The sequence below is a fragment of the Ruditapes philippinarum genome, unplaced genomic scaffold, assembly GCF_026571515.1.
Source record: "Ruditapes philippinarum isolate M1 unplaced genomic scaffold, ASM2657151v2 ctg4142_1_1_1_1, whole genome shotgun sequence".
Classification (NCBI taxonomy): Eukaryota; Metazoa; Mollusca; class Bivalvia; order Venerida; family Veneridae; genus Ruditapes; species Ruditapes philippinarum.
In genome coordinates this window covers 2,318-124,907 of record NW_026857850.1, presented here as the reverse complement: position 1 = coordinate 124,907, position 122,590 = coordinate 2,318, and the positions used below count along the sequence as shown (strand labels likewise).

At 32.4% G+C, this 122,590-nt stretch overlaps 1 protein-coding gene and 2 long non-coding RNA genes across 3 annotated transcripts; 2 read left to right on the top strand and 1 right to left on the bottom strand.

Annotated features, from left to right (window-relative positions):
- Nucleotides 1-8,515: 8,515 nt before the first annotated feature.
- LOC132751247 (uncharacterized) lies at nt 8,516-112,156 on the top strand. Its single transcript, XM_060741405.1, has 19 exons — nt 8,516-8,690; nt 43,823-44,008; nt 47,117-47,302; nt 71,245-71,288; nt 76,590-76,641; nt 77,008-77,083; nt 78,805-78,890; nt 81,476-81,599; nt 82,162-82,228; nt 87,966-88,160; nt 88,756-88,891; nt 89,720-89,830; nt 90,099-90,317; nt 94,980-95,109; nt 95,631-95,839; nt 100,532-100,718; nt 110,091-110,221; nt 111,141-111,299; nt 111,447-112,156. Exons 1-19 carry the CDS (start codon nt 8,591-8,593, stop codon nt 111,782-111,784), a joined length of 2,736 nt encoding a protein of 911 aa, XP_060597388.1. The 5' UTR covers nt 8,516-8,590; the 3' UTR covers nt 111,785-112,156.
- LOC132751246 (uncharacterized) lies at nt 51,722-53,586 on the top strand. The gene is made up of 3 exons (XR_009628658.1): nt 51,722-51,870; nt 52,468-52,621; nt 53,498-53,586. It is a non-coding gene; the product is annotated as an uncharacterized LOC132751246 (long non-coding RNA).
- On the bottom strand, nt 59,518-61,306 carry LOC132751245 (uncharacterized). Its single transcript, XR_009628657.1, has 3 exons — nt 61,268-61,306; nt 59,861-59,960; nt 59,518-59,620 (listed from the first exon to the last, which is right to left on the bottom strand). It is a non-coding gene; the product is annotated as an uncharacterized LOC132751245 (long non-coding RNA).
- Nucleotides 112,157-122,590: the final 10,434 nt, after the last annotated feature.

The window sequence follows — 122,590 nt, the reverse complement described above, 5'->3', positions numbered from 1 at the left end:
CAATCAGTTTAAATCTCTTATAAAAACAAATACTGTCGTTTGCCCGATATTATGCATGACAGGTGTCAAAAGATGATTATGTGAAATAGACATCATTTTATGTTATTTTCAACACGTGGTCAAATCAGCTGTTTATACATACTAATTATGTTGCAGAATCATTGCACTAAATACACTAAATAATTTACTTCCTCCTGAACGAAAGAAGAAAAAAATAAATAAACAATAGATGGTTAATCTTTTTTTATGTATTGTGATTGTTCTCTGTAAATGACTTGCCATGTATGTATTGCCGTTTTTACAAATGTTAATTGTTATATACCTTATGTTTGTATCATGTATTATGCACTGAGAGAAATAAAGAATTTGAATCAAAGACTAATACAAATATTTATACACAGGTCTGTATATCACTGTATAAGACTGTACAAAACCTTATAATACTGTCTCGATCTGAAAAAATAGTTAAACAAAAAGTGTTAACCATTTGATATCAATTATATCAAATTTACAAGATATCAAAGAGATATCATAGTCAAATATCATACAAAATACAATTAAAAGTTATCAAAGATGCAAATAGCATTATACATTACGTAATTAACTGTAAGTTAATAACTGTATCCTTACTCTATGAATTCAGAACAATACAAACATTACAACAATAAACTTTATAATACATTGCATCAAAATAATAAGTTTAAAGATTAAAATATCAAATAGAGATGATGTCGTGTGGTGAAGTGGTCTATACCTTATAATAAATGGTAATTAACAAGTCCAGAGCATTTTATATTAACATAAATTATATATTATAGTTGCTATTTAGCAATCCTACAATTCTATGTAACATATAACATTAAACGAATAAAAAACCATGCTAAATTATTGCTTTACCATAAGTTTTCAATATTTTATCGGATACTTTTATGAAAAAAAAATAAAATATTTGCTATTAACTTTAAATTATTTCTTGAAGTATCTGTGATTCTAAAGCACAAAAATTGAGATAGGGGTCGAAATGTCTTACACAACAAGGGGTTGAAAAGTCATGTAAAAAGGTGTCTAAGTGTCAAGGAGTCTAGAAGTCATCTTAATATATTAAGGGGTCGAGAAGTCAAGGGGTCTAAATATTTTACTTGCGTATAAATAGGTTTACAACAACAGATTCTGGGTTATTCCAGATATAATTAAAACTATTTCGTTAAATAATCTCTTTACTTTTGTTACCATGCTTGTTATACTATTATTACAATCATTTAGACTTATATTATAAACTTCCTTAAGAATAACATTATTTGTTTTAATAATTCGAAACCAGAATTTTAACATGTCTTAATATATACAATGGAAAACGTGCTAACTCTCCATATACAGCTGCATTAGACGTTCTTATATTATCGTTTAATATCTTTTTACAAAATTTGAAATGTACCTATTCTATTTCTTTAGATTTGCCGTAGCCCCAAATTTCAGACGCATTGTTTAATATTTAACCTACAAATGAACCAAACAGTTGACAAAGCAATTTGGGTTTCAGTCTTTGTTTATAAAATTTTAGTAACAACACATTAAGAGCTTTCAAAGCTTTGCCAGCGAGTTGTTCTTGATTGAGTGCAAAATTATAATTGAAATCAGTTTCTTAATAGTTAAAATCCTTAACAACATTTTACTTATGGCCTTTGAAAAAAATGCCTCGGAAGGCAATAACCCTCCTCTTTTTTCTAAGGGCTGCAAGCTCTGTGGTATTTTCTGATCTTTGCAATCTAAATCGTACTGTATATCTGTATGTATTTTCCTGTATATGTTTATTTTTATGTACTGAAATTCATCTTGCAGGGCACTAGAGTTTGATACAAACAGAATTTTACATGACTAGAGTTGAATAAAAAATCATTTATGTTCATTTTTTTTATAAAAGCCACACTTTATCCTTGCATATCGTGGCTACTTCCTTAACAAAGAAACTTTAAAAAATATAAATAAATAGTTGCCTCGACTGGAATTTGAACCCCTGACCTCTCACACACTAAATAAGCGCGTTATCCCTGCGCCACGGATAAGTCATACGAAGAAAGCCTGAATAAAATCGAGTAATTCTAAATTTAGAATTTCCATTGGATTTCGGGTTTGTAATCCTTATTAATTTCGACGGAATAATTTAGCGAAAATCTTCTCGACAAACAGTGCGACATGTATATATTCCACTACTCGACAGTCAGATTTATTTGTGTAATACGCTTTGTAGTATTCGGTAATCGACAGCGCTAAAAATAGCATTTTCATTGATAAAAATCATATTCATCCGCGTAATTTTGATTGTGCATTTATTGATAATTCTATAAGCCAACATTTCTTTTAAACTTTCAATACGTTGTAATTTGTTGGATACTTGTAACAAAAAAAATTATATCTCTTTCTTTTAAGTTGCTAGTTTTAAACTGTTTTGAAAACTACTTGTTGTTAGGTTTGTCGTGAAGCGCTTTGGCAGAGATTGAATGTCAGCTTTGTATTTCCTGATCTTCGATCAGAAAATTACAAAAAAAACATAACTTTTGTTTAATCAGTGTTAACTTCAAGGCCCCATCTATAACCAGATTCACATTTTAAATTTAAACTTTTTCATATTTCATCTGGTGTATTTCCAAGTATAGCCATATTATCTGCAAATAACATTAAAATCAGTGGAATTTCATTAATTTTTAATCCACAGTTGACGTCTTGTTGTAAAAAAGTTCAAAATCGTCTATAAAAAGAGAAAATAAAACCGGCCTGTTTAATCTGTCTTAAACCTACAGCATATTCAAAGAATTACATACCTTTACACATGCCTTAACCTTTTGATACATATCCCTAACAATACGCAGTAATTTACCCTTCATACCTAGATAATGCAATTTAAACCACAATGCTTTCCGATACACACAATCAAAAGCTTTTTTCAAAATCAACAAATACACAAAATAAACGTTTGTTATGTATGACATAATTTTGAACAAGAGAAGATAGCATGAATAAAGCATCAATAGTTGACTTTCCTTTTCTAAAATCAAACTGTGCGTCTGACAGTATGCAATTTTCCTCACAACATTAACATTAATTTCTTTACGAAACAATTGGTCAGCTACATCATGTAAATAGATGTGACCTTCATTAACATAAGGTGCATCGATTCACTACAATTAGAGTCAACATGATTTGTTAAACTATTAAATTCTGGCAAGTTGGAAATAATTCTCTATCTAAAATTATTTCTTAAATCGTCTGCCCACTAATAATACACAGCATTTACATTCTCCGGTGGACTTTCTTTTATATCTGTATTACAATATAAAATAAAAGATAAAGGTGAATGGTCACTAAATTCATTAAAATTACGAACCTTTAAGAGCTTGATATAGAAAAATAGCACTGTTTTGTCAGTGAGTAATCAATAACCGTAGCCTCGAGATATAGGTGTTATTACCGATCATGTATCATGATATAATCGACCGGTAACTATACGAAGGTCCGTGCTTTTACAAATATCGAGCAGACGAAAAAATTGCATACATTATCACGTAAGGCCCGACCTAGGGATTCGTCTGGTATTCGTCTAGAACATAATCAACCAAATCTATATCATTATTTACAGTATCACATGCAATAAAATCATTTCTAGTGCCAACACAGCTATTCCAGTCACCATTTAAATATATTTCACCAACAGAATCAAAATAAGATATATCTTGTTATATACAGATCTATATCATGAACAGCGTATGCTGGTGATTCATCGCATCACAAATATATTGCACCATTATAAACATCTGCATCAAAATTGAAAAAACAATTTATCTAATCTAAGCCAAAATACTGTTTCGTAATGATTCCGCACTATTTCTGTACTATTTTTCAAATGAGATTTATAAAATATTGCAACACCGCCGCTAGATCTTTTCGCATTTCGATGATGAAATTTACGATAAAAATTGAAATTTTCAAAACCACTTAAATCGATAGTACTATTTACATTTGACCAGGTTTTATACAGAAAAACAATTTTATAATTCGTTATAATATTGAGAAAGTCAGCAATAATTTCTTTTCGTTAGACAGTCCATTTACATTCTAGGAAATAACACTAAGTTCATCCCCTGCAAATCTCTATTTCTCTTCCTCCCTGTATGGCATCCCATCTATAAATAGAGTGTCATAGGGTAGCCATGCCCTGAAGCTCTTGCTTCGTGCCTCTTTCATCTTAGGAATAAGTTTACTCCGCTTTTCTGAAACCTGTTTTGAGAACTGTTCATGGATGAAATACCTAGTGTTTTTAAGTGAGCTCCCTGCCTTTCTGACTTATTCCCGCTCCTTGAACAAATTAAACTTTGCAACCATGGGTCTTATTTTGCCAGATCTCCTCTAACCCATTCTGTGAACCCTTTCAAACATAATTTGATGCAATAAATCAGAGGCAATTCGTATTTTTGACACAAGAACATCGCGCACCAATAATTCTGTATTTTCCGGTTCCTCAAAGGGGGCCTCATCAATATTGCAAAACGCAATGTTGTTTCTCATTGACTGAGACTGCATAAACACTAAATCATCACTCAATTGCTTATTTCTAATTTTCAAATCATGCACCTGAGATGAAACAATTCCAAGATTAAAGTCTTTAGATTATGCTTTTTCAGACACACTATTAATTCTCTCGGACGTTTTCTTACTTTCGTCGTCTTGAATGTAATACATTACAACTTAAGATTATGCATGAATTGAAATTTATATCAAAGCTTAGCAGACTATCAGCTTATCATTATTATTTTCATTTTTATGCTCCCCGAAAATTTTCGGGGGAGCATATAGTCGGCGTCTTGTCCGTCTGTCCGTCCGTCCGTCCGTCCGAGCAAACATTTGATTATCCGTAGTTAAATAAAGAACAAAAACTCACAAAATTCAAATTAAGAGCTATTTTTATGAGCTTATTTTGCTTATGGACGTTGGTCCAGGTGGTGTTTATGAGCTGATTTGCCTCATAAACATCAAATTTTGGTATGTCCGTCTGTCCGTCCGTTGTTTTGTCCGGAACATAACTTGAAAACCCTTGGAGATAATTTGTTAAAACTTCAGAAAGTGGTAGAGGGCATTGAGGAGGAGCGCAGTGTCAAAGAACCATAACTCTGTTTTGCCCTGTGTTTGAATTATCTCCTCTTATAGAAAAATCTTTTTCGGGACATAACTCTAAAACTATAAGAGATATAAACATGAAACTTTGTAGGTGAATCGAATTCAAGGGGTAGATGTGCAGTGCATAAGAACAAGAACTCTCTTTGTCCTAATTTTGGAGTTATTGCCCTTTGTTAATTTTAACTCTAAAACAATAAAAGATATCAAGATGAAACATTGTAGGTAGATAGATCTCATTGAGTAGAAGTGCAGTGCAAAAGAACCATAACTCTGTTAAGCCTCATTTTTTAATTATCTCCACTTTTAGAAAAATCTTGTCCACGACATAGCTGTTAAACTATAACAGATATCAACATGAAACTTTGTCAATCGGTAGATGTGCAGTGCACAAGAATCATTATTCTGCCTTGCCTAATTCTTGAGTTATTGCCCTTTGTTTCTTTTTACTTTTTAAAGTTGTCCGGGACAATACTCGGAAATCATAAGAGATATCAACAAGAAACTGTGTAGGTTGATAGATCACATTGATTAAAAGTGCAGTGCAAAGAACAGTAACTATGCCTTGCCTTTTTTGGAATTATTGCACTTTGAACTTGTTCCAGGGACATAACTCTGAAACTACAAGAGGTGTACTTTCCTGTGTGGGGAGCATCACCAGGCTCAAACCGGGCTCTTGTATATAATTATAATTATTATATTAATTATTATCTTCATTACCAATTTTATTCATTTATTCATTTATTAGGTTTTAATTTTTATTATTATTATTATTAATATTATTATTATTATTGTTGTTCTAAATGTTCTTATTTTATCAATTTGTAAATAAATAATAAAATGACACCGTTAATCGCTTTTAACGCGTTGTATTATACAACAGTTGTCTTTGGCCTTTATTTACATGTAAAGCGCTTATTTTACCAATTTACCATAGAGTTAAATTATCCATGATGCCTTGATATTGTTATGTTTTTGTTTTGTTTTTTTTTTCTTTTTTTTTTTCAAATTTGCTTTGGACAGTTTTCAAGGTTTCTCTCCACTTGATCGAGTTAAGTGTGTGTGTTTTTCATAAACAAATAAGATTATAGCACGAGCGCGAGAACTGCTAGACTGGTTGTAGTCTTAATGTAGATGTTTGCTAATTTAAAATTTATTTGATGTAGTTTTTTTTTCGGAAAAAGTACGCATGCATGTTACGATCTTCGTTAAAGCAGCATGCCTCCATATTCATGCTAATTTTGTTGGGATATTTTAAAATGTATGAATTGGAAATAGATATCCAGTTTAAGTGCATTGTTGTAGAATAATGCACGGTTTGAGTTCAAATGCGTAGTAATATGATTACGAAAGCCGATAGGCCTGAGTGATTTATTACAAAGCATTTGAACGAAAAGCCGTGCTTTAATCTACTATAATGCACTAAGGATTAATATCTATTTTTGTTGAAGTTTGTTCTGGAAACTAACTAGAATGATATAAAATGGTCTTAATAAGAAAATAAATCAAAAACAAAATCTTTAATTTAGTCATCAACCCTGTACAGACGATTTAAGAGTTGTTAATGTGACATCACAATGTAGCGCCGAACTTTGCCTGCAAAACCGTCAAAACAAAGCCGCTATTTCAATGCAGCGAACCAGTAATTTCATATTTATTTTACAATTAATACTATGTATTTCTCTTGAAAATATAAAATGAAATAAAAAAAATAATAATAAAATAATAATAATAAAACCAAAACATACACACACCAATTATATGTGTATTGAACCGTGTCACGCGAATCGTTAGATAATCAATATATATTACTCCGCGCTGTAGCAAGCAATGAGATTCGTTACAATTTTGCTTTTAATAATAAATTTAAAAAAAGGTTCCTAGCTCGTGACAATATGTGGCATTTAATCATGTTGAGGGAGAATATATTCCATATTTCACTCCAACGAAAAACGATATTCTCTTAAGATACTGCAAAATCGGTATCGCACATAATTTTCTTTTTGAATTTTGACTCTTTTCATTGTTCTCGTAATCTAAGTACAATTTTCAAAAATTTTATTTTTCTGACAAATTTGTGTCGATATTGAGCTTCAAATTGTGTAAAAAAGTTAAATCTGGTTAAATGTTTTAACTTTTTTCTTTCCAGTTTCAAAAAGAAATACTTATCTCGCTATTCCAGAAGCACTTAGAAGTAATTTAAAACAGACCTGATAAACGCTTTGATCTAGCTTTTCCATGAAATATTTTCACAGATCCTGGTTCTGTTAAAAAAAAACACCACTCATTTCTAAATTAAGTACATGGAATTTCAACGGGATGTTCTGAATTGAATTATGTAAATAAAACCTTCGGACGCAGAAACGGAATTCGTCCAAAGAATGCTTTTTCCTCCCGTATTAAATTAAAGTTTTGAGTTGGAAAGTCTTGAATAAAGAAATTGAAGATAAATAAATAAATAAATATATAAATAAATAAACAAATAAATAAATGAATGAATAACTTAATTAAATAAAAAATAAATAATTAAAAGAAAACATGGTATAAAAACAGAAAAAATACTACAAGGGAAAAACCCTGTGTTATTTGAGAAGGAACATATCATGACCTTTCTACCTAAAGAAAAAATTTAATCAGGATAGCTGATTGGTTATTATATCCTTGTTATCATGTTCTTATTATCTTCTTGTCATTGAATTCATGTTCTAGTTATTATGTTCTTGTTATTATGTTGCTATTATCCTGTCCTTGTTATGTTCATTTCTTTATTTTCTTGTATGTCCTTGTTATAATGTTATTATTATTATTTATTGTTTTTATGTTATCATCAATATGTTTTTATTCTTATGTTCATGATTTTGTTAACATGTTCTTATTTGCTATGGGTCTCACGCTTTTCATTGAGCAAATCTTAGGTCAATCAAGGATCATGTTTACTAAACTTTGTAAATATTTTTTCCGAACATTTTTTGCTATACTATGTATTAAAATGCCTGAACAATAGCCCGATGCAGTTTTGAAAATACGTTTAGGAATTTTGTCATACTGTTATTATCTGGAATTTAGGGTTTATGTTTTTAAAGTGAAAAATGCGCACAGATTATACTCGTGATCCTCTTTTGAAAACATGTTAAATGCTAACCCCGTCTATATGCATTATTACTTGAGACATTTTGCGACCGCTACTGGTGATAAAAACTCTGGACCCGGGTCTAATTGTTAAACCGTAAACTCATCATGTACAGTTTTATATCAATCATATCTGGATGGAACACCTTAACGTTTGACATGCGGTGATTGTATTCTCAATTATGAGTATCCGGTTTCCGTATGATAAAACTTAGACATCAAACTTTATTCTCTTCACTCGGAAAGTTACAGAAATAATCGAAAGTTAAATGTACGAGCAAGGGAAATATTCGAAATGATCAGGTGTAAATACAGAGCAATTTTATTGTTTTTGTTATTAATAATTTACTGGAACGAAGTAGGGGCTAAAAGGAACAGGAATACCAGAAGAAAAGGTAGGCTTATGCATATCTTTTAAATTTTCTTAGGCGAAAAAATCCTCTTTTTGTTGTTTTTCCTAACATTTTTATTAATATCTTGTCACCATACACATTCTCTCATTGTAAGTTCTTAAAGGTATTATGTCGAATATTTTAATTTTGGAACCGAGGAAGGTTTTATATAAGAAACCGCATTTTAAGCTCGACTATTCGAAGAGTACGAATGAAAAGGAGAGCTTTCCTAGTCGGAGTCAATGTCGGCGGTGTAAGCACCTATGTTAAAATTTGCGGACCACCTCAATTATTTTCAAAGTCCATTGATATACTGCTTTGAAACTTTGAACATTTGTTCACCATCCATCATGCTCCAAATCTGTACACAGGAGGAGGTAACTCTTACAAGCATTTGACAGAATAATGACCCTTTTACAAATTAGAATTTACGTTAAAGTGTACGCATATTCAAATTCGTTTGACATATGGCTTTGAAAGTTTTCACACCTTTTCCTCACCATACCCCAAAACTGCAAACAGGAGGAAAATATTCTATCAAGCATTTTAGCAAATTTATGCGCCTTTTCCGACAGTATTATTAGGGCCGGATAAACGTCACATTCTGCGCATGCGTGTTGGATAAAATTTACTTTATTGTTATCCAATTGGCGTCCTTCAAGTCTTTTAAATGTAGATTATAAGATTGCAAGAAAAGCAATTGCAAATAGGTGTAACAAAGTTATAAACTCTATAATAAGCAATGCACAAACTGGGTTTCTAAAAAAAGGTATATTGTAGAAAATATCAGATTGTTATTTGAAACTATCGAATACTTACCAATTAAAAATGAACCAGGTTTATTAATTTTTGCTGCAGTTGAAAAAGCTTCCGATATTGATCATGGTTTTATGTTACAATGTTTTAAGAATTTTAATTTTGGTGAATCTTTAAATTATTTTACAATGAAAAAAGTAGTGTTGTTAGTAATAATGGAAACTTCTCTGACGCCTTTCTGCTACAAAGGGGTGTAAGACAAGGATGCCCGCTATCATCTCTGCTCTACATTACATGTATTGAATTACTAGCAAATTACATAAATAAAGATAATGATATAGAAGGAATTATTGTCAATGAAAAAGAAATAAAACAAATTCTTTTTGCAGACGATGCAAATTTTTTAAATAATGGTAAACGAATCTCGTTTGAAAAATCCTCGATGTTATTACAAATTTTTGACATATATCAGGTCTAAACTTAATATGAATAAATCTACTATTTTAAGAGCGGGGTCTCTTAAAGACACTAATTTAATATTTTGCAAAGATAAACACTTTAAATGGACATCTGAATCTGCAAAAAAACCACAAGGGATGACTTTTTCAAGCGACATTTAAAAAAACATAGACCTTAAATTGCAACCAAAACTGAAAAGTTTCAAAAATTGTCTAAAATAATTGGAACACAGAAAACTGACTTTATTAGGAAAAATCACAGTAATGATACCTTTAGCAATACCAAAACTTTATTATCCTTTTACTGTTTTACAAACCCGTCTGATGATATAATAAAGAAAATAAGAAAAAGACATGTATACTTTTATATGGAATAACAAACCAGAAAACATTAAAAGAGATGGAATAACAAACCAGAAAACATTAAAAGAGATATATTAGAATAAAAAATAAAAAAATGGCGGGTGTTAAAATGATAAATATTATTTTTTTTTAATTCAGTCAAAGCTTGCTAGGTCAAAAGATTCCTTTGAAATGATGGGGCGTGCTTTGATTTAAACATATTTATTCAAGCGCGATTGCGAAACAAGCTCTTGCAACTTATATTAATCCTTTTCGAGTCTGCTTCCTGGAACCAGCCAGTTCTGGTGTCATATGAAGAAACATGGTCGTGACCCGAGTAGGGCTCCAACCCATGATCTCTGGGTTGAGAGGCAGACACCTTAACCACTAGGACACCGCTCCCCTTAGAGTGTGCTTTGGAATGTTATATATAAAAAAAAAACATTGGTAAAATCTGGAGGAAGCTTAATATTTGAATGTGAAATAAATAATCGAGATATCAAAAATGCTTGTAAACACAGCACTTTTCTAAAAGACATTCTTATTGCATGGCATAGTATCAAAGTAAATGAAATAGATAGAAAGCAAGTTATATGGAATAATTGTAAGATAAAAAAATGCAAGTAACCTTTCTTATATGAAAGATTGGTATGGCAAAAGGTTTTAAATATATAGAACTTTTTTTGAACTTCAGAAAAGAAACAACTACTCTTTTGAGCATTTTAAAGAATTATTAATTTAGGAAATAATACATTTCTAAAGTTCTACCAAATCATCTCAAGCATAAACCCTAATATAAAGTTTAAAATTTTTTGTATCCCCCCGGAAAAACCTAATTTTTATGGATGTAAAAACACCAAAAAATAAAAAAAACCTTTCTATCTTTTTAAAAAATTTTAAAAAAGCAAAAATCTTTTCCTTTTTTTTTTATTTTAACTTTTTACTCTTTTCTTTTTTGGGAAAATATTTAAAAAAGCTGTGACAAGTAAAATTTAAAATAGAGAAAACATTCATTAAAACAAATTATAATATGATTTGATATTATAATGTAAATTTGTGAAATAAATGTATGTGAAATTTATGTAAATGTATGTCATAAAGGTATAATAAATAAAAATAAAATTAAAAAAAAAAAAGAATTTACTTCCGGCGGCCATATAAATTTTGTCAGTAGGTGCGCGGCGCGACAATTTTTTAATGTGAGCGGCAGCCATCTTGGACTCTAATGTTAACAAATGACATCATCTTTTTTATTTTTAGATCTCCCAAAAACATACAGAGCTGATTTGTAGACTCGATCTAGAGCTAATTCGCGTCCATTAAGGGTCAGGGAGTCGGCTAAAGACGGGGGCAAAATGCGTTTTTATGCACGAATGATTTTATGTACGATCGATCATAAGCGCTCGATAAAACATACAAAAACATTTCGTTTGATTCCCAACTTGACTATCCAAGGGGTTCGTAGGGAAGATTCTAAAAGTTCTCAAAATTTTTTTTTTTAAAACTATTACACTTTAAAGTTTATTTTTTTGTATCAGCATCAAAATTTTATAAAATTTTACTTTTCCAAAAAATTAATGCAAATTTTTAATGAAATGCTATTTTTTACCCCCGGGTGATTTTCCAGTTTTCCCTGGATTTTAAATAAAATTATGAATGGTTACTCGCGTTTTTTCCCCATCCTTTTAAATTTTGTTCAGAATTCCCCAAAAGACATTTCCCCCACCCCCACGGGTGTCAAAAAAAGGGGTTTAAACCAGAACGCCAGTGGTAATCTTACGTAGTACTGCTATGTGGGGGTATGGGTTTTTAAATAAAGATGATTCCCCTTCTTTTTTTAAATGCTTTATTTTAAAATTTTTGGGGGAAAGGGGCTTGTTTTGGGGTATGCCCTGGGTTTCCAAAATGTGGAATGATTTAATTATTATTTAAGGGTAAAATAAAAAAATATTTAAATTTTACAAGGAAAATTACAAATATTTTAGTTTATTCTTTTTAATACTAACGCATTGATTAATACTATTCTATTTTTTAACTTTTTTTAAACCCTTTTCCCACTTTTAAATGCACTAACGAAATATTATTTTTTCGGCGAGGGGAAACCTCAACCCAAAAAAAGATATAAGGGCGCGTGGGTTTTTGGGATTATATAGAAAGAATACCATCGTTTTTTAATAAAAAAACTTTATTATTTCTTTTAAAAATACCCGGGAATTCCCCCGATCTATTTTGGCTTTGGGGGGGTCCCCTTGCCGGTAATTATTCCAGAAAAAGGGATTATTTTTTAAACATGAAAAAAATTGTCAAAAAATTTAAAAAGTCATTTAAATCAAAATTATATTTTTCCCTTTAAAACGCGTGGTAAAATATAAATCGAAACTATTATTTTCCAGCGTAAAAAAGACCCGTAGTGCTCGGCGGCCATATTATTCTATACTTATTTTTTTTATTTCCATAGTCCATGTGTGCTTATTATTTGATTCTACGAGCTTAGCCACGTAAACTTATAAATAAACTCGTTACGACTTCATACATCTTAAGTTATATTTACGAATTCTATTACATCTTGTTACATCTAAATTTTCTACCTTTATCTATCGGTTCTTTTGTTAAAAGCGGTCTAGTAAATCACTTACCGACCGCTTAACAAGTCTGCAAATATATGAGTCATTCTATATTTTCGTAGCATTTTCTGTCCTACGGCCAAAACTTTGTATATTTATGAGATTTTACTGAAAATGCAAGTTCAGCTGAAATCTCATAAGTTCCAACAGTTTCCAGTTTTTTAACGGTTATATAAACCCTTGAAAAAATTATCAGAAGTGCAAATTAGAGCCTATTAGTGCTGTCCCTATACAAAAATAACAGCATTTGTGAAAATGTTACAAATTTATTGACAATTTAACTGTCAAAAACATACCCTTTCTGCATTTTTTATGTTAAGCCAGTCAACTATGATTTTTAAAAAAACCAAATTTACAACTTTTTTTTTTTTTTTTAAAAATTTTAAAATTTGCCCTTAAAATTTATGTCACTCCGTAATGTCATGATCAGAAAGAAATCTAACCCCCCCTTTTTTATTAAGAAAAAAAAAAGCCCTTTTAAAAAAAGTACCCTAATAGTAAAAAAAAGGGTCCCACGGGGGATTTTTTCGTTTTTTATTTTGGAAAATGAAAATACTTTTTACGAAAGTATGTGTAATTTTTTTTCCCCTCACCCCAAAAAAGAAATTTTTTTTTTAAATTGTAAAGTACTGTTTAAACATTCCATTAAAAATTTTGTAAAATATTTTTGGAAATTTTTTAAAGAGGGTTTAAAAATTATTGGGGATTTTTTTATTTTACAATTTTAAATTTTGAATTTCCATCTTTAACGATTTCTTTTTCAATTTTTTCCCCTTTTTGCCCAAATTTTAACAGTAATAAACACTTAAATACAATTATCAGTTTATTAAAAAGTGTAATTTTTTGAAAATGCCTTGAAATTTACTGTATGTAACCTGATTAAACTATTTAGATATTCACATTAAAAATAATGGTTTACTTTTCAAAATCATATGATATCCCCAAAAATGGAAAAAAAATCTCAAGTTTGCATTAATTTATGTTAACAGTAGTGACAAAAATGCCTTAAACAGTAATTTACTTATGTTACTTTAAATCAATGATGAAGAGGCCCAAAATTTGGGACTTTATCCATTGTAAATGTAAACTCATTAAAATTGAAAGTTTTTAGTACTAATTTTATTGATTTCTCAAAGTTTTTGTTAGGTTCTCCTAGACATAAAATTGTTACACGAGTGACAAATATGTTACAGTATAAAGCGGTTAGGTACAAAGAAAATGTTTAAAAGTTTGATTTTGCAAGAAACTAAATGATACTTTTTAGGGGGAAAATGTAACAATCTTCTGCCATTATAATTTTATGTATATGATTGTAATTCAAAATTTGACAATAATTGCAGATTTTTAATAACATTTGTTTTATAATTTATGCGGAAAATAGACTTTTTACTTAATTTATCAATTACAATACTAGTATTGTCTTTAAGTATAATATGTATAAATTGAAGTCTTGAAAAGTAGCAACGCTTAACAATATTTAAATCCGCGAAATTGCGGGCTCAATTTGATTAAAACGTTCCTGCATGTTCCTTAAAAGTGCAAGCAACTGCCCACGCCCCATGCTATGGTTATTCAGCAGAACTTTTATGTCAGCAGAATGTAGTAAGTAAAGTGGTTAAGTTGTAAATAAGTAATAATAAATAAGTAAGTAAGGTGAAAAACTTGAGTCAGTAGTAAGTATTAAGTCAGCAGAAAGTTGAAACAAAAATTTATATCAGAAGTTGAAGCTGTAAGTCTGAAAAATGTAGTTAGTCGGTAGACAGTAGGTAAGTCAGATGGAATAAGTTAGAAAGTTGTATGTCTGGAAATAAGTTTAAAACCTAAAGCCAACAGAAAGAAGTAGGACATTACAGCATAAGGTTGTCATTACAACAGACAGTCTGCAGAAAGAAGTGTAAGGCAGCAGAAAGAATTAGTAAGACAGCAGAAAGAAGTCAGCAGAAGTAGTTAGTCAACATTAAGTAGTAGGGCAAAAGAAAGTAATAATAAGGTAGCAGAAAGTAGTCAGGCAGGAAAAATAGTAAGTTAGCAAAAAGATGTCAGGCAAAAGAAAGTGATACTAAGGCAGCAGAAAGTAATCAGGCAGAAGAAGTAAGTCAGGAGAAAGTAGTCAGGCAGAAGAAAAAAGTAAGTGAGAAAATATGCCAGCAAAAAAGAATAAAAGGAGAAAAAGGTAGAAGGGAAATCCAAAAAAACATGATTTAAAATTTTTAAAAGTGGTTTTCTTGTTAAAAGGGAATTTTTTCTCCCTTTAAATTTGAAAAACAGTGAATATAAGTGGTCCAAACATCTTGTTAGGTTTTGGTTTTTTAAAGAATAAAGAAAAAAAAGGAAAAAAACTGGGTTTAGAAGACTTTGGGTAACCCAAATTTATGGTTTAAAAAACTTTTGTCCGTTCCCTTTTTTAAAAAAATTTTTTTGGGGACATTTAAACAACCAAATTGTCCCTTGAATTCTGTCCTGTTTAATCAGGGGTTTCAAAAAATATTTAAGATTCCAAAAACCCTATTTTTTAAGCAATTAAGAAATATTATCAAAAATAAAAATAGGGGGGAAAAATGTGGCGTACACTTGGATTTTGACATAAGATGAATGTCTTACATTAAGTATCTTCTTGTATCAATAAATTTAATACAAGTTTGATGAAATTGTGAAGTACCATGCATGCATATGTAACAGAAATGTCTTTCCAGTAACTAAAATGTTACTCATGTAACAAGATGTAAATGACATAATTATTTAACCACGGTCTTGTCAGGTGATAATCAAACACTATGTACATAATAGATTTCAGATCACATTTTATCTTAAGATAAAATAAAATGGAATTCTTTAAAAGTTTTGTAAAATAACGAAGTACTATGCATGCTTATTTTTTGTCACTGCTGTAACAGAAGAGTCTTTCCTGTAACAGTACCTGTCAATCGTGTAACAGCACAATAAAATGAATTTTTTATTTTACTGATGTCTTATCAGATGGTAATGAAGTCACAGTTCAAACATTTAGGTGATCTTTTCATTTTAAGACAATATGAAATTACGTCAAATGCGCTAATTTATAATTATATAAACTCCAATACTAGTACTCTAAATATTTACGTTTTAAAAATCCAGGTGTATTCATCATCTAAAATTTATGTTTGGTACCTTTTTAATAGGAATTAATTGTTCTTTGAAAATAATAATACCAAACCTGCTGAATGATACATGTTTAGGATGTGTAGACACAGTATCCTCTTTCTAGCTGTTAAATACAAAAGTGTTACAGGAGTGACATGAGAGAAGTCGTCATGTCATAGCTTGCAAAAATATTTTTTCATGATTGGGAAATATCCCTTGTCACACCACAAAAAAAATTCAATCCTCAATGGACATCTAAAAATCAAAGATGTTCAAACTGAACATGTTACGAAAATATAGAATGACTCATATACCGACCTGTTTTTGTTCTATTGTTCTCTGTACAATAGAAAAATATGTGAAGTCGATAAACTCGTGCATTACACAATTTGCACCGTAAACGCAGAAATTTTTAAAAATAACGCTGAATTGTGCATTTATAAGAGGGGGGGGGGTAATGACCTCTTTGAATAGGAAAAAGGTCGAAATATATTTCAAAGAACATTTGACCAAATAAATTGAATAAAATTAGCGCATACAGACTGTAAGGACCCCTATAACATATATTCCAGAAAAACTAACTGGCTACTGTTCTTGCGTTGAAGTTTATCTTTGCTAACACATTTGCCGAACTATATAGCTTCATAAGATATTTTTTTCGCCATTTATTTCCACAACTATGTCTGATTTTGCACAATCCTGCATTATTTTAACAATTCTGCACTATGGGATATATACAACCATTGGTGCATAACGAATTAAAGTCAACTTCTGCATCTTTCTTTCCCGAAATATTAGTTTCAGTAGAAGTATAGTTCATCATAAGTATAAGACCGTTTTTCTCTTTTTTTCAAGTTTTTTACATTAAAATTTGGATTTTGTATACAAGAACTTCGCAAGAAAACGACTTGCGTCTTCGATTCTAGACCGCGTGCTTACATGCGGTCTTATCAACATATGAATTACGGATGATGATAATTAAGAGAACACCGAAAGAAAATTTTTCCAAACATAAATGAGATTCTAAGAATATTTAAAATCAGCCATCATAAAAACAACAACAACAAAAATCCAAAATTACATAACGGTATATCTACATATATTACTATTATTTATTTATTTACTTTCCTTTGAAAAAATCGTATATTTTAATTATATAAGAAATAGCCTGATCATCTATTTACCATGGAATTTATGATATGTAAAGATAAAGTGTTTTGTTTTTATGATTAGAAACTTTGTTAAGTTCTGTCTTCACTTTCTGTGACTCAACTCAACAACTACATTGCCTGACCTTATTACATAATAAAACCCCACAAAATATTCAAATAACACCTGATTTGTGAACGAATGAATTACAAGAGCGTAGCGGATGGTATCTTTGCATGGCTTTGGAATGCTTTCTTAAACATGAAAAAGTACATAAATAATATGTATCTTGTGAGATATATGAATAAATCCTGAGTTAAAGACTGATGTATGGATAAAAAACTAAAGAGCATGTAGGTAAGATAGTTACTGCATTCGGAATAGGTCTGTATAGTATTTACAGACCCAGTGGCCTTTTGAAAAACCCCGATCGCTACGCTCATCGCCACCCGCGTCTGTAAATACTAAGTAGGCCTATTCCTCGTACTGTAACTATTACTTTCCGATATTCTGTCTATCATCAAAAGTATTTAACGATCCTCAGTAAACCTTACAGTATGGAATGCCATAGCTGCCTTATAAACACATTTCTAAAGTGGTGATGTCCTTTTGAGAAATGGAGCTGTTGTTTTGATAGATATATATATCAAAATATCATATTACTACAAGCCATGCTAACTTTGACTGAAACAAAACATATGAAAGACATTGGCATTAGACATACGTAGCTGATCTTTTATTCCTCAATTGAATGAAGAGCAGAACAAGCATACATAAATATCACACATATATACAAAATTATGACAAATCAACAAACATAATACAGTAGTATGTCAACAAACTAGTCAAATATTAATGACATTGTACTAAATTTTGAAACTACACAAATGTATTTTAATAAATGGTGATGTGGTTTTCATAAATGGTGCTGTGGTTTTAACCAATTACGCGATATACACACCTTTTAACGCCTCCCCCCATTTGTTGTTATCTCAAATGGTGAAAAAATGCCTTATTTATGCCCACAACACTTGTTTTTGTTTGAGAAATGTTGCTTAAAAAAGTTACCACTTTTTCGGCGCGGCTCCCCCAACCAAAAATATACATCAGGGGGTTGCCAGAAGGGGGATGTGCCCCCTTGTGTTTGGGGGAGAAGAAAATTTTGGAATTTTGAGAGGCTAAAAATGACCCCAGATTGATCGTAAGGTAACATGTAACCAACGCTGAAAGGCATTTGACTCTATCTCAATCCATTGAGAAGTTGCAGCACTTTGAAATCAATTTTGATGGAAAAAATCAGGATAAAATAGTGATTTTGGCAATTTTGAGATGTCCCCTCGTTGCCATGGTAACAGAAAATTTAAGCCTGAGCATGTTGTTGCAATGGCATTGGTCAGGTAAACATTTGTGCCAAGTTTGATTAGTATTGAAGCAGTTTTTTTTAGTTTTATATAAATTTGAACTTATAACGGGAGACATTTCAATGAAAAAAGCCATTTTTCACAAAATGCTCGTGAAGTAATGGGTTAATAAAATGTCTTGTAATTTTGACTGATGATGATGATGTGGTTTTGAAAAAAATTGTCTTGTGGTTTAGATAAATGGTGATGTGGTTTTAATAAATGGTGCTGTAGTTTTGATAAAAGGTATTGTGGTTTTAATAAACGGTCTTATCGTTTTGACAGATGTTGCTGTGGTTTTGATAAATGGTGCTGCGGTAATGATAAATAGTGATGTCGTTTTGATATATAGTGGTGGTACTTTGGTGAATGGTGCCGCTCTTTTGCTATATGGTGATGTTTTTTTATAAATAGTTATACTATTTTGCTTTATGGTGTTGTTCTTTCTTTTAATGGTGATACTATTTTGCTACAAATGTATATGATGATGTTCTTTTTATAAATGATGATACTATTTTGATGTATGGTTGTGTTCTTTTTTATAAATGGTGATACTTTTTGATATATGGTGATGTTCTTTTTATAAATGGTGATACTATTTTGCTATATGGCGGAGTTCTTGTTATAGAAGGTTATACTAGTTTGTTATTTTTATAAATGGTGATACTATTTTGTTGTATGATGATGTTTGTTTTTATACATGGTGACACTTTTTTTTGTTTTATGGTGATGTAAATTCTATAAATGGTGATACTATTTTCATGTATGGTTATATGATTTTTCATTACCATGATGTTGAACTATTTATAGATGACCTGTTTGATGACCGGAACAATTTGATTAGCGTAAAACTGTTCTCACAATTTATGAAAAAATCGAGGCAATTTTGCAGTCTGCTGCCGTTAGTACGTACATACTGGTCAGAGGATGGTCCCCATAACGGGCCATGATATAGTCAAAATTATAGCCTGTTCTATTGGCATTGGATAAAGTGAATGTCTTCAGTTGTTTCAAGGATTAATGTTGTAAAACTTAAACCAGGAATTTTCTAAGTTAAACATTTCATATATATAGTGTTATATGATTGGTTAATTATCTTGTGCACACGACTTATTTATCTCGGTCCCATGACTTATTAACTCGTGGCCACGACAAAGTAACTCTTGGCACGACACAGTATCTCGTGCGCACCACATAATTATCTCGTGCGCACGACTTAGAAATTTGTGGTCACAACAAAATATATCGTGCGCAACATTTAATGATCTCGATCGACTATGTTACTCGTGGCAACAACTAAGTAGTATCTCGTGCGCACCACTTCATTATCTCGTTCGCACCACTTAGTTACTCGTGGCAACGACATGGTATCTCGTGCGCACTAGATAAATAAAAGCACACACAGACACACATGTCATTTCTGTGCCACCGTAGTAGCCTGTCTCCAAATGTAACACCGAAATTAATTGAATTTTCTTCAGTTAATCTTTTGTCTTTTGTTTCTCTGTTTGTCATCGATAAATTTTTCCCGTTTAATATCCTAATCCAACAGACAACAAAATTACCTACATTTTTAAATGACGGAGTAAGAACAGTTATACCCTTATCAAATAATTCCGGTCAACAATTAATAATTCAACATCATCGTAATGAAACATTACAGATACATACATCAAAATAGTATCACCATATCTACGCTAACGTTTATTAGTAATATAAGGCCTTCAGCCCAAAATACAATCCAAATTTTAATTTAACAAAGAATGATATATAAATATATATAATAGACATAATTATGAGTATATTTACAAGTAATTAGTATAATGGTAATATTGAATATTTAAGTTGAAATAAAGGTAATATTAAATAAACATATAATGTACAAATGCCAATATGATTATTATCAATGTTGAAGAGGTAACTATTAATTTAGATATAATATTTAAACATAAAGGTAATTGGTAAAAATAAATTCAAAAACATTACAATATATATGTTTAAATTTGTTCAGTTATTTGAAGCTTTCTTAAACTATTTGCTTCATAGATAAATTTTGCCAATTTTCTAATATTGTCTTCCGCTGTTTCTGACATTTTAGTATTAAAGCGTTCATTACTGTTTACAATTACATTCAAATTACAAAAAATTAAGTGTTTGTGTCTAAGGTCGTTGTACAGCTGACAGTCAATCAAAAAATGCACTTCATTTTCCACAACATACACATTACGTTTAAGACAAAATGAACAAAATCTAAATTCTCTGTCAATATTTAAGTGCCTTCCTGTTTCAATTTTCAAGTCATGGCCACTGCATCTAAAATTTGCTAATGCGCGTTTATATTTATAAGGCATGCTCAGTGACAAATAACATTCGTCAGAAATAGATGTTTTATAAATTCTGTAACTAATTGCTTTAGGCGATGAATTAATGTCAGACAATATCTCTTGTCTACAGCAGTCTGAGACTCGTGTCCTAAATACTTGCATGAATGTATTAACATTTCCGACTCCGTTCGCTGTCCACGCGTAACCAAGGCCTAATTGAAATAACATGCGTTTAACATGAGTTGCCCATGTGATTCGTCCTTGTTCATCTAAGTTTCTAAGCATAATATAGCATTGTCTTGGTGACCGATATTGTGGCATTTCCGTTAATTTAAGCCAGTACTTAACACATTTAGACATATACGTTACACTAATTGGAAGGCGTCTGCATTCACTAAGGGTGAAGAAACTTGCAACGTTTTGATTTAAACATGCTATCCTTTTGCAAAATGATATATGCACATTTTCGATCTGTCGACATGTGTTATATCCCCAAATCTCTGATGAGTAAGTCAAAATGGGTTTTACCATAGCATCGAATAGTTTGAAAGCATCATTAATACTTAAATAACCAAAATGTTTTTGATAAGCATAAATAACATTGACAGCCTTGGTCGCCTGTATGGCTAGTACATCTTTCGTTTTAGTCCATGAGAGTTTCGGGGTAAAGTATGCTCCTAGGTATTTGCAACAACTGACAACTTCTATTTCATTTTCATTATACTTCCAATGCTCATATTGTCTTAGTGGACCGCCATTTCTGAAAACGATTATCTTAGATTTATCAAGGTTTATACACATCCCAGTTTCAGCACAATAATTACTTATTTCATTTATTTGTCTTTTGAGATTTATAGCCGTGTCTGCAATACTGGAGACATCATCAGCAAATAATAAACAATACAGCTCTCCTGTATGTTGTGAGATAGTTATTCCATTTTGACATTTATTATTTAAGTATTTCACAAGGTCATTTATGTATTGGTTATAAATGATTGATGACGTCACACAACCTTGTTTTGTTCCTTTGGCGCACTCAAAGAAATCAGTCAACCCATTCATCGTAGGTCCTGATACTTTTACACATAACCGAAGTTGAGAATAAATATTCCGGAATAACGTTAGAAATCTGCCTTCAGGGGATATTCTCTTCCTTTCTAAGCTTTCCCATATTTTGAAATGTACACAATTGTCAAAGGCCTTAAGAAAGTCAACGTAAAACACATATAATCGTCCCCTTGATTTACTAATATATTTTTGTACTATAGATTGAAGATTAAAAATGTTATCAATAGCGGAACAAGTAAAATGTTTTCCTGCGGTGAACATTTTAATGATATAAAGATATTTCATTTAACTATTTTCAACTTTATTGGGGGGGGGATAAATAAACGTTTGTATCAGGAATATAGTTGACAACTGAAGAAACGATCAATATAGGAGAAGCTAGCTATGTCTTTGGAAACTGGTGACCGTTGAAGACCGGAGAAGGTGAACATAAAACAATTATTTCTTTTTAAGAAAATGATTCTATAGGCCTACCATTTTATGAATAATTCCGAGCAAAAAATAAATAAAGTAAACACACAATTTTACGAAGAAAATATCTCTATTTGTTATGGCAGATGCTACTACGAATATTTTAATTTTGTAGATTTTCAGTTCAAACAATTTATTGTTTGTAAAATTTAAGATAGATATTAAAGAAACATTGATAAATTTTCAAACACATCATTCAAGTTTTGCCACCTTAAACGGTAACATAATTATAGAAAATTAGAAATATCACGTAATAGTTTTTTGTTCTTAATTAGGTGTAATTCGGACTAATTCCCTACAGGTAAATCCGTAACGTACCGGCAAACGGTATTTAGCTAGGTTTTCGAAAAGGTCCATTAACCAATCATGCACGGTTTACAGATCACATGCTCCTCCATGTACCGAAAACGGTCACGTGCTCCTCCATGCCTCAAAAGTTAAACACGTACCAGTACCCTGCGGTCTCCAGACCGCAGGGAATAATTACTTCTAAAACCAGCTTGGCATTCATCTATAATGTTATTCAATTCGGCCCACTTGGTCAAACGATTTGCGAGGATTTTCATAAAAATTTTACTCAAGCTATTTCCTACAGAAATTGCCCTGTAATTATTCGGATCGGATTTATTTCCTTTCTTGTGTACTGGGGTAACAATGCTTTCTGCCCAGGTAGGTGGGAAATGACCCGTATGTAGTAAATTGTTGAATAGTTTATTCAAGTATGGTATTGTTAAATATATAGTACTTTTGAACATTTCTATGCATATTCCATCCACTCCTGTTGCGCAATTATTTTTCAAGGAATTAACACTTATCAAGATTTCGTCGTCTGTGACGTCACAATTAAGATCTGTGTCATCTATTCTATCATAAAAACTGTTGAATATATCTTGATTATTTAAAACTTGATTGTTTTCAGAAAATAGTTCGCTTAAGTAGGAAACCCATGTGTTTCCATCGATCGGGATGTGTTCATTTCGTTTTACATTTCCCGTAACATTTTTAATACAACTCCAGAAGAAACTTGCATCATTTCGGTTGTTGATAAGTTCATCGCGCATCTTATTTTCATAGAATTGGCGCTTAGTTTTACACATATTTTTAAAAGTTCGCTTATTTATCAAATATTCATCAAAGTCTGATTTATGTTGTGTTCGTCTAAATTTACGCAAACTGCTATATTTCAGTTGTTTCATCTTTGCATATTCCGAGTCCCACCAACGCGGTTGTTCATTATTTGCCTCCAGATTTCTGTTTTTACCTTTATATACTTTTAAAAACACGTTTTTACCGGCGATTTTAAATAGGTCTATAAAAGTTGTACATGTGTTGTAGATATTTTCCTCTTGAATAATATCATTATAAAAGGTTTCAAATAATGGTGTGAATTTTTGTATAAATGTATCTCTGAGCGACTCTTTCCATTTATATGTTTGATGTTCATAAAGATTCGAAAATGAGTGAAATTCCGTTGAATTCACGTTTACAGTATCAAGTAGAATTTCACAGGTAATCGGAAAATGATTCAAAGTCTTCAACACTAAAGTCTTGTATGCGATCAAATATGTCGGTCGACGCAATAAAATAGTCAACAACACTCAATCCTCCATTCGCTGTACATGTAAAGTTCCCGGCTGTATCTCTAAATAGACGTCCATTAAGAATATGAATCCCTAATGTACAACACATTTCAATAAGCGACATACCGTAACGGTTGCTTTTGTCATCGCGATTTTTTCTGTTCATATTAAATATGTCACTGGGATAATCTGTGCATGTGTTATATACGTAATCAATGTCGTCATCTATTATGATATCTTTTAGGTTTCCGGTTCGAGCATTTAAGTCCCCAGCTACAATGAGGGACACATCACCAAGGTCTGAGATAATACATGTCAGTTTTTGAGAAAGGATATCTATACCGTTTTCCAACTTGCCTTTGTAAATAGGTGAATTCTCCGGTGCAACGTAGCAGAAAAATAACACAATACTCTTTTCTAATTTTGCAATATGCTTATCAATATAAAGGACGATACATTCTTTGAGACGACATCATATTTATTGCAAAATGTAATAAATTCGTTGTGTTTGTTGTATTTACGTAATCCTTGAATATTTAATGAACACAATTTTAAACTGTCATATTTACACGATTTTGGGCTTTGGAGGAATCCCTATTTTTTAACAGAAACGGGACACTTTTTGTCTTTGAAATATGTGTAAATTTCATTATCAACAATCAGTTTATCATACTTAAAATATGTTGATTTGCCAGAGTCCAGACATTCTTTAAAAAATGGATATAATTCGGATCTTGCTAATGATATTCTATGGGGAAGGTCTTCTGATATACGAAACGGCAAGTCAGTTGATTTTCTTTTTGAGCGAAAAGCTGTGAGAATGGCTTTTCGGTCAGCAAAGTGTGCGAATCTAGCAAAAACCATTCTACTTCCTGATTTACGATATAGATCATCAAATTTTATATTTGAATCATCTACGCCTAGACTGTCTTTGATGAGTTCGCGGATATTTTCTTCAAGTATAGTTTGTGTTTTGTTTTCTACTTCTTGTACACCGAAAACTTAAGATTATTTTTTCTTGAGCTGCAATTCTAAACGCTCGTACTTAAGCTCAGTCGATGCTATAGTTTCCTGTAAGGTAGAAGTTCTTTTATTGAGTTCTGTTACCTCTGAATTCAGTTTTGCATTATTCTGTTTAAGTATATCATTTTCTTTCTGTAATTCAGTTACGCATTTTTCTAGAGAATCAAATTTCTTATCCATTCGTTTCACGTCACGACGTATTTCAAGTAATATATCAGTAGTGCTTTCTACTTCGACGTCCGCATCGCTGGTATCTGTATCAAGTGCCAGTCTTTCTAGCATATCCTTATCACGAAAGTTTCCGGTTCGTACCCACGAACTCACAGATGTCTGTGAATGTGCCATTTCAGATCGCCTTGTCGTACGATTTTCTCGTATTTGATGGTGCTGGTTGGAATTCATTTCGTCGTTTAGTCCGGCAGACGAAACCGAAAGTGGTTCTGCAGACTGTGTGTTAGTACCACAGCGATGTGCGCCGCGGCCGCGTGCATTTGTAGGTCCAGGGTTAGACTCTATTCCTTCTGCTAATAATAGATAAAATAAGGCAATGCGGAGACACAAAGAAACGTATTTTAACTGAAATGTCTTTATTGTTGTTTTTGTCTTGATTGGCTGTATAAATGTCCCAATACGTATTCTCCAAGCTTGTGTAGAAATGCCCATTTCTTCACTTTAAGTTTTTATTATTTTCAGTTATTATTATAATTGTAATCTACGTACGTAAGGTAATGGTAATAGTCCTTGTAAAATATTGCCACACGTTTGTGTTATATGTCATGCTACCGAAGCAAAACCAAGACGCATGAAGTTTAAACGTTTATTCCGTAAATCGTTGAATATGGTAAAAAGCTGAAATGATACAAAATAACGCTGTATAACTAACAAATCATCTGGGAAAAATACATGTTAACCAGCAAACTCCGGAGGAGTGTTTGACTACCTCGTAATTCAACAATCGGGGCTTAAACATGAACAATATACAGACTTTTATGTAAAATTGATTAAGTACAATGTTGAAAGACATATGTTGGTAAAAAGTTTTGACTAGTAATAGAGAAATTCTCCTTACAAAACATTAAAGTAAATATCTTGTGAATAATTCTTAATAAAACCACACTAAAATACACCATAACTATGTTTTGGTACGAAAAAGCATGGAACGAAAAATTATGGGTACGAAACAGATAACGCGAAAACATATTACATTATCTCACCTACATTAATTACATTTTAAATTAACTAATTTCCGATTTAAATCATTTTCAAAATTTGTAAAGAAAGAAAATAAAGTAAAAAACCTACACCATGTGGGGCTATGAGGACTAGAATATTGATTTTGTATAAAATGTACTCGTTGGAAACAACGGGAAACTAGCGTGGTTGCAAATATACGAAAAGTACCCGAAAATACCGAAAAGAACAAAATTCAACAAAAATCACAGGAACACCTGTTCCAGTACACTCCCCGTCTGGTATGAATTACCAAATTTCTATGCTCTTCTTAACATTTAAATTTTGAAACAATACAATTTTGATAAATGAAAAACATTGTTAAAACTTAGACAGACTCAAAAATTAAAACAAAAATATTACCAATTTCAAAATATCACCAAAAGAAAACAAATTGAAAAAATGGATTACAATTTAACAAGTGTAACTTATCATACTTATTATTGTACATGAATAATCATAAGCATAGTGTTCTTTGTATTTCTTAAGATAATAGTTTATCCATTACAATTAAATCAGTTATCAATAGCACAATTTGCTTATCACACCGAAAGTACTGTTATTAACATTGTTCAACAAGAAGAACCAATTCCGTGATAGGACGCACATAGCTGTTTCTGGTTCCAGCCTTCGTTATTGTTACTTCCACTGTACGGATTTTGCCATCACGACTAGCGAATACTCTGCTGACAACACCAATTGGCCAATGATTCCGGTGGAGTTCAACGTCCTTCACAAGTACCAAATCACCTTCTTTGATGGATTGTTCATCATGTAACCATTTCTTTGTGATTTGAAGTGTTTGGAGATATCCATTTTTCCATTGCTTCCAAAAGTTTTGGGCTAAAACCTGCACATACTTCCACTGTGCCTTATAAATGTCTTTCAAAGATAAAGATGAGTCCAAACCTTCTAATGGTTCAACTTTCTGAGTAAGAAGCATCGCAGGAGTCATTTATAGCCCATCGTTTGCTTTTTTCTTGCCATGCCTGCCTGCATAGTTCCTGCGAGCAACAGGCGTTGTGGCACGGGCCAAAAAGTACTCCACACCAACTTACTGGTAAACGGTTATCTCTGGAGCCGACTCTCTCTTTGTGGTAAGATCTGAGCATACGCTGGGTGAGAAGCTTCCCTCGTAGTTGTGCGAGCATATCACGCACTGGATGAAGGATACTGTTGAGTTTGACGCTTTTGCGACCAAACTAATGCAAAAAACCATGTGTACGGAAGAGGTACTGGTTATGTTCATAAAGTCTGCCTTGGTGATGAATCTTTTCATGATAATGTCGAATGAGCAGTGTGGCTATGTGTGATTTTTTTGGTATAATAATGGGCTGCTTCACATTATTAGGCAGATCGGCTCTGCTAATACGTCCTCCAACTCTTAAAACACCATGATTGTCAACAAAGGGTCTCAGTTTAACAATACTGCTGCTCTTTGGAATACTATTTCCTTCAGAAAGTAACTCTACCTCTTTCGCGAAAAAGTCTTGTTGCACAGCTTGAAAGATAAACGTTTCAGTTTCATGTGTCAGTTCAATGTCAGACTTACTTTCTTGAGACTTCTTGAAAGAGGAACAACGTTTCTTTAAGAGCATAAAGGCTCTTATGAGTGAAGTCCATCTTGAAAATTTTTCAAATTTTTCAGTAATGTTTCGTATCGTAATTGTTTTCAATGTTTTGACAAGTGGTCGAAGTTCACGGTCTTCATCAGGATTGATGAGATCAAAGATCTCTGATGGTTGATTTTCTTGGAGACTGCTTTCATCTAAACTCGTTTGAATTTCTGTTTTCTCATGAATTCCTTTATTGCGATCTATGACAGGTCCTTTGATCCAAACGCTATCCAGTGACACAGAGGAACATCTTGTGGCAAGATCTGCGGGATTTTTATTTGTTGAAACATATCTCCATTGTTCAGTTCTAGTAACATTGAGCATTCTTTCAACACGATTACTGACATATGTGTAGAATCGACGAGTCTTATTGTATATGTACCCTTATACCACTTTGCTATCTGTATAAAAGATCATTCCACTCAGCGGAATATCTAACTGTACGATCAGGATCTCTGCTATTTCTTAGAAGAAGAATGCGTGGCACACAATTAGATCTGGAAATCTTGTGTCCCTTCTTGGTGCTAATTTAGCTTGTGGCCAGAAGAAAGGCTAGAGTGACATAACTTGTAGAAGTCGGTCAAATTAAGGTACGTACAAGAAGCTATGGTATTGCCGTTTCTGTGAAGCAATTTCAGAGTAGATTGGGAGACAGAGGACACGGGTTAGCCGACTGGTATTGGAAACTGAGTGTAATGCGAGGAAATACTTATAGTCTGCCAATTTTTCAACAGATTCCCTCCAGTTCCTAGCCATTTGAGTAAACATGGTCTGTAGACAATGGGACTCCCAATCAAGGACCGGGAAACGGAGGAATCGCTTCAGAGAGAAAATTTCCCTGTGATTTGGTTATTGGAGCAATTAACCGAGCGGATTCATATAGTATATTACTGTTTTATTCTGTAACAGGGCGTTTCACCTAACTGAGACAGCTGAACAGCGAATTGTGGTCTTTTCTTAAGATCCCAAACCAAGCCGAGTCTGCGTTGTGTTGGGTAGAAGATCCGTCCAAAGTTCTAATGATTTCAATTCGCGCGTCCTAAGTTTCAGGAGGGAAAGAAAAAAAGCGCCCAAACCTGGGTAAGTCGTTGACAACCTTGTGTAATCTTAGGTATTTCCTCCTGTTCTTCAAGGCGCGTTATTAATTTCTTCAACAGTTCTATAGCTTCGCGAGATGTTGGTCTTGATGTTAACGCATCGTCAACATAGAAATCTCTTTGCACAAATTGTTTCACATCTTCATCTGCAGTTTGGACTGCCTTTGAACGCCGCCTTTCCTTGGTGATCTTGTTTATCATATTTCTTAAGCCATATGTTGCAACTGCAGGAGAGGCACTATTGCCATAAACGTGTACACACATTCTGTATTCAGTGAGGTCTTTATCTGGGTTATTTTCACCATACCAAAAGAATCTCAGAAAATCTCGATGCTTTGTAGAAACCCTGAATCTATAAAACATTTGTTCCACATAGCAGAGATGCCACTTCATCTTTACGGAAATCTAAGCAGCGACGCCGAGTAGACTGTTAGTTCATGTCTGGACCAGACAATTAAGACACTAATTTTAAAAAAAAATCGATGAAAGTATGGCAGAAGAGTCGAATACTCCCCGGGTAAGGCTGCTCAGACTTTTTCGGGATGATACCACCCGCGAAGAAGGGTAAATACCAGCACTCACTACCGCTTTCTAAAGGTTAATGGCACTTGTCACATGCTTATTGGTGATTATTCTTACTCATTGAAATTAACAAATGTTTTTCCGTCGTTGATTGGGTTTATTTAGATTGGGGCGATCGTAGGATCGTGAGCCGCGCGCAAAACCTGTTGTCTGATTGCTAGGCAACTGCTTGATCTAATTTGACTTAAGGGGTAAAGGTGCAGTCGCAAAAACCATTTCGTTGAGTCTACTTCAGTTTCTTCAAACTCGATGAGTCGAAGAATTTGCTTATCTTGCGAATCGAAAAGGCCAGTTAGCTTGTCCTTGTTCGTTCGGACAAAAAGTTGAATCTTCGCGCGCAGCCACAGTTAATCATGATTGCAATGACTTGGAACTGTTCTTTCAAACTCAATGTGTAAGGGCAAATGGTTCCATATATGTAGGACGTGTGCCAGTGGATAGTACATGAGTTTTTACGAAACGTGTGATCCCCCGTAAAGGCTGGCCGGTAAACGTTCTGAACAAACCTTCTCCTAATAATAACCCATCCAAGTGGCAATCTTTGAGCAAATGGGGGCCTTTTTGACGGGTTATATGTTCAAGCACATGAGATGTACCTATTGGAAGATCACTTCCTATCAACAACTGTATATTCACTAATTTTCTATTTTAGGTATTTTTCTTACAATACATTTAAGATGATCATAGGCTTCAGGCTTACTTCTGGTGGTAGGTTATCCCCACTAGTGATATCCAAGGCTGTGCCGGCAGCGGCCACCGTAACCGGAGAGAAGAGAAGTTGGGTTGAAGAGGCGAAATATAGCTGGCCATTACTTTTTTGTCTTATATCTCTACCTTTTGTACTATCCAACTCTTCTTACTTTTTTTTTTTTCTATCATTTCTTGTATATTTTCTTTTTCTTGACCTAGCAACCACCCGTCGCGTCATAATCAAGTGTGATTGCGCCGACGTACCAATGTAGATGTAGATGTAGATCTCTGAACGTTCATTTTGGAATATCGTCGTGCATTTCTGTGACTTATAGGTAATTGCTACAAGCATAGAACCATCCACTGCCCTTTACACACAGATTATTTGTTTTCCTAACGGCCTTACCTAGTTTACACGGCCAGAGGCATTGAATGGACAATGTTATATGGAGTTTGCTTCAGTACGTACATTTTAATTTTGTGTCGAACAGTTTTTCCCATGTTCCGTTATACCATCGATGTTGATAGCATACACCCGTACAGCGTTCTTCTAAATGACCCTTGCGGATAATACATCTTACTAGCACAGTTTTACTGCAAGATCTGCCTACAAATTTGTCTCCACAAACAGAGAGGTACACTTAGAGTTCAAACCTTGCATTCCCTTGTGACTCCACGCCGTCGGTCTGTCTCTGGTCTTTTATATGCATCGAGCGACGCATGACCTTTGCCGCATTTTACGCACCTCACTTCTGTTTTGCAGGGTCTCTTGCCAACATGTCTTACAAAAATCTAAGCACCTGCCTAACAAATTCTTTTTCTTTCAGAAAAATTTCTTTTCTCCATTAGTGACATTTTATTGAATGCTTTTGCATATGTTTAGGGTGTGGTTTGCTTTGTGTTATAGGGTCACCTTTTGATCACTTGTATTATCAGATTGTTTTTGCTCTATTTCATGTTTCTTTACAAACATCTTGTGTTCTTTCACTTTCATTGATTCAAAGTCATACCTAAAAGCTGGATCGTTTTTGGTGCTACTGATTTCTTTGATGAAGTTTATGAAGAATTCAAATGGTGGATATATGACATTGTAATCACGTTTATACCTGGAAGCACTGTATGTCCATTTTTCTTGGATACCAAGTGGTAGTTTCCTAACAATTCTATTTACACCTGAAGACGAATCAAAGTAGGCCAGTAAAGAAGAGTATGTTGGGTTACTTTTCAAATATTCAATTTCACAAAGAATGTCTATAAGGTCGTACAGTTTTGACATGTCTTTATAGTCAATTCTTGGGAATTCTTCTAACCTTCTTTTCAGAGTTGCTTCGACAAGTTCTGGTCTTCCATACCGTTCATCCAATCGACGCCATATTTCTTCCTTAGCTTTTCCCAAATTATTTGTATTTGCAGCCTTAATTGCCCTTGCTGATCTTGTAGATTGTGGGCCTAAATACTTTATGAGCAAGTCAACCTCTTCTGCATTGTCTAGGCATAAGTTTCCACATACACTTTTGAAGCTCGACTTCCAGGAAGCAAAGGTTTCTGGTTTGTCATCAAACTGTGTGAACCTTGAAAGCTGTAAATCTTTTTTTCATTAAACTGGTGGTGATATCACTGTCAGCTGGCTGTATAAATGATCGTGGTTCAAAGGCTGGCACACTAGGATTAAGATGTGAATGCTTTTCAATATAATCTCTGGTAAAACTTTCCTTATTTATTATACTTTCATTGTCAATCATTTGTGAGTCTGAATCTTTCATTGCTTCATTTTCAACTTTCAAAATGTTAAGAGCACTATTTAACTCTGCTTCTTTCCTTTCGCATTTTGCCTTTGCAATTTGTAATTCTTCTTGAGCGATTGCTTTTTCTTTCATTATATCTGCTTCCTTCTTTTTGTACTCGAGGTTGGCTTTGTGTAAAATAGTATTGTGTGATTTTATACACAGCTTGTCGGCTCTACTTGCAGCTTTGCTCTCCAGCATGTTTAATCGTATGTCGCGTAAACATTTTGTTTCTGTAAGCACCAACTGTTTTCTTCTTGAATGGTATTTTTCTGTGGCAGTCAGTTCTTCAAGTGATTCATTACTGTGAATCTGGCCTAAAAATGTCTCATATAAGTCATTTTGAGCTTCATACTTCTGGAAGTATAAAATGTACTCGTTGGAAACAACGGGAAACTAGCGTGGTTGCAAATATACGAAAAGTACCCGAAAATACCGAAAAGAACAAAATTCAACAAAAATCACTGGAACACCTGTTCCAGTACATTATATTTTGACAGTTGTAATGTTTATAAACAAAGTCAATACATCGCTTGGTCAAAAGCTAGTTCAATACCTTTTCCTTTGTGTTTTCCCGCTTAATCTTTTGTCTTCAGTAGAATAGTGTAAAATTCAGTATTCCTCTGTGTTATAACACTTTTAACGTAAATATTTCTAGCACTTTGTATAAATATATTTTATCAATATTTTAGAGCCACGAAAAGCCTTTTATTTCAATCATAATTCTATGGAATCATTATTTTTCTTCGGAGCGAAATATACTACGTCCATTACCAAGGGACATCACTCTTTTATCGAAAAATAGTATCATCATTTATAAAAAGAACAACACCATTTAGCAAAATTGTATAACCATTTATAAAAAAAACACCATATAGCAAAACAGTATCACCAGTTATAAAAAGAACATAACCAAAAAGCAAAATAGTATAACCATTTATAAAAACAACAGCACCACATATAAAAAATGACACCTCCAGGTACCAACGAAACACCACCATATATCAAAACAACATCACCATCTTTATAATTATATCACCAATAATCAAAATGACATCACCAGCTAACAAAACCACAGCACCATCTGTCAAAACCACATTACCATTTATCAAAACCACAGCTCCATTTATTAAATTCACAGCACCGTTTATTTAAACTATAGCACCTTCTGTCAAAACGACATCATCATTCATCAAAACCACAACACCATTTATCAGAACCACAGCACTATCTGTCAAAAGGACATGACTCCTTTAGAAGTGTTTATATTAACCAGCTATAGCGTTCTATTTTTCAGTGTTTAAGCTCAACGGTTATTAATTTGTCATCTCAATTATACACGGTGAAAAGCGGCGGTTTACGTAGTCATTTGATTTCGAATGTTTGCATGAATAATTGAAAAAAGGAACCAAACTGTGTGTCAAAATATTAAATGTTAAGTTAAACCTGTTATATGCCTATTAATGAATCGGTCAAAAATGAACTTTCGCTACAAGACATTTTTTCATCGCTTAATTGCATATTTGACTCAGTAAAAATATCAACTTTATTCTGGACATATAGTAACATGTATTCGAACTACATTATTATTTATTGGAAATCCTATATAATAATAACGGAGTAGTGAAGACACACGCTCGAACTTGTTTTTTACAGTGTTTTCAAAACAACGCAGGGGTTTCTATAAGCATCTTAATGAATGACCCCGATATTTGTATCTCAATAAAATATGAATGAAACATCTTAATGTACCAATCAAATTAATTATAAACCTTAACGCTATATTTCAGACGTTGGTTCGATTTACCAGAGAAATACCACATTTAGAAATTAATTCTAACTAAAAATTTCGTAACATAACTTGAAACAGTCTACCGGATAAGATTTATTATGACTACAGTCATAAATGCATCATCTTTTATTGAGCATGGTCGGATCTTTTTTTTACAGACTTAGTCATAAGCTATATTGAGATAAGGTCACGAGTGCATTTATCGTGATTATTGTCATGCTGTTTAACGTAGGGGTTTTTTTAACACTAGCTATTCAACAGTAAAAATTTATTTTCCTTATTATTTAATGATACCACAGCGGTCATTCGTAACCGACACACGCATTTCCAATGATTTAATTAATTTGTATCTTTACACGATTGCTATCCCACCATCCTCTAATTAATGTGTTATGTCATTTGATTCTTTCAAAATGCTTTTCGTAAAATTATCATATTTTCTTGATTATGTTAGGAAAAGCTTGTTTAAAGATCCTGTAACACATTATTTTTATGGTTTTATATACAAATTATGATGCTCAAATTAAGATTTATCGATATTGTAAGTTTCAAAAAACATTATTCATAAAGATATCACCGAATTTAATATTTCATGTAAATAAAGGGAGGTAATTAGAATTTCGTTTTCTATAAATTCTAAGTCAATTTTTCCAATAAGAAATGAATGCATATAATTTAATGATTACCTTAAATATGTACAAATATTTGCAATACATATTTTACATATTCTTCCATGTTTGAAAATTGACAAATTTGCATAATTACATACATATTTAATTTAATGAAGAGTGGTATGAAAAACTTCTCAACTTCCCCTCGGAGCGTGCACGTCGCGAGAAGGCCCAACAGGGCATCGGCAGAAGATTTACAACTTTTGGTACTGGTAGACTCAACTAAATTTTTGCCTTCAACCGTGGGCGGTAACTACGGAACTACTTTTCGTCACTTCTGCGGACCAGCTGCCGATGTCCTGACTTATGGCCGAGGGGAGTGGCCCTACAACAGTAGGCTGGACGACGAGGATTTGGCTGTGCTGGGTGCGTGAGCCCCTAGCACAGATTGGGGGGTCTGTAAGGAGGCCTATAGCTGGCACCAACACCCTTTTTCAGGGCTAAAACAAACCTTTCCTATATTGTCACAGGTTGCTGTAGATTTAGGTTCTCTCATTGACCCGTACAGTGACCTACTTTTTCGGCTCAAAATTTGCATAGATTTTGGCTAATACTCCGTGGAGAAAAGTGGGAATTGCATGGAAGGTAAATTATTTCACCGTTTTGTGCTTCAAAAGTTAATCTTAAACAGACTGGGTGACTGTCCGGGGTCCGTACTCACAACGCAAGGCTGCATTTTTGCCCGAAAGGGCGATGGACCCTCGGATAAGCTTTAAGTCGCTATACTATGCAAATTGGGGCCTCCGGTGGCCGGGGTTAAGTCTTGATTTTAGATCACGGGGTGCCCTCACCACTATAGGTTCGGCGTCCCTCATTCGGGTCGAAATCTTTCATCGTGAAAGGAAAGCCATCCAGCTGGCTTGACGGCTGGTGGTGGTTCTACCAGGTACCCGCGTCGCTCGGCGAAATAATGCCCGGAGGGGCCCTGGGGTCTTCATTCCACAAAAAAGCTTCGGAAAAAAATCGACAAAAAATCTCGGCGGGACGCTCTAGGATGACCCGACTTGAGTGTACGGTCGCCCATATGGGCTTTTCGGCGGCGACCTTAAAGAAACGCATCAAAAAAAAAAAAACATATGCAATCTCATACTTTATAAAGCGGGTGTTTGGTAGAACTTACAAAATTTACAAAATTTAAAACAAACTCTGCTAATTACAAACATGTAATTAATTATATGCATCCCAATGTATACGGTTTATAACATTTAAATAGAAACCAACATAAATAACAGTCAGCCCACAATGAAATGGTCAGAAAACGTTCCTGACATGCCTTTCTGCAGCGATAAGTAGTGCGAACTCTACAAATTATAGGTAAATTTCTAAAAAAAAATAGTTAATATTAAAATATAATTAGTCCTTTTAATAAAAGACGGTAACCTTATAAAGTCTTGGCCGATTTAAATTAAGTGCTTTTAATTATTAAATTTTAGAAATTTCTCAAAACTTAGTATGGGGATTGCCCCATCTTCCTCCCATGGCAGAGGTTGTACGTAAAGAAGACTACCTGTCATGGGGATATGGTATGCACATAAACACATGTACGGATATAATAATAAGTAAATAAACATTAGATCCCCATTTCTTTTAAATGATTATAAATGAAGTATATGCTCGCCCATATGGTCTCTTTCCGGTGGCGAGGGTAAACAAACCCGAACACACACATATGCAATCTCAATTACAAAACATACAGGATCTTGAAATTATTAAAATTCAGAAATATGTAAATTATCAATTACCCTAGACCGCTGACATGTTTATTGCAATTTACGGGTCTGACGCATTTATGTTTTTTTACGTCACACGTATGAGAACATGACAATTATTATTAATTTTATGTAAGACATTTATTTGAAATTTTCTTATCCGATTATCTGTTTGACTTAAAGAAAGTAATTAACATGGCGCTGGTTTTTGAAATCTGCCGTGTTAATCAGTCTTAATCGAAACATTTGTATTGGTCAAATCTATAATTTTATATTTGATAAAATGTATTATTATTGGTTAATATTTTCTTGTTTAAGGGTCGTTTTTCATTGGTCCATTGTCTTTCATTATTTTCATATTTACTAAACTATCACCAAATGTGATTAATACCCCAAAGACTGCTCCAGAAATGAGGAAGTAACTGGTGAAAGAATACAATGAACTGAAATAGAGTTATGGTTGTGGGCAATTTAAGATAGTTTTGGTTTTTGTATGTTTTTTTCCCTTTAATTTTGCCAAGGTTTTAAAATGGAATTACTATTAAAAGCCCAAAAAGTGCCCTTTTGGGGGCACCCCTTTTTTTCCTTTTTCATTCCCTTGACCATTGAAAAAAGTTTATTAAATTTCTAACTTTAAAGTTTTTTTAGAAGGGTTTTAAAATACTAAAGATACTAAAAGGGGAAATTTAAATGGTTTTGCCCCCCGGCATTCCCCCCTTTTGCGCTAAAAACCCCAAAGTGTAGGAACGTTTAAATTAAAAATTAAATAATTTAATTTTTTCCCCAATTTTTGGGAAATTTGGAAAAAAAAGTAAAAAAGGGGACAATAACTGTAAAAAGTCCAAAAAGAGTTTTTTTTTTTTTCTGCACTGCATTTTTTTTTAACGGGGCCCTTGACCTTTGGGGGTAGAAGTTTTTTTAAAAATTCAAATTAATTTTCAAGTTGGGCATTTGGGACAAAAAAAGAAAACCAAAGGGGAAAAAAATTATTTACGGGAGTCAAAAAAGAGTTATAGTTTCTGTGCATGCATTTCTTTTAAATAAAACTTAAAACCATTGTAAAAAAATTTGGGTTTTTAAATTTTCCCAAACTGTGTTTTCAATTTATCCCTCGGGACAAAAAAAAAGGAAATTTTGAAAATTTGGCCCAAAAAACAATGACTCTATTTATTACTCTGAACAGAGTTATGGTTTTTGTGCACTGCACTTCCTCTTTTTTTTGCTTGCCCATTGTATAAAGTTGTCTTGAATTTAAAAACCATTTAACTTTAAAACCGTTATGCCCCGGAAATAAGGAAAAGTATCACAAGGACAATCCCTTGAAATTTTCAAAATGGGGGGTTATTTTTCCCTTTTGCACTAAAATTTATCTTTTTTAAATGTGTTTGATGATTTTTTAAAAAGGTGTTTTAAATTTTTCCAAATATTTAATTTTTCAAGTTTGCTCCGGACAAGGAAAAAAAAAAAGGGAATAACCCTGTAAATTGTCAAGGGATGGTTTTTAAATGTTCTTGTGTTTGAAACTTCCTTTAAATGTTAGGGGACCCATTTTAAAATTTGTATTAAATTTCCAAACATTAGTCCCCAAAAGTTATTCTCGGGCCAAAAAAAAAAATTTTGAAAAAAAAATTTAAAAGGGAAATTTTTATTTCTGTTAATTAAATTTAGACAGAGTTATGGTTCTTTTAAAACTGAATTTCCCTCTTATTGTGCCTTGACATTTAATGACGATTTTTTTTAATAAAAAGTAGTTTTCCCAAGTTTTGTTCCGGCAAGAAAGTAAAAAAGGTAAAAACTCTTTTTAAAAGATAAAGTAAGGGTTCTTTTGCCCGCACTTCCTTTTAAAAATTGCTTGACCATTGAAATGAAGTTATATTAAATTTCCCAACTTTTTATCATCAAGTTTGCTCCGGAAAAGGGAAAATGCAACGGACGGCTGGGACTGACTAATTTACAGGCGACCAACCGACCGACCCAGCGAGTTTTCCTATATCCCCCAAAACTTTTTTTGGGGGGAAAAAAAAATGAAAGAACAGAATTTATGGTTTATAGAAGGTTTCAGGTGTAGAACAAAAACATGAAATGGTTTTTTTGGCCAATGGTTTTATTTTTCACCCTTTCCGCCCAAAAAATTTTTCTGCGGTGAAAATTTTAATGAAACAATATTGTTTTTTTTAAACCGGCTTGAATTTTGTTCCCTATAAATAAGAAAAAAAAACTATGAAATGGGAAAAACTGGAAAAGGGGACTTCCTTGAAATTGAAATATCCCTTTTGACCAAAAAAAAAATTTTGGGAATAAATAATTATTATCCCTTTAAACGGAAAATTTAAACACACAGAAATTTTTTTTTAAATTTAAAGAAAAATTAAATGGAAAAACGGAAAACCCTACCTACCTTTCCAATTTTACCCCCCAAACCAAGTACCCCCCTTTAAAAACCCCGGGAACCACCCCTTTTGGTGAAAGAAGAGAGGCGAGTTTTTGGGGTATTTTCAGTCACGGGCCGCGAATGAAGAGGTGTGAGGGCGGTATTTTTTTCTAACAATTCCCCCAAAACCCAAAATTTTTGGAATTTAAAAAAAAATTTCAATATGCTGAAAAACATTTTGGGGAAATTATTTCCCGGGGTCTGGATCAAAATTTTAAAGGGGAAAGCCAAATGAAAAACAAGCAGACACAATTTTTGGAAACAAATTTTAAATGAAAGAATAAAGTTTTTAAGAAAATTAAAATTAGTGTTTTTTGGTGCAAAACCTTAATTTTTTCAAATAAACCTATGGGGAAAATTTTGTTTAAAGTAAAAAGTTGAAGATTATCCCCGGAAATATTATAAACCGAAATTTTTAATGAAGAAGGTAGCGGTGAAAGAATAAAAACATAAATACAAGAACATTTTGTTATATCAATTTTTTTCACCATGTTTAAATTTTCTTGTTCTACTTATTAGACAGTAATTGGTCTAAAAGGTTTTTTGTTTGCCTAAAATTGGGGGGTTTATCTTATTGATAAATAAGGACATGGGATTAAATTTCTTTTGAAAAAATTTTTGATTTGAATAGAACGGTCATTTCTATTTTATTGGGTTTACGAGGTAAACTGCTCTTTGGGGAACGTCATCACTATATATCAGATTGTTGTATAAAAATTTTTCTGTTAAGTTTAAAATTGAGTTTGTGAGAATATTTTAAAATTTTGGGATTTATATTTTTTAAAATGGGTGTATATACCCGGTGTACATGTATTTAATTGAGCTGATGTCTAAAGTGGAATATTTGTTTTGGTTGAATTTACTTTAATTAGGTTGAGTTTACAGCTGAAAAGCTTCTTTGGGGTCTGTGGCAATCCCATTGGAAAGGAAAACGGGCTTTGCCCTTAATTTTGGTAACTGAAAAATTTTGAAAACATCACACTTAAAAGGGTTTTAACACGAAATTAAATATGGGAGTATTTTTCCTAAAAAAGTGGAAAAAAATTTTAAAAATGTCACAAAAAAATTAAACTTTTCCTTTAAAGAGGCTATCATCCCTTTTTTTTTTTCCATCAACCTGAAAGGTAGGGGGCATTTTTTTAAACCAAACCCCATTTTTTTTTAAAACTCAAAAAAAAATTTAAGTTTAAATAAAGGAAAGCAATTTTGGGCTTATAAACCTCGGGCAAAACCCAAATTTTTCCCAGTAGCAGATGAAGTTCTTTTTTTGAAGAATACTTTAAACCAGATAAGACATCAATAGTCTCGCCCAAAGCGGGGAAATTTGTATCCCCTTTGCGGTTTTTCTGTTGTTTAACCTACACCAATCAACAACAAAATCTAAGTAGGCACCTGTAGGTTTTTTCGTACAATAACATCATTTGAGTAAAAAGGCGAAATAGATTCCCTATAAATATTGGCATCTAACATTTCTGCTGATGTGGCTGCCTAACTCCTCATTATAAAGCGGAGGTATTCGCGATACGGTTCTTTGAAGGAGTTTTATCTTCCAATTCTATATGATTTTCAATTAAATATCAGTGGTTTGGATTTCTTTTAGTAGATTTACAAAAAAATGCCCTCCATTTACCAAGAACCTGATTAAAGTCTTAAAGTTTGTTCTGGTGTTAGAATTGGAGGAATCAACTGAAATGTCCTTGATTGAAGGTTCTGAAAAAGGGAACATCAAGGGGAAAAAATAAAATAAGAAATATCATCTATCAGCTTTAGCCCTTCAGTAATAGTAACAAATTTCTGACTTTGGTTTTGATTGTCAATATCCTACGCAGTCATGTTACAAACCTTGACTCATAATTTTTTTACAAAAAAGAAACAGCCATTATGGTTTTGATGACAAACGTGGACAAAATGTATACCCCTTTCAAAGATTTCAAGGACTTTCAGTAACTACAGAACATATAGACTGATCAAAGATTTCCTCAGCAATTGCCATTAAGTGTGATACTCTCAAATGGAGGTATTTTTAACACTTTTCTTTCCACACACCTTTACAGGGTAAGTATGAGATTCAATTACTATCCATAAGCCATCCCGCCACTGTTCAGGGATAAATAAATTTTCCTCATGTAACTTCCTTCAACAAACATTTTTACAAACGGGCGAAGTAACATTTGTTCAATAATTATTGGACAAGAAAGATTAAAAATCATTGTTATGGTATTTGGGCCAGAGTAGGAATGTGAAGGTTTCAAAAGAAGATAAAAAAGAAACAATATCGTTGCTTCAATATAACCCTGAATAATTTCAGTAAGAACCAAACATTTGCAATAGAGAGGAGTAAGTCTAAAGTTTGGAATCTAAAGCTTTAAAGTAGCCTTAAGGTATTTAAAAAATCTCAAATGCAGACTGGACTAATGGTGGAAACCATAGAACCTGAATCAAGCAGACATTTGGGAAGGTATTTAAAAGTTTACAATAACACTGTTGTTCATGTTGCAGGTCCAATAAGATTTCTACTACATTAAACTAATGTTGAGTCCCTACTTGATTTATTTACTAATGATTTGGGCTCAAGTGACACTAAGATTACCAACCTCTATTCTGCCCGAACAGAGGCGGTTATCAGTTGATTTGGTTCGAATTCCTAGGGTATATTCTTACCATGACCTCTGTCCTCTAACCTCTAGAATAAGATCTAGGACTAAAATTTGTGTTGTTATTGTTGGGTGTTGCCCCTTGATTGTGTGAGAATTACTGTTTTTTTTGTTGTTACTGTTATTGTTGCTGCTGCTGCTGCCTGCTGCTGCTGCTCTGCTGCTGTTGTTGTTGTTGTACCTTTTTTTTTTTTATTTGTGTTGGTTCCAAAATTATTGTGTGAACTTTGACCTGAAATTAGAACTCAGATATTCTAATTTCTGAAGTATCAAGTTAAACTGGAATCCTATTGATTCAATAGTACCCTTAAAAAATGAAAGTTTAGATTCCATATTGGTTAAATTTAAAGAATCCAACCCTTTTTTTCTAAAAGCAGACAGTTGTTGCTCAATAAAAAAGGATTTCAGCAGACAATGGTGTATATTTAATTGTATGCTTATTTGATGGGACAGAAGACAAAATTTTGTTTGAGTAGAAGTTAAGTTAGAAGTCTCTTTTCTACTTTCCTTATCTCTCGAAAATAACAAATTTTTAGTCATCAAGAGGTCCCTACTTAAAACCTAGTCTGAAATTTCAGAATCAAAATATAACCTGTCCCCCAATTTTGAAAGCAAAAATTCATTCCCTTTTACCCGGGGGTTGGCCTTTGTCAATAAAAAGACTGTAAAAGGGTTTCTTTAAAACCCCACGCATAGTAGTTACTTTAATCATTTTGGGGTTCTGTCTAAAATTAAAGAATCAAAAATCTTCTTTTGTTTAAGCCCCTGAAAACCCTAACATCAAGTTTTCCCCAAAATTTTCTTGACAGTTTGCATTTTGAAAATTTAAAGGGGACTGGGCAGATCAAAAGCTGTTTTCCCCCTTAATGATCCCCCAATAACTGGGGGAAAAGTAGACCTTGTTAAAATCTGGATTTTTGTCAAAAGACATTGTTCGTCATAAACTCCAAAAAAACCCTTTTGGGAACTTCACCCTTTAGATAAAGGTTCATCTTCCTGAAAAAAAGGAATCTTGGAATGACTGAATGGGGCATTTTTACCCTGATTAGGAACAGACAAGGAGAGACCAGGCGTAAGAAGCCATAAATCGATTTGCAAATTCCCGGATTCAGCCATAGATCCCAGTTGCTAATGGGTAACCAAGACACTCAATTACGGCAAAGGAATAGGTGGGATTATACATATTTTGTACCTGTAATTGGCAAATAACGGTGCCCCTGTACCAGAAATATCAAATGGCACAGTTGATATGGTAGATATGGAAACGAAATAAGTTTTCTTTAATATTGGGGGTTATAGTCTTGGGTATAAGCATATACCCCGTCTCCAATGATTTTCAAAATTTCCTCCATATCTGGCTGAGGTGAAGTGCTATCCAAGCTAGATTTACTTTCTTCTTCCAAACTTTAAAAAAATCAATATAATTTAAAACACAAATAAGTAATTGTGTTTTACACTATTTTGGTATTCAAAATATTTCTTTTTCCAAATATTGTCACATCAAAATAAAGAATTGTCTAAGAACTAGATCAACATAGAGTGGGAAAATATTTGTAACATATGTCATTTTTGTCTACAAACTAGGTCAATTGATCTATTAACTACCTGTATCTATAGTCCGTTTTACACAAGCGGTCAATCAAAAACAAGATCGAATAACCGGATCCGACAAAAGATAAAACCAAACACGATATTTTCTTTGTTACCATTTCAATCTTTTCATTCATACCGTGAGTGCATTTATTGTATTAGTATAATGTTTCGCGGGGATTTTAGGGTCATTCACGTGAAATATTAGTGAACACATTCATACAACCTTTTAACTTACAGTGACATCTCATACGAAATAGACTATAAAATAACATTACAACAGTTAGGCAAACAAGCGACGACACAACAGTTAGGCAAAAATACCAACAGTACAACATAACACGGAGGATAAATATGCCAGTGATAAACAGAAAACGATACACAGGTTACAGCATGAAAACAAAAATCGGTAAAGAAGCAACCCTACTAAGCCCTTTCCTTCAAGTATTGTGCTCATAACAATTCATCGTTTACATAACAAATGATTAGTTTTATTTTACATTTTTATCAAAGAAATGTTGAGAAAAATTTAAAATAAATTATATGCGGTGTTTTTTCATTGTCTGCATGTTTACTTTAACACTTTATTTTTTACTAGAGTGAAATACATCTAGCGTATTTCACTGATGTTTTGTCGGACTACTTTCTTCCAAATTAAGCTAGTACACAAAATCTAAGTGTAGGTCTTCAAAAGTGTAATGTTAAAAAGACAGAAATGTATATAATAAGCAGACAATTTAAAAATTATCAATAAACTAATCTCGTGATTGTGTTTCACTGCACCTATTTGTCATTTTCAACTGTTAAGGGTATTAAAAAATATATCCAGAGAGTTTGTTTGATCTAGTCAAATGCATGGTCGCATTTGATTAAATGATTTAAGAGGGAGATAGGACAAAGGTACTTACTTCAACTTACCACTGTTTAGACAACTCTGAAGATATTAAATAAATCTTATAATTTTTAAATTATAGAAAAATGCACAAAACCGGACAAGGTGTCAAATGCAGGACTTAAAAAAAGATACGAACCCCAAGAAAGGTTCAATGATGGGGATAAAGTAGTATACACGTGTCAACCAGGATACACAATGGAAGGTATAACAATGCAAAGGTGGTGCCGAGAAGGAAACTGGACGGACGCTCTCTTTACATGCAATCGTACGTAGGAATTTTCATTTCTAAAAACACATTTTAAAGTCTTCCTTTGCAAAAGGTTTTTCATTATTACCGTGAGGAGTTTAAATAGTAATACAACCTCTACGAAATGGTTGTTTTTATGTGACAAAGCTTTGAAAAAGTCATATTAAAGAAAGTCATGGCGGAACTACTTATTTTAAAGTGTGCGCACCACTTCGAATATTTTCAAAGTCCATGTACATATGGCTTTGAAACTTTGCACACTTGTTCACACTCATGCGCTAAACATGTACACGGGAAGGGAATATTCTTACAAGCATTTTGACAGAATTATGCCCCTTTTCCAACTTAGAACTTATGTTAAAATTTGGGACCACCTCGAATATTTTCAAATTACATTGGCATATGGCTATGAAACTTTGCACAAGTGTTCATCATCATAACCGAAACCTGCACACAGAATAAGATTACTCTACCAAGCATTTTGACATGTCTGTGCCCTTTATCCGACTTAATTTTCAGTACCACCTCAAATATTTTTTCCAATTCTATTGACATCTACACTTGACACGTTGCAGACTTGTTCACCATCATGTCCCAATTAGTGCACTAGAAAAAATTACTCTTTCGAGCTTTGTTACATAATTGTACCCCATTTTCGACTAAGAATTTAAATTAACGTTACAGTTTGCTTATCACCTCAGATAATCCATCAAAATATGACTTTGGAATTTTGCACAGATGTTTACCATCATTATCTCAACTTGTGTTAAGAATAGTCGAGCACGCTATCCAACAGACAGCTCTTGTTTAGATGCATGCCATATTTGCGGCGCAAATTTTGCAAAGATACAACTGTTCCCAAATCCTGTTAGGTATAGATCAGTATATACCATCCATATCTGTGTACGGCTTTGCTGATGACCACATTGCTAGTCAACGCTTTCGACCAACTTCAGTGACCAATGAACTTAACGCTATAAAGCAACTTGAAGACAGTGCTGTGATTATCAATGACTGGATGAATGCCAATAAACTCAAAATGAACACCACTAAGACAGAATTCATTATGTTTGGTAGTAAAGCCCAACTTGGTAAATGTTCAATTAAAGAAATTGATATCGCCGGTGATAAAATTCAAAATGTCAGTGTCATTAGATACTTAGGTGCCTACTTAGACGAGGGCCTAAGATTCTCAACACATGTTAAGACCAAGTGTAGAACTGCTATGTTTAATTATTTGAGAATAAAGAGCATTCGCAAATATCTGACTCAGGACGCCACAAAAATCCTAGTATTGTCGCTTGTAATCTCACATTTGGATTATTGCAACGCTATATTGTTTGGCATTTCAGAAAGTGGGTTACAGAAATTACAACGTATCCAGAATATGTGTGCTAAACTTGTTTTGCAACGCGGAACATATGATAGTTCCAAAGACCCTTTGTTGGAACTGCATTGGTTACTAATTAAAGCTAAGATCAATTTTAAAATATAATGTACAATGTATAACTGTTCTATCGGCAATGCTCCGGCTAATCAAACAGAAATGTTACACAAGCCTGTCATAAAAAAGACCAAATCTCAGATCTGTTGATAATATGGATTATTGTTTTGCTGTCCCCTTTAACAAAAGGAAAACATTTCACGACAGAAGTTTTAGTACTGTTGGTCCAACTCTCTGGAATAAATTGCCTCTGTATATAAGACAGTCTTCGACTTTGGACATGTTCAAGAAAAATGTCAAAACCTACTATTTTAGAGATTTTTACGCATTGTTTTAAGATTGTGATTGGGCTGTAAACTGATAGAGATGTGGAAATGTGTTTGAAATTTTACTGAAATAACCATTAATTTTTATTTTCTTTTAAATTATTTTTTATTGTTATTTTTTAACTATTTTTTCTTTTTTTTAAGTTTTTAATACTTTATATTTTACACGGCTGATATCTTTAACATATTTTTTTGTAGTTCATTTGCCATGCATATGTGTTTTTTTTTTTTATCTATATGTACATACTTTTATTATCCTTTTGTACAACGCCATTGAATATGTATATAGAAATAGGCGTTTAATTAAATAGAACAGTTTCAGTTTCAGTTTAGATCTACCTAGCCTACCTAATAAGACTTCTGTCACAGATATTATTAATCTATTGAAAATGCGATCCGTTTTCTATGCTCATGGATTTACTCCAGCATCAGAACCTCGGTATAAGACACAATTGGTCTCCATCGTCACTGAAACCTGTTAAATATTGACCCTGATCAGATTTCGAGAGAAAATTTGTTTATCATAAAATACTGACTTAAAGTATACTTTATGAAAGCTAATGAAGCTTATTTGCAGCATTCTAAAGTCTGTTTTCCCGAACCGGTGTCACATGAAGAAATCGTAGGACTCGAACTCATGATCCTTGGTTTGGGTTGCGAAAGAGACACCTTAACAACTCGACCACCTTTTCCCTAGAAATATCCATGTTGATTAAATAAACCTTGTTTATCAACCTGTAGTGCAAGACGTATACTCGTTTTGTTGCTATTGTTGCATCACATATTTTGAAGAAATAATCGACAAGAAGTAAATATGTTCTCGTGCTTCTCTAGTAAATTCAAACCAAGTGACAACAAGTTTGCCTGTAAAGAGAATTCCACAAATGGCAGCTGCATTTACGATTAAAGATATCAGACTTGAAATTAAGTCACGATTCAACTTGAAAAGGAAAGTTAAATGTTTCTATTTCTAACTACAGGAATAACTTTCATCTTGAGGTATCAATCATCATATTTCAGTCGCGGCTACCACCACTCATAAAATATTAATGCTATTGTTACGCGATGAAATCAAATCATGTATTCATATGAAAAAAACCCACACAAATCCTTAAATATCCTCTACAGATATAAATATTTGTTGGGGCTTTCTTGGCTTTGTGGTTTGTAATTTACTACTGTTTTGGATTTTACAAAAATATACCTAGTGAGTTTGTTTGATCTAGCCAAATGCATGGCCATATTTGATTAAATGTATTAAAAGGTAGATAGCGCAATGGTACTCTCACCAACTTAGCATTGTTTAAACAACCATGAAGATATGAAATAAATCTTATAATAGTTTTAAAATAATAGACAAATGCACAAAACCGGACAAGGTGTCAAATGCAAATCTTAAAAAGAAATACAAGCGTAAAAGAAGGTTCAAAGATGGGGATACAGTAGAATACAACTGTCAACCTGGATACACATGGGGAGGTGCAACAAGGAAAAGGTGGTGCCGAAAAGGAAACTGGACGGGCGTTCTCTTTTCATGCAATTGTACGTAAGAAATTTCATTATTTAAAACATAAAGTCTTCATTTGGGCAAATTGTCTTCATTAACTTCCTTTTTACTGTGGGCTAAGAATTTAAATAGCAATATAACCTCTACTGGACGGTTTGTGTTTGCTGTAAGAAAGCTGGAAAAAAATCACATTATTATTCAGTATCATGTTATTTTAGAAGTAGTATACAGTAAACTCCGCTTATAATGAACTCATTGGGACATTCAAAATATGTTCCTTATATCCGGAGTTCCTTGTAAGCATATAGCGAATTAGTTCTTTGTATCAGGAGTTTTTATATAGCGAACAGATTTACATATAACGAACTGATTGTTTACCATTGTCCGCCATTTTGAAGATCTTTTGATTAAGAAAAAATAGTCCATTGTTTCTATTTTAGACACAATACCCGAGAGCGTACTTTTTGGAATTTGAAAATCATTGCTATTTCAGTTTTAGTTTTGATATAATATTTTGTTAACTTTCTAAACTCTTTTCGTTTTCTTTCCATGATTGAGAATAAACAAGATTTTCGAATTTTCCTTCCTTTTATATTGAATATCTTCTATTATAATTTAAGGGTGACTTTTAGTCATGTAAGATATAGATTATTATAATTATTTTATTCGAGCAAAACTATTGAAAAAAAGAAATAAATAACCGTTTTATCTTGGTGAAAAGAGCTCATGCTAAAAATATCCTAAATAGAAAACTATACAAATTCATTTTAATTATGGAAAGCGGTATGGGACCCTTCCGCTGTTACTATATAATTCAATGTAAATGTATTATGACGGAAATCCGCCGTTAGAAATACCCGCTCCGCCATAAGCTATCTATTTCGCCGGTATACTTGTCCAGCCGAAAGATTCCGCTGTTAAAATGAAACTGACGGAAATCTGTCGTTTAAATACCAGCCCCGGCGTTATAAATACCCGCCCCGCGGTTAGATATATCCATAATCCGCTGTTAATTTTCAATTTATTAGCCCTTTCGCTGCCAGAGGGTTATTGTTTTATTGATCACCTATTTGCCAGAGGTTTTCTAAGAAATTACTATATTATTAATTAACATATATTATTATTATTTGTTATTAGTATTATAATAATTATATATGTTTTCAAATCTGTGAGTATAATAATAATTATTGTCGACGGTATAATTTTCTTTATATTTTGTATTATTTTTATCATTATTATTAATAATTTATTATTATTACTATTATTATTATAGAAACGGCTAAAGCCGTCCATATGGCAAATACGCCGAAAATAACAGGGACGGCATGAGCCGTCCCTATGGCAGCCGAATTGACTCGCCGTTACAATGTAAAGTAAACACTACTCCGCTATACCGCCCTTAGAAAACCCGCCATAAGATAAACTACCGTAAAATCGATTAAACCACTACGCCGAATCGCTCTTTGCTTCTGACGGAAAACTGTTCTGTTCTGTTCTAATATGCACTTCATCGGATTTTTTCACGCCGGTATTGTTACTATTTTTAACCAGGTTTTCCGAAGGAAAAATCTGGTTATTAGATTGATTTATGTCGGCGGGCGGGCGGGCGATCAGATGGGCGGGCGTCAACAATTTCTTCTGTGCGCAACTCCTCCTACATTTCTCAACGGATTTATACCAAACTTTCACAGAAGCTTTGTCATCAAGTGTACTGGTGCATATTGTCAGGGTTTTGTGATTGGATGACATTTGATTTAATTATGGCCCTTTGTTTTTTCCCTTATATAGAATATATAGTGAACAATTTCTTCTGTGCGCAACTCCTCCTACATTTCTCAAAGGATTTTGTTCAAACTTTCACAGAAGCTTTGTCATCAAGTGTCCTGATGCATACTGTTGGGATTTTGTGATTGGATAATTTTTGACCTAATTATGGCCCTTTGTTTTTTTCCTTATACAGAATATATAGTGAACAATTTCTTCTGTGCGCAACTCCTCCTACATTTCTCAAAGGATTTTGTTCAAACTTTCACAGAAGCTTTGTCATCAAGTGTCCTGAGGCATACTGTTTGGGTTTTGTGATTGGATAATTTTTGACCTGATTATGGCCCTTTGTTTTTTTCCTTATACAGAATATATATAGTGAACAATTTCTTCTGTGCGCAACTCCTCCTACATTTCTCGAAGGATTTTGTTCAAACTTACACAGAAGCTTTGTCATCTAGTGCCCTGATGCATATTGTTGGACTTTTGTGATTGGATAATTTTTGACCTATTTATGGCCCTTTGTTTTTTTCTCTTATATAGAGTATATAGTGAACAATTTCTTCTGTTGCCCAACTGCTTCTACATTTCTCAATGGATTTTGTTCAAACTTTCACAGATTAGCTTTATCTTCAAGTGCCCTGCTGTGTATTATCAGGGTTTTATGATTGGATAAGTTTTTACCTTTTGCCTTATCATTGCCCTTTGTTTTTCCATAAAATTTAATAATTAGTGTAATATATCCTATTAATCACAACAAACTTTATTTAGTTATAAAACAGAAACTCTCAAGGTTGTTGCATGCCTGCCAGCTCATCTGCCTGATTTAAGGTCCTGTAGAGTCAAGGTCAAGGTCATTGTTGCTAAAAATAGAAAATCTGTTTCCAGTCAGGTCACTGTTACTAAAAATAGAAAATAGGTTTCCGTCAATTACTTGTTTAGAATAAGATATTTTTATGAAATTTGTGGTAAAGCAAGTTTTATGAAGACCTCACTTGGGATGGCTTTTTGGCTTCCTTGGGTCAATGTTACAGTTACTAAAAATAGAAAATTCATTAATCATGATTTACATTGCACATAGTTTGTTGCTTGTATTTGTATTTCAACTACAACATATTTATCTACAATGGTGATAATTGAAAACCTGGTTTCGTGGCATTGCCATGATTCTTGTTAGTAACTTTCCGGCCGAATGAAAACTTTCATTCGGCCGGAAAGTTACTAAAAATAGATACAATACCGGTGAAGTGACAGAATTGAACTGAATTGAACAATTTTCCGTCGTTAGCTTCATTAATATTCATATCCAAAGAGCGAGATTTGTAAAATGTTTTCATTGGTCAATGCCAATGTCACTCCTCCTTCACGAAGTTTACATTTATAAATAACAACAACAACAACAAGTGTTAGGGAATTGTCAAACATCTAGTCAGAAGTTTCTTGATTATTACACATTAGGAAGAGAGAAGTTTTTTTTATTTTAAAACTATCACACATGAGGAAGTGAGTATCCATAATTTCTTTATTTGTAATTTGCTTAATTTAATTGAAAATGAACCAAAGTAGTGGGTGGGGTATGACGATTATTTTGAAGTTTTATAAAAAATCTGGAACTTAACTGTATTTTTAGTCCCAGACAAAATTTCAATTGCGTTTTCTGTGAGAATATAACATGTATGTCATATTATATTAGGCCTAGCAATGAGCAAACTAAATAACTAGTTCATTTGTGATTTGGTAGTGCTGCTCTTGTTGCTGCACACAGGGTCTTTCAAATTATATTTAATTACCTTTTTTAATCACCATTGATTATATCTCCATATTTCACTTTATAATGTACATGTATGTTAAACACTAAAAAATGAGGGGTGACTGAAGTTTTTCAATCAAATTCTAACAAAAAAGGTTTGGGTGTCTGCAACAAATGGCTTAGGATGAAGTGTCTGAGGGGTGAACTGTCTGTAAATCTATTGAATGACTATAATAAATGCTGCCTTGGTTGTAAAAGATTTGATAATGAATATCGGTACACATGAAATCGAACCTGAAACCCTGGTTCTGGTCCTTCATGCCATATATGCATCTTATATGTATACTTATAATACTGCACGTTTATAATGCCATTTTTCTTTGGATAATCGTGACGTTTATATAGTTTTATAGCTGCTGTTCATTCATGCAGAAATCTTACTTCTTTTTCTATAAACATGATGCTTGCTGTAACGTAACGGCTTGGGTTATATTTAAAAATAGCCGTTTATATAGGGCCATATAACCTGTCAATGATCTTTATAACTAATTATATATACACTTATATGGTATGTTCGGCATATAGCTTGTCATTTTTGGAAAAATAAGTTAACTTGTATGAACAATTTAGTGGTATTGTTGTGCAAATACTGTTGCTCATTACTCAAACACTCAATATAAGTATTATATTCAATACTCATGGCGTTCATATTTGGTCCAAATTAAATGATGCATGATGGCATTGCACTATAACTTACAGAGACCATAAAAGATAAAAAGTCTTCAAAGCCCATATCCCTATGTATTAGACCTAATGACCTACATATACATCTGCATTGAAGAATCAAAATAGGTTTCAAGGTGAGCAATTCTCTTACAAATTAAAAAATTCTTTTGCATAATGCTAATGATATTTAACATTTGAATTTTAAACACAGGTAAAAGAATGTGTCGTGTACAATGCAAGGTCCTACATATGTGATGGCAAGTTCTTTCAAGAATGGTGGGGAAATGATATACAGCAAATTTAAAGGAGGTTTACCAGCAGGTCATTTGTACTGTGGGAACTGTGGAGGTAAAAGTGAAGCAGGTATGTCGTAATTTTTCTTTGAAGTAAGATGTCCTCTCAGATAATTTCCTCTTAAACAACATGTGGTTTGAGTGTTCGTGGCCGAGTGGTTAATGTTGTTGTCTTCAAACCACTTGCCCCTTACCGCTGTGGGTTCGAGTACCGACAGGGACTTTGAATTCTCTCATGTAAGGAAGCTATTAAGCTAGCTTATGGAATGTTATTGGTTCTACTCGGGTATGGGTTTGTTCCTGAAATAATGCACGGAAGAGTAGTAACCTGAGGTCTTCCTCAACCAGTAAAGCTGTAACATCACCATATATATGACCTATACTGTGTCGGTGTGATGTAAAAACCAAATAAAAACAAATAAAAAAGAATGTGGTGGTTTCAAAAGTAAATGCGAAAATGCTAAACATGTTGAATGATCATATATTTAAGGAAATACTTGTGTTTATTTCTTTCTGTTTTGAACAATGTTTGTTTTAGTGTTTATATGAACATATGTTTTTGGTGTTAACATTAATATTTACAACATCTGCTATTTGTACTTTATAACTAAAGATAAATTAATTTACATTTACTCGGCTTTCTCATTACATATTTTTTGACTTTCAGACTTTGCCTTCATTATGAATATCAACCTTTTCCCAAGTGGCACTGAATGAAATTCAAGAGGATTGCAATTGTACAAATTTGATCATGTGACTAAGGAAAGGGGACACTGTCTCTTGAAAATCAGATCTACAATTTACTTGTCCAGAGTTATTAGGTAAGATTAACACGTTGATACTGGGATTTTCCCATCTGTAGCAGGGTCTGTTAAAGGGTGAAGCTCTCGCCATATTATTTTTCCACAAATTAAAGGGAAGTTTCCTTCCCCTTCCTGATAAAAAACCTTTTATTCGAAATAATGTAGATGAGAATTAATAGTATTCAAGAAAAATTAAAGGGACTCCACTTAGGTTTGTTTTTTACGTGATGGGACTGGAATTTTTGTTAGTGTTTGATGTAGGTTTATAGCAATTGCTTGTGACAATAATTTGTTGCTTTTTTCCAGAATGTTTGTTGTATATTATGACCTACATGTAAGTTTGAAAAGCATTTTAAAGCTTTAAACTTAAATCAAGCTAATATTAATTCCACTGGAAATCAATTGTCATTTCAATTCCGAGTATCTTTCCATATTTTAAAAGACTTACTATGGTTTAGGTGATTGAATTATAAATGATAATGACAAATGTTGATGAAAAAATATCAAAACTACCTAAAATATGAAAATTGCCCCACTCTTTTTATAAATGAGAAGGATATTTAAAGAAGTTCATGGGACATAGCCATTGTTGATTACTTATGTGAGATCAATTATATTATTGAAAACAAAAGTGACAAAATGTAGTAATTTTCATGTGAGCTTCTAGGATGGGCATAATGTCACTTAAGCCTTTTGGATCACAATGTAGCTATGACTAATATGACTTATTATGGTCATCATCTGTACCAAGGTATTGAATATATATCAAAAGTGGATAAAAGAGTGCATTTTTTACAATATGTTGGAATGTTTGCAATATATTGTGTCTTAAATAGTTTATTGCAATTTTGTTTAGAATTTCAACATTTATACCAATTCTTCTGTATTTTTCAGGGACCTGATTACGCAGGATGGATGTTAATATCATCCAAGAATTTGGAGACATGTGCAACTTTATAAAGACTTTACAAAACAAAAATTAACACATACTTAACTTACAACCTCCTGTCAGACATTTCTGCAAGGAATCAATTGTTCCATACATCAAAGGCTTATATAGATTTTGACATTTTTTAAGTTTATGGTACTTTTTATTAATCATAACAAATGGATTCAGAATCTCCTTGTTAGAGATTATGTTGATTATTCAGTTTGAATGAGGGGACACATTCAGAACACCTTGCTTATAACAGTATACCTATAATCCTCTTGCGAAAAAGTTCTGTTATGTCTTTTTTAAAGTAACAAATGAAGAGGGCAGGGAGTAATAAACATATTTATTAGAATTCCTACATATAGGAAATTTAAGTGTATTTCAGTGACTAGTGTAATAATAATTTCAAAAGACGTCTCAGAATATAAATAAACAATTACAATGTAAATCCCCCCACCAGCATACAATTACAATGAAAGGACTAGAAATAACATAAAAATCATGTATTTGCATTCTTGCTTTGTAAGAACATAGTAGTGTAATCATCAATCAAGTAATGTACATTTTACTTTCATAACTTGAAATATTCTCTATTTAAATGGACTTTTTCCTAACATTTATTTTCTTGTCATGTTATTTGATAAACATGTATAATAATGTACAGATATTTTTTGTGTTTGAATGAAACTTTATATATATTTGTTCTTGTTGTACCAATTGCTTATTATATTTTGTAAACACATATGAAGAGTGCAATTTTCTTTACATATTAAATTTGTTTTAGTATTTCATGGCATCATTTTTGTTATCTGAAATACTGCTTCTCTTATTACCACTTCCCCAACACAAGGTATATTTGAAGATTGTTTATTGGAGTTAGCTTTTCTGTCTTTCATTTCCTTTTTGAATTTTCTTTTTTTATTTTAAATGGAAAATTTGATATTGCACAGTTATGTCATTGCTGTCTGATAACTTTAAAAGTGGTCATATCTTTTTGTTAAATTTCAAAATGTATTTTCTTTATGCTCTGGCAAAACAACCTTTAGAACAAGACCTTCAAGTTAGACAATTTGTTGACCTTTAAAGGCACTTTATGCCTCTGAAATGCTTTTATTTTCATTTTTAGCTCGACTATTCGATAAGAAAAAGTAGAGCTATACTAGTAAATACTTCGGTAAAAATGGCCCATCATTTTCAGACCAAGTGGGCCCAGGGCCCAGTACTTTCAAATTCTTGGCAGATCTCTGCTAGTTACCTGAGCGCCGGCGTAACCACTTATGTTAAAGTTTTTGTAATACCTCAAATATTTGCAAAGTTCATTGACATATGGCTTTGAAACTTTGCACACTTGTTCACCATCATGACCCTGTAGACAAAAGATGGTAACTGTATCAAGCATTTTGACATAATTATGCCTTGGAAGTTACATTTAAGTTTTTGTAACACTTCAAATATTTCCAAAGTCCATTAACATATGGCTTTGAAAATTGCACATTTGTTCACCATCATGACCCCAACCTGTAGACAGGAGGTAACTATCAAGCATTTTTGACAAAATTATGCCCCTTTTTCTACTTAAAATTTACATTACAGTTAGCGTACCACCTCAGGTATTTTCTTTGACATCTTGCTTTGAAACAAGTTGAAATTTTATACACTTCTTTGTGAGCATAATAGGACTCTCTCGGACTCCAAGACCTATAACATGGATTTGTAAAATAAAATTAGCCATTTTGTGAACTTATAAAATTTCACATTTTCAAGGCTCCTTTACTGTCAAGCATTTAGAATAGTAGAGTGTGCTGTCCTACCGACATCTCTTGTTCAAAAGCTTGTTAATATTGTTGTGCTGTTATATTTTCTAAAAAGCCACTCATTGACCAATTACCTGAACCATTTTTGCTCTTTTTTGCAATTAGTAATAATATAGACTGATATAGTGATTCTGTATACATGGAAAGTAAAATACTACTTTTTTACACTTTGCTACCTTTACAACAAAAGGGCTATGAAGGCCCTGAAATCGCTCACCTGTATATAGGCCCCTGGGCCAATGCCAATTTTAAACCAGGGACTTTTATTTGAACTCACTTGGTAGACAGCCATTAGAAGATGTTTCATGATAAATATCTTAGCTCTAACTCTTTGGGGTTTTTATAAGAAGATTTTTAAATTTTTACTATGTACATGTAGGAAAAAGCAATGATCCCCCCAGGAGGGGCCAATTTGACCCAAGGCTTTCAATTAAACAAACTTGGTTCACACTAACTAGAAAATATTTCATGCTTAGTATCTAAATTCTAGCTCTTTTGGTTTTTTAAAAGAAGATTTTTTAAGTTTTTACTCTATACAAAATAATGAAAATCAATGACCCCCTGGGGTGGGCCAATTTTTATCCCAGGGCTTTTATTTGAACAAACTTTGAAGACATTCACTAGAAGATGTTTCATGCTTAATATCTAAGGTCTTGCTATTTGGTTTTTTATCCCCGCCGATGGAATCGGGAGGGGGATATAGTTTTGGCGTTGTCCGTCCGTCCGTCCTTCCGTCCATCCGAATTTCGTTTCCGGAGTAGTTCTCTGCAACTACCGGCTGGAATTCAACGAAACTTTATGGGAATCATCAATATCAAGAGGAGATGCGCATAGCATTGACTTGTTCTGCTCAGACCCTTTAACTCAGAGTTTTGGCCCTTGATTAGTTATGCAGTATGCATAAAGAGAAAAAATTGTTTCCGCGCTACTTCTCTGCAACTACTGGCTGGAATTCAATGAAACTTTATGGAAACCATCAATACCAAGAGGAGATGCGCATATATTGTCACCTTGTTCCGGTCAGACACTTTAACTCAGAGTTATGGCCCTTGATTAGTTATGCAGTATGCATATAGAGAAAAAATTGTTACCGCGCTACTTCTCTGCAACTACTGGCTGGAATTCAATGAAACTTTATGGGAACCATCAATACCAAGAGGAGATGCGCATATCGTCGCCTTGTTCCGGTCAGACACTTTAATTCCGAGTTATGGCCCTTAATTAGTTATGCAGTATGCATATAGAGAAAAAATCGTTACCGGGCTACCTTTCTGCAACTGCAGGCTGGAATTCAATGAAACTTTATTTGAACCTTCAATACCAAGAGAAGATGCGCATATCATTACCTTGTTCCGGTCAGACACTTTAACTCAGAGTTATGGCCCTTGATTAGTTATGCAGTATCCATATTGAAAAATATTCGTTTCCTCGCTACTTCTCTGCAACTACTGGCTGGAATTCAATAAAACTTTATTTGAAGCTTCAATACCAAGAGGACATGCCCTTAATGTCGCCTTGTTTGGGTCAGACACTTTAACTTAGAGTTATGACCCTTGATAACTTAGGCAGTATACAACCAGAGCAATAATCGTTTCAGTGCTACATCTCTGTAACTACTGGCTGGAATTCAATGAAACTTTATAAGATACTAAGAGGAAATGTGCATATAGTCGCCTTGTTCCGGTCAGATACTTATAACTCAGATTTACTGCCCTTGATTAGTTATGTAGTTTGCATACATCTCATTGGCATTTCCAGATATTACTATTTAACACAAAGTTTTGACTCTGTTATTTCCCTGAATATTTATCAGGTTCAAAGAATACTGTTTATGCCATGATTAATATATAAATAAAGCCTTATGTCTTCAGTTGTTGTGTTAATAATAACCAGTACTCGGCGGGGGATATAAATTCAACGAATTTGCTTGTATAAAAGAAGATTTTTTCAGTTTTTACTATAAACAAATAAGGACAAGAGCGATCAGTGATCACATGCGTCGCCTTATGATGGCCAATTTCATGTTGGGACAAGTTTTGTGACAGACAGACAGACGGACAGTGCACAACTAGACTTGGTACTGATCATTCCTGTAAAGTTTGGATAAAATTGCACCAGTAGTTTATGAGGAGTAGTCTGGACAAGCTTTTGTGTATCTGGCAACACACAGAAAAAAACACCTTTTATCAAAGGGCCATAACTCGGCCAAAAATCATTCAACCGGAAAACCCGTGCAATATGCGCAAGGACTTAAGCTACAGATCAATCCTGTAAAGTTTCATTGAATTTGCATTAGTGGTATTAGAGAAGTAGTCCGGAAAATAAAAATTATTAAAGGGCCATAACTCTGACAAAATCATTAAACCGGAAAATGCTGACAATATGCACAACTAGACTTGGTAATGATCATTCCTGTAAAGTTTGGATAAAATTGCACCAGTAGTTTATGAGGAGTAGTCCGGACAAGCTTTTGTGTATCTGGCAACACACAGAAAAAAAACACCTTTATATCAAAGGGCCATAACTCAGCAAAAATCATTCAACCGGAAAACCCGTGCAATACGGCAAGGACTTAAGCTACAGATCAATCCTGTAAAGTTGCATTGAAATTGCATTAGTGGTATAAGAGAAGTAGTCCGGAAAAAATTATTAAATGGCCATAACTCTGACAAAATCATTGAACCGGAAAATGCTGACAATATGCACAACTAGACTTGGTACTGATCATTCCTGTAAAGTTTAGATAAAATTGCACCAGTAGTTTATGAGGAGTAGTCCAGACAAGCTTTTGTTTATCTGGCAACACACAGAAAAAAACCACCTTTTTATCAAAGAGCCATAACTCGGCCAAAAAGTTTGGATGAAATTGCACCAGTCGTTTATGAGGAGTAGTCCGGACAAGTTTTGTGACAGACGGACAGACAGAGACGTGATCCCTATTTGTCGCAACTACACCCTAGAGGCGACACAAAATTCAAGTTTAATTGTTTATTTATTTAAAAATGTATTTCTCCTTAGAAATTTGACAAAATCCAAACAAAACAGTTATCCCAGAAAGAGTGCATTGTTTTCATAGATTTGACATTGTGACCTAATTTTTCCCAAATGTTACCAAAATCTAAATTTGCCAAACTATAAATAAGACACAATTTCAAAAACAGTTTTAAATTTTAAAGAAAACTGTCACCAGGGATTTTTTGGCTTATTTTATAGCCGTTATTGAGTCATATTCCCAATTGAAAATAGTATATTATTTTCGCAATCCACAGGAAAAAATTCCCAATTGAAAGTTACAAAATAAAAATATTGAATAAAAATTCTAAAATCTTTTTAAAAAAAAATAAGGGCTTCTCCACTGTAATAATGCTTAAATATTTGAAGATGCCATCTTAGACAGTAAATGTTTGCATCCATTTAATCACTGTAAAATTTCAGTCATGCATTTTTTCTCAATTTTTAACAAAACACCGCTGAAATTCCCAATTCCATGGGTATAGGTCATGTTCCCAAAATCCTGGAAAAAATCCCTGTATAGCTTTCTTTACATTTAGCTATGAGCAATATTTATACCTAACCAATATATCATAGATACAAAAATTCTAACAAAGTTTAAAGAAGATCAAATAAATATATAAAGAAGGTTTTTCCTTGATTTAATCTGGTTATCTAGCTTTGAATCATTGATATAAACATGCTTACTATATTTGAAGACAAGTTTTAAAATGTTTTTCTTTGATTTGATGCGGTTAAAGAAACAGTTGTCACTTTTCTTTATTCAAGATGTCTGTTGCAATTTGGTTATATATTAATATATTAAATTACCAGTACCTGAACTTTGGTTCTAATATAGTGTGTATATCAAATTAAGTTTTGTCAAGCTGAAAGTTGTTGTCAGTGCTCCGGAGAGATAGTGTCCTTTTCCAGTTTTATACTTCAAAATAGCAGGTGTCACATTCCAAGCTGTAAAATGTTGCCGCAAACTTCACTTCAATATTGTTATATTTTTCTGGACCTTCAGGATCATTAATTTGAACTGAGTTCCACTATAGTCCGTGATAGGCGGTGTAGGGGATGTTGCACTTTTCCTTTAAAATAGATAGACTCGAGCAAAGTCTTCATTTTTTATGTAAATTTAGAATCTCTCTTTTTCCTGATTTTTTAAAACATACATTTAACCAGTATCTCTTCATATGCAGCTCTATGATTTCAAAGTAAAAACTCTGAAACTGTCTATGTCTCTTGTGTTCTTTATGTAGATTATAATGTGACCTGTAGAAAAATTATGAACCATTAAAGTAAACAATTTATAATAGCTCTGATATGGATAATTCAAAATCTTTTTAGATAGTGATACATAAAAAAATGCCTTTTAATTCAAAATAATTGGATTCTAGTGGCTAACCATCTTATCAACTTAGCCTAAACACAGAAGCTTGAATGTGACAATATTTATGATTGTTATTATCTTTTAAATAGAACAAACTGTACATATATAATGACCTTACTCACCAGTATGTGATATTTTCCACAAAACTACCAAAACATGAAAAAGCAGAAACACTTCCCCAATCTCTCAAAGTTGTGCACACTCTATGACTGTCAGCAAAAACTGTTAATAAAGAGGTTATATAAAACACAAGATTCTGAATATAAATGAAATAATATGTAGTTTAATTAAAAGAAAGTTTAAGCCATCCTGTCATTTTGATGCTTCCACATAAATGAACATACATTTCATGTACTATATTAATACTTACTAAGTTAAAAAAATCATGAAATTATAACTATTGTGACTGTCAGGTGGGCACAGGCTTGACTTTTTCTTTTTCCTACTTGAAAGATAAACTATGCTTATCCTTGAGTTAAGTATTTTAATCACAGCAATTTATTGAAATTCTTACTGAATGTGTTTAATTTGAATAAAAGAATGCATAAACTATGTATGGGAAGGTGTTTTCCTAATAACTGGTCAAGTGAAGTAAGTCTCTTCTTTAAAAACTGCCAGAATTTTTTTAAATTTTTAAATGACACTATATATTCATATTTATTATTGTGATCACCTTCAGTGTATAGAATTTTAAACATATCTTCTTTGTTTTAAGACAAAACATGTTTATTTTATATTTACAAATTTTTAAAAGACTTTATAGAATTATCAATATTTTCTAAAATTAAAATCTTTAAGGTCAAACACATTGAAGAAAGTATATGGGAGTAAACAATATCCTTGAAAACCATTACTTCCTTGAACAAATTGTAATTGAGCTTGATTGTCAAGGGCATTTAAAGGTCACAGTCAAATTTGAATCATTATCATCAGTTTTTTTTTTCATATGTGTTATTTTACAAAAAATGAACAAATCCAATAAATAACAAAGTCTTGACAATTTTAGTAAATTTCAATAATTTTGCCTTGATTGTTAATGTCAATTAAATGTCAATGTCAAAAAAAAAGATTCAACATGTAGGTTTGTCATATGTGTTCTTTGTACAAGCATAAATCAAATATGTACATAAATAACAAAGTAATGACAATTTAAGCTAATTTCAATAAGTAATTTTAACCTTTCTTCATGCCAAAGGTCATATCAGAATACCTCAGCATGTTAGTTTGGTAATAAGGGTTCTTTTGTCCAAAGTGTAAATCAAATCTGTACATAAATAACAAAGTTCTGTCAAAGTTCACTTTAATATTTGATCCTGACAATAAAGGTCATATAAAGATCAAGGTCAAATATATTAATTACTTTACATTTATATTGATAAAGAAGAAAGTCACTGTCACTTTTTCATATGACTAAAGAAGAAAGCCACTGTCACTTATTCACTGACTGGACATTTTTCTTTCTGTAACAGAGGCAGTAATTTAGTGCCCAAAATATCCCAAAAGCATGCAGTTTTGTGTGAACATCTTACCTCCTCTAAATTCTAGAAGTTTTAAGACTCATGACATTTCGATGCCTTGGTGCGAAAGGGTTGTAACTCATAATTTCACCGAAAATGGTTTTATGGTGTTTTTCAATGTAGGAGCAATATACACACATGTTGTAAAAATATTAAACTTGAAAGCTAAAATTAAACTACCAAAAAAGTATATTTGTCCAAAGGTTGTAACTCAAACAGATATATTTTATTGGTGCGAAACAGTTGTAACTTAAGTTACAACCGTTTCGCACCAACATTTTGATAATATTGTGAATAAATCCTAGTGCAAAATAGTTGTATCTCAATATTTTATATCATATTCTGTGAAATATTAAGTGGATTATTTCTTTCAAACTAACTGACAAGTTTATAAAACAGTCTCAGCTTCTGATTCCTTGTTATTTACATAATTGTTAAGCTGTCATTCAGACATAATACAAGAATTTGAATAACTTACACATATTTCAAACATAAATCAATTCCAATGCTTGTAAAAGAAACAATATCATATTACATTGCTATATTTGACTAACAGTACTATTATTGTGATTTTTTCTCAGCATAAAAATTGATATTGGTATAATGTTGCATTGTTTGCAAAATAGCAAGAAAAAGTAATGGACCTATTTTAGTTTACGAAAATGAAATTACTGTAACTCGAAATAAGTTTATTATAAACAATTGTCATACAATATTTTATGATTGTATCATAGTTTTGAGACTTTTGAAAACATGTCAGAGTTAAATTGCATACCAATACATGCACAGTGCTTTAACTCACTGTCTGTCTGGAGATTGCTTGTTAAATGGTTCATTTTGTCTGGTTTTTACATATTGTGACGACAGGGAAAGAGACAGGGAAGGGGATAACATTAGAAAAGTCATATTTAGATGCTTAAACATTTATACATTTTTCTTGGATGACTGGGAATGTGTTTTCATTTTTGCCTAAGATACAAAAGAGAAAGAACATCAAAACAATCAGCAATCTTATTTATACTCTCATACAAATCCGACGGCCTTGTGTTTCGATGCTTTTTTAATTACTAAATTTTAAAATAACTAAAAGTAATTATACAATTATTACTCAATTCTTGATTTGGATTTAAACTTACATGAATTACTTTTATCACTTACATGTATGACTTTTGGATTATTGTCATGTCTTGTCAAAGACAAATTGTATAAATATTGTACTAAAATTTATTTACGTTACAAGACAATGTCTGAGTAGATATGTGAACAAATTTTTCTTTGACAACATATTGTAAACAGTAAGCGATTTGGATATATTATTTTGATTCTAACACGACATCAACAAATAAAATTTTAATGCTGCCGTACCTGATATTTATCTAAATTGCGCCTGATTTGTTTTCGTACTCATTTTCAGCACGTCACATTTTTAGTGGTTACTTTGCTTGTATAATGACTACGTCACATGTCTTTATATAGAATGTCAAACAGTGATTTTATTGTATTATAACACACACTTTCGGTTCTTCTATGTTCAATAGGGAAAAATGCGGGTCATGTTAAAATATTTAGTAAAATATGTTATTGACCCTTTGTTTTCTGTAAGATAAAAGTAAATTATCAGATATATTCCATCTGCTATTTAAAATAATTCATAAAGATATTAATCACTTCCTCAGCTGTATGTGCGTTTGTGGGCACACCTGTGAATTTTATTGGGGTCACAGGGGATTGCATTTTGTAATTTTTATTATTTGTAGGCCTTATTTTTTTTCTCATTTAATTACTGACTGATTCAGGCTGGACTGATTTATATAATTATAAACAATAAAATTTGGGACTGTAAAGAGTTGTAAGAATAGCTTAGAAGCTTAGAACATCTATAATGTTTATCATCTTTCTCATACTTTTGGCTTAATAGTAAAGAAGATCCAGGACCTGGATAATGCTTAAATATATAGAATTTGTACACAAAAGCACATCCTAGGAATTATCTAAGTTTTCAAATTAAGAAAAGCTTATGTATAGAATAGATGGAAAATAAAATGAGAGTAATCTCATTTTCAAAACGCTTATATTAACAAAAATAATGTGTCTTAGATGGTTTTGTCATTATGTAAGTTCACATTTTGAATTGCTATAATTAACCTTTGATTCTTGCAAAAACATACATGTTAATGCATATTTGGTACTTATGATGGGTTTGACAATCTGAACTGTGTGTCACATAGACAAAATATTATATGTAAAGTGAATTTCTTTAAAAAAAATCATTTGACTGAAATTATATTTTAAAAACATAAAATTTGAAGGTTTTTCACTGAAATATCCAGGCAATATGTTAAATTAGTTCATACTTAACACAACTAAGCTTGGATCTGTCCATTTGACCCATTTCATTTATCAGAATTTAAAGCAAAAATTTAGTTACAACCCTTTCGCACCAAATCATTTTTTGAAATTTTTGATTTTTTTTTTTTTGGTGCGAAAGGGTTGTTACTAAAACTGTATCAATTATCTCTTTATGCTGACAAAATAAAATAACCTATCCAATCAATAATAAATCAGTAATTGAATTAAAGCCAAAAACCAAAATTAAAGAAGTATTTATTAGAATGTAAAAGAATAAATAAGTTTTTTGTCTCTCCTGAATAATTTCAAAATATTGTGTTACAACCCTTTCGCACCAAGGCATCGATTTGCTAATGCTTCCAAACAAATATGATTCCTGGCCCCATTGTTGGTCTTTAAAAAGAAATTTCTGCCAGAAACGAACAAACAAATCCTGAAAATAAAAGTATATCTATGATGTAAAAAGAGAAAAATTTGTATTTTAAGATTATACACGGTGGCTATTGAAATTTTTCAAGACCAGATCTTACTCAAGGGGAGCCCAATATTTCATTAAATTAAGTTTTAAGTTAATACAAGGCATTATCATTAGACACAATGTTTTTATTTTTCTAAAATGTTCCTGGGTACTGGTAAGAAGGGACACCTTAAATGAAGTTATGTATATAGTCTGTTGTCTAAACTCTAATCACCTTTCCACTTTTGCATGATGTCATTTTACTATTGCTAATGATGGGCAAACCACATTTTAATAGGGGACACATATTTAAATAGTAAATATATAACTTTGAATTAAATGTATTGTGTGCAACAAATAATTTGTATCTGCCACAGTGAAAACAACCCTTACAAACTGATTAAGTGTAATTCAGAGCAAAACCTTGATTAATCACTTTGCCAACATTTTCTACGTTTGCATCTTGAGCAGGTAATTGTCTACAATTTTCAGCTGAATCCTTACATTCTGCATCAATATAATTACTATCGGCTTTCAATTCACTCTTATCAGCAACATTTTCTACTTCAAAATCAGCAGGTAGTTGAATACAGTCTTTGGAAGAATCTATGCATTCTGCATCATTTATTGTGTAGTCACTGAAATTGTTATTATCGTCAGCTAATTCACTTCTTTAAGATTGTTTCTGTAAGGATAACTGAAGTAATAGTTTACCTCTAGACAACGCCATCTTAAAAAGTTTGTTGCACTTTGTACCTGGCTCGCACTTAGGGCAATGGATGCCGTTTTCTCTCAAATCCTCAAAGTGAGACTGATTTAAGTGTTCGTCAGGAAATGTTGGGTGAATGCAATTAGTATATGAATAGTATCTTGAACTTCTTCAAAGAGACATCTAACGTAGAACGTACCGTCTGGTAATGTAAGTAAAAATGGTCCTACATTAACAATTTGCTGAAGTAAAACTATTTAAGCTATTGAAATCGGGTTTGTACTGACAAACGTGGCACTTGTAAGATTGAATATTCGTCTCTGATACTGATTCCGTGTCACTTTCACCGGAGTAAGACATCCCTGAAAAGATAAATGTGCAATAGATATTATTTTGTCTTTTAAATTGTCTCAGAAATAATACATCAAATATCTATATAGCGACAAAAAGTCGTATCTCGATTTTAGCAAAAAAACAATAACAGTGCAAAATGTTGTATCTCATGTTTGATTTCAAATTTCATTTTTATAGGTAAACGTCAATATACCAATGTGAATAGCAAGCATATTTAAAGACTTAGTATGGTGTGTTGTGAAATATTCCTTCAAAATGTCTGTGGTGAAATGAATGCATTTCAGAAATTGAAAAATATCCCACTCACATTAGTATCCCAAAGCCAGTAGCAATTAATTCATATTTATATGCACATAACTATGACATACGAAGAGCATGTAATGACTAAAACACTTTAACACAGCTTATGTACCAATAACAGTTTAATGTAATGATAAAAAACATGCCTTTCCATCCAAATGTTTGCGCTCTTCAGAAAATTTTGAGATACGATGTTTTGACCGGGAAAAAAAAAAAGACCAATTGTAATACGACATAACGTCATGTGCCTGTACTGAAAAAACTGATTGGCCTAGAGTTACAACAATTAAACATAAAATCGGGCATCACTTTACAAAACTATATAAATCCAAACATTTCGGAGTTACGACCTTTTGACTCCCAACCGACGATATATTGATATGGCATGACAAATATTGTCGATACTATATTTCACAGATGCATGTACATCAATAATTGTTTAGAATTTAATAGTGATTTTTTTTGGTTTATTTTGATCCCAAAATAAGGCCTCTTCACAATGACAAAAACACATAAAAAAAATCACAAAAATGTTTAAAAAAATCACAATTAGCAGCATTGCTTTTCAGTACCAAACAAAATAATAGACTGACAAATGACAATCTTGAGAATTTAATTGATATATTTGAGGGAATAAAAAGAAGAAAGCTGAAACTATGTCATGAATATAATTAATAAAATGAATGAATAAAGTGACTACAGGTGATGATATATTCTTGTTTATTTTTTCACACTTTGACAGATTATCGCGCTAAAAATTCACAATTTCAGGGGTATGGGTAGTTGCGAAAAATGTAAAAAAAAATCACTGAATAAATTCCAGTGACTGTGTTCATTCTAGCTTTGTCTCAATGATGGGCGCATTCCATTTATGCTGCCATCAATGGTAAATATAGAGCCTAGTATGTTTTATACATACTTTCATGTAACACTTAAATGTTTCCAGTTTTCCACTGCTAATGTAAACATATGACCAGTTGTCTTTATTTTAAATCATTGTTTCATTTTAATCATAGTAAGGAAAGTTTTACTTAATCAATGTTCAGTTTTATTGAATTACACTTAAAAACTTGTGAAGTAGATTAGTAGAAATATATCATTACATAACAACCAGCCTTAAGCAAGCAATCTTATTCCAAGATAATATAAGAAAAAAGTACCTAGTCCAGAAATTGTTGGTCAGTATTTTTTTGTACAGTTGATAGTTTTGATGTACATTACTACATATGTATTTTTTGAGTTTATGGCAATGAATTACCATATGGAATGTTTCATAAAAGTTTTCTAAGCAAGTAATTTTAATCTTAAGTAGCCCTACGATAATACAAGAAAACAGTAGAGGGTCAACTCGGCCCTAATCAAACTTGGAACTGGTGGACTCGGCCCACCATCAAAAATCTTTTAGGATTGATTGTTTAGTTTATTAACCTTTTTAGGAATAAATTACTATAAAAGTATTCAGAGGTACCATCACTAACAAACAGAAATTAAAAAAGGTCGGTAGTTTACTGTTTGAAATTATCTTAGCTAAGAAGAGATATCAAGTCAGAGATTAAGTTTTAGGGTCGGATTCCAAGAAATGGATATGAGACATGCATAGAGATGTTTTTTGACCTTCCAAGTTAATTACTGAACCCATTTTGTAGTGCAATATTCATGCGATTACTGAATTGGATGGATTTTTTCGAAGACCACAGTTTTTTTAAACTTTTTTTTAACATTTGAACATAGCCCTTCTGCTTATTTTTTTCAGCTTGGTGGAAATTCATTTCCTTATTTTGAGAAATACACATGTTTACAGATGACTGAATTCCTAGCAAACACATATATACTATACAGTATGGCACAGAAGTGGCAGTTTCATTTTCTTTTAGAGTTTCATTTTCTTTAAACTGTACCGTACTGTACAGTATTTATATAAGTCAGTCAATCATTGACAATTAAGATGTGGAATTCACATATGGTTCGTAACAGGATAAGTTTTATAAACAAAATTTTAATATGTTCCTGAAATAAAAAAAATTAGCTGTCACCCCACCCACTTTCTTGGCAATTTAGGACCTATTTAAAACACGAATTTAACAGTTTATAGCCGTGTTAGAAACAAAACGTAAATCTGATCATTGGTACTCACTTATTCACTTATTGAGATCTGACAAATATAGTCTTGTCAAATAAATCTAACATACAATCTATATTTCCAAAATTTCGTAGTGCTTCTTGTGTTTGTGGTTGTTGTTGTTGTACTGCAGTTTCGGAAGAGGGGGGGGAGTTATATTTGCATCGACCAATGAAAACATTTCACAAATCCCGCTCTTTGGATATGAATATTAATGAAGCTTACGGCGGGGATCTGTTTAATTCAGTTCAAACCTCTTCATTTCAGCGGAAAATGAATATTTTTAGTAACAATTCGGCCGAACTGTTTGGCGGTGTAAAAACCCGTCAGTATACATACTAGAACAGAATAGAACTGATTTCGTCAGAGTAGCATAAATCATACGAGCGATTCGGCGTTGTAATTTCGATGTAGCGCAGTAGCTCTAATATCGGAAAATTTAGACGGTTGATCAATAGGAATTACATTTCAGTTGAGTTAGTCGAGTTAATGACTGAGTAGCGCTTTGACAGTTATAACGGCGGAGTGGATAGTTGACGGCGGGGCAGGAATTTTTTAACGCCGGGGCGGGTTTTTTAACGGCGGATTTCCGTCAGTAGAAATTTCATTTGAGTTAAATTATAACGGCGGCATCTTCCGGCCGGACAAGTATTACGGCGGAGTGGATAGCTTATGGCGGAGCGGGTATTTCTAACGGCGGATTTCCGTCATTAGAAATTTACACTGAATTATATAGTAACGGCGGAAGGATCCCATACCGCTTTCCATATTTAATAGATGTATTGAAGTACATACAACAATAAACGGTACATTCGGCCGAGTTTTAATCCGTGCCAATGAAAACGAAAGTTGAAAATGCGGGATCTATTTACGGATAGCCAATATTTTGGAGTTCGTTATAAAAGTGTAATTTTCTGTACTTTTAACTAAATTGGGACTAAGAAATGAGTTCCTTATAAGCGATAATTCCTTATAACCGTGTTCGCTATAACCATATATTTTTATATTAAATAAAGAAGGGCAAAATTCGGGCCAAAATAAATTGTTCCCTATAACCGGAAATTCGCTATAACCGTGTTCGCTATAATTGAAGTTTACTGTAATTACATTATAAAATAAGATTATATTAGTACAAGTATCATATTCTACAAATATGTAGCTAAAATTCAAACAGATTAGATAGACATCTGTTTCTTCTAAAATGTATATAACAGTCGATGGATACAATGTAAGAGAGGCAACTTTTCAATGTTCTTCTAAAGTAATTAACTTGAGAGAGAATCGGTCAGTTTTTCTTCTTCCTTGATACGCCTCCAATGTATTCTTTTTTCTACGTAAACTTATGAATTGTTTAAATCGGTTTATGTATTGTCATGTGCACAATGGATTTCCTATTTGTTATTTACCGGCATTTTTTTAGCAATTTCTGTCAAATCTTACATTATGAGTCATGTTATAGTGTTATTTATGTATTCACGATTGTTTTTGTTGGCACATTGTAGATACCTCAAATACATAGACGTATAAAAATAAGCTTGTTGTAAGTGATTGATTTAGAAAAAAATGGCGCTGAACGATAGAAATCAGATTCGTTGAACTCAATATACGACCCACTATGTAAACCTTGCATAATTTAGCTTTAAATTAAATCGCATAGGCTTTTGATGACTAACTAATGATAAAGTTATTACAGTTACATGAGTATTGATATTTAAATTTTTATTTATATTTTCTTGTATATTTTCTTTTTATCTTGTGTCTTTAAAATTAAATAAAAGTAAGTACAAATATTGATTCTCATTTAAAAAAAAAACAACAACAAAAAACAGCAACAACAAATAACAAAAGAAAACTAAATAACATTTAATATAAATTATATCAAATTTGTAATAGGAAGTTCATAAGTTAAAGGAAAAGTTTGCCCGCCCCAAACAATTAATGTAATGTTTTCTTGTGAAATGGGTGGCATTTTACTATTGAATCATGGCTTATTTTGGATAAAAGCCGATAATGTCATCCATAGAACTTGTTAAATATCCCGCAGCACAGCCGACGAGTTATTAGACAATTCAAGAGTTGACAATATCGACAAACATCCCGGCAGTCATGTCTTATTTATTTTATTGTACTGAAAACCACTCAACTACAATACAAATTACTTAAACAACTAAAGAAAACTCCACAAAGGAATTTCAACTTCATGACTTCCCGATTTCAGCTTACGAATACACGATTTCAACTTCATAAAATTGAAATCGTAATTTTGTGAAGTTGAAATCGTGAATCCGTAAAGTTGAAATCGTGAATTGACGTAGTTGAATTTATGAAGTTGAAAGCGTAAATTCGCCAAGTCGACATCGTGAACTCATGAAGTTGAAATTGGGAATTTATGAATTTATGAAGTTGAAATCGTGGATTTATGAAGTTGAAATCGGGAATTAATCAGCCTGAAATCTTGAATTCGTGAATTCCGTATGTTGCAAACGTAAAATCACGAAGGTTAAATTTTGAATTCATAAAGTAAAAATCGGGAATTCATGAAGTACGAAAGACCGGTGAGGGACATTTCAACTTCATAAATTCTCGAGATTTCATCCTCATGAATACCCGGTTTCAACTTCACGAATACACGATTTAGATTTCATGAATTCACGATTTTAACTCATGAATTCACGATTTAAGCTTCACAATTTCAACTTCATGAATTCATGATTTCAACCTCACAAATTCACGATTTCAACTTCAAAAACTTACGATTTCAGCTTCACGAATTCTCGATTTCACCTTCATAAAATTGAAATCGTGAATTCGTGAAGTTGAAATCGTAAATTCAAGAAGTGGAATTCATGAAGTTGAAATCGTAATTCATGAATTCGTGAAGTAGAAATCGATATTCATGACGCTATTGTCTAGAATTCGTGAATTCCGTATTTGAAAACTTGATTTCACGAAGGTAAAAGATGAAATCGTGAAATCATGAAATCGAAATGGCCCTACCGGTCTTTCGTGCGTATGACACCGTAATGCTGTATAATAATTACTTCTGACGTATCATCATTGTTGACGTCTTAAGGTGAAGAAGTCGTGCCTTATGAAACCATATGCACCAACCATTGTCTAAAATGGAAATAGTTGTAATACCTTCACAAAATGATAAACCAAAGCGTGTCTAGTCATGGCTGTCTTCAAGCCAATCACTTTAATGATGATAAAACAAACAAGTATATGTTCTTAAAGGGACTCCACTGAGGTTTTTTTGACATAATCGGACTAATAATTTTTTTCCAGATAAATGTACTATTTGATGTAGGTTTAGACAACTAATTTTGTGCAAAATATCAGATCATTCACGCACTTCATTTTTCCTGAATAATTATTCAAATTGTAAAAAAATGACCCAAAATGAAAAGCATTTCAAAACTTTTCACTCCAATCGGCCTAAGAAAAGCATAAAAATACGATTTTCAATTTATTTTAAATTATATTTCTGAACTATCTTTGCATATATTTCTGTTTAAAGTGCACCAGCTCATTTATGTAAGAAATTCAAATGTTATGTTTTTGGACTTTTAAACCTCAGTGGAGTCCTTTTAATATGCTCCTCCATTTATTGAATAAAGTTATGCTCTTATCGCCCCTCAGAGTTTGTTTGCGTGCCTGTCTGGCCGTCTGAATAACACTCATATATTTTTTATTTGCAGCTGGTCACCCGTACCGGCAATTGACACTTAACCAAGATTTGAAGGTAAGCATTTAATGTAGGGAAACTTATATTAGTACATGGTTCTCCTTAACGTCCTGTACGGCCATATTTGTCAGTAGGTGCACGGCTCGAAAATTTGAAAATGTGAGCGGCAGCCATCTGGATTCAAATTTTAACAAACAACATTTATTTTAAGATCCCCCGAAAGCATACAGAGCTGATTTCTATACTCTATTATTTGAATAGAAATAAATGTATGTCTGTCTTGATTGTGGTATCTCGTTGAGTAGGTTTGGCATTTTACAGAGACCCATTAAATGTAAACACTCTGAAGCTGTGCAGAAAACTACATTACCGCTACAGGTTAGGTCGGCGGGGATAAGTACATTTCAACATCCGTTCTCTATAGTTTTATCGAGGCCCGAGCGGTAGCGGAAAAAAACTGAAGGGACCAGAAAACTCCTTTGGCCGATCTAGTACGCCCAGCGCCTGAGATAATTATATGTTGTTACGGACAATGGCAGCCTTTGAACGACAAATATCAGCGTACAATATCCCGGATCGAATTTGTACACGGTATTCCCGAGTACTTAAACGTTTTCCACTATATCAGACCTGACAAAAGGAATCTATTGGTCTTTGACGATTTAATGACTGAAGCTAAATGCAACCAGAGGATTGCGGATCTCTTCACCAAGGGTAGTCATCACAGAATCATAAACATTGACGCAAAATTTATTCTCGCATGGAAAGTAATGTAGAGATGGCGCATTGTATAAGCATTATATCGTATTGGTCAATAATCCTATAGATAGACAGAAAGTTGAGACGTTGGCGAGAAGAATTTATCCCTCATCCAATGCCATTTTTATTAAACGCTTCCAAAACGCAACTTCTAGATCGCACGGCTATTTGGTTGTAGACTTAAAATCGTGTACCCCGGAACAGGACCGTTTGCGCGAAAATGTATTCGAGATAGAATGTCGGGCTACTAAAAAGAGAAAACTAACAGACGAAAACGCGTATTTCGGTGAGGGTAACCCGACTATCATGGTGATTATGGTGTAGATGGTGATAATTATGATGATTATAATGAGGTGAATGATAAAAAGCATGTAGAGATTGGTCATTAGAGACAATCTTTCTTTATGGGGCCTCCTGGTAAGCGCATAAAAGTAGAGCTAAAAAGAAACATAAACGTCATGGTATATGGGACAGAAAATCTCAGAAGCCTTTAAGAAGAACAATTTAAAAATTGGTTAAAAATTACGTAGATTAAGATTACTCTTTCGACAAAGATTATGCTCACGCTGCTAACCATGAATTGCCACATTTGAGAAAAAAGTTGAGATGAAATTATGCCAAGTTTTTGGATTGACTTTAACTCATTACAAGAGGACCCTACGCAGCAACGAATTCTCCAGTCCGCAAAGAAATTTAGACATCAACACGACATGACAATCGCAGAATCTATCCGGCAAGCCGTTAAACTTAGACAATTCCTATCATGGCCTTCTCATGACATCAAGGAGATGAATAAAATAATGACATTGAAAATCAGGACACCTGGTGGGAAATTGTAAGAATGATCTTTGCTCTTTTACTTTCAAAACACAAGGTGGGCTCTAAAGAAGTCTACGATCAAAACATGCGTCAAAACATGGGTACCCTATACACCCGACCCAGAAAAATTGAATCAGTATTTTAAGGATTTGACAGGCGGTTACGTTACACCCGATCATTATTGGTAGTGGTAATTCACGTAGAAAGCTCAAAACAATTGAAGCAAAACCCAATTAAGCGGAAGAAAATTAAAAAAAAAACGGAAGAGAAGTTCCACAATTCATATAATCTATAATGATAAAGCTGGTTTTAAGTATTCAAATTCTCTCTTTTCAATTTATAAAAGAAGTTTGAAAACAGTTTGCAAAAATACTCACATATTATTAAAATAATGTATGATGCGCAACACACATAGCTCTTCATTGTCTTTACATGATGAATTATAGTTGCATGTGCAGATCTAGCATTTAAAAGAATCATGCACTGAAAGTCCAGACCATACCCCGAACTTTTGAAAAAGTAAAATGAAATGCTTCTTCCTTATGCTGGGGATGTAGATAACTCTGCAAATTCTTGTTCGTATATTTATAATAATGAAGTATACACATACTTAATGGGGATAGAATAAATAGACAGAGAAAAAAAGGATATGGGTACAAAAGAAAACAACAGCAATTTAACACCACTTAAAAGCCTTAGAAGTATTATTCTCTATTATATTATTATAGTATTATACCGCAGTGAATCATATTTAATGGCTTACTAGCCTATATGAATAGGCTCAGATATAAAAATAATCTCAAAAAAGAACAGCATTATTCCACTTCTGCTTATTTTATTGTAGCGCGGAGAAAAAAGACGCACAAAAACAGGATGACGTCAGTCGCTCAACAAATACGCAAACGCTGCGCATACGAAAGTAATTCAAGTTTATAGGTGTAACTTTCATTTATCACAGTAAAGTAATTATATTTTAATACAGAAATATGCCATAAAGCTACCCTTAAACTTAAATAGGGTCTAAAGTCATCAGCATATTTGTTTACAGTTACTTATTAGATCTATGCATAGAAGTAAAAATTGCAGTTTTCAAGCGATAACTGTGATCTAACGATTGCTATGTTTTACTAGACACACATATAAACAACATGTTATCACTAACATGAATGTGTCTCGAATAGGACAGCTTAATGCAGGGAGAACTAACTGTATAAATGTCAGTTTTTAACCGGATTATTGATATATATTCTTCTTTTTTTGCTCTCGTGTTATAAACATACTTGTCTATGATATATTGGGCAACAATCAATGCAGGATATAATAATTACCAAGAAGGCAAGAAGATAGTTCCTTTTGATATTGTCATTGATTGCTTAAACCGTGAGTACATAATTCCTATTGATATTATTATTGAATGGTAAAACCGTGAGTAAATAGTTCCTATTTATGTTGTAATTGAATGGTAAAACCGTGAGTAAATACTTCCTATTTATGTTGTAATTGAATGGTAAAGCCGTGAGTAGATAGTTCCTATTTAATTTGTTTTTGATTGGTAAACCGTCAGTTGATAGTTCCTATAAATATTGTTATTGATTGGTAACCCGTAAGTAGATAGTCCCTATTAATACTGTTATTGATTGGTATAACCGTCAGTAGATAGTTCCTAAACATATAGTTCCTATTGATATTGTTGATGGATTGGTCACCGTGAGTAGATAGTTCATATTGATTTCTTATGGATTGGTAAACCGTGAGAAGACAGTTCTTATTAATATTGTTATTGATTGGTAAAACTGTGAGTAGATAGTTCCTATTGATATTGTTATTGATTTAGTAAAACCATGGACATTTTCTTTCCTCTGCACCATTATTCATTATGCTGGTCAACTATCACCTTCCGGCCCTTCTCTGTCGTGTATTGATCTCTAAATATTTGGCATAAGAAACAATATATTAAAACATAATAAGAACCTTGGTGAACGCTTAAATTAATTTCTTTAGAAAGCTAGCATTTCCTGGTTGGCATTAATATGTACAATGAACAGGTGATAAATAAAAAGTCCTTATTTAGATAAAGATAAAAGCAAGGCATATGTTTTTTGTATGCTTTTATTCTCAAACCGTTCTTTCAATCATTTTCTGAGATGCTTTTTCAAGAAAGAAGACTTCAAACCTTTATTTAAAAAGCGATTTTCAAATCGCCCCTAAAACAGTTAATCTTTTGTTACCTTCCAAAGACAATCCCGCAGCTTTTATGCTGATATTTTTGTAACAACTTTATTTAGAGACGTTTAATGCAAGGGGGCCATTATGTACACATGTATTATATCATGTAACATATCTTTGATTCGTTTTAGCTGCTTATCTTTTATCAAATTTAGTGAATAATTTTGATCAATAATAAATTGCTGAAATCACCGACCAAATTAACGCATTATTCCAAAATCCCATTTTGTCAAAGCGTATATGCGACAAACGATGAGGAAACACAACTCGCACATTGGAATTGCTTACTCGTCAAGAAAATCATTTTTGAATCCCTTGTCATAATTCAACTAATATTGGACGACAACAATCAAACATCATGCGAAAAATGAAGACAAATGAAGACAATTGACACTTTTATCCAATCAAACTTGATACTAAAAGTTCCTAGGTAATTTATAAAATTGGAGGATGCATACATATTATGAACTCGATGTATGCGTTGCTTTAAACCAGGACATGCAAATAACTGGCAAACCAAATAGCAAAAACCATTCGAGTAGTATAACCAGAAGAACTGTTACGATAAAGCAAGCAAGATTCACGGGAAAACCAAGACAATAGTAAAAGTAACAAGGCAAGCTAGTATTGCCAGAATACGTGCCATTTTGACAAAAACCAAGAAACGCAACCTGACTTCATTTTATGATTTTATGTTACTCCATGCTTTACATATGATAAAATATTAAACGATGAATGACAAGCAACGTATCCTTGGTAACAAAAGACTAGTCGTCTTCGCCCCTTATCCGACAGGAATGATGTCACGACCCCGCCACTGATAGCAGAGAAAAATCAGCAAAAAAAATGTACGAAGTATTAGCAAATGAAAAGATTAATGACACAAAATACAATGAAGCTTTTGGTTTGTTTTATAATCTCTCAGCCGTCAGAATTTTGAGCATTTATAGTAAAAATAGATTAACTTCACTGATATGGTCTTAAAACACATTTGAAACGTTGATAATGTTAATTTTACAAATTCGGCACACGTAGCAAGATTCATGGAAATGTCCTGCTGTATCAAGGTGAATTTCCTTGTTCTTGGATCACTGATAAATCACGATATTTGAGGTGACAGGAACCCTTAAAAGATTTAACAAAACGCAGCAAAGCAAGAAAGAAAACATATACACGATAACACTTAAACAAGTTTAAATATGAATTTGCTTCTTCGTAACGCCTTTTCTGTTGGTGGGCGGTAAGGGAAAACATGTACGAATTATTTACAAAACTATTTGCAAGCTTTCTTTCGGCGACAAGAAATAGACGCACGATTTTCGCGTACTTTTATACAGATAAGTTTGTCTGAATACTTACCCTTATTAACCAACCCCATTTAAACAAGCGCTTAAAAACAGATAATACTTTAAAAGTAAGAAATCCAAATTAAATTTTTAACATACCCAAATTTTTTGAATCTTTAACATTTTCAATTTATTAAGACTTGAACAGATAACAGGTTTTTTTTGAAAATAAATTGAGTACATAATCTTCATTATTTCATGTATTTAGGTAAATGGAGACATTTCAACTGACCAAATTCTAGCTGAAACTAATAATAAAGGTATGTATGAAACTTATGTTCATTTTTAATGTGTATATATTAGATTTAAACTAATAAAAATATCTCAATATGTTATTTAAGTACATTAGAAATAGGCTTGCACAAAACGCAACCGTATACATAACATGGTAATGATAAGAACTTTATTGTTATATCAATTATTTGATAAAAAGTAATAGTATCTCACTGATGAGACAAAGACATTAAGCACTATGTATAGAAAAAAAGTAAAACGCAATATCTACAAACATTGTTTTCCACCCAAGGAAACAATTAATCTATCTGACGAATATTCAAGCACTTGCACAGTTGTTCCTTGAATAAAAATTTCAATTGATATAGCTTCAACATTCTGATCAATTTTAGAGTATGTCGGCGACCTTGAATTCGAGTTGATGGAGCTTGATATGATTGTAGATAAAAGTGTCAAGACGCCTTCAAGGTAGGACTGCAAAATTTATTCTTTACAATACACACACAAACGAAGTAGGAATGAACATTTAAGTCACCCTGTCGGTCGGTCCAATTAATCTTTTCCGGACGATAAATAGAGTTTTAGATGAGCTATTATATTAAGAATTGGTATATTGCAACCTGATATGAAGAACAAGATTGGAAGTACTTTTGAATCCCCGCCCCCGTGTTCACAAAGATCTTTATCAGGATCAAAGGATCCTGCTTTGGTCCTGATTTTATTGTCATTGTTTTATAAACCTTTAACTTATCGTATTTTGCTAGAAATAAATGGTACATGTTTGAATTGTAAAAGAAATGCTGATTTGCAAAGTAACCAACCTATTTTAGGATAAAATGAAAGAAAAACATAACAAATAAAAAATAATCGGATAAAAATAAGGACCAATTTTAGAATCAAGATCAATATTTGGATCAACTATTTAATGCCCATATCTTTCCAAAATAGCAATATATTAATTCTTTAATTTCCTGATCCTTCAATATTTGGGAATATTTTATTAACTTGGGGCCTGGGGTCAAGGGAACTTTAACTAAAATATAAAAAATGGTTTCAGGAAAAAAAAAGAGCCAGGAATGACATAATGTAATCAAACCTTGTTTATAGGAAGCTTGTATGAGTTCAATGTCAAAGTCACGGTTACTCAAATAGAAAATCAATTACTGGACAATAACTAAAGACTGAAATAAGATTTTAGTATTTAAACTTGGTATAAATCATTCCTATGTAAAAACCAAGTTTGGGATAGCTTTTGTATCCCTTGGTTCAAGATCAAGGTCGTTGTGTTCTTAAAAATTGGAAAATGGTTTCCGAACAATATTTATAGTAAGGAAAGAGATTTTGTAATCAACTTGAAATAAAGAAAAAAAACTATATATGAGGTCCCGCACTGGGAATTGTTTTAAATTCCCAGCAGGTTCAAGGTCAAAGAACTGTTACTCAAATAGAAATTGGGTTTCCCGGACAAAAACGTCGAGGAAGGAATGATGCATTGTTATAAAACAAAAAAGCAAATCTATGTAGAAAAACTTAACTTTGGATTGCTTTTTTTTTGCTTTTGGACCCCTAGGTCTAACGTCACTGGTGGTTTCTTTCCAGTTCTTTTTACAGAGATAATGGTTAACAGATGTTTATACTCTTTTAACAAAGCAAATTGTTGTTATTATTATTGTTTACTTTTCAAAAAAAGTACATGTGCCGGGTTTGGATATAAATCACCTTAGGTGATAGCTCTTGTTTATATTACGTATTTTGTTGTTTCTTTTTCTGTCTGGATTTAAAAGTAAACATCGCCGTTGTTAAATCACAATTTTATCGGAGTTAATAGGCGATTGGCTTTAAAGGCTGTGTATGACCGAAAGTAGCCTCAGAAAATAATTTATAGAAATGAAGCGGTGAATTTATTTTAAAATACATTTACATTTATCGTACCATTAAATATATGACTATTACCAAGTTTCAAGTACAAAAAAAGGCAATAACATCGATATCGGTCAGAATGAGTATGGTGATAATGACTTTATTGTGTTGGTGGTAGTTGCATAGCAACCTATTTATAAATTTTAATACACATTATTTAAATGTTGAAATATGCTTGCACAATATTTGCACTAAATATATCAACACAATAATGTATACAATTCATTTGCCAAACTAATAAAAAAATTGATATTTGTATTACCTTCTAGCTCGCAAAGTTTCCGTGCAAATATTAACAAACACAAAACAAGACGTTGGCCGTTAGAAATACACTATAACATTGGCGACAAAATAAGTAAGTTTGTTTACGTTTTATTGTCCTAATTTATCACTTATGATATACAGAGATGTTAATGGGCATGTTATGTTTATTCATTACAACGAAAGTATCCGAATTAAAACCTCTTGATGTCATTTTTCATAAATCATTTTTTTCGTAGTGTAAATCTGAAATTGTTAAAGTAAAATATTAACCATGTTACGAAAAAAGCAGTTTATGTACGAATGTGTATACAAACCTTCTTTTTTACATTTGCAATACCTCGTTGGCATACAATCTTAACCTCTTACATGAATAACCGTTAGATAAACCAGGGAATTATCCGTGTATTTCGCACTTATTTTAGCACATACAATTTATTCTACATCTTAAACATACAAATACAAAATGCTACCTTTACTGTCTGTAGATAATTTCTCAAGTTTTATGCTATTTATAAACTGTTACTATATCATTCTTAGGTCAATATTCAAATGTCAAAATCTTTGTTTTGTAGTAAACTTTTGTTATAAAAACTATATGACACACTGAATGAAACTAATGAATTGTAGCTGATTAGGGCATCTCCCTCTTTTTAGTTTTTTTAGATACTGAGTTTTTATAACATTGCTCTTTTGTCCCGTGGAAGTAAACTTATTAAAATGGTTAATTCTTCTTTAATCGGTGCTATGAGTTCAAGTTACCTTAAGCCCCAAACCTTTTCCTATGAAAAAGCACAATTAATTAAGGACTTCAATTTTGCTTTGATTTTTCGTTATTCAATCAAACTTAATGTTTCGCTTTCAAAATAAATAATCTGAATTATACTGACTTTTTGCATAAAGGTTGATAACAACCCTTAAGTCTTGCACTTTCTTTATTTTAATGACCGATGACATCATCTAAAAATTCAAACACTATCTAAATTGTATCCAAAGTATTTAACCGAATGAGTGTGCTTTCGTATTTTGAACTTTGATACAAGTAAATCCTGTTTTCCCGAAATGTAGCGCGCACTCGTCCACTTAAAACACCAATTATTTGTTAACAAATGCTTAATTAGAAATTTGCATTTACTAAATACTTGAAAGCATACAAGTAATTGTTTGATTACATTCAAAAGTTGCTTTTTTCTTCAATATTATATAACATTATATTTTGTTGAATGCAAAAATAAGTGACTGGTTTAAATTGCACCATAATTTAAGTTAATATTTGTAGCTATTGTTGCGCTTTTTACTTTAATATTAAAACTTTAATTTCTACGTCCGTTTCAACAAAAGTATCCTAGTATCATAATCATAATCCATTTATAGGCGCAAAAATGACGTTTACTTACATTTGTATTGTCGATTGCTGTCACCTTGCGCGTTGCCCATTTTATAATACTTTCGAGAACTATAAACACAAACCATCGCTAGTAGATCTTAAACAAGTAGACTATAATTGTCATCTTTTATTCTAACACTCCACGTGGTTTTGTCACTATAGACAAAGAAGGAAAAAAGCCGGTGTTAAACTGCCAATAAACACTGGTAAGGGACTACTTGTATATGCGGGTGTTATGTTTTCTCCCTCGATTATATAGTTTACAAGGCATTTAAAGCAACAATATAAAGCATTTTATTGATATTTTCAGTTCTTATAATGTTTTCTTTTCATACAATACCGAAATAATATCTCACATACAGTAACGGCACATATTTGATTCATATCAGTAAATAAATATTTTGACAAAACGGCGCCAATCCGTAAGCAGCGTAATGAAGTCATCCTAAGTAAACAACTCATTCATAAACAAGCTGACGTTATTTCATACACACAAGAATAAAAACACAATACGACGTAAGTTTTTATTGTTAAAAACTTGATAAAATCATGTTTTTTTATCTCATTATTTCTTTTGTTTAATAATTTCTTTATCTTCGCAACAGTAGGGTGGGGAAATCGAACAGCGTTATACGAAAATCGGCACCGGAAGTTATTTCCGCTTGAAAAATAACATTAGTGATCTTCCTTATTTTATCGTGTTAGAATCGAAATATCATCGGCCTGAGAGGTGTATATCGGCTATTTAACACCGGTTTAGTCGTTTTAATGCGACAAAATTAACCACTCAGGCCTACGGCCTTCGTGGTCAATTCCTACGCATCAAAACTCCAAACCGGTGTTAAATAGCCGATATACACCTCTCAGGCCGATGTTATTTCTTAAATAAAGTCTGCTTTGTATCAATTTAGTTTTCTGTCAATAATCGAACGCAAAAAGCTTAGTTTCTATGTCGAATTTCGGGAAATAAATTGTATGTCATATTTAATGTAACTTATTAATTGAACATACATAAAGTACTTTTTCTGAATATGGGGCTTTAAAACAGCAGAGTCAAAAGTGTTCTGAAACCCGATGCTACATTGGAGACTGGTGAACGAGTGCTAGATATATGTTTTTATTGCTGTCTATTGATTGTAGCTAGCTGAATTATTTTTATTGTTTTACCATTGTAAAATTAAAGACAACCAATGTTTTTCTTCAATCTGGCACATTGTCATACTGTATCTCAAATGTTTGTAATGGATATGCATTATGTCTGTAGTTTGTATACTTATTTGTTTTTAATTCAGGTGAAGTACAAAAGAATGCGATCCTAAAGGCAATTCTTGTTTGGCAGCGGTACTCATGTCTCAGTTTCTCTGAAGACAAGCAGGCGTACGACAGAATAGAGTTCGAGCTTGCAAAAGATAACATGTACATATAAAGTTTTACATGCATTTAGTATTTCTGGCCTAGTTTCACTACTATTATTTTGGTTCAATACTTTCTAAGTCATTGCTTACATTAATAAATATATTCTTTTAATACAAATATACAATTGTTCGCTCGCTCGCAGGCAGTATTTTGTCATTTCTTGTTATTTATGAATCATTTGATGCTTTAAACCGACATTGCATTTTCAACATTGCATGGTATATTGCCTTCATTCCACCAGTCTTAAGTGTAGTGCAATCCTCATAAACGCCATCTTAGAAATATTTGTGCGTCACTAGTGACAATAATCATTCAATTTTTAAAAAAAAATCAGTCATTTTAATATATTTATCATGGCTGATCACTGAATGTTAAATAGAGAAAGTAAGAATCCCTAAAGAAAGCCCAACACGTCATACTTGAAAATGTTGCAGGCTCGGTTTGATTGAGCCTGTTCATGGACGGTACTGTCAAGTGCAAACTACCAATAACAAACTGATATTTATTTGAATTCAGTTGATGTTATCTGATTAAATGTGTAAAATATACATTTTTCAAATAGGTGCACGTCATACGTTGGAAGGAAGCAAGGATCGCAGACTATTAGCCTTGGGGAAACCTGCTTTGAGGTATTCTGTTACTTACTTTAAAATAAATAAAAAATGTAATAAAAATAAACATTGCTTTTAATGAATGTTAAGTAGTTAAAATAACAAAGGTTCAATGATCATTCAATTGAATAAGTATTCATTTTTAATCATATAAGATTACTTCATACATGTGTATATGATTGCATGGACAGATAAAACCATGTTGCTCCTTTAACAAATAAATGCATATGCCTTACAGTATTTCTTGTCGGTGTAATGAACCTACCGTAAACTGTTATAATTTTATATTTGTTTTAAAAAAAACAAAATGTTACCAGATCAACGATTCTGATAATATATAAAGACGTTGTTTCAACTGCAACATTCAAAAATTGTTTTTAGATCAAAAAGGGAACATAAATGTGTCCTAAAAATATATCATGTCATTTTTTGATTTAGTCTATGTAAATTAAAGAATATCTGCTTGAATGATAAGCGCATTTTGTCTTCCATACTAAGATTGCGGCGCAGTGTCACCTTTACTCTCACAAACTTTGAGAACAGCCGCATACTGGGTGTTGCATTTTCTTTAGTAAAACAGCAAAAGATTCCCGCGCGTTAGATGTCGCAATTTGTCTCGCATACTTACAAATACAGCCGCACAATGTGTGCCATATTTCCCTTACAAAGTGAGATAGTTACCCGCGTAGTGAGTACCTCATTTCTTTTGCAAAATCAAGCATGATATCTGCTTAAAAAGAACTGCACATTCACTTTTTAAGTGAGAAATATAGTCATACCGTGAGAGTTTCAATTGTCATTTGCAATCAGAGATAGATAGCAGGATAGCGAGTGATCAAGATTGCCGCGCAGTAAATACCGTCATTTCTCTAGCGAACTGAAATAAATAACCACGCATTGAAAGTCGTTAATTTCTTGCAACAGGAGAAAGATAGACGTGCATTGAGTGCAATATTTTTTCGTGCTCTGATAAAAGTGCCGCGCGGAAGATGTCGCATTTCTCATGCTTACGGAGAAATATAGCCGGATGATGGGTGCTATTTATTCATATGCAAACTAAGAAAGACAGTGGACTTTTCTATCGTAAACAGCAAAAGATAGCTGCATGCGCAGTAAGTGCCGCATTTCATCTTGTATGATCAGAGAGATAATCGCGCAGTGTTTGCCCTATTTTCTACAGTAAATAGCAAAATATCGTTCCGCCATGAGTGCTGCCTTTTCTCTACTATACTGAGTAAGATTGCCGCGTTGTGTTTTATTGACATGTAAAGCCGTAATATCAACACTCCTAAATGTTGAATTATTCATGTATATGGTATAGAGGTGTATTTATCACAGATAGCATTTTTGAAATTCATGCATGCCATTTAATTTATAATCAAATGTTTATAAAATGTAAGTGAATGGAATACTTTGTCAAAATACACGCTGCAAACTTAAGGAACTGATTCTTGTTACGACAACTGTTATGTTACTATATAGGCTTTATTTTAAATGAGTTCAGTATTTGTTTCCTGAATAACTCAGTAGGAAGAGCGCAGGAATCATAATCTCGATGTCGTGGGTTCGATACCTACTCATGCCACTATCGGTTTTTAATAATTTTGTTTATATTTTTTCATGTACATTCATCATCTTTCAAGAAAGTTTTTTTCATGTTTATTCATCTTCTTTCAAGACAATTCTTTTCATGTTCATTCTGGAAAATTCTTTCTCTAAGTAGTTTAGTATTCTAGATTGTTCATTGATAGTATATTTATGATAAATGTTTGTACTTCGAGGTGTGTGCTAATTTATGATATTGGGTGGTGTTGATATACTGATTGTGTGCTTTTGTACTGCTAACATAGAAATATATAAGTTTGGATTCTGTAATTCTGTGTGGGAAGCATTTTGGACATATTGTATTTATTTTGTTGTGGACATTGGTAATTGATTAAATCTGAGTTGTGTACAATTGAATTTCGAAGTGTGAGTTAAACTTTAGGACATGTGTTGAATTCGAGGTCTTAGATAATAATGAATTAATTTTATTTTCATATTTTTTGGTGTTATTGTAAATAACTGTTTTTTCTTTGATAAAATTGTAAAATTTGTTGCTGCGTTATCTTCTCTGTTTGGCTCCTAACACTACGCAATGTTCCTTTAAAACGAAAAACAACTGGTCTTATGTCAAGAGTTTTGAAACGTTTTGCTAATCGCCGGACTTTATCCAATGTGATAGTGATATGTTTCTAAAAAAAGTGAAACTTATTTTTTTTCACCGGAAAATCAACATTTTTAGTTGGCTTAGACCGACACTCTCACAGTCCCTGCGACCACTATTTTTCATCATAGGCGCAAGAATATGATTTATTGGTATAAATGAAAGTCGGGAAATATTTTTTGTAGCATTTATTAGTCAAGCAGATGCCAATATCATTTATCTCCTCTTATGAATTTAGTAAAAATATAGAAATTATGTTTCAGTAATAGTGAAATACTTAAAGGTTTAACGATGAATACTTTTGACAAAACGTAGCGTTTTATAAAACGGACCCAGTTTAAACAATCTTTATCATTTTTACGCCTGTTTGAAAAACGGGTCGTATTATAGTCTTCCCCTGGCGGACAGTCTTGATAACTTTTTACATGCATAGAGGGATTTCGATTTCAATTTAACTTGGCACAAATAAATTATTGTGAGGCTGCAAAATTAAGGCCCTTGCGAACAAGGCTAAGGTATCACGTAGGGGTCAAAATTCAGATGAAATTATTAAAAATGTGAATTCGGACGATTTCGTCATCATTTATTAGGGGTAGGATAACATTTGCAAGATCAAGGTCACTAGAGATGATAAAATTATAGGATTTTTTCCTGATATTGCCCAGAGAATATTTTCTATATCATATCTATTATGCATACATTTCTGTAAAAAACTTCTGTACCCGGTCATTTTGCGACAATGTTGCCCTTGTTGATAAATTCTAAATTGTTTTGTAATGTTGTAAACAATTATCACCAATAAAAATTATGAACGTATCTTTTGGTATGGCTATCATTTTATGCCCCCAAAATGCGGCATACATTTTATTTTATTTATCCATTTTATTTAGCCCATTGTTTTCTCGTTTAGGCACACGCATTTTTTTACTTGGGGATGGCACTTGCGTGTCACATTGAAGGTTCCATGATAACCGCCATATGAACACATCTGCGGATGTTTCAAAATTCAATGTAAAATGTTGTATTCTGCTTAAGCCGGTGCTAGGGGCGTGGACGGTAGTTTGCACTTGACAGTACTATCCAGGAACAGGCTCAATCAAACCGGGCCTGCAACATTTTCAATTTTGTTGTGTCGGGTTTTCTTTAGGGATTCTTATTTTCTCTATTTTATCCAGTTATCACACTGTCCGTTTTCCGGTTATCTTGCCCGGGATTCGTCTTCAAAAGGTATTGGGTGATTTCAGTGAAACTTCACAATATTGTTTGTCATCATGCTTAGTTGTGCATCTTGTTTTTTCCGCTTGATTTGTTTGGTTATGGTCCCTTAATTGTAAATTTTTGAGTAAAATAAGCTTGTCCGCGCTTCATAACCATAACCGATAGGGAGATTTCAGTTAAATTTCATAGGAGTGTTTGTCACCAAGCCAATTTGTGCATACTCTCTTGATGTTCTGCTTGATTTTTATGGCAGTTATGGCCCCTTAGTGTTCAATTTTGGAATACAATAAGCTTGTCCACGCTACATCTCCAAAATTGTTGAAGGGATTTCAGTGAAACTTCACAGGATTGTTTGTCCACCATATCTAGTGGTGCATAGTAACGTAACTTGTTTTACCGTTTGATTTTTTGGACACAGTTACGGTCCATTTATGGTTAATTTTCGAGTAAAATAAACTTGTCCGCGCTTCATCACCAAATCTTTTGGAGGATTTCATTGAATTTCACAGGATTGTTTGTCACCAAGCCTACTTGTGCATAGTTTCTTGATTTTTTGCTTGAATATTTTTTTCATGGTTATGGCCCCTTGATGGTCTACTTTCGTGTAAAATAACCTTGTCCACGCTACATCTCCAAAACCACTAGGTGGATTTCAATTACACTTCACAGTATTGTCACTATGCTAAGTTATGCATAGTGTCCTTAATTATTTTTGGCACAGTTATAGACAATTAATGGTCATTTATGAGTGAGTAATACGCTTTTCCGCCTTAACGGTCAGTTTACAAGCTTGTCCACGCTTCATTTCCTATAGCTGGGGAATGGGGAAATTTCAGTGAATGTTCACAGTATTTCCCGCCTTTGTGTGCATAGTATCTTAATTTTCAACTTGAATCGTTTGGGCACAGTTATGAACTATATGGTCAATTTACGGGTTTAGTAAGATTGTAAGCGCTTCATCTGTTAGGCCACTGGGGGAGGGGGTGGAGAGTTCAGTGAAATTTTCTGTCACTAAGTCTAGTTTTGAATAGTATCTTTATTTTTCAGTTGATTAACTTTGTCCACCCTCCATCTCCAAAACCAATTGGGAAATTTCAGTGAACATTTATAAAATTGTTTGCATGTAGTCATGATTTTTAAGCCTAGTTGTGCATTGTGCCATGATTTTGTTCATGAATTATTTTCGCATAGTTATGGGCTCGTATGATGATTTTGTTTAGTAAAATTTGTTGAGACTATTTCTCCTACAACTTCTTATGGAATTTCAATGATATTTATCAAAAGCGGTCGGGCGTATATAACCGTATTGTGGTATATCTTGCGTATTTTTATGCCAAGCTTCCTTTCGGGGGCATAAGTCACTTTTCAGTGACAACTCTCTTGTTTTAATCTGCACAGCATTTTAGGCAAATTTTTACTCATTGTTGTTCATCGCCTATTACTGATACGTTTAAATAAATTATATGCTTGTCGGTAAAATAAACCTTTTTGGAACAATTGTCACAGACGCCTAGGGGTCAGATCATGCCCCCAAAGTGATACGCTCCTGTTAACACTCTATTAGAGATATTGTAATGTTTAAACACCAAAAGGACATCTGTTTCAACGAAAAAACTGAATTTCAAACAATTTATATAATTATATATTTATGCAAAATAGAAAATACCGTATACCAAGTCAAGAAAGTAAAGATTGCAGACACCAAAATGTAAACAGAACAACTAACACGCGACCTTAGCCTAGCATATGTTTGCGCTCTTGTTTCGCTTGTTGATCCGGGACCCAACACTATAATTCTCTCACGACTAAACTTGTATCAAAATCGTTACTTTCTGGAGACCCAATATGACCGCCAATTTTAAATATGTATATTGTACATTATATAGAAAAGGAAATAAGGGAAACAACACCCTGTGCATCTTGGTTATAGTTTTATAACTAGTTAAATGTCTTTTAAACGAGCGCTTGCAGACAGCTGACGATAGTATGCTCGAGGATACGAAAGCATGTACACCGTTTTTGTACCGGCTTGGCAGAGCCAGGAACTCTTCTCGTATTACTTGGTCAGAACGCAAAATTTAATTTCGATTTAAATTAAATGTTGATTTTCATACAAAATTGTTGGAATTGTTGAAAAGTAGCACTGTCACAAATGTATTTAAATTGTGGGAGTCACTAGTAAACACTGGCATCAAATGTTACTTAATTAGTATAATGTTATTGTAAATGTAAGTAAATTTTTGAAGTGAACATTGTTTAATGTTCAGTAATACAAATGTATCACATGTGCTTATAAGATACATTTCTATGATAATAAAATATTCATTTCAGACAGAGATAATTGTTCATGAAATAGGACATGCCTTGGGATTCTACCATGAACATAACCGTTGGGATAGGGATGACTACATTAAAATACACTATGAAAATATTGAACCCGGAAAAAAACAAAATTTTCAGAAACGAAAAAATACAGTTTTCGACACTAATTATGATTATATGAGTATTATGCACTACGGACAATATGTAAGTTTTAACGTTTCATTGCAATTCATTCTTTATAATTGAAACAAACATATACAATACATGAATGAAATATTCATGCTACGTTTGATTCGTTTTATTTAAATGCTGCCTTTTGTTGTTGTTGTTGTTTTTCAGTGAAAACACTTTTTGATTTTTTATTCATGATAAAAAATAATCAAGTTTGTTGTTGGAAATACCGTTTAAAAATAATCAATTGTATTTTGTTCGTTATAGAGGATTCAAACAAGAAAACCCTGTTTAACACCCCCTTTTTAACACCAAACAAAAAATGAAGTCAGAAGCATGTTTAATGATAAGTAAATTACTTTCTAAATGTTTTAAATGTTTATATTTTTAAGTGAATACATGGCTTAAAGGATAGTTATATAAAGTCAGGAACTCATTACTTATCCTCATCATTTATAATCATATTTTGAATGCACGATGACGTTCTTAATGTGATTATAAATGATAATCTGTGTTCCCTTTTAAAATGTAATACACTAATTGTAATAATGTCTATTTCTAGGTAATATAAAATGTTATTGCTTTTCTGAGAATTTTTAATTTAATTATCAAACACATCTGTTTTCAGTTTTTCTCAAAGAATAAATCAGCAAATCTTATCACAATAGAAACAACGAATGATACTTTTCAATCTAAAATAGGACAGGCCAAACATCCGAGTTTTCAAGATTATAAAACTTTGAATGCCATGTATAAATGTGCAGGTAAGTATGTGCAGTTTTTACTAAATATAATGTCATCTCCTTTTCTGAAATATAAATCAATCTGGCATTTATACAAAGTTATGTATTTATACGAACAAAGGAGAGAAAAATGTTTTCATTAACTACTTAAACGTTGTATACATATAAACATGTACATTTATGCACTCTTTTTAACTGACCAACATTTTTGTTTTTAGATATGTACCATAATTGGTATTGATTGGTTTTTCATTTTACATTAATCAGCCGTCCAATGCGTTGAATTGCTAACTACTTGTATAACGGTTTGTTTCATGTCCTTTGCGTGATTCACTCATAAACACTTGCCAATACAATGACCATATTGTACAATGGACAACAAACCTGATATTCGAGAGATATTAAAATTTGCATTATGTGTGATATAGCTGTTACGCATGAGTATATAGAATTATGCGGCATATATTATCGTGAGTTTATTTCAAAGCGCACAATTTTACGAGGATTAAAACTGTTAAAGCTCGGACATTGTCACTTAAAGATGACCTTGTTTATTCCATTAGAGGCACCTGAAGTGTAAATGCATTCTTTACTGAATTGTATCATGTTTGTACATGAAGTGAGAAAGGTTTAAACTGACTTGTCCGTTTAACCTTAAAACACAGCTAAGGACTATAATACTGACACATATAAACATGGATGTCTATTGGTAAATCTAAACTCATATGTGATTCATAAAAAATGTCCATAAAAAATTTCCATTTTGAGATTGAGACGGTACGAGTAAGTTTGTTATTTCTGTATAAAAAATATTAGTAAAAACGTGAATTATATTATATTTACTCGTAGTTCCGTGCGCTAAAATTGAATGTCCTAAAGCTGGGTTTCTTGGAAAAAATTGCAAGTGTTACTGTAAAGGATATTCCGATGACACACCAGTTAGACGTTGCTTTCAAAAAGGTATTATATAAATCATTACTTATTTGAGAAAGAAACCATAACAATGATAAAGAATTATTGGTAGCCCCGTTATGGTATATATTTTAGTGAAAACCTTTACAAGCTTTTGTCGAATATCTGTATTATTAAAACGTTACCGAGGGAAGAGCTAAGACAAAAAATAAATGTAAATAAGAGTGATCAATTCTCACCACTTCATAGATAAATACAAACTTCACTGTAACTGTTCATCACAACAATTAACTACGTGAATTTATATGCATTTCAGGGGAGTGTCCCAGACAAATTCATAATAAATACTTGTTTGACGTTCTGGAAAAAGATAAAAGCACCCAAGTCAGTAAATACCGTACATCGTTTCCTGACAAGACAGTTTTACATATTTATTCAACCAACTGGAAATGTGCACCAGTTTCTAAGTTAAGATGTGAAGATGGTGAATGGAAAACAAAGAAAAGATCAATCACAGAATGTTCAGTTACACTCAGTAAGATTTCTTTTAATAAATTTGAAAATGGTAGCCTTCTGAAATGCCAACAGTAAAATATTATTCCTTTATAATACATATTGGCATAATTCAAGTCAAGTATTGCTCGAAACGTCGGTAAAAGACAAAAAACACAGTGTTTTTTTTTTTGTTTTTTTTAAACTAAAAATTTGATGAAAGATGTATGTTCAGTGGTAAATTTCAGCTATATAAACATTTCCATATTTAAATCAATGATTTTAAACTATTTGACAAATTTAACCACTCTGATATAAAGAATTTATATAAATTTGCAAACAGATTGTTAAAAGTCCAATAGGAGCAATGAATAAAGTGTAAAATCAATTTTTCTTGTATCTGTTTTTTCGTGCTTTTTTACGTCACGACAACACATTATATCCGGTATGTCATATGGCAACTTTCCGGCTTTACTTGTTGAGAAAGACCTTGGGTGCACTTCCATGAATTGATTTTTACGGGCTAGTGGTTTGAGGTCAGTTTGAATTACATGTTTGTCAAAAGTACAAAAAATGGGGATGTATAAGTGTTTGTATGGACACGCCTTTCTCTGAAGGAAAGATTAAGCGGAGTCTATCTTTCTATTCAACACTTAATCAGCTTGATTGCAATATTTTAACACAAAAGCATATGACACGAAATCATAGTCATTTAAACATTGAATTCTTTGACTGAAACACGCTACTGATTATGCAAGCAGTAAAATTCCGTTGTGAAACAACAAAAATGTAAAACTGTTTTAACACATGATTATATTCGAGCAACAACATTTTAAAAAGCATCAGTTTCCACCAGTTCCATTTAACTTTGCTCTAGTTTTAAAATATGCAATAAATACATTGTCAACAAAAACAACAATTTTTTAACTAAATCTAAAAACTTGATATTTTTTATTAACATATGCCAATGGATTTTAGATTTCAGCAAGTCAAGCATCATCTTTTGAGTAGTATTTTTATTCTGGTAATTCTATATATGTATGAATTATGAAACACTAGACATTATCATGAGAGGGCACTAGAGATTATTGTGCCCCTTAACACTTTGCCTCTCACACGTTGTTTCTTCTTCAAAACCAAATTAATCTTAAAACAAGGCACTGTGCATTATTATGCCCCTTAAAATTTCCCTTCTTTTTCCCTTCTTTTTTACATAAATTGTCACTTTACATAACTATTCTGACCCATAATTTGCACAAATGAGTTACTGGCAACTTTTGTTTGATTTTGCGACTACATTCTTCGTCGAAATACTCTCCTCCTTCACGGCCTAGAAGCCTATGTCCCCGGGATGTGTCTGGGTCAAAGATTAAAACAATATAATTTGGCTTTAAAGTCGCGGGAAGTTTGAAACCACTTAGATCGAGATCCCAGAGTTGGCAAATATTCTCTAAGCCAACGCTTCCAGAAATAACGTAGGAGTTCCTGGACATACTGCCAACGCTTTTTAACATTATGATGACCGTTGTCTATCGGGAGCTAACTGTTCACCAAGCCGGCCAGTCAAGAAGTGATTGGGTGTAAACACAGTGTTACCCTTTGAGCTTGAATCTGATACGTGTTAGGTCTGCTCTCAATTTAGTTTTCAGTTCCAACGACAGAATTTACTAATTCTACATCTGTGATGTTCACGTTACCCGAAATCGCATATATTACTTTCTAAGTTCATCATAGCTAAAATATGGTGCAATTGGTGGAATGAATTTCCCCTCAATATTTTTTTCAATTTACAGAGTCTTTCACGATTGCATGTTTATCAAGGTTCTTGTACAGATATTTGAGTTCGTTAACACAACCGACACAATTTGTCCCATTATCGAATAAAATAACACTTTGCACACCTCTGCGGCTAATAAATCTGTTTAAGGGTTTGAGAAAAGAATAAGTGTCCAAACTATATTTTTATTTCAAGATGCACAGCCCTGTTAAAGATTTTAAACACAAAGATAAAGCTTAAGTCTCGTTTTCCATGACCTTGTTTTGAAATGATTGGACCGGCGTAGTCCACAGCAATTCTTGTAAATGCTCGCAAAGATTGTCCAAAGCGTTCAACTGACAATGCGCCCATAATCTATTTTGAACTTTGTGCCTTGTTACGATTGCATTTAGCACTCTGATTTTCACAATTTCTTATTTCTTTAAGGGCTCATATATAACCCAATATATACCAAAAAATTTGGCCAATGTCAAATTCGTCCAACCGTGAAATGTATTTTCATGACAATTATAAACTATAAACTTTGTCACCCAATGCGATATTCGTACTAAACGTTTAAATAACTATCAATTGAATTGATATTGGGGAAAGGCATGTGGATTTTCGGAATGGCTATCTAAATCCACAGAAGTATTCAATTAAATTCCTGTAGAAATGAGACTATAACCATAATGATGTCACTACATCATGCTTTTAAATCACTTTTTGCATTTAGTTTCCCATCTGTGTTTTTTGATTATCAAATGCAATTTCATGGTAATTTTTCAATTCACTATTATTTTCATTCCATGGCACTGGAACCTGGTATCTATTTCTTTCTACATCATAAACTATTTCACTTTTGATCATTTTTATTATGTTCCCGTCAGAAATAGCCATGCTGTTTCTACCTCTCAATTTTTTCCAATTCCCAAAAATCTCTTTATAGTCTCATTTATAACATCATTTTTATTCTCAGAGTCTATGAGAAATGTAAATAATGTATTTCGTCTTCCTTGATTGGTACCGGCCCGACACATATCCGACCTGGCTGAGGGTGACCCTTCCTGTCCACTAACTTCATTCAATGATATGTTTATCTCGAAATAATCTATTCCGATTTAAAGATCAACTTTTTGGCTTTGTCTTATTGATGTATTTCCTTGAAATGCTACCACCGATCACAATACAATGCCCAGTCAACTGTTCACAAATTCCAAGTTACTTTTGTGTTGTATGGGTTTCCATGTTAATTTCAGTGTTTCTGTCTGCCTAGCTTAAAAGATTCACACACAATGTGTCAAGATTTACATATTGTCCATTCAAATTGTTCCCTTCTACAGTCTCATACTCTGAACTTATTCCAAATTATTTCGCAACATCCTGGTTGAAATATGACTTTCCATTTTATTTAGTTTCGCCCATTGTTTTCTCGTTTAGGGCAAACGCATTCGTTTACTTGGGAACCAAATGCCGCTTTTCATGGAATGACACTACTGTGTTACATTGAAGGTTCCATGATAACTGCCGTATGAAAACATCTGCGGATGTTTCTAGATTCAAAATTTCACCATTTTTGTGTTTAAATGTTGAATTCTGCTTAAGTCGGTGCTAGGGGCGTGGACGGTAACTTGCACTTTCCAGTACCGTCCATGAACAGGCTCAATCAAGCCGAGTCTGCAACATTTTACAATTTTGCCGTGTCGGGCTTTTTTTAGGGATTCTGTTTTTTTGTTTTAGTTCTTCCATCGTCAAATAATGCGCAAATTGGATTTTCTCGACCATTGACATACAAAATCACTGGCACTGTAAGAAGTGCTACATAAACACTGTGTGAACATGTATTTGTATAAACTTGACTTGTGAATGTCAAACCTTTCGTATTATATTGACTGTGAAATGTAATTTTTGATTTTCGTGTGACCTAAACAATATAGCTTCAGGATTTAAATATGGCTGGTGCAACAGTCTGTGAAATTTTTCAATTTTCTTGCTTTTTACATATTCTTCAAGAATAATTGTCCTCTAGACAGGGAAAACATAAGTTTAAAGATTTTGCTTTCTCCCATCTATCTTTTACTGAAAGTTCTTCAATTGCTTTACAATCCCATGTTTCATGTTGCATGTGACAGATATAACACTCCTTCTTTTTACAGAAGAACGACCTTTGATCCTTACGTTTTTTCCAACTTTTCATAAAGACCAATTTTTTTTCCATTGCTACTGTTTAGAATTCTGCCTCCTTCAATATCCGTTCATTTAATTTCTCTACCGATTCTGTTTGCTTTCTTTTAGTAAATATCCATTTTGATATCTTAACAATCATTGATTCAGGGTACAATTTCAACAACTGTGATAACCCACTTTGTATGTCTTCAGCATTGTTTCTTTAATATTGACGATGGCTACATCCAGTTAGACTTCAAATTGTTTTTTGTTCTTGACGTTCTCATATCCAATTGGTCGAAATTGTTTTATCTCGTCTTAAAATTAATTCACAATTCTTCATTTTCCTCCAAATTTTCTTCCAAGTCTCTTTTTTGCTTTTTCATTAGCAATTTCACTATGACGAAGGACGTTTTTAACAGTTTTCATGAAGATGTCCGAAGTCTGAGATATTTTTATATTAAGCATATAGTATATTCGGAATGATCCCTAAAATAGCGTAAAGGTTAGAATCACCAATACGTCATACTTCATAAAAACAATTATGCTTGAAAAGAATTTCCTTGTTTGCAATAATTTATGCACAACATGTTATTCCAAATATACATGCACGTTAGTACTAAAAACTTGATATTGTTTGATGATACATGTAAGATTCAACATGCATTGAAGCAAAACATTAAAAATCAAACCAAATGAGTACTTAAAGATATTGATATGACTTGTGGAACAAAAGGTCTCCTATTAATAAGCACAATAATGAAAACTATATTTGAATTTAAGACATTTCGTTGACTGATAATACAGAAGGTGTTGTTAAAGTTACATTAAATGGCTACTATGATGGATATATCTGTGATGACGACTGGGATGATAATGATGCAACTGTTGCTTGTAGAATGCTCGGATATACGTAAGTTTACACATATCATGTTCAAAACAGCACATTTTATTTTTTTAGATATCTAAAAATTACGCTTTATTTCTACCAAAGCTTTGTGTGAAAATGCTCAGTTTTTCGTGTCTCATCCAATAATATCAATATTCGGATAATAATTATGGAAACATATATTTTAGTTTATAAAAATGTTTTTTTTTTTTCGTTTTTGAAAATTTATATATCATGACACCCCGTTAATATATAAAAGGGATGATCACTTCACAAAAGGAAGTAGATGATTTTGTTGTTTATCTGAATTATAAGGTAAGTGAATATGCGATTGGTTGTGACTATAGAATTATAATTAATATTAATTGATAACAATTTGTTTTATCAAATGTCAATTTAATTGTTTGTAAAATGAATCAAAAATATATCTTAAAACTACGGGAAATAAGGTTCAGTCTCCTTAGTACGAAGAACAAATATTGAGTGAAAATCTAGTTTTGAAACAATATTTAAAAAGGCATTAATCTGATAAACTTTTTTACCAGAAACGGTTTGGCTTACTTTCTAAAACCTCAAGAAGTTGACGAATCTTTACCTATTCTTCTGGACAACGTTCACTGTAGTGGCAATGAATCATCTCTTGCTGATTGCAAACACAATGGATGGGGAAATCATAACTGTAGATATACCGAAGTCGTTACAGTCAAATGTTCCAACAGTTCACTTCCCTATCATATAGACATAACGGAGTGTGGTAAGAACACGTCCGTATGATAAAACGGTTAAAGTAGTGTAATCTGTATTGTATTTTATAGTAAATTATAATTGATAATTACAGTCCATTTGTCTTTATGCATAAAACAGGGTGTCATTTATCGCAACCATTTATTTTACGTTTTTCATTCTATCATAGGATGCATCCCCGCCATTTTTGTGCTGTACCTGATTCGAATGTCGGATGATTCTAATTCAACTGATATCTGCGCCTTTTAAATATCTTGTTTATCAAATATGTATACCATACAATAATTGGGTGATATTCATTTGGTACTTGACAGTTATTTGCCTAAAAACATGCTTCTTATTCAAATTCAAAAATTATGTTATTATTATAGCCCCGAAGAGTGGCATATTAAAATCGAACCGTCCGTCTGTCTGTATGTCTGTCAGTCCGTCAGTACGTCCGGCTTTATACATATCGACAGTGGTGGTCGTGTCCGCTCTGAAACTTCAGTAGGCATGAAAGGATTAAATTTTTCTTTCATATATGAAATAATAATAGATGTATGGTGTGTCGGGAATAAGACGCGGGTTTCTACCACTCAGGTCAAAGTCACTGTGGAGGTTCAAACTTTGTCTTATTTTATGTTATATAAATGCAGAAGGTGGTGGGTTATATAATATAAAAGGTGGTGGTCGTGTTGTATTTTTTCTTTCACATATGAAATAACAATAGATGTATGGTGTGTTGCGAAGAGAACTCGGGTTTCTACCACTAAGGTCAAAGTCACTGTGGAGGTTAAAACTTTGTCATTTTTTGTATCACATAAATATAGATAGTGTTGGTCGTGTGCTCTGAAACATCAATATGCATGAAAGGATTTTAATGGGTTTTTTTAACATATGAAATAACCATAGATATATAGTGTGTTGCGAACAAGACTCGGGTTTTTACGAGTTAGGTCAAGGTCTCTTTGAGGGTTCAAACTTTGTAATTTTTTATGTAAATTAAATATAGAAGGTGGTGGTACAATCGGCTCTGAGACTATAGTATGCATGAAAGGATTTTAATTTTTCTTTCACATATGAATTAACTATAAATGTATGGTTTGTCGCCAACAAAACTTTGTCTTTTTTGTTATATAATTATAGAAGTAGTGGTCGTGTCCGCTCAGAAATTTTAGAATGCATGAAAAGATTTTAATTTTTCTTTCACATATGAAATAACCATAAACAAGACCAAGGTTTCTTGATTAAAGGTTAAGGTCACTCTAGGGATTCAAACTTTGTCATTTTAAATGTTTATGTTATATACATATAGAATATGTAATATAGAAGGTGTTGGTAATGACCGCTCTGAAACTTGGGTATGCATGAACGGATTTTAATTTTTCTTTCACATATGAATTTACAATAGATGCATGGTGTGTCGCAAACAAGGCTCGGCGTTTCTACGACTAAGGTCAAGGTCGTTGTGGGGTTCAATCTTTCCCATTTTTAAGCCCCCGTATAGTGGCATATTAAAATCGAACTGTCCGTCTGTCTGTCAGTCAGTCTATCCGTCCGTCATTCAAACCTTGTGTATACATATAGACAGTGGTGGTCGTGTCCACTCTGAAACTTCAGTATGCATGAAAAGATTTTAAGTTTTCTTTCATAAATGTTAGACTCGGGTTTCTACTACGAAGGCCATGGTCACTGCGGGGGTTCTAATCTGTTATATTTTATGTTATATATAGAAGGTGGTGGTCGTGCCCGCTCTGAAACTTCAGAATGCATGAAAGGATTTTTATTTTTCTCATATATTAAATAACCATAGATATATGATGTGCAACGAACATGAATCGGCTTTCTACAACTAAGGTCAAGGTGATTGTGGAGGTTCAAACTTTTTCTTTTGTTATGTTATATATAGATATAGATGGTGGTGGTGGTCATGTCCGCTCTGAAACTTCCGTATGCATGAAAGGATATTATTTTTTCTTTCATATATGCATAACCATAGATGTATGGTGTGTCGCAAACAAGACTCTGGTTTCTACGACTTAGGTCAAGGTCACTGTGGGGGTTAAAACTTTGTCGCTTTTGATGTTTATATACATATAGGAAGAGATGTTGTGTCTGCTCTGAAGCTAATATGCATGAAAGGATAATATTTTTATATCACATATGAAATTATCATAAATGTATGATATGTTGCCCTTAACACCCGTGTTCCTAAGCCTTAGTTCAAGGTCACTGCTCGGGTTTAAATTTGTTTCAATATTTATGTGATATACATATAAAGGGTGGTTGTTGTATATGCTATGTACTTCCATATACATTAAAGTTTAAATTTTAATTTAAAAAAAAATGTCACCATAGATGGACGATGTGTTGTGAACAATACCCAGGTTTCTTGGTCTATTTAAAAGGTCTCTGCTGGGGTTCTTACTTTGTCATTTTTTACCACCACACATAATATATAAAAGGTGCTTTATAACTAGAATCCTTCGGGGCATTTGTCACGATCTGTGACAGCTCTTGTTCTTTCTATCTTTCTTTTTTTTATGTCCCATGGCATATAGTAATTGTACCTCCGTCTGTCCGTACGTGGTTAACTTTGAATTTATCTTAAGTTACCTTCACCAATGACTTCATTACTTACACACGTACTTATCAATACAAAAGTTCACGATCTCTGCACGTTCAAACTATGGCTTCAATTTTCCAAGGTATTTCCCTTTATTACAACACTTTGAAAAAAGAAATGGTCAAGTTCGATATATCCTATCTGTAATAATTGCTTCATAATTTCTGCATTTACTTATCAAAATAACAATTATTTAATGTTTTTGAGTCGATTACTTATTTATCCGTGATATATTTGAAAGTTATCAAAATATATAGAGGATATTGAATGAGTGTAGTTTAATACTAAATTTATTGAACGAGTTGAATAAAATCATATTATGCGAGCCTCTGGCGTGCATAATATTGTTTTATTCAACGAGTTCAATAAATTTAGTATTGAATCTACACGAATATAATATTCTATTTATCACATATATAAAATAAAAACAGTAAACTGTTAAAATGAGTAATTTTTCAATGACGCGCCTATAGTGTAATGCTAACATTAGCGCGCTTTAACGGTCTGTTCATATATAAAGCGTAAATGACGTCACGTCAAAGTGTTATTACACTAGTGTAATATCTTTTTTATTAAATGGCTTTATTACACTCCTGCGCCGCGGTTTATGTGATAAAATGTAATACTTTTCATTGAGGAAACTAACTTTGAACTATTTTCCCCATGTTATATCTCAATTATATTTATGCCTAAAATTCCAAACATTGTCAGAGCTGTTTAGAGAAAACAAAGCTGCAAATATTGTATAACTAAGATTTTTAAACGTAACAAAAAGATGAAACTAACTTCAATTCATACAAACTACCAACCACCAAATATCGTCTCTATTTTGTTTTCATTTAAGAAAAACAAACATTTACTTCTACATTCAAAACTGCTGTTGATCTTTTTGATGACCTGCGGGAATATTTTAGTAACAAGCAATAACTGCCTTATGCATTGTGAAAAGCAATAATAGTCACCAGCCCGTAAGAATAAGAAAACGAACCAGCGTTGTAAGACAGTCGTTCGAAAATTTCGTAAATAAAATGTCATCTTACACAAAAGCAAACAATATTATTAACAATATATAATTGTATATATTATATCACGGTCCAATCCATTTTTAAAGTTATTTCGTTTTTTTTTTTTTTGTCACTGTGAAAATAGAGTCTTGTATGGTTAACTTTATCCAGCAAGTTGCATTTATATTAAATTTCGCCTAATTACACCATTAAGTTAATCATATCTTTCATATTGAGTTGGTGGATATATTCCATGGTCCTCTTACATTCTGTGGTGTAATGGGATTACTAGGATTGCGGTGAAGCTCATTGATTTAAAAATAATTTTATTCATTTTTGCACTTATTTTATTTAATCGTGGCGTATTTCATGTTTAATTATGACATGCCTGGGGAGGTGCTTTTCTTTCCGTTTAGGTATGGGTCATTTGGGTCGAGATCAAGGTCATAAAAGACAAAAATATCTTTTAACATATGTAATCCTTTTCTTTTGAAAGAGTATGTTATATTTCATGGGAATATAAATTGGGATGTATTCTTCCTTAACATAGGGTAAGTGTACATTTGGGTTACCAATCAACAGCGCAAAAATATATTTTTACAGTTTTGCCCATACAGCATTTATGTATTGACAGATGTCTCTCATATTTGTTATTTGTTACATAGTATTTTTCTTTCGGATCGAGAAGGGTTCAGTGGGTCAATGTCAACGGGTGCCAATAATAGATTTCTTTACATTGGCTTTTACGGTCTTGTTTTATTGACCGATGTCGCATATTTGGTAGAATGATAACTTGTTTGGTTTTCTTCCTTTGGATTGAGTAAGGGGTCAGTTTAGTCATAGTTATCTGTGTTGAAAATAGATCCGACACTTTTGCCCACACAAACTTTATTGATTGTAAGATTTCTCTTATATTTTGTGGAGAGATAACTTGCATGTTATTCTTTTAAGATATAATTTCGGTCAGTCGCACCATAGTGAAATTTTGTATTTACTTATTTTATTTTATTTTTCTGTTATTTTCTGAGTTTTGTTGTTGTTTTCTGATATATACGGCTTAACCTTAACATTTAGTGCTCATAATCTTTAGGTATAATTAAATTGGGTAATACAAAGAGAAAGAAACGACAATTGAAAGTTTCTGGTGGCTTCGAGACAATAAAGGGAATGCATCCGTGGCAAGTGACAATTCAACGGAAGGAAGAAGAATGGAGTCATTTGTGTGGTGGAACAATTATCAATGATAAGTGGATATTAAGTGCTGCACATTGTTTTGAGTAATCCTCATTTTTGCTATTTTCTTTCCGATAAATCAAAAGTTTCTTCTTTAGGTGAATCTTATCAGTTTTGCAACTATATATAAGTTGCCAATTTTCAGGTTATACTAAATGTCAAACATAGCTGCCGGTCTCTTTTTGCCTTGCCAGTTTTTGGCAAATTCAACCCATATGTTTAATCGTTTTAAAAAAACGAATACTATCAAAAATTGTTACATTATTTAATTTGTTTAAAATTTAATGTGTTTCTTTTTTATCTTTCCGAAGCTTGTATTTGGCATGACAAATTGGACTTTACCAAGGTAAATTGGTGTTTTGCCATGGGAAAATTATTTGCCTTTGCTAGTTGAACTTTGTCATGGCAACTTGTTTTGCGAATTTGGCATGGAAAGTTTGCAATCATCATCTACAACATTTTCACTATCATGACCCCGATCATAATCACTATTGACATCATTTACCCAATTATCATCATATTCAACATCATCGTTTCCTTCTCTATTCACGTTCTTGTTACTCATCATCCAAATAAAAGTAATAATTGTCATCACCTTATATTTATCTTAATAGTACCATAGTTTTCATAATTGTATCGGCGAATGTTCCACAACTGTTCGCTTTCTTACGTTTGGAGAAACGGTGTACTGTTACATTAACTGATAAGGGGGCATATGTTTTTTATATAGAAATAGTTTAGTTTGTTTCTACCGCGCACAGACGAATTCATTTATGTAGACAAAACTAACTATTGCGTTGCATTATAATCTCTGTACTGACCTGTCTTTTCCTAAAGAAATTATCCTTAGAGTGAGAATGATAGCATATAAATAGCCTTCCGTCAAAATTATTTTCACTATGTAAAACTGTCTCGTATAAATGGCACGTATAGTTTTGACATCTGTCGGTTAGGATATAATTCAGTTATTTTGGTCTTAAAGTAACATAATGCACATTCAAAGTGTAAATAGTGAAACATATACTAAGGAAGTTTGTCATATGATATCGAAAACAATTTTCATTATCAACTATTGGTGAATTGATTAATTGCGTCAAGGGCGACAATGTAAGCGACCACCTTCCTAATAAGTTAAAAATGTAGCATTTTGGACATAAAACGTTTCCGAGATGTTTTCCTTTTAACGGTCAATTTTTAACTTCAGGTACTGAAACCATGACACTTTAAAATTTCTTTATTTGATGTATATTATCGACTACTATGTGAACAAAAGTCAATCGTGGAACATGCCTAAATGTTTAGCTAGATGTATATGTTTGTTTAGAAGAGAGATAGAAGGAAATTTATGCCTAAAATATGTTTTTATTTTTATTTATCAAAATATCTCAAAATTATTTTTAGTACAGCTTTATAGGCTCCAAAAGGTTACGCATCGGATAATTAAAGGAAAGATTTGTTATCATCATGCCTTTTTTGCAGTTTCTATAGTTAAAACGATTTAGTGTTTTGTATGGAAGTCAAAATACAACTTTGTTTACATTTTCTTCTTTTATGACACATTTTTTTACATTAATCGCTTATTTCGTAAGGTTACAAGAAAATAACTTGTACCGAAATCATTATTTAAATGTTGTTTTATTCATGTTTGTCCTTCTTATTGTATTCAGTATTTTTTATTTCTGAAGCATAATGCGCCTTTAAACTATTTATTCCAAAATGAAGAAATAATGTACATACAAATAACAAAGAAACAAAATAGTTTTACATCACAAAACTTGATGACAATGAATGAAAAGTCCTCTATAGAATTCTTCTCCTTTGACAAATTATATGGTTTGTCTTAAAAGAATTGATAGTTAGGATATACTAGAAAGGGAATAAGTATTATTTTATAAATACAGATTATTTAGAGAAGATATAAATTTTCCACAAAGATATCTGAAATAGAGGGTTATATATAAAAGGAGAAAGGGGGGAAGAAAAATATTGTAGTATCATTAAGAACGCGTCTAAATAAATATTTTCGTTAAGAATGATTTTGTCTCCTCGAAATACTTCAGAACACGATTACTTTAAATGGTCATGTTATAGGTGTTAACGTAAATTTAACAGGTCTTCATATATACACACGCATAACGTGCAGTGGTTATAATAACTATATAATTTTATTATCATTTTTTATGGCTTTAAGTTTTGATTAACTGAAATACCATATTAGGACAGAAGAATGTTGTTTTCTAAAGTTGAAGTTTTAATTGAATAACGAATTTGCATTTTAAAAAAAGTATGTTCCTTTCACAAAAGATATAAGAAATAATTCAATGGTCTGAAGGAATTTCTTTGGTGGCAGCCCAAACAATCACAGCATAAAAACGTTGATAAATCTAAGGGGGGAAATACAGTACGCAGTTGTTCAGGACCTAACTACACGTATATTTAAATAAATTTTGTCAAGGAATCACAGCGTTTAGTATCTATTTGTTTACATTTTTAGCTCCTTAGCTTAGGTAAGGTGGGAATACGTGCAGGTCTAATTTACTTTCACTTAAGCAACTTAGAAACAAATATTGAGGACCTATGTTATTTTGTTTGTTAAATCTCATTTACTCAAAACAATGTGAACAATTATTATGCATTTAACAATATTGTTTCTTGTATTTTGATAGATCTGTTTGTAAAAGCCTAAGTGTTTAATTACCATACGGAATGTACAATAAAGATGTTGCCGGATAACAGATGTTATAATAATTGATAAAGAAAAAAACATGTTGAAAGTTTGTTATGTTACGGTTTTAGAAAGATAATAAAAATAGATATTAACACAATAACATAATTATGATAATGATAGACGTGAATATTCAATTCTGTGAATTCACTTAATTTTATACATCACTTAAATGCAAAATATCACATCTAATGATTATTTGATTGTACCTTATTTCATAGCGCATTTATAGAGACAGACAATTAAAATATGCAAAATAAACAAATAAATTAATGAATAAATAAATGAAATATAGATAAAAAATTAAATGAATAAGTTCAGAAAATTGCCATATTATATCATTATAACATATTTGTTTTGTCTTAACACCCGATAAGCATCGGACGTGTTCTTAATTAACACTTGAAATTCATATACAAAAAATCAAGTGTCAATTCCTTTGAATTGGCTAGAAGTCTTGCTCAATAAAAATATCTGAATAAATCATTACCACTCTCACCGATTATAATAAATTAGCTAAATTTACATATGTTTTACATTGTATCTGTTTGTCCATATTACATTCATACATAAGGTACTGCACGGCTTATTATCTCACATCTTATGAAATATTACCAATGCATTTCCAGCAGCATCACGTGTTCCGATTGAAAAAATTATTTGATCCAATGTTATCAAAATCTTAAAACTTAAATCTTAAATTTTTTACAAACAACATGAGAGGTTGAAAAGGGACCCCATTAAGTTGCAGACCTGTTAAATAATGTATCAATTGTAGATAGATTTCTTTTTTTTCATTTTGTTTAAGCGCGTAAAAATATAGGTTGAATTTGCCAAAAAACTGGCATGGCAAAAGGAACTTGCAGCTATTATATGTTCTTAGATATCACTTATTCATACAAGAATTGAAAACATACGCATTAAACTATAATTGTCAAAAGAAATCATTTTTGCATAAAAATTGACATTGACATTAAAATGTACATTATTGGAGACGGAAAAGTAAGTGTAAACGTATTCAATCATGTTTTGTGGTGAAGACGGGTTTACCGCGTCCAAATGGAATTACGATAAACCGAGCTTACGTCAAACTTGACAATATTTTTTTAGGTGTATTTACGTTGGAAAATTGTCACCAGACTTTACATTGGTATTCAGTTATTGTTATGTCCAACATAATGGCCATTTAACGTACGTTACTAAACAAAAAATGTTTACAAATGTATACATGTTATTGCAAGATATAACCGTTTTTATTTTAACGATGCCAGTTCTAAACGGGAAACCATTATTTTGACTTAACCATTAGCGAAACTGGACAACGAAACGCACTTTGATAAAGCAATAAAGCACATAATAAATCGCAAATGTAATAAAACTATCGCTTTAGCATTGTTTACCGAGTTCCATTTCCGAGCACATCATCATTATAGGCAAGGTCAACTTATTCGTTTTAATGCGTTGTTAATCGTTTTCCGATGTATAACTGAGACAGGTTCAGTGTTATTCGGGACCAGTCCAATGTCATTTGATAGACAAACGTTTATTACATTCATTCTGTGCAAAAATCCTGCGATACTACCAGACGGGGAAAAGTGTGTTTTGTACCAAGTAGGCTCATTCCTGCGTTCTCATAATTTTTGTACTTGATTAAGTAGAAAAATCATCTTTATGGTCAAATAAGGCTGATTGGCAAATTTCGCCATACGAGTGGAACCTTTTGCAAGGTAAGCTGTAGTTTAAAACCTTTTACAAAAGTAATTTTAAAGTTTTCTTTGAAAATAAATTGCATGATAGATGTATCAGATTCATTTAATTTCCACATAGTGATATTTATCAATATTAAATGCTTACACTACGAGAGATGTTCAAATATGAATGCAACACGGTCAATTGGAAGAAGTGCTTAACAAAGAGTGTCAAAATAATAATATCAATCCTTCAGAATAATCACCACCATGTGATATAAAAAGTTTAAGTGTTTCTTATCTAATTTTTAAATGCGTTTAATTATCTTGCTCAGGCACTGGAAAATAACCGACCTAGAGCATTTGTTTTTTCTTCCAGCAAGGTGTCTTTTGGGCCTCATAAATAGGACAAAGTAACACGGGGCAAGATCTGACGAACAAGGGGAGGTGAGAAAGCTCGATAACCCTTTTCAGATTTAGATATTCTCGAACAACGGCCATTTTGCGTGACGAAGATTTGTCATGCAGCAACTTGACACCACAGAGAGCAGTTGCTGGTCGACGTTTTTGAAATATTTCTTAAATTTATTAAGAACTTTGCCTTTGTAAAACTTGGCATTTACAGATTTACCCTTTGGTATGGCAATTTGAATGGCAGGACCTTGATTGGTAAAAACAATTACATACATTTTTGACGCTCATGATGCGTTTTTCTACGCAAGGTCTTGACTTCCATGGGTTGCCCATATTTTGTTTCTTTATGTATCTTTCGCTTACACTCATTAAAGTGAACGCAAATCTCATCGCCAATGATGATATTTGTTTGCGAGAGATCGATTGTTGTATCAAGGGAACTGTTTCAACAATTGTTAGGAGATTCTTACCCGAGCAGGTTTTCCTATTTTGTAAGGAGATGGGTATCTATCTGGCACATATCTATCTCATATTAAATCACTCACGTAGCGGCCCCTACAGAGATACCAACGCAAATAGCTATATACCAGTTGTAAATCTTGCATCAATAGCAATGAAATTCTATTCTTTACTTTTTCAACCATTATTGGCGAAGTTGCATTTTTCGGACGACGTGCATGAGGTACATCTTTTACTGAATCCACACCACTTTGTAATTTCTTACACCACCATATGACAGATGAAAAAGAAATTGCATTGTTCCCATAAACACGACATATTTCATTAAGGATGTGTTTTGTCTGTTTACCAAGAATACAGCAGTTCTTGGTATAGGGCCATAATTGGTCAGTGAAATGAGACCTTTTCCAACCCATTTTAGCTTTAGTTTACACGACTGGATAGCGTTAATCAGCTGTTGTCTAATCAAGACTAAACTTATTCACACATGTATTGTATCCATTGAGAGCTCACACAACCATCTATGCGATACATGTACAAAGTGTGTGCATAACCTGGTTAAACGCGAGATATTCGCCTAGTTGCATTCACCCCTCGTACAGACTCTGTAAGGTTATTAAAGTCTAAATGGGGCCTCCGAGTAATCTCAGACAGTCAGTTTTTGTATTACTATTTATATATATAATCTATATAGTGTTTTGTTTTTTCACCAAGCATTACGAAATAATGCTCATTACAGTTTATGCAATTTCAACCTTTTTGAAGGAATGATAACGTACCTTTTTGAAATGAAAAATTTGCAATCTGTAAATACCTTATTTTTAACAAAAATATACATAAGAAACAACAAAACATTTTGTACACATTAACGTGAACAAATATTTACTATTTGATTATGATAAATGAATTATCACAAAATGAAAATAACATGTTAATATGTTTCAGGTTATATGACTACTTAAATGATTGACAGATATTCTTGTCAGGGGCAAGCTGTGTTTTCTGTGACATAACAAGGTGGTATACATTTTCACTGATCTCTCTTTTGTTTGATGAAATAATTTTAAATAAATAATAGCATAATATAACCAAATATTCTGCTTCAGAACGAATTGGTCAAAAAAGTGAATTTGAAGGAGGAAAATATTAAATCAAGGAGAACCTTGGTACGACTCTTCAGGAAGTGCAAAGGTCATGTTGCTGAGGAAATCAACAGAGTTTCTATGCATTTACATTCTTACCATTAAGCATGCAGAAAGAGTCAAAACAGGATTTTGGACATGTTAGCAAGTCTTACTGAATGAACTTTTTATGACAATTTGGTACACAACAATCATCGATATATTATATATAATTGTTCATCTGGTGTACCAGCTTTCTTTTCTACAATTCATTACACAACTAATTTTAAATGCTTGCACCTATGTCAAGTTCACATAAATAAACATGAATGTGTGTGTGTGTGTGTGTGTGTGTGTGTGTGTGTGCGTGTGCGTGTGCGCGTGTGTGTGTGCGTCCACTGTCATATAACATAAATGTTTGTTCCATATTATGCGCATATTTAGCAATTTGTACACTTTCCTGTGGGACTGTCATTGAATAAAGCTATATCATTGATTTTCAATAATTGATTCAATATAGATAATATTTGTTTTCCTGGCTTTTTTTTGTCAGAAGAATTATTTGTTTTGGCTAGCGTGAACCATGTATTTACTTACAGAGGGAACTTAACAAAACATACTTTCTTTCAGTATTTTCTATTTGTGATGTCTAAATTAAGCATGCATTTCACCTTGAAAACAAGATAATAAATGTATTTAACTGATTTCTTCTGTACTAATTATTTTGTTTGATATGCATGCATTTAAATATAGATAATATTGGACTTTCAATATATTAATGATGCATTTGTACTTTTTCATTGAAGCAAACAGCTCTTCAATGGACGAAAAGGCAGGTTGTGATTTACGTAATTATATCAAGTCCATGATAGATACTGTTTTTTTCATGTACATGTATGTGTCAGTAAAATAAATTGAAATATCCAATTTTCAAAACCTTAAAATATGTTTTTATTTTCGCATTTTATTAGTACAATTCAGGGAACTGTGTTAGACTGTAAAACTTCTTAATTTGCATTTTGATTATTGAAACGAATAAAATTCGTAAAAACATTGAGTAGTATTTTCTTTTCCAACGCATAGGTTATGGTTGAAATAGTTCATCAACCTAACATGATCAACTATTATCTATTAGTCAGTTTTAAAGTTCTAATTTTCAAATTCTTATTCAGCCAATCTAATTATCGTCTAATATCTCTCTACAAGGATTTGGGATTTGTAAGTTCATTTGTGTGTCCTCAGTATTTCACTGAAAAAAACCCTAAATCCTTGAATGTACGACACGATTTGAAAAGTGTTACGCAGAGTCACAAAATATGATAAACAAGATCAACAAGGAAAGGCGGCGTTCAATGAACGCAACCCCCATATGACCCAGCAACGAGAACCAATGGCAAGAAGCCCAGGCGGACCCCAAACAAAAACAGGACAGGGCAAAGACAGAGCACGGACAGGTTAATCATTAAATGATATATAATTTGTAACTGATTAAGAATTCAAAGAAAATATTAATAGGCCCACAAAGGGGAAGGGGACAGGAGACCGGGGGAAGGGGGGGGGTAATCAAAGAAATAAAAACTAGAGGCAATGGGGAAGATAGTTACCGTAGACGAGAAAACAACAAGGGACACAAGCAAAAGTGTCACCAAAACAGTATGAAACAACATAGACATACATCTGAGGAACACAGTGGGGCGCCGCCTTGAAACGGTCAGCAACATAATAATGACTGCTGGGGAGTTTAAACCGGTTAATGGTGCACCAAACATCGCTCTTAGCCCCAACATGTTCCTATAAACGAAACAGTGTAAATAAAATGAATCCCCGCCAAGTGAAATTCTAACAGTTGTCATGGTTACAAAAGGTTAAATAAGTAAAACACTAAAATGATCATGTAGAAAGATATAAAAGTAAACCCAATGACCATAACAAAAGTACTCAATGTCCTAAAGGAAGACAAGAAAATCACCTACAAGGGCCCGACGAAGAAAGGCAGAAGACGAACATTAAGACAATTCAGTCCCAAAGGGCTTTACGAACTATCCATCATAGAGTCTCCCACTTGGTCCGTCAGATGCAATCAAAAGATGAAAGCGTAGTGTCCAACTGTAAAAGGGTTGAACACTAAACATGCAGTATGTCTTAAAATAGTAGGGTCATAACCTCTTTTAATAAAACGTTTAATGATTTTAGTAAAAACAGCAGAAAAATTACCATGACCCAAAATCTTACGAAGTTTGTAAATCACATCGCCATAAAAACCAGGCTGGCTAATCCCTTGTCGCAGAAGAGTTTTTAAATCACTATTGAATTTAGAAATTAAATCAAAGTTACGATTGTAAAATTTAGTAAACTATTTCCGTAATTTATGATAGCGGTAGCCCTGTTTTAGAAGCTTGCTGGTAATAAAAATATTCCGCTCGTTGAAATCCTTTACGTTGCTACAAGCTCTAGCGAATCTAATTAACTGAGAAACATAAACCCCGTAAGATGTTGCATGTGGTACGTCTCCATCTAAATGTGAATAATTAACTATACAAAAGTCAAAGTCATCTCTTTTATCATAGATTTTCGTGTGAATAGAATTGTTGTTGATGGTAATATGAAGATCCAAAAATGATGTACTAAAATTTGAAGATTCGTTTTATTAAGTTGTAGTTCACAAGCCTAATGTTTTGGATTTGAAGATTAACATTATGTCACAAACAGTATGCAAAGTTTAAAGAAAATAATGTTGACAGTAGCATTTTGCTTAAATTAACAAAACTAGACTAACTCTGATTTGAAGAGATCTAAAACAGACTTTTTATTATTCTAAAGTATATTCTGCACAACCATATATATCGAATTACAGGCAACATCTTATTTTCCTTCCTTTTGATTCATGTATTCGTTACTACTGTACTCAATGACATCAAAACAATGAATCTTGACATCTTCTTATTAGCATTATCATGAAAATAAACTTACTACATGCAATAAATGTTTATCTTTTCTGGTTTTATATAGCGATTTCGAAAAAAGAAAACTAGATTTGAAGGACTTACGAGTGATTGTTGGAGTTCATGATCTTACTAAACATGATGAATATGAAGACATATTTTATATTGAATATATTGTCAAACACTGGAATTACAGTGGTAAGAATTTCTTTTTCATAGTAGCTCAGTGGGCAGAAACTTCAGAGCAAGAACATTAATATGAAAAAGTGATATGCACATATTTTACCAGAAAGGGCAGTGTCTTTTCTGCACATCTAATAAACTATGTTAGTTTCATTTTCAAAAAGTCATTCAAACAATCATATCTAAAATTTTCGATTTATACAATATCTTGATTTCATGTAGATGTCTCTTACTGCAATTGAGTTATTTTCTTGCAAACAAAAAATAGGAAAATTTAAAATGGCGCCGACAAATTCCCTTCATTTGATTAAGTGAATTTTCTTTGAAACAAATTTGATGAAATAATTTGATATATACTAAACCATTCTATTTTTATTCAGTTATCTGTCCCCTGAAAGAAAGTTTGTTTCATTCTCTTAAGGCGTAGATAAATTGAAATCAAGTAACCAATACAATCTTCATTTCAAATTTTTTTTTTTGGTACTTTATTTCATCTATATTTAAATATACAAACTATAATATCTTTTTTTAATGTCTATTCACTTTCGTCTAAAATGGCTTATTACTCGAAGAAATTTTTTTTTATCAATTTGCAAACGCAGCTATAAAAAATAAGTGAAACCATTATTTTCACAATGAGAGGAAATAAACTGACCAACCTAAATTTAAAATCAAATAAGGTAATTAGCACAGTAAAATATCCTTGAAAATGACAAAAAAGAGCACAAAAGTCACTATAAGAAATGTATTAAAAGGGGGAAAGTGACAAGCACGAGTATCGTGTTTAATGTTGAATCATGCAAATTTTTCGTAAATTCTCTTCAATTTTAGTACATCTCTAATCTATTTCTCATTTTCAATTCTGAACATGATTTTAAAATCTAATATTTCCTTTTTACACTGATTTATTCTGTATTTTATTTTTTCATTGCAGAATTCAAAAGAAGCTACGCTATCAATGATATAGTGCTACTGAAATTAAAATCATACATTATCTTCAATGATTTTAAACAACCAGCTTGTTTGCCCGAATCTTCTGATTTATCTGAAACAAAATGTGAGGTTTCAGGATGGGGAAAGGAGAAAGAAAATGGTAATAATTATTTAGTCAAAGCATATTATAAATTAAAGATCAGAAAACTAAGATTTTTTCCCAATCTCTAATTAAGGCAATGTTTTAAATTTGTTGAAAATAAGGAAAGCAAATGCGACAATTTATCAAGAAGTATATTTTACACAGGTAGTATAACTGATACGTTAAGAGCAGCACAAGTAGCGATCATCCAAGAACACGATTGTCGTCTTACATTAGGCAAAGATTATCCCATTGATTTTGGAAAAGTGATATGTGCTGGTGATGACGGTGCTGATACATGCCAGGGAGACTCTGGAGGTCCTCTCATTTGCGAAATAAACGGCAAGAGTACAATAATAGGAATCACATCATGGGGAAAGGGATGTGGTCGAAAAGAAGCCCCTGGTGTCTACACAAAAGTTTCAAAATATTTGAAATGGATAAATAATCAAATTTCTAATCACCATTTCGAAGAAGGTTTGTGCAATATTATTTTTTTCTAAATTAAAAGCTCAATGACCCGAATGAAGGAATCCCGTAGTATAATAAAAGAAGTATGTCCCGTTGACGGTAAAAGCACCATTTGTTTTCAAAGCAAGAATATTGAAATATGAACATTTGAAATGCCATTTCGATTGCTTTTAACTGTATAATGTTTTGGGGAGGTATTTTGAAATATTAGTAGACGGTAGCTTATGTGTTTTCCTTCTAGATGCCTCCTGCTTTAAGCTTGATGATATGAATTCTTTTTATAATTTCTTGAATATTTCTAAAGCAACAATTTTTAGTTTCTTGTTTGTTTATTTGAAAAGACTTCCATTGGCGAAAAATGCTGTCCCAAAATGTCGAGAACAGTCACTGTAAACAACAGCATAACACTAAGCCTAAATTAATCATAGACACGTGTATCTATATTAGTGTTATCTAAAATAAGAAACATAATTGCATGTGAGTATACATAAACTGAAATTTTAAGCATGTATTAATGCAGCACTGAGGTGTGTGTGGATGGCCCGTGTCACGAATTGTCATTTTATTAACGTAACACAATGTAAGTGGTCGGTGGTGTTACAAATCTGCCTCATGTATTAACCGTTGTCTGAAACTGTAAGGCGTAGTTTCTTCTCTTACTTCATTATTGCGAATATAAGCAAACTAGAAATGGCGACAAACGTGACCTAGCAACTGAGTATCAAATTTGCTATACGACACATATGTCCATGTTAAAACTGTAAAACTCGTATGAGTATAAGTGTAATAAGAAAAATGAAATAGGTGATGGGGAAATAAAGCAAATGTCTAATGTCTGTAGTTAAAATTGAACAAAAAAACATTATGAAAAACATAATTGATAGAAACAGACATCAAACAGTTCACGAAATCCCAAACAAATTCAGATCGTAAAAGAAAAATAACACTGCTGAGAAGACGAGATGTGTAGGTATGTACTAGTACTAGTTTTGACAGATGGAACAGGAGTAATACTGACCGAATGTCAGAGAATGTAACATAGTAGTTAAATAACTCATTCTTTGTTATCAAATTAGATGATATGGTGCTGCCTTTTTGGCAAATTATCTCAGCAAGGCGGATTAAATTAAAGTAAAATGTTTCAAAACCCATCGAGAAGTTGTATTTAAATTCAGCGCAAACTGCAAATGTATGAAGGATAAATGGTTTACCAACAATTGGATAACCTAGAACTGGGCATTAAAATGTACATAAAGCATAAATCTAAAACATAAAAATAACGAGAGTCTGCACATGATGGAAAATAAAAAAGTGCAATAAGAACATGAATATATATATTAAAGATTTAAACTAATAAAAATATCCCAATATGTTATTTAAGTACATTAGAAATAGGCTTGCACAAAAATTTTACGCAACGGTATACATAGCATTGTGATAATAAGAACTTGCACAGTTGTTCCTTGAATAAAAATGTAAATTGATATGGCTTCAACATTCTGATAAATTTTAGAGTATGCCGACGACATTGAATCCGGGTTGATGGAGCTTGATATGATTGTAGATAAAAGTGTCAAGACGCCTTCAAGGTAAGACTGCAAAATTTCTTCATAGTCATGTAGTATTTACAATACACACACAAACGAAGTAGGTGTGAATATTTTAGTCACCATGTCGGTCGGTCCACTTCATCTTTTCCGGACGATAACAAGAGTTTTGAATGAGCTATTGTATTCAGAATTGGTATATTACAACATTATATGAAGAACAAGATTGGGAGTGTTTTTGAACCCCTGGGCCCGTGTTCACTAAGAAAAGATCAGGATCAAGTGATCCTGATTTTATTTTCATTGTTTAATGTTACTAAAATTAATTGTGTTGTTGAATAAAATTGTAAATATTCAAAATGTAAAAAACTGCTGATTTGCATAGAAACCAAACTATTGTTGGATAAAATCAACAAATAAAAAAACAAATACAAAAATATTCGAATCAAAATAACAATAAATTTATTCTAAAAATTCATAAACTTGCTATTTCAAGTCCAGTTTTATCAAATTAATATTAGATATTTAATCTATGAGGGTAAACAATGAAGAATATTTTATTTTTTAAATTTGATCCTGATCTTGATTCTTATCCTTAAATCTTTGTGAACCAGAAGAAAAGATCAGGATCAAATGATCTTGGTTTTATTTTCATTGTTTTAAACCTTTAACTTGTCGTATTTTGCTAGAAATTAATTGTACATGTTTGAATTGTAAAAAATGCTGATTTGCAAAGTAACCAACCTATTTTGGGATAAAATAAAATAAAAGCAAAACAAATAAAAATAATCTGATAAAAATAAGAATCAATTTTAGAATCAAGATCAATATTTGGATCAACTATAAAATGCCCATATCTCTCTAAAATCGCAAATGTTAATTCTTTAATTTCTTGATCCTTACATCTTTGTGAACTCGGGGACTGGGGTCAAGGGCAAGAGAACTTTAAATAAAATTAGAAAAAATGGTTTCAGAAATCAAATAGAGCCAGGAATGACATAATGTAATAAAACCTTGTTTATAGGAAGCTTGTATGAACTCAATGTCAAAGTCACTGTTACTCAAATAGAAAATTAATTACTGGACAATAACTAAAGACTGGAAAAAGCTATTAGTATTTAAATTTGGTATAAAGCATTCCTTTGTAAAAACCAAGTTTGGGATAGCTTTTGTACCCCTATGTTCAAGATCAAGGTCGTTATGTTACTAAAAATTGGAAAATGGTTTCCGAACAATAACTATAGTAAGGAATGAGACTTTGTAATCAACTTGAAATAAAGCAACTATATATGAAGACCCGGATTGGGATTGTTTTAAATCCCCAAGGGTTCAAGGTCAAAGTCACTGTTACTCAAAATAGAAATTGGTTTCCGGACACAAACTCGAGGAAAGAGTTATGTATTGTTATTAAACTTTGTAAAAAATCAAATATCTGTAGAACCTTAACTTTGGATTACTTTCGGACCCCTAGGTCTAACGTCACTCTTGGTTTCTTTCCAGTTCTTTTTACAGAGATAATGGTTAACAGATGTTTATACTCTTTTAACAAAGCAATTTATTGTTCTTTTAAATATTTACTTTTCAAAAAAGTAAAGGTGGCGGGTTTGGATATAGATCACCTTAGGTGATAGCTCTTGTTTATATTATTTTGTTGTTTCTTTTTTCTGTCTGGATTTAAAAGTAAACATCGTCGTTGTTAAATCACAATTTTATCGGAGTAAATATGAGACTGTGTATGACCGAAAGTAGCCTCAGAAAATAATTTATGGAAATTAAGCGCTGAATTTGTTTGGAAATACATAAACATTTATACACATCATTAAATTTATGACTATTACCAGGTTTCAAGTACAAAAAAGGCCATGACATCGATATCGATAAAAATGACTTTATTGTGTTGGTGGAAGTTGCATAGAAACCTATCTATAAATTTAATGCACATTTAAATGTTGAAATATGCTTGCACAATATATGCACTAAATATGTCAACACAATAATGTATACAATTCATTTGCCAAACTAATATAATTTTCATATTTGTATAACGATCTAGCTCAGAAAGTTTCCGTGCAAATTTTAACCAAGACGAAACAAGACGCTGGCCGACAGAAATACACTATCAAATTGGCGACGAAATGAGTAAGTTTGTTTACGTTCTATGGTCCTAATTTATCACTTATGATATACAGAGATGTTAATGGACATGTTATGTTTATTCAATACAACGGAAGTATCCGAATTAAAACCTCTTGATGTCATTTTTCATAAATCATTTTTTTCGTAGTGTAAATCTGAAATTGTTAAAGTAAAACATTATCCATGTTACGAAAAAAGCAGTTTATGTGCGCATGTGTATGCAAACCTTCTTTTTTACATTTGAAATACCTCGTTTGCATACAATCTTAACTTCTTACATGAATAACCGTTAGATAAACCAGGGAATTACCCATGCTTTTTTTTTGCACTTATTTTAGCAAACACAATTTATTCTACGTCTTAAACATATAAATGCTACTTTTATTGTCTGTAGATTATTTCTCAATTTTTATGCTATTTATAAACTGTTACTATATCATTCTTAGGTCAATATTCAAATGTTAAAATCTTTGTTTTGTAGTAAACTTTTGTTATACAAACTATATGACACACTGAATGAAACTAATGAATTGAAAGTATATCAGGTTGTTTTCATGGCCGGCGAGTTAAAACGGTTTAACCAAACTTACGACCGATATAAAAGTGGGAGAAATAAATGCTTTTGTTGTTGCCCTAGCTGCCAAACGTCTTTATTTTGTAAAAGTTGGCGGGACCGTTTTCTAGGAAAGAGACCTGTCATTGTAGCTGATTAGGGCATCTCCCTCTTTTTAGTTTTTTTAGATACTGAGATTTTATAACATTGCTCTTTGTCCCGTGGAAGTAAACTTATTAAAAATCCGTTTTTGTTAAGTTAAAATGTTTAATTCGTCATTAATCGGTGCTATTAGTTTAAGTTACCTTAAGCCCCAAACCTTTTCCTATGAAAAAGCACAATTAATTTAGGACTTCAATTTTGCTTTGAATTTTCGTTATTCAATCAAACTTAATGTTTCGCTTTCTCCTGTTTAAACCCAGCATTTATTTCGTGTCTTGCTGGGTAGTCCTGTCTGACTGGACGTTATCTGGTTGCTGCTTCCAAAATAAATTCTCTGAATAATGCTGACGTTTTGCATAAAGGTTGATAAAAAGCCTTAAGTCTTGTCTTTTCCTTATTTTAATGACCGATGCCATAATCTGTAAATTCAAACGCTTTCTAAATTGTATCCATAGTATCTAATCGAATGAGTGTGCTTTCGTATTTTGAACTTTGATTCAAGTAGATCCTGTTTTCCAATAAAGTAGCGCACACTCGTTCACTTAAAACACCAATGATTTGTTCACAAATGCTAATTTTGAAATGTGCATTTACTTAATACTTGAAAGCAAACAAGTGATTGTTATATATCATTATTTTTTGTTGAATGCATAAATAAGTGACTGGTTTAAATTGCACCATAATTTAAGTTAATATTTGTAGCTTTTGTTGCGTTTTTTACTTTAATATTTTTAAAAATATAACTCTTTACGTCCGTTTCAACAAAAATATCCTAGTGACATAATCCATAACTAGGCGTGCACAAAAATAACGTTTACTTACATTTGTATTGTGGATTGCTGTCACCCTGCGCGGTGCCCATTTTATAATACTTTAGGGAACTTTAAATAAAGACCATCGTTAGTAGATCTTAAACAAATATACCATAATTTTCATCTATTAATTAAGTCTGCTTTGTATCAATTGGTTTTCTGTGTCAATGTTCAAACGCAAAAAGCTTAGTTTCTATGTCGAATTTCGGGAAATAAGTTGTATGTCATATTTAATGTAACTTATTAATTGAACATACATAACGTACTTTTTCTGAATATGGGGCTTTAAAACAGCAGAGTCGAAAGTGTTCTGAATTTGAAAATGGTGAACGAGTGCTAGATATATGTTGTATTGCTGTTTATGTGATATATATATAATTGTAGGTAGCTGAATCTTTTTTTATTGTTTTACCATGATAAAGACAATTTTATTTGTTCTAAAATCTGGCACATTGTCGAACTTTATCTCAAATATTTGTTTATCATGGATATTCATCATGTCTGAAGTTTGTATATTTATTTGTTTTTAATTCAGGTAAAGCACAAGAAAATGCAATCCGAAAGGCAATTCCTGTTTGGCAGAAGTACACATGCCTCAGTTTCCATGAAAACAAACAGGCGTACAACAGAATAAAGTTCAAGCTTGTAACAGATAACATGTACATATAAAGTTTAATATGCATTTAGTATTTCTGGCCTAGTTTTACCAATTATTTTATCAATAACTACTATTAATTTTTGTTGAATACTTTCTAAGACATTGCTTACATTAATAAATATATTCTTTAATACAAATATACAATTGTTCGCTCGCTCACAGGCAGTATTTTGTCATTTCATGTCAATTATGAATCATTTGACCCTTTAAACCGACATGGTATTTTGCCTTCATTTCACCAGTCTTAAGTGTAGTGAAGACCTAATAAACACCATCTAAGAAATATCACTAGTGACAATAATCATTCAATTTTTTTTTAAAAATCAGTTATTTAAATATATTTATCATGGCTGATCACTGAATGTAAATCAATAACAAACTGATATTTATTTTAATTCATTTGATGTTATCTTATAAAATGTGTAAAATATACATTTTTCAAATAGGTGCGGGTCAGAAGTTGGAATGAGCCAAGGATTGCAGCCTATTTACCTTGGGGAAACCTGCTTTAGTGTATTCTATTACTAACTATAAAATAAAAAAAAATGAAAAACAAAAATATTGCTAAAAATGTATGTTAAGTAGTTCAAATAACAAAGGTTCAATGATCATGCAATTGAATAAGTATTCATTTTTAATCATATAAGATTACTTCATACATGTATATATGATTGCACGGACAGATAAAAACTATTTTGCTCCTTAAACAAATAAATGCATATGCCTTACAGTATTTCTTGTCGGTGTAATGAACTTACCGTAAACTATTAAAATACAATATTTGTTTTACGAAAACAAAATGTTACCAGATCAATGATTCGGATAATATAGAAAGATATAGCCGTTGTATCAACTGCAATATTCCAAAATTGTTTGAAGATCAAAAAGGGAACATAAATGCGTCCTGTAAAAGATATTATGTCATTTATTGATTAAGTCTATGTAATTAAAGAATATCTGCTTGAATGATAAGCGCATTTTGTCTTCCATACTAAGATTGCGGCGCAGTGTCAACTTTACTCTCACAAACTTTATGAACAGCGGCACTGTGGGTGCTGCATTTTCTTTTGTAAAGCAGCTAAAGATAACTGCGCGTAAGATGTCGCAATTTGTCTCGCATACTTACAAAGACAGCCGCGCAATGAATGCCATATTTCCCTTACAAAATGAGATAGTTACCCGCGTAGTGAGTACCTCATTTCTTTCGCAAAATCAAGAATGAAATCTGCACTGAGAGAACTGCACACTCACTTCTTAAGTGAGAAATATAGCCATAAAGTGAGAGTTTCAATTGTCTGTTGCAAACAGAGATAGATAGCAGGATAACGAGTGCGCTTGTTTTCTTAAGTTAAATACCGTATACCAAGTCAATAAATAAAGATTGCAGACTCCAAAATGTAAACAGCACAACTAATACGCGACCTGAGCCTAGCATATGTTTGCGCTCTTGTTTCGCTTGTTGACCCGAGGCCCAACACTATAATTCTCTCACGACTAAACTTGTATCAACATCGTTACTTTCTGGAGACCAAATATGGCAGCCAAATTTAAATATTTATATTGTAAATTATATAGAATAGGAAATGAGGGTAACAACACACTGTGCAACTTGGTTATAGTTTTATTACAATTTAAATGTCTTTTAAGACAGCTGACGAAAGTATGCTCGAGTATTCAAAAGCATGTACATTGTTTGTGTACCGGCTTGACAAGCGCTCAAAGCAGAGCCAGGAACTCTTTTCGTATAACTTGGTCAGAACGCAAAAAATACTTTAGATTTTAATTAAATGTTGATTTGCATACAAAATTTTTGGAATGAATAGTAAGCACTGTCACAAATGAGTTTAAATTTTTGGAGTGACAAATAAACACTGAGATCAAATGTTACTTAATTAGTGTAATGTTGTAAATGTAACAAAATTTTTGAAGTGAATATTGTTTAATGTTCAGTTATACAAATGCATCACATGTGCTTATAAGATACATTTCTATGAAAATGAAATATTCATTTCAGACAGAGATAATTGTTCATGAAATAGGACATGCCTTGGGATTCTACCATGAACATAACCGTTGGGATAGGGATGACTACATTAAAATACACTATGAAAATATTGAACCCGGAAAACAAATACATTTTCAGAAAGAAAATAATACAGTTTTCGACACTAATTATGATTATATGAGTATTATGCACTTAGGACAATATGTAAGTTTTAACGTTTCATTGCAATTCATTCTTTATAATTGAAACAAATATATACAATACATGAATGAAATATTCATGCTACGTTTGATTCGTTTTATTTAAATGCTGCCTTTTGTTGTTGTTGTTTTTTTAGTGAAAACACTTTTCGATTTGTTCTTCATGACAAAAAATAATCTAGTTTGTTGTTGGAAATACCCTTTAAAAATAATCAATTGTATTTTGTTCGTTATTATAGAGGTTTCAAACATTTTTTATAGTAACGTTATATTGTTTGACCGTTTGTATAACATGTATTTATATTTCTGTCGGTTAAATTTCTTGCGTATCTGACTGTTTTCTACAGTTTACTCGGGTCCAAGAAAACCCTGTTTAACACCTCTTTTGTAACACCAAACCAAAAATAAAGTCAGACGCATGTTGATGATTTTGATCTTGTTTATCATATTTTATGATAAGTTAATTGCTTTCTAAATATTTAAATGTTTATATGTTTAAATAAATACATGGCTTAAAGGATAGTTATATAATGTCAGAAACTCATTACTTATCCTCATAATACAATATTCATTTATAATCATATTTTGATACACGATGACGTTCTTAATGTGATTATAAATTATGATCTTTGTTCGCTTATAAAATGTAATAATACAATAAGTATAATTATGTCTTTTTCTAGGAAATAAATAATGTTTTTGCTTTTCTGAGTAAGATGCTTTTTATTTAATTATCAAACACATCTGTTTTCAGATTTTCTCAAGGAATAAATCAGCAAATCTTATCACAATAGAAACAACGAATGATAGGTTTCAATCTAAAATAGGAAAGGCCAAACATCCGAGTTTTCAAGATTATAAAACTTTGAATGTTATGTATAAATGTGCAGGTAAGTATGTGCAGTTTTGACTGAATATGACGTCATCTACATTTGCTTTTCTGAAATATAAATCAATCTGGCATTCTACGAACAAAGAATTTTTCCATTAACTAATTAAACGTTGTACACATATAAAAATGTATATTAATGCACTTTATTTCAGTAACGAACCTTTTTTTTCCAAATATGTACCATAAATGATAATGATGAGTTTTTCTTTTAACATTAATCAGGCGTTCAATACGTTGAATGGCTAACTACTTGTATAACGGTTTGTTTCATGCCATTTGCGTTATACACTCTCAAACACATGCCAATACAATAACCATATTGTACAATGGACAACAAACCTGATATTCGAGGGTACATTAAAAGTTGCATTTTGTTTAATATAGCAGTTACATAGAAGTATAATAAATTATGCGGCATATATTGTCGTGAGTTCATTTCAAAGCGCACAATTTTACGTGGATTAAAACTTTTAAAGCTGATAAATTGTCTCTTAAGATGATCTTGTTAACTCCATAATAGGCACCGGAAGTGTAAATGCATTTTTTACTGAATTGAATCATGTTTGTACATGACGTTAGAAATGTTTTGACTGACTTGTCCGTTAAACCTTAATATACCAGCTAAGGACTATACCTACATATCATCACGGATGTCTATTAGTAAATCTAAAATAATATGTGATTCATAATTTATTACTTCAAACACTGCTAAATCATGTCCATAGAAAAGATTTCCATTTTGAGATTGAGACGGTAAAAGTAAGTTTGTTATATCTGTATAAACTCAAAATTGACAAACTATTAGTTGTTATAAAAATGTGAAGTATATTATATTTACGGGTAGATCGGTGCACTAGAATTGAATGTCCTGAAGCTGGATTTCTTGGAAAAAAATGCCAATGTTACTGTAAAGGAAATCCCGATGACACACCAGTTAGACTTTGCAATAAAACAGGTATTACGCATGTATAAATCATTACTTGTTTGAGAAAGCAACCATAAAAATGTTATGTATGAAGGATCAATGGTTTTCCAACTATTGGATATCCTAGAACTGGGCATTAAAATGTTCATAAAACATAAATCAAAACATGAAAATTGCGAACTCGATTTGATTGAGTCTGTACATGATGGAAAATGAAAAAGTGCAATAAGAACATGAATATATATATTAAAGATTTAAACTAATAAAAATATCTCAATATGTTGTTTAAGTACATTAGAAATAGGCTTGCACAACAATATAACGCAACATAGCATTGTGATAATAAGAACTTTATTGTTATACCAATTATTTGATAAAGAAATAATAGTATCTCATTGATAAGACAAAAACATTAAGCACTATGTATAAACATAAAGTAAAACACAATATCTACAAACATTATTTTCTACCCAAGGAAAATATTAATCTATCTCAATATTCAAGCACTTGCATAGTTGTTCCTTGAATAAAAATGTCAATTGATAGGGCTTCAACATTCTGATAAATTTTAGAGTATGCCGACGACATTGAATCCGGGTTGATGGAGCTTGATATGATTGTAGATAAAAGTGTCAAGACGCCTTCAAGGTAAGACTGCAAAATTTCTTCATAGTCATGTAGAATTTACAATACACACACAAACAAAGTAGGGGTGAATATTTAAGTCACCATGTCGGTCGGTCCACTTCATCTTTTCCGGACGATAACTAGAGTTTTTGAATGAGCTATAATAATCATTGTATTCAGAATTGGTATATTACAACCTTATATGAAGAACAAGAGTGGGAGTGTTTTTGAACCCCTGGGCCCGTGTTCACTAAGAAAAGATCAGGATCAAGTGATCCTGATTTTATTTTCATTGTTTAATGTTACTAAAATTAATTATTT

What these genes read in the sequence shown, in the direction of transcription:
- LOC132751247 (XM_060741405.1), top strand. Translation starts at nt 8,591, where the DNA reads ATGATCAGGTGTAAATACAGAGCAATTTTATTGTTTTTGTTATTAATA. An exon ending in CACTTAACCAAGATTTGAAG is followed by an intron (nt 71,289 to 76,589) that starts GTAAGCATTTAA and finishes TCATGTATTTAG; the next exon opens with GTAAATGGAGACATTTCAAC. An exon ending in GAGCTTGCAAAAGATAACAT is followed by an intron (nt 81,600 to 82,161) that starts GTACATATAAAG and finishes TTTTTCAAATAG; the next exon opens with GTGCACGTCATACGTTGGAA.